The following is a 136,406-nucleotide window of genomic DNA, read 5'->3' as shown; positions in this document are numbered from 1 at the left end:
AATCTTGAATATAAGATATAATGAACTTCGAAGTTTGGTGTGAAAATAATTGAACTTGAATATGCAAATTTCAATAATAATTAAATTTAATCAACTGCCCATACCACAAAATGTTACAGAAATGAAGGGGATAAATTTAAATTAATGTCAATAATAGCAATGTAACTATCCCCATAGAATAGAATTATAAATTGAAAAGAAAATAGGAAAATAGAAAAAGTCCATGTTTGAATTATTGATACTAAATGATTTCATTTTAAATACAATTCAATTTGTTCGTGCTATATTGAACGAAAAATAATTCCTAAATTTTCTCTACAAATATAATAAATTTTATTTTGAAAATTAGTAAGCGATTGAGTAAATTTGTTTCTATTATAGTAATTGCATAAATTAACGATAATAATATCTTTTCTAAATATTTTTATAATTGTTCGTACTAAATGTAATTTCGATTATTTGCGTTAATGGTATAAGAAGTTTTATCGTATTTCTATTTTGAAACTTGAGTAAAGAAATATCACGTAACATTCGGTTTCAAATTTTAACGAGACGCGATGTAGTAACTTCATTTTATTCACTATTTATGCAGATTTTTTCAACAAGTTTTTTTTTATCGAGAGCAAGAAGAATTTGAATTTTATAGACACAGAATTTCATTTAGAAATCTGCGAAGTGTAAAAAAGAAAAAAAGGGTCATCTTCATCTAGCATTCATTCTTAGAACTTCGCGTATCATTTTATGTAAAAGTTAGTAACCTGACTTTCGAGCGGTCTAACGCCAAAACAGACGATATCGCAGTTCAGAATGATACTATTTTCAATTCAATTAATATTTATTCCCTGCAATCGCGAATCATTTTTTACGTTGATAAAGTTAGTAACCCGGCTTTCGAGCGGTCTAACGCCAACATCGTAGATATCGCAGTTCAGGATGGTGTAGTTTAAAATTTGGCTTTTGATGACTATTAAGGCTCAAAGGTAAAGTCTGTGCAGTAAATTGTAAAATTACCCTTCTAAATATAATAATCCCATTATTTTACTATTTTTTTTATTATTAACGGTATCTAAATCCTTGAGTAAATTCTAGTTAAATTTATATAATTGTACATGATTGTACATTCGATCAATTGGGTAACATATTGTAAAAAGATTCATCATATCATGTAACATGAACGATACAAATTTCAAAATATTAATTAACTTAATTTAATTATGATTATTTTTGCGAACTTTTGAATTTTTATGAATCTTGACGTTTATACAAAAACTTTGTTTCTGTAATTATCTGAAAATTTGAGTATATTTCTAACTTTCAGCATATTTATATCAATTATAATACCAATAATTTGAAATTTTACTTTTTGGTTTATTGAATTATTCTTCAAAAATTTTAATACACTCGTGATTATGCATTTAATTGATAATAAATAACTATGAATTTCGAGCGTTCAAATATAATAAGACCAACAACAAAAATAGAATTTCTATCACCTTTAATTATTTATTCACTTATAACAAAAGTAATTTTGATGATTAGTATCAATAATTCACATGGAAACAAAATATAGAAAAAATATATATAATAATATATTTGTATCAAATATTCAGAAATTGAAAGGCCACTCAATTTTTTATTAATACTGACATTCTAAATTTAATAATTTCCAATTAATATTTTTATATTGTATATTTTTATAGTAAAAATAGAATGTTCAGAATAGAATTTGAAAAATAAATGTTATAAAATTAAGAGGGCCCAGAAATGTATTAATGTAGAAGTATGTGACAAAACACAATTATTAGATTACAAGACGAATTATCACTATCTTCCATTTCAATCTAGATGTAATGCATCAGAATGGCAACAAGTGTGCAAGCTATTTTTTTTAAATTTTCGAAGATTGATGCAGGATTCTCATATAGTTAGAATTCAGTTAGAAATAATCGCGCGATTTTTAAACATCCTATTAAAAATATTGAACTGAATCTGACACAGAGTATTTTGATCATATTTTAAATTCGAATCAAATAAATAAATTATCATACAAAATTAAACAATTTATTATAATATTAAATTTGTGAAAAGAAAGAGAGATCTTGCACCTTGTTAATATTCTTATGCAAATAGACCAATTAATGATAGTGATAATGGATCAAATAATTAATTTCATCACAGAAATTTTTAGAAGTTTTATTGATGTATGTAAATCAAATAGGTCACAACTTCGCTTTTGTCTACTAATCATTTTAAAGCAGTCACACAAGTTATGCAACTATGCGAATTCATATGGTATTAGATTGCATACTGTATCCAATAAGAATATCCGGATAATGTAACTAATTATTGTTTATAATATTTTGCTGTATTATCAAAATCCTACTTTTGAAATTGAACAAGCTGTTGAAACTAAATCAAAATAATTTTAATGAACTATTAAAAATCACAATATGCAGCAAAGTATTACAACAATATTAGATTTTGTTTTATGTTAATTTTTTTACCAATATTATCATCAGAATTGTTAACTAATTATTATATTGCAGACATACTACAAAATTTTATACTTTTACTTTTTCATATTTTGCAAATTTTCAAATTTTTTTCTCTTTTGCTATAATCAATTGAACCATAGATTACTATTTTTCATTTATCGAGGACGATAAATTGTTTTAGAGGGGAGGAATCCCAAATAAATTGTAATTTCTTTGTTTTTTTTTTTCTTTTCAATTGTTAGAGGACTAACAATATTCTTTAGGGGTGGCGTGTTCTGTAATAACATGATCATACGTGCTTTTAATAAAAATATGAATTCATTATTCAATGTTGATCAAAGTCCAAGATCTTTACATGAACGCGGAAGACGCCATTCCTAGAATTGACACGTACAATGCATAATATATAGAGTCAGAATTATTTGTATTAACTAGTGATGTCTTAGTCGAGACTCTAGCTAGTGATGTTTTAGGAAAGATTAGAGAGTATGTCTTAGCACGAATCTATGCTAGTTTGTGATGTGAAGTTATTAAAGATTAAATAAAATTATAGTCAAAATTAGATTCAGTGTTTGTATTCTACTTTGCGTAAAGATATCTTTCAGCCTATACCAATATAAAGTGCTCACGGTTCTGAGGAGACTCATACCAGTGTTGTTATTTTCTACTATAACTATAAGCTCTGCCCACGACACCAAGAAAAGGTTGGAAGGATCTAGCACCCCATTGGAGAGTGAATCAGTCTACATTTGGAACCCAACCCAATCCAATCAACCCCACAACAACAACTCATATCATTTCAATATATACTTTTTATTAAATTTACTTTAATTCATCGAATGTAACTTGAAACTTTTCAAAAAGCAGGTCAAAGAAGAAATACTTAATTCATTTTTTATTGATCCTTGCAAAAATTTGAAATTTTTGTATAAGCTCAAAAGGAGAACCCGCGCATTGCTCGTCTCGGATTTTGATGAAATTTGGCACAATGGTAGATTTTATGCCCAAACTGACCCTGGTAAAATATTAGAGGCCTATGAAAAGCGGTTTAATTATAAAAATTAATTAAAGTTTGCATTTTAACAGCGCGCGCTATACATAGCTTGTAACGTGCATTCTTATCAGTACAGTTGTAGCCTAGTGGTAAAGTGACTGGATTCTCATTTTTGCGTATGCGTATTGTCGGAGGATCGAATCCCACTCATGATAATTTTTTTTTATTATTTTTAATTCATATTTATACTTGCATGAGTAAATAATATTAAAGTTTTCTCGAGTTTTTAATTAATTTTATATTTTTCGCTAAATATTCTATAGTAAAATACTCTGTAGCGTCTGTATAAAATTGATGTAATACCTGAAACATAATAATTTTATAAAAAAAACAGCAATAACAAGGAAGAAAAAATGTAATTTATTTGCATATATTAACTACTTTAAGGTTTACAATTAACAAGAGAAACAAGAGAAACAAGAGAAACATAAAAATAAATTGCAATGAGCACATTTCACAAATGCAGAAGTATTACATAAACATTTTTCATATTAACTACTTTAAGGTTTACAATTGGCGTGATAGTACTTATCATAAAAACAAGAGAAACATAAAAATAAATTGCAATGAGCACATTTCACAAGTTTACATAAACATTTTTCACTAGCGACGGTTGCCGGGAAACATACTTGATTCACATAAAAAAAATTCTTGTATTAGCCAGTAAAAAATATGCGCAGATTATGAATTAGAGAATGTATCTTCAAGGCATCTTCCGTTCTATTTAATTCTCTTTCTAATTGCCTAATTTGGTAACAATTTTGAATTTTCTTCATAAATAACTTTACTTGCCTGTAGAAGTAAACGTCACAAGGCTGGCAGTATGGTGTGCAATGGGGTGATATTATTTCTACTGTACTGGTTCGTTGCCCTACTTTGTTTGTAAAATTATTATTGAAAAGTGATGGATCAGTTTGACCACCCCAAGAATCTAATATTAATAAAAGTTTCTCCCTTTTAACATATGGCTTAAGAACATTATCAATAAAATATGAAAGACGTCCCTTCGTCATTTTACCTTTTTTTTAATCATTTTTACATTTTTGATTGTGAATCAAATATGTTTCCCGGCAACCGTCGCTAGTGAAAAATGTTTATGTAATACTACTGCATTTGTGAAATGTGCTCATTGCAATTTATTTTTATGTTTCTCCTGTTTCTCTTGTTAATTGTAAACCTTAAAGTAGTTAATATATGCAAATAAATTACATTTTTTTTTCCTTGTCTTTGCTGTTTTTTTATAAAGTTATTATGTTTCAGGTATTACATCAATTTTATACAGACGCTACAGAGTATTTTACTATAGAATATTTAGCGAAAAATATAAAATTAATTAAAAACTCGAGAAAACTTTAATATTATTTACTCATGCAAATATAAATTTGAATTAAAAATAATAAAAAAAAAATATCATGAGTGGGATTCGATCCTCCGACGATACGCATACGCATACGCAAAAATGAGAGTCCAGTCACTTTACCACTAGGCTACAACTGTACCGATAAGAACGCACGTTACAAGCTATGTATAGCGCGCGCTGTTAAAATGCAAACTTTAATTAATTTTTATAATTAAACCGCTTTTCATAGGCCTCTAATATTTTACCAGGGTCAGTTTGGGCATAAAATCTACCATTGTGCCAAATTTCATCAAAATCCGAGACGAGCAATGCGCGGGTTCTCCTTTTCAGTAGTATTATTTATAATTATTCACAAAATCCAGAATCCAAAAAGAATCTGAAAAACTTGAAACGTAATTAATAAGCCGAAAGACCAAAAAAGACTCGGATTGGATTATATGATGTTTTCTATAGAAAGTGTATAAAACTTGCAGTTTGATTGTATTGACAAAATATAGACAAACTAATGGGGTTTATTGTTTTTATAATACCTAATTGTATACAGCATTCAAACAACACATCCTTATGCACTTAAAGTATTAATATTTTTGATTCTCTAGAAATGGTTTAGAATATACCTTATTTAGCAAAACAACGTTTGCCGGGTCAGCTAGTCTTATATATAAAAATGGAGCTCTCTTTCAAATGTCCGAATAAAACTCGAAAACGGCTGAATCGATTTGGCCAGTCTTAGTCTTGAAAAATTCGTGCCAATCCAGAGAAAGTCCAAAAGGTGAGAAATTATTTCAAATTCGCGTAGAAACTTTACATTTTTAATTTGAAAATTTTTGTTGAAGCGTAATGTAAATAAAACAATCGACGCTGGCTAATACTTGAAATGTCAAACGTTTTTGACAGATGATGTTCGATTATGTTTAATAGGATGTTTTACTTGAATATTTTTTAATTATGACTAAATTGTAGTAAGTAGTTTTGTTTGTAGTTTTATTTATATACAAAAACGTTAGTAAATGGGCCGCAAGTGTTACTAGAAACTCAAAATATCAAATTTTTTGAAATGTTGATATGAAAATGCACTTTTTGGCATATTTTTCTCTAACACGATGCTCTGAAAGATCTCATTTGTATCATTATTTACTCATTGGTATTTATAAAACATTTTCTAAGTTATATTATTTTTTATTTATGTTATTTAAATTCAGAACCTAAATTTGGTATCGATCAAATAGACATTTTGTCGAATAACATTTTCCCAGTTATAATTTCCCAGAATTTATCGAAGAATGGATAGTAATATATGAAGGTCCGGGGTAAAAAGGTCCACCACCGATGTGTCAAAAATCAGTAAACTTAAGCATTGTTTAACAACAATATTTGAAAGTAGAGGAAAAAGGATGTATAGCCAGCTATAACCTTGATTTAAAAGCTTTGCTATCGGGAGATAAACGGTAATCTTTGAAAATCCATAAGAAAGTATTTTCTTCAGTTGGTAGTTTTTTAGCATTAGTTAAAAATGTAATTGTTTTGTAAAATACCTTTAAAATTAAAATAAGACATTAAACCTGTTTGCCACCTGGCCGTTACAAGTTACTCCGCCTATAGGGTAAAAAAGTCTAGATAACAAATTTTAAAATTGACAAATTTTAAACAGCAAAAAAGCACCTTTCTACAATAATGAAGTAGCTGACAGTTTTACTGAACGTAGTCAGATAACTGTTCGTTTGACATGTGTTATTTGTTGTGATATATTTGGTTTGATTTATATAATATTTTTAATATTTGCTCAAAGTCAAATTGGACCTTTGTGCATCGCCCTGCTCTACATATATAGTTTTTATTAAATTTACTTTAATTTATCGAATGTTACTTGAAACTTCTCAAAAGTAATCAATAAGTCGAAAGACCAAAAAAGACTTGGATTGGATTATACCATGTTTTCTATAGTAAGTGTATATAAAACTTCCAGTTTGATTGTATTACAAAATATAGACAAACTAATGGGGTTTATAATACCTCATTGTATATAGCAGTGATTCCCAAAGTGGTCCACATGGACACCCAGGGGTCCATGCAGTGGCGTACCTAGAACTTTTGCCGCCCGGGGCGGTCTCCAGATTGCCGCCCTTTCAATTATAAGTCAGTCAAATAGTAGTTTTCATAAATTAATACAAATAAACTAGTGGAGCATGGCATCGTGCCTTAAGGCAAATTGCTGGCACTTCCCGTATCAAAACATAACATTTTTAAAAAAGATTAAAATTTTTTTGAAATCTGAAAAAAATATATTTTTGAGAATTTCGAAAATTTTGAAAAAAATGGCTTTTTTGAATTTTTTTTTTATATTTTGAAATTTTTTGAAAATTTGTAACTTTTTTTCAAATCAATCGCGCTGCGCAGCTGTTTTGCAGACGAAATATCGAAGTGAAACGGCTAGACATTGATACGGAACCCATAGAAATGTAAATTTAATTTGTTCTTATTATTAAAATCTCTAGAAAATATCAGATAATTTGACGTGAATATGTCTAATGATCATTTTGGACCGCCAAATATGTCATTTTTTTACTTTTTCTGGAGAATCAATACTCCATAATCTCGCTAGACCTCTAGACCTGTCATCCCAAAAACAGTTCTTCGTTTAGTCAATACAAATAAAATATTTTTTGAATTACTTAAAACGGACGCTTCGTTCTCTCAAGAACTAAATTACAATTTTTGGCTTTTTTGCCCCGCATCTTTGAAACGGCAGGACCCGTTTTGCCAAAAACTAATTAGCACGTTTTATCAGTACGAATCGAATGTTTTGTTCAAATAGGTTGATGCGTGTTCCTATAATCATCGACGAAAGTTTGTATCTAAACACACACATCCATTTTTTCTAAGATATGCCAAAATTCAGAAACCTCTGACACGTAAAGATATATAAAAATTTTCACTTTTGACATTTTTGCGATTACTATATATAACTTACCCTACGGAAGTTAAAAAATTATTAAGTTATTTAATCAATATTAATTAATACACAGAGTAATTTGTTTCAGACATATTTATATGCACTCGTCAACATATTTATATAATGCCCTAAAGCTTTGCAGACCTAGCAGACCCCGCCTTCCGCCAGCCCTGATTTTCAAAAGAAAAATTGATGATTTAAAAAAATATTGATAAATCACTTCAAAGTAATCATATAAACTTTTCAAAAGAAATGACATTTATAAGCTGATATAAAAAAATAGGAAAAATACGAATTCAGCGAATTTTAATGAATACAATAAAATAAAATTATTAACCTGTTCTTAAATCAGAATTCAAAATTTACACTAATATACATTTATATACACCGAGGAATAAAATTCTAAATCATATGGTTAATTATAATTTATATAAATCAAATATTGACAGTAATAACAATCATAATGATCATTTATAATTCAAGAAGGAAAACTAGTTGGTACTGGTACTTTTGCCTTGAGGCAAGTTACATGAACTTCTCGAAATGTGTAAATAATCGACTTAATCAATAAAAAATAAATTAATTTATGAGTGATTAAAAGTATTCCAAGTGGATTTATTACACATCATTGCAAACGAACGAACGAACACGTTAACTCGGAGTATTTTCTAAAAGCAAATTTTCAAAAATCAATAATTTTAATTAATCAATAATTATAATTGAACCAGTTTAAGACCAAGAACACTATCGTTATTCCAACTAAATCATCTAATTTTATTTTTAACAAACGTCAAAAAAAACATTTTTTCTAACTTTGATAAATTTTCATAAAAATCGGCTTAAATTTTTTTCAACAGTTAATTGCAAGAAAACGGCTCGATAGATTTTCACCTAAAACTGATCAGTATCAATCCCAAATAATATCTTTCGAACAGTTTTTAATTTTTTAAAATCGGTTTGGTAGTATGAGCTTAAATGTGGACTTTAATTTTTGATTTAACACTTCTTTCCAATTTACAAAGAAACGGCCGATCGTCGCACAAAACTGAGAAACGATATGCATCATCGAGATACATCAAATGGCTTTTAAATTTCTGAAATCGATTCAGGCGTTTTTGAGAAAACGTCGATCAAAGGTCTAATTTTGACAAATGCCAAAAAGACCATACTAATTTTTGCAAACTTTGACGAATTTTTAAAGCTAAACCAGTTGTCGTAGGACCGTAATATTTTAGTATGATCTATAAGACTATGGTATCTACCGTCAAAAAACTAATCATAAAATTCGTCGAATTTTTTTTTTTTAACTTTATTAAAAAAACGGCCCGGCCGATCTCTACCAAAAACTAATCAGCTTGATTCCCAACTAAATCTTTCGAACGGTTTTTGAATTTTCAAAATCAATTCAGAATTGCAGGCTAAAACGTAGACGAAAAATTTTTCACTTTTCTGCGATTTATGAAGAAACAGCTAGGCCGATCGTCGCACAAAACTGACAAATAATAGAGATACATCGAGTGGCTTTTAAATTTTTGAAATCGGTCTAGCCGTTTTTGATAAAACGACGATTTACGACAAAAAATCTGTTCACATGCACACACATACTTTTTCCAAATTTGGGCTCATTTGATTCAGAATGGCTTAAAACGTCGAGAAAACATAAAATTAGCGATTCGGATTTTTTGATGAAAACATAAACTTCTCCTTGGGAAAGTTAACTAGTCGTGTATGGCATTGTAAGTTAAGGCAAATTGCCGGAACTTTCCGTACTGTAATAATATATTCGAGGAAAATTAAATGTTTTCAAATATATAATTATAAATACTGTAACTTATATATGTTTACAGAAAAGTAAATAAACAAAACTCAATCAACCAAATTTGAAATAAAGGGCATTGTCTAATATTTATAAGAAATATATAAACTGAATTACAAAGTTAAAATTATTTATTTCAAGTATATAAGTGAGCATTTGAATTTTATGTAGAATTCAAATTAAAATCCACGTTGAAAGTTTTTGGAATCATTCAAATCGGATGCTTAGTTCTCTCAAAAACAGATATTTTTTGCACATTTTGCTTGGTATCTCCAAAACAATTGGATCTGCCTTTGCCAAAAACTAATCACCACTTCTCCTCATCATTACAAATTGAAGTTTTTTGCATCAATCAAATCGGATGTTTCATTCTCTCAAAAACTCGATTTCTATTTTCTGTACCATCAAATCGGTTGATCGGGTCGCTCGAAAATGTGAACGAAAAAATGCGGACACACAAAACACACACACTTCCATCTTTTATGAGGTATGCCAAAATGTTCAGAAACCTTCAAAACGTGAAGAAATGTAAAAAATTTCATTTTCGATTTTCGGTCCATTACTATAACTTACCCTACGGAAGTTAATAAATATGAAATGAATAAGTTGCTTTTTACAACTATGTATAAATAAACTAAAAAATGCCGCCCCAAAATAAGTGCCGCCTGGGGCGGACCGCCCCCCCTAGGTACGCCACTGGGTCCATGGCAACTTTCAAGGGGTCCACGGCGGCAAAAACAAAATTTGGGGGTCCACGAAATAAAAATGGGGTCCACGGCAGCGGCTTACAATAGACCATGTTAAAATATATTTATAATATTTACGTTAAATGATAATATAATATATAGATTTACAATAAATATTTTAATATAGTTGACAATATTTAGAAATGATTCAAAAAGTGAAGAAAAACATTACATATTTATATAAAGAGTGTAAGTTGTAGCATTTCTAAATTTTGTAAGATCGTACATTGTGAAGGACGATAAAGCTTGGGATACATGGATAAATTACGCCGTTTGAGCTTGTATTTGGGCGTAAAGTTGATTTGCCTGCCTTTATAAATAGGAAACCTAAAATACAAAATACTTATGAAAATTTTAGCTTCGAATTCAAAACCAAATTACAGCAAATAAACGCAGTAGCTCGAGAAAACTTAATTCAATCTAAAATAAAATCCAAAGAAAAATACGATTCATACATTAAAGAGTCTGATTTTTGTGTTAGTGATTTGGTTTTGATGAAAGATAACACCCCATACAAGGGCAAATGCAAGAAATTGATGCCAATATACAAAGGCCCGTATGAGGTTTTGGAGCAAGAAGGTGTAAGCTCCAAGATAAATGTTAATGGCAAAATTATATGCATCCATAACAATGAATGAAGATTTTTGGCCTTTAGAATTTATAAATACCAAATATAGACTTTTTAAATGTTAATTTAACGAAGTTTGATTTAGATACCATTTATTTGGATTCGATAAACAAAATTTTCTTTGAATTTTAGTCCTCTCAGCAACGAATTTGGACTCAAGTGTTTTGAACTAAACTTTTAGACATTTAAATTACACAGGTAATTTTGTGCTTTGGTGGACAGTAAATTACAGATATAGTTTATTTCTGGGTTGGTTATTGAAGAAAGTTGCTTATATAAAATGTTTACTGGCAAATGTTATAGGTTTGGTAGTGCTTAATGATGTTTCTGAATATTATAGCAGTTCTACGGTCAGTTGTTCCACGTGGATTAATGTTGTGCCTAATAACTTCCCGTGCCGTGAATTAATTTTTTTAAAAAACCTTCAAATATTTTTGAAAACATTAAAAAAAAAGATTTTTGAGAATTTTAAAATTTCTGAAAAAATTTGACTTTTTGAAAAATTTGATTTATTTTATATTTCGAAATTTTTTCATATGTACTTTTAATTTTTCTGAAAATTTTTTTTTAAAGCAATCGTGCGTGGCTGTGTTAGAGAAAACAATATCAAAGCGCGTAAGCACCGCATTGCAGTCTAACGGATCAACATTGATACGGAACATATAGAAATGCCAACAAAATTCATACTTATTATTAAAATCTCTATAAAATATCTGATAATTTGATATGCTTTTATTTTACTTTTTTCACTCGATCTCTGAAACCGCTAGACCTGTCTTCGTAAAAATTATTATACTATATATAAAAATGTTCATTTTCGATTTTTTTGCGATTACTATAACTTACCCTACGGTGAGTTAAAAATCAAATTTGCTTAATTTAAAAAAGTCTAAGTTAGTAAAGCGTATTTTCGAAAATAACATATAATCAATTTAATAATATATTAAACATAATTATAAAGCCGCTATTAATTACTTATGTTTTGAAACTAAACTCATTAATATATTTATCTCAGCGAGGTTCATTTTAAATTCATTTTGTTGCTCGAAATATTAAGTTGAGCATAGAATGATCTGTTAATAGTATCACAGATAACAAATATACGTTACGCAGTAAAAAGATAATATTTAAAAATACAATAAAAAACAGTTTGTTCAAAAATACTTTTTTCAAATTACAATTGCGGACTTTTAGTAAGAAATTAATTACTCGATTACATGTTACTATCATCTTTTACTATGCTTTTATATTATATCGTATATTTTTTTATTCTATATGTTTTTTCGCATTCGATACTTCTATAAAACTTTGCTCAATTTTCTTCATAATTAACTTAAAAAAATACTATTGGCTTGTTTGTTTTCTTTTTTTTTAATTTTATGAAATTAAATTCGCTTTTGGAATTTTGTGTTCAGCAATTTTCTCATTCATAATGTTTTACAAGATATAACAAACACATTGATTCACATAATTAGTTTGATAAATAGTTGTAATTTAATTTAAATTAAGAAAAAAGAACTTTTAATTAAGAAAATTTTAATTAAGATTTAAACCTATACTTTTCAAAAATCCGGGACAAATATTGATTTTGAAAAAACCCGGATCAAAAGATGGAAACCCGGAACTGTCCCGGATAAACCATAATATAGGGGGTCCATGACAAAACGAAAAATATCGCAGGGGGTCTACGGCACAAACAAGTTTGGGAACCTGTGGTATATAGCATTCAAATAACACATTCTTATACACTTATTATTACTATTTTTGATTCTCTAGAAATTGTTTAGAATATACCTTGCTTAGCAAAACAACGTTTGCCGGGACAGCTAGTATATATATATATATATATATATATATATATATATATATTAATGTTTAATGAACCTTATTTTGTAAAAACATAACATGATTGTAAAGGTTTCATACCCCTGGCGCATTGCAGCAGGTTGGGTAACCCTGGCGGTTAAGTGCGTGTAAGTCAGGCATTCTTATAACCAGGATTCTTGGGACAGTCTCTGACTGGAATAATTGTAAATATTATTTAATAAAGAAAGTATTAAGTAAAAAATGTCTTTTCAATACGGAGGACAAGAAGCAATGGCATCCGAAGGTATAATAGTCGCCCGAACACCTACCAAAGACAATTCATGGTGGCAGCGGTGGGATACCTCCAGAGAAGTGTTAAGTAAGCGGTGGCTGTGATCACGAGAACCACGAGTTTTGGAAGCTCCGTGGGCTGCGGTCGAAGCAAAGACAATCGGCGGCTAATTCAACAACCGGCCATATTTCACGAGGAACTGAAGGACAATAGGTGGCGACAGACACTAAAACTTTATTACCCAAGTAAGTGAATCATTTTTTTTATTCTTTCTGCGGAGGAGTAACCACACTTCCACATTCCTACCAGAAGATGGCAACCAGTTCCCCCAGACGTACAGCATTTGAAGAAAGAATCAATAATTTTACTTTAACAGACACGGATATAAAAGTTAATTATGATGCATTAAGCTTAGCTATACAATTAATTCCAAAAATACTTTTAAAAAAATTTGGGGAGAGACTGTCCGTGGCTGAGTTGCAGTTAGAACTAACAAAAATAAAACAAAATACTGGGGAACATCTGGGGAAAGTGTGAGAAAATATGCACACAGAATAGAATTAATTCTAGAAAGGATGTATGATCTAGAACGTTTGAATGACGACAGTAATGCGGAGCTCACGGAGCCTGCTCATAAAGAACTAGCTTTAATAGTTTTTGTAGACGGCCTTAGGCCTGAATTGAAAACTTCAGTTAGGGCTGCTAGACATAGCGATTTACAGGAGGCGATACTAATGGCCATGCCAGAGAAACAAAATTTGATGAGGACTAAATTGGATCGCAAAGAATTTCAAGGCAACAAATTCAGAAAACAATACTCGACACCGTTTTGTAAAATCTGTCAAATAAAGGGTCATTCAATGTCGAACTGTCGGCGAAGAACCATGTTCAACGCAGATGACCAGGTTGAAGAACCCCAAACTGACAGACGAATGTTCGAGCAATCCAGCGCAACCCAGTCCGAGATCATCGTCGACAAATCGTGCGTCAACCGCTAATAATCCACAAAACAAATAGGCGCCATGTGCGTCAATGTCAATAATTAATTATAAAGTAAATACTGTGGCATTAAGAAAATTTATAAATAGAAACCTAGTCGGCTTAAAGTTTTTTTTTTTTTTAATTTCAATAATTATTACAACTGCTAATTTATTACCATCAAGTAATATTGATAAATAATAATATAAATTTAAATAAATAAAAGAGCAAAGGATAAAATTTACATGAAAATAATATCCGTAATATGATTTAATGTAAAATATAAGCAAATAATAATAAAAATAAGATTAATAAATAATATAAATAAAATTTCAGAAGAATAAAATAATACTAGAAAAATAATAAAATATAACAAAATAACAATAATAGAAATAGTAAGATAATAATAATAATAATAATAATAATATTAATAATAATAATAAAATAATAATAGTAATAATAATAATAATAATAACAATAATAATAACAATAATAAGAATAATAATAATAATAATAATTTACAAATTTATAAGATCGTTTGGAATTTTTCGTTTTAGTCTTGTTGGACGCGCTTCTGAGTATACTTTGTTGGCCAAGTAATTTGGGTGCTCGTCTATTCTTTTTTTTGTAGTTGTTTGTTTTTTGTTGAATTTCTTCATTTACTGTCATTATGTTGCTGTCCTGGTGAATCAGCCAGTTGGGAACGTACCTAGGTGCATTCAGTGCCTGCCTTATGATCTTGTTCTGCACTCGCTGAATAATCTGTAGATTGTTTTTTTTGGCGGTGCCCCATAGTTGAATCCCATAAGACCACACTGGTTTAAAAATACATTTATAAATAATTAACTTGTTATTCGTCGATAGTTCGGAACTTTTATTTAGTAGCCAGTAATGTTTTTTGAATAGTTCATCAATCTGCTGTTTTTTCTTGTTAATGTGAACTCTCCAGGTCAATTTTGTGTCTAGGTGTATTCCGAGATATTTTACGCTATCTTTTACTGGGATTTCCTGTCCATTTAACTTAATTGCAGGGCATATACCAGTACGCAGCGTGAAAGTGATATGCGTAGATTTTGAGCCGTTTGTCATAATTCTCCATAAAGAAAGCCATTTTGTAGCAATATCTAGATGTTCTTGTAATAGTTGCGAAGCTATTGCGGGATCTTTATTGGAGGCAATGATACATGTATCGTCAGCAAATGTCGACACGTTTGTTCCGGAGTATAAAGGAAAATCCGCTGTGTATATAAGAAATAGAGTTGGAGAAAGGACGCTTCCTTGGGGCACCCCAGAAAGGATCTTTCTTCTGGTCGACTCCTCGTTGTTAATGTTGACGAAAAATTCCCTATTTTCAAGGAACGATTTTATTATTGAAAATATCGGTTCTGATAAACAGAGTTTTAGTTTGTACAACAAACCAGTGTGCCATACTTTGTCAAATGCTTGCGCAACGTCTAAAAACACAGCCGAACAATATTTTTTTGCATGGAACGATTCGTTAATTATATTTACTAGGCGATGTACCTGTTCTATGGTTGAGTGTTGTTCTCTAAAGCCGAATTGGTGATTTGGAATTAGGTTTTGGTTCAACAATTCTGACTTAATGCGTTGGAGTAATAATTTTTCAAATATCTTCGAAACACAAGGAAGTAGGCTTATTGGTCTATAGGAAGACAGTAAATGAGGATCTTTCCCAGGTTTAGGTATAAGAATTATTTTAGCTATTTTCCAAGCTTGAGGAAACACTTTTAATCTAAGAATTGAATTGAATATTATTGTTAATAATCTAAATCCCTTTTCTGGCAATTCTTTTATCATTTTTATCGTAATTTTATCTGGTCCAGGAGATTTATTAGGATTTGCAGCCTTGACATAATTTTTCAATTCGGTCACCGTTATGCGTTTTACTATTTGGCCTGGTATAGATTCATTCTGTAAACAATTATGAATAAAATCTTCATCATTTACGTTGCAACTGCGGGGATGAGGCTGGAATGTATTTTTCAAGTGTTCTGAAAATTCTTCCGATTTTTCTTCTGAACTTCTTGCCCAGGAACCATCAAGTTTACGCACTGGAGGTATATGTACTATTGGCCTTTTTAATCTCTTCGTTGCCTTCCAAAGAGAATAATTTGTGTCTTTAGTGGATGGATCTTGTGGTTTGCCATATTTTTTGCAATTTGCGTTTTTGAGCTATAATTTTTTTAATGTTAATAGGATAATTAGGTTTGCTACTTGCATTTGAATGTATAGTCGATTTTTGAGCTGCTGCTGATAGTAGAATTGTGAAGTTTGTTATCGCCAAGTTTAAATCCTGTTCATTTTTAAGAGGTATGTTGCAAGAAATTTTTTCATCAATTATCTCTTGGAATAATGACCAATTAGTAAATCTATTTGTGAGAAAATATGAGTTTTTATTTACTTCTGTAGTTGTAGAATATTGCAGAATAATTGGCGAATGATCAGAATTTAAATCTAAATTTGATTTGATATCTAAACAATTATTGTTAACGCCTTTAGTTATGAAAAAATCTATTAGATCGGGGATTTTGTTAAGATCTGTTGGCCAATAAGTAGGCTCGCCGGTGGATATTGGCTTAAAATTGTTTTTTTCTATCGATTTATAAAGTTCTCGACCCCTAGGGGTGATCAGTCTAGAACCCCAGAATGTGTGCTTAGCATTATAATCTCCTCCCGCTATAAATGAACTGCCCAGCGTATTAAAAAAAATTATAAATTGATCTTCGGTAATCCTGTGTTTAGGCGGACAGTAAATGGCTGATAATACTAGCTGGTTATGCGATGGTATAGTAACTGAAATTGATGTTGCTTGAAGAAAGTCCTTCTGGAATGGTTCAGTCTCATGGTGATTTATGTTAGCTTTTATAATAACCGCAGTTCCTCCATGAGGTCTTCCACTTGGGTGCGGAGTGTTATAAACTATATAATTTGGTATACGTACGGAACTATTGTTAGTGAAATGTGATTACGATATAAGCATGATATCTATATCGTTGATTGTTAAAAAATATTTAAGGTCTTGAGTGTGGTTACACAAGCCATTCGCATTCCATAAACAGATTGTTAATTTGAAATACATGATTTATTTGCTAGAATGGTTGTGAGTAATTTAAGCATAGTGCTCATTTGTTCAGTAAGTGTTTTTATCATTTCTTTCAATTCTGACAGATCATTGATATTATTAATGTTTGTCGAACTCTGATTAGTAGTTGATGGAATGTACTGATATTCAGGCAGTACAGTATTTTTACGTGTTACATATGAGTATGAGGTACCTGGTTTAACACTTGAGGTTGATCCATGAATTGGTGATGTTCTCTGTCTTGGTGATGGATTTTTTTTTCAAATTGTTCCTTATAGATTTTGCATCCCTTGTAGTTGGCAGGATGGTTAAGACCACATAGAACACACTTCACTTGGTCATTGATCTTGTCTTCCCATGAACACTTCTCTGTCAGGTGATTTTGTGCGCACTTCACACACCTCGGGGTCATGTGACAATAGTTCCGCGTATGGCCGTGCCTTTGACAGCGTGTGCACTGGACGATTTCTTTAGTATATCGGTTAGCCTCGATCGCTACTTTGGTTTTGTACGAAAATTCGATTTTGTAAAAATCTTTATTATTTGGTTGTTGTTCCAGCTCAACAATGAACATATTTAATGGATGTTTTGTAACCTGTCCTTGAGGTTTGCGATGCGAACTACCTTGTGGCCTAGAGCATGAATTTCCTCTTGTAGAATATTGACATCGGTGCTGTGATGCAAATTTTTTACAACAATTTTAAAAGTCCGATTTCTTTTATCTTGAAAAGAATGCATTTGTGTGTCTCTTTCTTTCAATAATTTAATAATTTTATTATATAGTTGTGGGTTGTCAAGATTTATTCTCACTTTTGTATCATCAATAACTTTCAATTTATACAAATTTTTTGCTTCGCTTTCCAAAAGTACTGATAATGGTTTTATGTCTCGTACATCGTGTATAAATATAGACGGCGGTCTATTGTGCACAGCTTTCGTTTCGGTCACTTCCTCAGTATCAGGACTGGCTAACACTTCATAAAAGTTTCTTGTTGGTGTTGGGTTTAGCCAATAGTCTGAGGTTGTCGTTTTTATCGGCTGTGGATCATCGTTTTGGGTGCGTTTGAGTTTTTTATTTTTTATTTGAATCCAGTCTGAATCCTTACTGGTGTTTTCATTCAAATCAGATTGATTTTCTAAATTGATTACAGGTTCGGAAGAAGCTTGTGGAAGTGATTCGGTAATTGGTCTCTTATTTTTTGTTACCTTTCTTGACTTAATTTGGCGAATTTCTAAATCCATTTTTTCCCAGTCCATTATTGACGTTTTATCAGATTGATGGCTTTTGGTATTATTTTTCCCATTGGGAAACATTCGATAAATGTCCAATCACTTATGCAATAGCTTATGCACTATTTACAGATAAAATTAATGATATTTACTGTATTTATTTTTCAAAATTTATTTTTGCTTTTTCTATAATGACAAACTTTTTTTTTTTTTTTTTTTTTAAAGGTCGGCTTAAAGGTGAATGATAAAAAATGCATGTTTATTCTGGATTCAGCAAGTGATGTGTCAATTATTAAATATAACAAATGTATTCCTAGTAGTATTTATTTATTTATTTATTTATTTATTTAAATATATAGCCCACAGATTTCTCCAAGAGGACTCAAAAATACAATTATTTGACATAATGAATAACAATTAAAATATATACAAAATTACAATATATAGTTAGTAACATAAAATACTAAGATAAAATTGCATATAATGCAGAATGTAACAATAATATTTATAAACAGAATAAAATAAAATAATGAGATAGTTGAAAGAAAAAAAAAATAAAAGTATTGCCTCTAACGAAGTGTCGAGGTTGAAAGGTATTATTACTGGTGAACACGTGTATACCCAAGGCTCGGTATTGCTAAAATTTAAACTTGACGATGCTGAGCTCGAGCACAAGTTCACCGTAATATCTGACAGTATTGACAATGACGCAGACGGTATAATAGGATTGGACTTTCTTTTAAAACACAAAGCCCAAACTGATTTTGCACTAATACGTTCACGTTGACGAACAATAACAAACTAATTACAGTTTCACTGGGCGATATAATAAATATTAATACAACGCAACATTTTGACGACTCTACTGAAACCGCACCGACATCTCGTATGGATAAGCGCATTGTAAACAAGCAAAAATCTGAGCGCAAAAAGTTGAAAAAATGTAAATCGAAAAATTATTCGGAAAAATTAGTAAGAGAAGCAAATTATCAAAGACAGCTAGCATAGGGAGCACAGTTAGCAGTACTGAAATACTATAGTATATAGAGTATTCTAACGCTTCTGTGACTCATGCTTCTGTTAAAACTGTAAAGGACCAAAATAGGGTAGTAAAACCCAATAATAGTCATAGTAGGGCTAGTGAACCCACGATTGACAATTCAGCTGAAATTTCGAATATAAAATTGATAGATGACTTAACAAAGACTCATGTAATTCCTCCCAGGACAGAAACGACAGTTTACTTCACGACCGATAGAGTAGGTGAACTATTCTGCGAATCCGCTGAAATCCTAGAGGGAGTTTATGTTGCCAATTGTATTTTAAAACCTTCTAATAAAAGACTTTTTATTCAAACATTAAAGGCTAACGATAAGGAAGTAACAATTACTGATAAATTATTTTTACCGAATCTGTATCCGCTTAACGATTATCAAATATTAAAACTAAATAAAAGTAATGTGAATTGCGATTATGACCGAATAAAAAGGGTTAAAAATTGTATTAGAACCGATCACATGAATTATGAGAAAATTTGTGAAAACTTCTACGATTTATTTTATCTGGAGGGTGATAAACTAACTTCTACTAGTTCAATAAAGCATGCTATTACGACTAATGATACAAAACCTATTTATATAAAACAATATAGGTTTCTTCAGGCCCAACAGATTGAAATTAAAAGACAAGTGAATGATTGTTCTGGAACAATTGCGCAGCTATAATCTCAAACTCCAGCCAATAAAATGTGAGTTTCTGAGGCTGTCTAAAACTTTCTTGCTCATAGAAACCCCAGAGAAACAAAAATGTTTCTAGGTTTAGTCGGTTATTATAGGAAGTTCATAAAAGATTTTGCAAAAATTGCAAATCCATTGAATGTATTATTAAGGAAAAATGAAGCATGGAAATGGGGTCCTCATAAACAAATATCATTCAATACTTTCAAGAGTGCAATTTCTAGTGGAGATTTCGAAAAACCATTCATTTTGACAACCGATGCGTCTTTAGAAAAGTGTCATCACGTGTTTCTAAATTTTATAAGGTTGTACATTGTGAAGGACGATAAAGCTTGGGATACATGGATAAATTACGCCGTTTGAGCTTGTATTTGGGCGTAAAGTTGATTTGTCTGCCTTTATAAATAGGAAACCTGAAATACAAAATAAGGTAAACGTACCATATTACGGGATGTTAAGGAACGTTTGACTTTAAAGACGAATTTTAGAGAAAATAGGAAAGTGGACGAACTAAATCTGTTATATTTTATTAATTAGACCTTTAAGATTATTATAAATCAAGATTTTTTGTCGTAGAACGTCATTTATAGAAATAATCGGCATTTTGGTGAACTACGCGTTTGTCTCTAATTCGGTGATAAAATTCGGTTCGTGAATATAATGCCGGAAGTCGCCGTACACTATTCCGTGATAGCGCTCGAAGCATACATTTTTGATCGTATTGCCTTGATAAATATAGTTGAATAGGTTATAAAAAGTACGGTAAATTATAAAATAATACTTTGATATCATTTTAAACATCTATTTAGTAGTATAAAAATAAAAGAATAAATAAAAATATAAGAAGTTGAAAAACTTCTAAAATAAAAATAAAATAAAAGCTGGTATTATTATAGTAATAGCAGTATAATAATCATTATCAATACTGTTTCGGTAAATCAAATAAATGAAACAATAAAGGAATAATTTTTAACGGCAATTAAACAAAAATATAAACTTAAAATAAATATAAAATTTAAACTCAAAATAAAAAAATTAAACTTGAAATAAAAGTTACAATTCTACCAACAAACGTAAATCTTTAAAGACTTTAAATGTTTAAATGTTGTATAATGTTTAAAGTCTTTCAAGTTAACAATAACTACTAGGTTAAATCAGGTTCGATTGGGAATTTTGTATGTTTTAGAAGTTTTAGAATATAAGTATATTCCAAAAGCTTAATCGGATCTCAAGAATTATTTAAGGATTAATTTGACATTATTGAAATATACACGACATGAGTAATCCGCGAAAGTTGAACCAAAGTTATACTAGTATCGGAAAAGAAAGATTTGTACGCGACGGAGGGCCAACTTTAGAAGAAATGTTCAAAACTATGATGCTGGAAAATAGACGCCGCGATGATGTTATGATGAAGATGCTGGATACGATTGCGAGTGGTAACACATCAAAGGCTACAAGCGGGTTGGCGATTATGCCAGAATTACTAAAAAGGATAAAAGATTTCAGAGGAAATCCGGACGAAGCAGACGCATGGTTGAGTGAAATAGTAAGTATTCAACTATTGCATCAATTACCAGACGCTTATATTTTGAAAATAGCTCGAACACATCTCGTTGGTGGAGCGAAGCATTGGTACGACGCGAGGCGACATATATTGAGGACTTCAAGTGTGCTTTCGAAGACACGTTTGCGTCTAAAGAGACGACAACCGAGAAATGGGTTCGGATGGTTAATGGGGTGCAACAACGTAATGAATCACTTTATGATTACTTCCACGAAAAAGTTAGATTGTGTAGTGTTCTAGAGTTGGAACTAGCAGAAGTTAAAGAGCAGATTCTAATTGGATTAAAATCAAAGAATTTGTGTGACGTTATGATGGCGAAAACCCACTACAGTACCGACGACTTATTTAATGATATGAATGTCTACGAAAGGATCGAATTTAAAAGAAAAGAGAAGAACCCAATACACAAAGAAAATCAAGTAATGACAAGAGCATTATTACCTTCGGAGACAGTGACAACGAGAGGAATTAAGTCCGAATATGATCGAAAGGAATATTTGCCAGCTAGAGACAGCAGTGATAGACCACTATGTTTCAAATGCAAGGCATATGATCATATATCAAAATATTGCGATAGAATCAAATCAGAGAACAAACACACTGCAGAAAAGTCTACTGTACTGACAAATGCCGACATGAATAGAGAGCAGAAAGAAAACCTAAAATATTTTCATGATGCTTATATTTCAGGTAAACAGATAAGGAGTTATATTGATTTAGGCAGCCAGTGCACACTTTTGAGAAAAATTGATGCTGACGGATTAGGAATACAGTACGAAGAAATTCCAAGGAATATCACAATCAGAGGTTTTGGCAGCGGAGAAGTTCGACCGATAGGTAGTTGTACCATAGAAATTGAAGTAGATAAAGCTAAGGCAGTGACTCCTATATATGTTGTGAAAGATAAATGCCAATCAATACCATTATTAATAAGTCAACCGTTCACAGAACAAAAACATATTGTGATAGTTAGAAGAGGAGGTGTCTTACGAATCTTCGAAGACAAAGTTAGTGAAATGGATGATTGCCTGAAAGATTTGAAAGTACCGGACTTACCACCACCGAAAACTAACCTGTGGGCTAAAGAAACGTATGTTATACTGCCTAAGTATGTAGGGCTCATTAGTGTACATACTGATAGAGAAACAAATGCTGATATGTATATAGAGCCCAATGCAACAAGAGACAACAGATGTATTCCAAGATGTTTAGTGTCAATGAGAGGGGGTGAGACTATCATGCAGATACCGAATATATCAAATAATGAAACAACGGTTGAAAAGGATTATAAAGTCACAAAATGCGACGAGTGCCATGAATGTGAACAAACCCAGGAAAAATCAGATGTAAGAGAACTAACAATGGATACAATAAAATTACATGAAGACATGCCTGAAGAGAAGCCGAAGTGTCCACCGCCAAAACCAAAATGTGGGGAACCTAAACCAAAATGCCCACCACCAAAACCAAATTGTGAACCAAAGTGTAGAAGGAAACGCACCCAATCTGCCGACTGTCCCAAGAAACCTAAGGAGGATGACTGCAAACGATCCAAATCAGCGGGAGATAAACCATCAAAGGACGCTGGCTGCAAATCGGAGATGCATATTCCCAAGTGCAAGAGAGAAATCAAGTGCCGTAAGAAACCTGTCCCTAAATTTCCGCCCGGTAAAGGGGCGCCAAAATGCCCCAAAGACAACAAGCCGCCGTATCCCAAAAAGAAGCCTCAATCACCTTGCCGCAAGAGCAGATCCAAATCCAAGAAACGCTCCAAATCCGAATGCAGTGTGGAGAAAGCCAAGTGCCCATCCAGATGCAAGAAGACGACAGTTACTCAGACGACAGTGATGATGACAAATCTAATAACAGTGACGAGGAAGAGGAGACAGGAACGGACAGTCATGCGTCCCAAGAAATTCGAAAACTACATTCTCGAGGACGAGAATTGATCAGGATAGCCGAATATTAACTGTGATAATGACAGCGTGATGTAGTAGGCGTTGAGTAATATATAAAATAAATATAGATATAATGCATATAATATATATATATATATATATATATATATATATATATAATATATATATATATATATATATAGAAATGAGAGAAGAAAAAAAAATAAAATATGGAAGGTTAAAGTTCTCCTCTCACTTGAAAAAATATTATTGTTCTCAATAATTCGCTAAAAAGAAGAAGAAAAATTGGTTATAATATACAAACATTTCTTGTTTTACAATTTTAAAATTGACAGAGCTTAAACTTTTTGGCAACACTGTTATTTATATATAAATTTATAGGGCTTTCCATTCTGTATCAATATTTGGATGTGAATTTCTTTAGACTATTGTTATGGATGCATATAATTTTGCCATAAACATTTATCTTGGAGTTTGCACCCTCTTGCTCCAAAACCTAGGTTTATGAGCTCATACGGGCCTTTGTATATTGGCATCAATTTCTTGCATTTGTCCTTGTATCGGTTGTTATCTTTCATCAAAACCAAATCACTAACAGAAAAATAAGACTTTTTAATGTATAAATCGTATTTTTCTTTGGATTTTATTTTAGGTTGAATTAAGTTTTCTCGAGCTACTGCGTTTATTTGCTGTAATTTGGTTTTGAATTCACAGCTAAAATTTTCATAAGTATTTTGTATTTTAGGTTCCCTATTTATAAAGGCAGGCAAATCAACTTTACGCTCAAATACAAGCTCAAATGGCGTAATTTATCCATGTATCCCAAGCTTTATCGTCCTTCCCAATGTACGACCTTATAAAATTTAGAAACACGTGCTGACACTTTTCTAAAGACGCATCGGTTGTCTAAATGAATGGTTTTTCGAAATCTCCACTAGAAATTGCACTCTTGAGAGTATTGAATTATATTTGTTTTCGAGGACCCCATTTCCATGCTTCATTTTTCCTTAATAATACATTTAATGAATTTGCAATTTTTGCAAAATCTTTTATAAACTTCCTATAATAACAAACTAAACCTAGAAACATTTTTGTTTCTCTGGGGTTTCTAGGAGCAAGAAAATTTTGGGCAGCCTCAGAAACTCACATTTTATTGGCTGGAGTTTGAGATTATAGCTACGCAATTGTTCCAGAACATTACACAGCCGAGAATTATGTTCATGAAGAGTCTTACCATAAATAATAATATCATCCATGTACACTAATGCTTTGAATCCTTTAACACCGGCCAAAACCATGTTAGTCAACCTCTGTAAAATGCTAGGAGTGTTTTTAAGACCAAAGGGCATACGTTTGTATTGAAACTTTTTCTCTACAGCTGTATAGGCTGTCTTCGTCTGATCCTTCTCGTCTAATTCTACCTGATGGAATCCGCTAGCTAAATCTAGATTGGAAAAAAACTAGAATTTTCTAGTTGATCCAAGATTTCGGCTATATTTGGTATAGGATAAGTGTCGCTGACAGGTGATTTCATTTAGTATCCTAAAGTCGACACAGACGCGCCATCTCATGTTACCATCTATATCTTGTTTCTTGGGAACAACCAGAAGCGGAAAATTCCATGGGCTATGGCTATAGGATGCTTCAATTATAACGTTTTTTAGCAAATCATCCACTTGTCTTTTAATTTCAATCTGTTGGGCCTGAAGAAACCTATATTGTTTTATATAAATAGTTTTTACATCATTAGTCGTAATAGCATGCTTTATTGAACTGGTACAAGTTAGTTTATCGCCCTCCAGATTAAATAAATCGTAGAAGTTTTCACAAATTTTCTCATAATTCATGTGATCGGTTCTGATACAATTTTTAACCTTTTTTATCCGGTCAAAATCGCAATTCACATTACTTTTATTTAGTTTTACTATTTGATAATCGTTAAGCGGATACAGATTCGGTAAAGATAATTTATCAGTAATTGTTACTTCCTTATCGTTAGTGTTTAATATTTGAATAAAAAGTCTTTTATTTGAAGGTTTTAAAATACAATTGGCAACATAAACTCCCTCCAGAATTTCAGCGTTGTGAAGTAAACTGTCGTTTCTGTCCTGGAGGAATTACATGAGTCTTTTTTAAGTCATCTATCAATTTTATATTCGAAATTTCAGCTGAATTGTCAATCGTGGGTTCACTAGCCCTACTATGACTATTATTGGGTTTTACTATCCTATTTTGGTCCTTTACAGTTTTAACAGAAGCATGAGTCACAAAAGCGTTTAGATACTCTAGTATTTCAGTACTGCTAACTGCGCTCCCTATGCTAGCTGTCTTTGATAATTTGCTTTCCTTACTAATTTTGTTCGAATAATTTTCGGATTGCTGCGCCGAACGTCGAACATTCGTCTGTCAGTTTGGGGTTCTTCAACCTGGTCATCTGCGTTGAACACACGGTTCCTCATCCAGTCACTGGCGGCCATTTTTTGAAACGACAATATACTTCATGAAGAGGTGACAAACAAAGCAGGCGTACCAATATAAAAGTGTAAATAACCCTAGTACATAATGACAGTTCATAGATCTAGGGTTCATAGACGTCAATGTGACAGTTACAATTTAATTTCAGCTCTCATATATTAATGTATATCAATATATTATATATATTTAATTTTTCTCTACGATCATAATATTACGTAGAGGATTTAGTACTGTCATAGTACATAGTAATAATCATATTAAGTCTGAAAGTGGTAAAATGTAGTACTTGTATAAGAAGTTTTATTCAGTAAGTTAAATAAAAGTACAACTGTTTTCTCCGAAAAAGTTCTTGTCATATAAAAATGTGAATAATAATCTGTCGAAATAGTTGTGACGTGCATTTATATAGCTGAAATTTGTTAAATTCTCAATTAATTAGGTGGAGTTCTGTAAGGTGCCACAAAGTTTTGTTCAGGCCTTTGAAATTATTTCCAACCTTTTTATTAACAGTACGTATGGTATTGAAAAATTGAACCTAATTTTGGTCAACAAATAAAAGATTAATGCGTTAACATAAGCTTTAGCATTGTTTTTTTTATCAAAAATATACTGTTTTTTATAAAAGAAGAAAAACTATTCATTTATAACAATAAAAATTTATTGAAATTATAGAACATATTAATATACATATATTTACAATTTAAGACCTATTTCCATAATATTGTTAAAGCATGGTATAATAAATATATTTATGCAATTAAAACAAATACCAATCACATTTAATTAACATAATTAAATTATTTGTCGTTAGATACAAAAATGCACACATAAGCAGTGTGTTATGATACTGGCAAGGCTATATAATGTATAGATATTTACAATTTGAAACACATTTCCATAACTTGAGTGAATGGCATAACTTTAAATGAATTATGCAAATAAAGCAAACATCAATAATAGTTAATTATGAAGATAATTAAATTATTTCCAGCATTAAATGCAAAGAATGCAAAGAATCGGCTACACTTCTTGAATCATTTTTATTTATAAAGGTATCATTTGGTGGTAACAGCCGCCTTTTTATATTCCATAAATCTTTCTTCGTTATCATCGAAGCTCTCAGTGGTCTCAGTAATTTTTTGTTGTAACAATCTTCACGTATGTTTTTTATAATAAAGTCATCATCTACGCCTGCTTTAATTTGATCTGGAAAAAATATATTACAAATGACAAAGAACTAACAACAATGTGATTATTGCATTTATGAAAATAAATTATATACCCTTGATGTTTCTGATCAAATTTTGATCCAGTCGCACATATTTTATCAAATTTTCATGTGAGGGTAGAGCATAAGAATGCAGCGCAAGGGATGTTTCTGGATTAATTTGGAAATCATAAAAATACGTGCATTGGAGTTTGGAGTCTGTAGGACATGTATCAGGAACGGAGGAATAAAAAGTTTTGATGTGCCTTTGTAATGAGGAAGGAGCATGCAAATTTTTTTGGCAAAATATACATTCAAAATTTAGAAAGTACTCCTTAGGCTGTATGTGATGTACTAACCTGTTGTGACGGCAAAGAGAACTAGTGGAAGCAAAAGTTTTAAAGCAATGGATACATTGGTTTTGCTTTTTCATATTGAATATAAAAAAGAAAGGGGTTGAACTATAGTATAAACCTAAACTAACTTAAGCTATGATTAAAAGATAACTTATGTATAAAAAAGAAATATGAACTAAAATATTAAACCTATAATATGAGCTAAAAGTAACGTAGGAATCAACTAACGAGGTAAATATGAAATTCTTAAATGAAATGAAATCTAACCTAAATGTAACCTAGCTATGAATTGAAATGCAACCTAACCTAAGTGATTAAAACGTACCTTACATATTTGTCTAAAAATAAAATAATGCAGGAATACCTACTTCTAAAGCGATCTAAAAATTGTAAAATAGCTAGAACATAACTAGTAATATAATAACCCTAACCTATAAAACACGTAAAAACAAAGAAAAAGATTACCAAGCACCTTAACTATAAAAATATGAACAAAATAATAAACTTAGTAATTAAAAAAATAAATGTTAATATAATAATGACGAGCAACACACGATTCACAAGAAAATTATACTAAAACCGTATTAATAATGCACAAAATAATTAAAAAACGAGGTAGCAAAAAAACCGAAAAACCACACAAAATAAAACATTTTTTTTTTTTATTTTGGATATAATTTACATCTGTCCAATGGACATTAGGTAAATTTTATGGATAACAAAATAACACAGAAGCTGTCTGCAAAATAAACTATTGAATGCTTGAGAGAGTGCACAGTTGCAATCTCTCCTAATTTAAGAAAAGATTATAATCTAGATTGACTTGGGATGCCAGTTAGGTCCAAGGGCGTTTTCCTTTTTAGTCTTTTGGTGTAGTTTGCTGAGATGAGTGCTTTGGCGAGCCCGTTGGGATGGTTCTCCAGTCGGTGACTGTGTTTGATGGCGTATCTTGCAATTTCTTCTTCTACAGTATGCAAGCCCGTGTCCTGGTGGAGCAGCCATACCGGTACATATTTTGGGGCGTTCAGGATGATCCTTAGTATCTTGTTTTGAAACTTTTGAATAATTTTTGTATTGCTCTTAAATGCTGTCCCCCAAAGTGCAATTCCGTAAGTCCATATGGGTTTTAGGATAACTTTGTAAATCAATAGTTTGTTGTATGTCGATAATTGAGATTTTCTTCCTAGTAGCCAATAAAGGCTTTTGAATTTTTCTTCTAGTTGTTTTCTTTTCTTCTGGATGTGTATTTTCCAATTAAGTTTCCTATCCAGATGTATACCCAGGTATTTAACGGCAACTGCTTGTGGTATCTGTTCTCCATTAATAAATATCGGTGGGCAAGTATCTTTCCTCAGTGTGAAAGTGATGTGGACTGACTTTTGGTTGTTGATTCTTAATGTCCAGATATTGTGCCAAGTTTCAATCATTAGAATGTGACGCTGCAGCAGTTCGGATGCTATTTTAGGGTCTTCATGCTTGGATAGGATGCATATGTCATCTGCAAACGTAGCAATTTCAGTGTCTGGGGAAGTTGGCATGTCGTAGGTAAATATGAGGAATAAAACAGGGCCTAGCACGCTACCTTGGGGAACGCCAGAGTTAATGTTTCTGAGGGATGAGGTTTGATTTGCCAGACTAATGTAGAATTTCCTCTCAGTAAGATAGGATTTTAATATTGAGAATAGTTGTGCAGGTAGGATATTCTTTAATTTATGAAGTAGTCCGGCGTGCCAGACCTTGTCAAAGGCTTGGGATATATCAAGGAAGCAGGCTGAGCAGTACCTCTTTTCATGTATTGTAGCATTTATCTGTTCCACAATTCTGTGTGTTTGTTCTGTGGTGGAATGTAGCTTTCTAAAACCAAATTGATAGTCCGGAATTATAGATTTGTCATGGAGTATTGTTAGAACTTTTTTGAGTAAAAGTTTTTCAAATATTTTAGAGAGAGTTGAAAGTAAACTTATTGGTTGGTATGACTTGAGAAGACAAGGATCCTTGTCTGTTTTGGGAATTAGAATTACTTTGGCTATTTTCCATGCCTTAGGAAACACTTTTAGTCTTAGGAGAGAGTTGAACAGAATTGTTATGTACCTCAGGGTTTTTGGTGGGAGCTGTTTCAGGATTTGGATTGATATAAGATCATGGCCAGGAGATTTACCTGATCTTGAGACTGAAATTTCATGTTTGACTTCTGATACCAGGAAGCGAATTTGAGTACACTCTTGGTTGGAAAAGTTTTCAAACTGTATTTCTTCAGTGGTTTGCTCCTCTTGGAAGTAGTTTTGCGGAAATGGTTGAAATACGTTTTCGAAGAAATCTGCAAATAAATCGACCTTTTCTTGATGACTTTTTGCCCAGGAGTTATCATTTTTTCTAATAGGGATTACCGGGAGTATAGGTTGTTTGAAATGTTTAGTAGCTTTCCATAGGGAGTAATTCGTGTCCTTAGTAGCCGTCAGGTCTTTGATTCTTTTTTCAAGTACGTTGTTGTTGTATTCTTTCAGTAATCTTTTTACTTCTTTACAGGCGCTGTTCAATCTTTTTTTATCTTGAGGAGATCTTGATGTTTGCCATATTTTTCGGAGTCTTCTTTTAATCGTAATATGTTGTTTGATGTACAGAGGATAGTTGAGTTCATTACTGGTTGTAATTGAAGGAGTGCTATTTAGTGCCGATTGATGTAGTGTTTCGGTGAGATGATTTACCGCGTTATTTATGTCGTTTTCTGACTTTAATAACATATTACAATTTAAGTTGATATCAAGCAGTTCTCTAAATTTGTTCCAGTCCGTGAATTTGTTGGTCAGGTAAGGTTTTATGAAAATCGGTGGTTGTTTACAAAAAATGGTTAGTATAACAGGAGAGTGGTCAGAGCTCAAGTCTAAGCTATTTTGAGATTTCATATTACTGATTGTTATTCCTTTGGTTATGTAGAAGTCTAACAGATCCGGATTTCTTTTCGGGTCGCTCGGCCAATAAGTTGGTTCACCGGTTGAGATCGGGATTAGATTGTTAGTGAGTATGGAGCTGTAGAGTTCACGCCCTCTAGGATTGGTAAGTCTTGATCCCCAATATGGATGTTTCGCATTATAGTCACCTCCAACTATAAACTTATTTCCTAGAGCACTGAAAAAAATGTCGAAGTATTGTTTAAATATTTTATGTTTTGGGGGGCAGTAAATGGCAGAAATTGTGATTCTATTTTGAGGAAAATCAATAGAAATGTTCGTGGCTTGTAGAAAATCATTGCAGTGTGGATCTAACAGAGAATGTTTGATTTTAGACTTTATTATGATGGCTGTTCCACCATGTGGTTTGTCGTCCGGATGTCTAGTACTGTATGTTGTGTAATGTGGAATATTGAGGTAGCTTTTGCTAGTAAAATGTGTTTCACTAATTAGCATTATGTCAATATCGTTATGACAAAGAAATTGTTTTACTTCTTGGTGGTGCTGCGCAAGACCGTTGGCGTTCCATGTACATAGTTTGTAGTATAAGGCCATCATTTTCTCAAGGGTAGAAGGTTTGTCAAAATGTTCAGCATAGTGCTCATTTGGCTCATGAGTGTTTTCATCATATCTTTTAGTTCTTGCATGTCTGTTTGTTGGTTACTTGGAGTAATTATTTGCTGTTGATTGTCTGTCGACAGTCCTCCTTGGTTGTCCCTGTGGTTTCTGTTGCTGTTTATGCTTCTAGAAGTAGCATCTGAGAAGGAAACGTTTGGACGGACGAAAGGTTGAGAATTGTTACTAGGTTGGGCGGGTTGTCTTTGCCTCAGGGGAGGGAATCTGCGTCGTCTTTCTTCTTTATAAATGGTGCACCCTCTATAGCTGGCTGGGTGATTACCAGAACAAAGGGCACATTTAACGCCGGCGTTGACTGGGTCCTTCCAGGGGCAATCTTTTGTTAGATGCTCTTTGGCACATTTTACGCAGCGTGCGATGCGTGAACAATAATTTTTCGTGTGTCCAAGATTTTGGCATCTTGTACACTGCGGAACTTCTCTTCTATGGCGCATAGCTTCTATAGTAACTTTTGTTCTGTAGAGGTATTCGATGGAGTAAAAATCTTTATTATTATTGCTTTGCTCAAGTTCCACTACAAAAATGTTAAGTGGAGCTTTTGTAACTCTGTGTTTCATTGAGTAGATGCGTACGACCTTGTGACCGAGTGTAGTAATTTCTCCTGTAAGTGTTTCGATGTCAGTGCTATGGTGCAAATTTTTTACCACTACTTTAAAGGTTCGCTTACACTTCGCTTGATAGGAGTGTAATTGTGTGCCCTTTTCACGTAGCAACTTTAAAACTATATTGTAGACGTGAGCATCTTTGGTATTAATTTTGACTTGATCATTTCCTACTATTTTGTATGAGTACTGACCTTTTACGTGGGTCTCAAGTAAACCAAATAAAGGTTTAATGTCGTTTACGCCATGTACAAAAATAGGCGGTGTGTTTGTTGTTTGTTTGTCGGCATCTTTTTGAACTGATGTGCTTGCTAAGACATCAAAGTAGTTACTAGTGGGAGTTGGGTTCAGCCAGTATTCCTTTAAATTATGTTGTTCCATTGAGGTACTTGAATTTTCTGACTGTGAACGTTTTTAATTTTGAACGGTTGTCCAGCCCTGGTTAAGGTCACTAGTATCAATTGATGAATCACTGTCGACGTCGTTCATAGCGGCATCTTCCATAACATTGTGACTTGGTTCTAAATTGCTATGTTCCATTGTTATATTTTGGCTAATTTCACTAGGAATATTCAGTTTAAGTTGTTTATTTTCAAACACAAAATAAAACATAATAACGCTAAAATCCCATTCAACTCTGCAGTGGATGTGAAACACTTCTGACGTATAATACAGCAAACTTCACACCCCAAAAAGGAACATTGTAGTGACTGGATAAGGACACTCATGCGTTGAACATGGTTCTTAGCCGACAGTTTGACATTGAATGACTATATACAGTAGCGGCGCTTCAGGGAGCCTTGCAAAAGGCCCTAGAAAAATTTTAATTATTTAAAGTTTAGTTAATTTTTATACTAATGTGCGAGTAAAGAAGGTGATTAGTGGTTTATGGGCACTATCATATTACTGTCTTATCTCATAGACACTATCTAATATCGTCTGTCAACAGTTATTAAATCTAAACAACTTCGCCCGAGCTAATTCTATGGTTGTTTATATTTGTGTATTTCTTATGTGAGCACAATGTAAATCATTGTTCTTTTTGGGAATAAATACGAGTTGGAATCTGAACGTATCAAATAGTAATTAAATATTAGAGGAATAAAATTAATCTATAATCAATAAAAATTTATCAATGGGATAATACTAAAAACTCTTAATTTAAAACTAATCATGGTTTCACACCGTCAACACAAGCAAAATATTTTTTAAATCATTCTATTGGGATGATCAGTTTTTTTCAAAAACTGCATCATCAAATTGATAACCTTTTAAACTTTTTTTACCTCTCCGAAACCGCTGAGCCTGCCTTTGACAATTTACCAACACGAATCGAATGTTTTTTAAATCATTTAAATTGGTTGATCCGCTCCGATATCGTCGACAAAAAATTAAAGATTCTTAAAAAAACGACATTTAGACATTTCTGAACCAATTTTGAAAATTAAAAACGAAAAGTTTCGAAAGTTTTCAGTTGGCGATCGTGCTGAATAGTTTTTCGTAAAGATCGGCCGTACCGTTTCTTCGTAATGTGTTTTAAAAATCTTCATTCAAAAAAACTTCGTATAGAGATGAAAATTATAGTCTCATCTAACATACATTTTATGGAACTACGATTTATTTAACACATTTTCATTAAATTTTCATTTTTCCTTCAGAATTACTTGAATGATCAAAAAAACAAAATGTTTTCTAATCGAATAATTTGGGAAAAACAAACTTCTTTGGGATAATTATATAATTTCAGTGTTTTTCTAATAGCTGGAGAACAAACCATTTTTGCCGAAGAGTTTGTTTATTTTAACTTGTATAATTTTTTTCTATTTCAATTGGTGTATTTATCTGATTAAAAATCAATCTCATTTACAGTTATAGTATTCGCAAAAAAATCGAAGATGAAAAATTTTATATGTCTTTACATTTCAAAGATTTCTGAATATTTTGGCAAATTTTCGTGGACGATTTTGTGAATTTTAAAAATTCAGAAAATATTCGATTTGTATTGAAGGTAAGAAAACGTGCTGATTATTGGCAAAGGCAGGACAAGACGTTCCGAAGATATAGGGCAAAAAATGCCAAACTGATTACATTTTTAGGAAAGCAGGTCTAGCGGTTTTGGAGATCCAATGAAAATAGTAGAAAAAAGCCATTTGGCGAATAAAAATGATCATGAGACATATGCACATCAAATTATCAGATATTTTATAAAGATTTTAATAAGTACAAAGTTTGTTTACATTACTATGCTTTCCGTACCAATGTATAACCGTTAGACTGCAACGCGGCGTTTACGCGCTTCGATATTTCATCTCTAATTGCTAACGCAACGTGATTGCTTTGAAAAAAAGCAATTCGAAATTTTCAACAAAATATTTCAAAATGAAAAAAATCAATTTCACTCACTTTTCAATTTTTTTAAGCTTTTCAAAAATTTAAATCATGGCACGAAAACTTTCAGCAATTTGCCGTAAAGCAAGATGCCATGCACCCCTAGTCAGCTTGCAACTGGTAAAAAAGGGGGGCCTCGCAAACGAATTTCGCCGACGCCCACGCATGATCTAGCGCCGCCACTGACTATATATATATATAAATATATATATATATATATATATAGTAGAATCCGATTAGTATGACGCCGGATATATTGACAACCGCTTTATATGACGTAATCACACTAGGAATTTGGTTTCCATATAAAATTCCTTAAAAAAACAGCTGTCTAGTCGGATATATTGACCTCGCTTACATTGACATGTCGCTTATAATGACCCATTTTTGCAAAAAAATATGTCCAATTACAATGACCGACAAGATTTTACATGATGTGGCCAAGTCTACGAAAGCAATTGCTATGTCTTTTGTGCACAGTAGCACCAGGGACTGTTTTTACAATAAAATTATGCAAAGAAATCAATCAAAAATTACTGATTACTTACATTAAAAAAAACACATTTGTATGTTTATGGGTAGGGTAGACTAATTATTAATGGCCCACCACGGATATCTCATAAACAAATAAAATTAGATTTTTTTTAACAATTATATTTGATAGTAGAGGGCGAAAAATGTATAAATTCATAACCAGGCATCACCTTTATTCTTATGACTTTGTTGAAGATAAGCAGCACATGAGTGCGATAAAAAGGACCAGCTGAACCTTTACTTTAGCAAAGGTGTAAGCAATAAAATAGTAAAGTTTAAAAAATGCAATTTTACAAGAGATTAATTGATTAAATTGTTATTCCGGCTCTTCTGATGAATATTTTTGACCAATAGCAGATCAATGTAATATACTGTGTTGTCTTTGTAACAAATGTACTCATAGAATTAATATTTTGCATTGGTTCAATAATGTAGCGTAAAATCCCTTTAAAATTTAATAGAAGAAATTGCATCTGTTCGCCCCATGATTGTTCCACTTTACCCCGTATGTGAAGTAAAATGGGTCAGATACCAAATGTTTAAAAAATAGTAAAAAATATAATATTTATATAATTAGGAATTATGTACGTATGTATGTAAGTTTTTCTGAACATAGTTCGATAGATGCTTCTTTGATGTATGTTATGTGTTGTTCACTGGGTTTAGACAGTATAATTACCGTAAGTCAAATTGGACCGTTGTGCCCCCGCCCTACCCTATGTCAATTTTATTTTATATTAAATTTTAATGTGTCATTTTTATTTTTAATTAAAATGTTTGTATAGGCTTTTCTTTTGAATTACTGAAACATGTAACATATTTGCATATTAAAAAGTTTTTCTTCAGTACGCTTTTACTGAAGACCGGTTAGTATGACGAGATTTCGGCGTCCCTTCGATGTCATACTAAGCGGATTCTACTGTACATATATATATATACATATATATATATATATACATATATATATATATATATACACACATATATATATATATATATATATATACATATATATACACATATATATATATATATATATATATATATATATAATATAACTCGATTCAGGGAAGAATAGTGTGAGAGATTTCCCATTGCCATTTCACACACACCGCAGTGGCCGAGATGGGCTTATTTTCAATTGGAAACATATTTTGATCTATATTTTCAATTGAAAATTGACATCGCGCTGCCCGATGTCAGATTGCCAGAGCGGGGCCCTTTCCATACAAAGTCAACGCGTTAACGACCTTCACCACGACGAACCCATATATATATATATATATATATATATATATATATATATTTTGTATTTATTTTTCATAGCAAGCTATACAAAGTACATTCAGCTACATATGTTACAGTTATATATTAATTGTCTGCGTGAGAAGGATCGCTATCCTGCGATAGCGCCTTCATAGATATCATATTATATTTTGTAGTAGATCATTGCATATTCTTTTTTTAAGACGCTTTGGTGGTAAAGGCTTGAGCAGATCTGACGCTAATACGTTTGGATGACGACTCAGACGAGCTTTATATCTGGTGCAGTATAGATTAATTTCTTCATCTATAGTTCGGACTCTGAGATCTTGATGTATCAACCAGTTTGGAACATATTTTGGAGCGTTCACGATTTCTTTCAAAATTTTGTTTTGAAACCTTTGTAAAATAGTTATATTTGATTTACTGGCCGCACCCCATAGTTGTAGACCGTAGGACCATATTGGTTTAATTATTGTCTTGTAGATTAAGAGTTTATTTTCTATTGTGACTTGTGATTTCCAGCCCATTAACCAATTTAGTTGTCTACGTGTTAATTCAAGCTGCTAACGCTTCTTTAGAATATGTTCATTCCAGGTTAATCTTCTATCTAAATGTAATCCCAGATATTTAACAACATTGGATACAGGAACCAAATCACCGTTCAATCTAACAGGGGGGCATGAACCTTGTCTTAAGGTAAAAGTAACGTGAACTGATTTAGAGTTATTCACTTTTATTCTCCATAGTTTCATCCACTTTTCTACTTCATCTACATGTTTTTGTAGAATTTCCGAGGCAAGTAATTGGTTGTCATGTTGAGCTAGAATTCCCGTGTCATCTGCAAAGGTAGCAATCATGGTTTCTGCATTTGTAGGTATATCAGCAGTATATATAATGTAAAGCAGCGGACCAAGAACACTACCTTGGGGAACTCCGGAAGAAATATTTTTAACATTAGATGAAGCATCATTAAAACTGACAAAGAACCTTCTATCACACAGATATGATTTTAGGAGGAGATAATAGTTGTATGGTAAATTCTTCTTTAATTTGTATAATAATCCGTTATGCCAAACTTTATTAAACGCCTGACTGATGTCAAGAAAAAGGGCTGAACAATATTTTTTTAAGTGAAAGGCTTTATAAATGGAGTCCACAACTCTATGTATTTGTTCTACTGTTGAGTGTTGTCTAATGAACCCAAATTGATGTTTTGGCATAAAATTGTTATCTTCTAAAATATTTATGATTCTTTTGTGAATAACTTTTTCAAAAATTTTTGAAAGGCAAGACAGAAGACTAATGGGCCGGTAGGAAACTGCATCAGTAGGATTTTTCCAGGCTTGAGAATTAAGATTATTTTCGCCAATTTCCACGATGAAGGAAAATACTTCAGCCGTATTATGGCATTAAATAATATAGTTAAAAATCTCTTACCTTTATCAGGAAGGTGTTTTATAAGACCAAATGTAATCGCATCATTACCAGGAGTTTTTCCCAATTTGGTGTTACTAATCTCGTAGAGCACTTCAGAATACTTAATTTTTGGAATGGGTTTGTCTGTGAAATTACTGTCGTTCAAGTAATCTGTGATAAATTGATCGTTAGGTACATTACAAGGATGAGGAGTGAAGACCTTTTCAAGGTGATTTGCAAAGGTAATAACCTTGTCTTCTGCTGATCTAGACCAAGAACCATCATCATTTCTAATTGGAGATACCGTGGAGGTTGGTCTTCTCATATTTTTCGTGGCTTTCCAAATGGAATGGTCATGAACAGACAAATCACTTAAGTAGGACTCCATATGTTTATTTTTTAAATCAAACAAATATTGTTTAAGTTCCTTAATAGCTTTATTCAGTTTAGCTTTGTCATCCGAAAAATGAGTGTTTTGCCACCTTCTACGCAGTTTTCTTTTACAAGCTATGAGTCTTTTAGCTTCGAGTGGACAGAAAAATCGCTCAACAATATCATTTGTGGGTGTAGAATAGCGAGCCGCATCAGTGATATTTTTATTGAGAATACCTATTGCATTATCAATATCATCTGTACCTTTTAGAGGTACTTTGCAGCATAAATTGTCATCAATATAATTAGAAAATAATTCCCAATTAGTCGTTGGATTTTTTCAATATATTCTTTTCCGAACAGTAAATCCAATAATAAAAAACAATTTGTTTTTTTAAAGATGTTTAATAACGACGTTTCGGAACTAGATACGTTCCATCATCAGGTTTATTCTGACAAAAACTATTGACTAACATTAATTAATGATGGTTATCACAGATTATTTAGAAAAATTATAAAGGAATGGATTATGTACCAGTGTAAAGAGTAAAGAAAAGTATCTAAAAAAGATTTTATATAAAATTGAAGAGCAAAAATTATTTATCTCTATATTTATATATCCATATCGCTGATATTTTGTTAAAAATACTCGTTTTCTTGGGAATATTTGTAAATGTTTTTGCCTTCACGAGACTTAACAACATAACACACTGTAATGAAGTTCTGTCAGCCAGATGTAGGCAATATTTACGGACCTAGGCGAATATCATTTTTTATGGCTCTTGTATTGATAATTTACGAGAAATGGGAATGTATTGCCTTAGCAAATACTGAGAAATATTATTGTGTGTATATATATAAGTCTAGTAATCGGGCATAACATCAATAAAAAACATGAATTTCTCTCAAAAATGTATTTTAAATACATACGTTTCGGCTATAATCCTAGCCTTCATTCAGTGGAAACTAAAAATAAAATTAAAAACTGAAACAATTGAATTGGAGTGAAACGAAAAAATAAAATAGTAAATAGTACTTACAATTAGTTAATCTTAGTGTTAAATTGGAAAATTTAAATAATTCATGGTATCAGGATATGGTAATGCACTACACTTTGTATTATAAACATTACACTTGTAATTACACAATATTTTCACAAAATACTAATTTAAAAAATCACAATTGGATAGTGTGTTGTTCGTAAACTGGTTGAAGATATAATGGAGAAAGGACTTTTTAGAAAATATTTTTTTTACCAAGATTCTGCACATGTGTGGAACGAATTGCGAATCCGCAATTACCGGAATCGTAATAATGCCGTCGATGGTGGATCAAATGATTACCAAAACAAATTAATACTTTTTAATCATTTGATAGTTAAACCAACGAAAAGCATTACCCGGCGCCTCCATCATTTGTCATGGGAATCATCCCATCATGTCATCCCCTTTCTTATTTATTACTACTCTCCTTTATTAATGCTCTAATTTATTATTGTTATTAATTTATTACCGTTAATCTTACCGTAACGTCGCGCTCCTGTAAGAGACTGGTTACTCCAACTACTACTAATGAAAAGACGTTTGTTTGTTACTTAATTAACTAACCTATATTTACATATAATAATCACTTATTCTAAAACATTGCTTTTTCTAACATGCAACTTATATCTACACTTATCTGTAACCCACTGCGCAACCAGTGTCCAATACCTGTCCATACATCGGGCCCGATTCACGCTAATCACTTAACAATCACATTTATGAATTTACATTAATAATATTTTATAATTCTACATTCAGTTTGGGGACAGCTTTCGAAACGCTGTCTCCCAATTCTAGGCTCACATTAAATACATTTGATTAACACTTTCGTGCGGTGGACCGCACGTTTGCCGACTCTGAAGCCATGCAGGCAACTCACACCCCCGACAACGACTATTTCAAGACTGCATGGCCGGTAATCTCCGAACAAATGAAGATTACCGTGTTTTGAAATGGATTGGTATTTGAATAGATCGAAGGATGGCGCTACGATTTCCAATTTCATTGATCTAGCAGCTGGCTTGTTGATCTACATTGATTTGATCGGCCATCTTCTATAAGTTGTCAAATTGTCATCGCGTATTGTAGTTGAGATTTTCTGTGATTGTTTATATATAATTATGTTTTGGTGAATACTTTTTTCATTTATTATTAAGTTAAAATGATAAAGTGTTATGTGCCAAATTGTTATAACCCCAAATATAATAAAAAAATGCATGTCTTTCCGGCATCTAATTATCAGGTATGTATATAATGATGTATTATGCATATAATGAATATGTATCATCACAATACTATTAAAATGTTATATATATATATATATATATATATTTGTGTAAATATATATTATATATATTTGTGTGTAAAAATTTGTGTGTAAAAAGATGCTTTCAATTTGGATGCAGAGGGTGAATGATCTTTTAATGGATGACCTAACTCTTCGGTTTGTGGCACAAATCAACAATAATTTGAAATCGAAACCAAATAGAAGTGTCTCCTTTACGGCAATAACAAAATAGTTTTTAAGTCACTGGAGAATGCTCTGATACAGAACCAGAAGAAAAATCTGCAACTCCAAGGACAAAGCCAAGTAATTATAACTCTAAATACTTCAATAACATTTGCAAAAAAATATTAATAAATGAATTTTATGTTCTTAGGAGATCGAACCTAAACACCTTGAAAAAGATTTTTGCAGCACCTCTAAGATTGTGAAGTGCAGGTTAAAAGTCACCTATTCTGACACCAGTTTTCCGAAAAGGTATTTTTTCATACTAATTGCAGCAAAAATATTTAATATGATAATTACAATATCTTCAATTAATATGATATAACAATATATTCAATAGAAGTCCTTGATGGTAGCTGCAAATTGCCGCAGAATGCAATGACAAGGCGTAGGAGTGCCTTAACACCCAGAAGATGTATGATACATCAAATTTTGTTTTGGGATTAAAATGCAATGCAATAATTTAAAGGATAAATTCCAACAGAGTATACAATGTTCTGAGAAGTTTTCAAATTTTCCGGAAACTTAAAATGTAAGGGCAAGAATTTTGATAATGTCTCAATTAAGAGAGCATACTCAAAGACCAGACAGTTTATAAAGCGCAAGGGTTTAGTTATAGTTTTAACTAAACCTCCTTGCAATATAAACTGGATTAAAACGATAGATAGATTTGAGCTACAATTGGTATAAATTAAAAGTAGTTCAGTGTTTTGATTACTTACTTTTAAAAACACTTATACAGAAACTATTCAAAGATTTCGTCAAATATAACTTTATTAATGATTGATTAGATAGCATAATAACTATTAAATGGAGAGATAACAAACAAGAATATCTCGTAAATGAATTTTAATCCTAGGAATTTAGTTTTATCTCAATTTGTATTTCAATATATATATATTTTGTTTTTAGGATTATTTTGTTTGGAAAGTATTCATTCTTTTTTAAAAATGTGCTGTTCTTTTTATCCTTTTAAATTATTGCATTACTTGTCATTTCTTCTAAATTTGTCATTCCATCATCAATACTCCTGCGCTTTTTACTTCTTAGTTTTTAAGTTTTTAATATATTATTATTAATCATTAAGTAATTAAGATGAATAAGTTATTTCTAGAATATTAATAGAATAAGTACTTTAAAAATATGTCTGTAATATGCTTTAATTAATAGTAGTCAGTTATTTCTGTTTAGTTTATAATTCTCCAAAAATATGTCTGTGATATATTTGAAAATATATTTTGTATTTCGTATGTTTTGTTCTTATTTCAAATAAGCTGTATTGATTTTATGTACAAATGTAGAAGTAATACCAGGGGTTAATTTACATACTGTATGTACATGTGCTACCATGTAGTGATCTATTCGTAAATTAAAATGAGTGTAACGTCAAATGGCCCGAGATAGCGATCTATTTATGCTTATTTATCTATGGTTCTCACCATCAGTGCTCAGCCCGGGCTCCAGTTATTTTACTAATCATTTTGCATATTACGTCATTTTCTGCAGGAAATACATCATTTTCGCATATTTGTTGGTGTTTCGCATTATTGTACATCGCACTTTGACATGATATTTGTTATAAACTTTTAACAAACATTTGACACTTTGACACTATATTATTATTCCGCCATATTAGATTCTCGAATATTTTCTTTAGCCCGTTTTGTAGCGCTACCAGCGCTCCAAACGAGGGAGAGGGAACGAAAAACAAGATTACAGATGGTTGTTCCGAGATTACCGGCCATGATAAGGTCTATGGTTTTATTATAATTTTGCGAATATGTGCGAAGACATGGAAGGGAAAGTCAAATCGATCGAAGCGTTCGTAGTGGCTAACTTGGAGCACTAATTGGGGCTGTTATAACCAAAATTTATTTATTTCAAATTTAAGTAAAATTTAAGTAAAAATGAGCCACCATAGCTGTTGTGTAGTGGGTTGTAGAAATACCAACAGAAAAAGTGACTGCAAATTTTATACATTTTCTACAGCTAAGTGGAAAGAAAATCAACGGAATCATCAAATCAAATTCTTGCCCTTACATTTTAAGTGTCCGGAATATTTGAAAACTTCTCAGAACATTGTATACTCTGTTGGAATTTATCCTTTAAATTATTGCATTGCATTTTAATCCCGAAACAAAATTTGATGTATCATACTTCTTCTGGGTGTTAAGGCACTCCTACGCCTTATCATTGCATTCTGCGGCAATTTGCAGCTACCATCAAGGACTTCTATTGAATATATTGTTATATCATATTAATTGAAGATATTGTAATTATCATATTAAATATTTTTGCTGCAATTAGTATGAAAAAATACCTTTTCGGAAAACTGGTGTCAGAATAGGTGACTTTTAACCTGCACTTCAGAATCTTAGAGGTGCTGCAAAAATCTTTTTCAAGGTGTTTAGGCTTCCATCTCCTAAGAACATAAGATTCATTTATTAATATTTTTTTGCAAATGTTATTGAAGTATTTAGAGTTATATTACTTGGCTTTGTCCTTGGAGTTGCAGATTTTTCTTCTGGTTCTGTATCAGAGCATTCTCCAGTGACTTGAAAACTATTTTGTTATTGCCGTAAAGGAGACACTTCTATTTGGTTTCGATTTCAAATTATCGTTGATTTGTGCCACAAACCGAAGAGTTAGGTCATCCATTAAAAGATTATTCGCCCTCTGCATCCAAATTGAAAGCATCTTTTTACACATAAATTTTTACACACAAATATATATATATATAATATATATTTACACAAATATATATATATATATATATATATAACATTTTAATAGTATTGTAATGATACATATTCATTATATGCATAATACATCATTATATATGTACATACCTGATAATTAGATGCTGGAAAGACATGCATTTTTTTATTATATTTGGGGTTATAACAATTTGGCACATAACACTTCATCAATTTAACTTAATAATAAATGAAAAAAGTATTCACCAAAACATAATTATATATAAACAATCTAGAGTTTCTAAACACCGGATTAATAAAGTGCTGAGAAAGCTGAAGTTAGCTGTAACACATTACAGATTTGTCAAATCTTTTGCACTGTGCTTTCAACTTTTTTATGTTGGATTCGCTGTAATGTAGATTATGTAAACATAATTGAACCTTAAAATAGTGAATAAGCAAAGCTATATACCCTAAACAATGAATGAAATTAAAAGAATAACCTAACCTAAGTGCAAATCAGTAAAAAGTGAATAAAACAAAGCTTATAGCTAAAGTGATATACCCTAAAATGAGAAAGTTAAGTGATACCCTAAGATGCGAAAACACGTAATGAAATAAAACACGAATAAAGAATAAAAATACGAGATGAACGAGCGATATTGTCTAGGACGAGCACACAATAAGCACAATCGTAACAGCGAATCCAACATAAAAAAGTTGAAAGCACAGTGCAAAAGATTTGACAAATCTGTAATGTGTTACAGCTAACTTCAGCTTTCTCAGCACTTTATTAATCCGGTGTTTAGAAACTCTACAATTGTGGTAGAAGAATTGCACTAAATATTCCCCTAAATGATTTGCAGAAAGCAACACTGCTGAAATTTTGACAGGTTATGGTCAACACCGGAGCCAACTTCAGTGTGTATGGGTGTTCTGGCAAATGTATTTTTTTGTTATTTAATGACTCCTGTCAAATTCCTAGACAATATAATAAAAAGAGTTGCTTTCACCCTAGACAATATAATACAATATAAACGGCTTTCACAGTGAAATGTTCCAAATGTTCTTAGCGAATATTATTACAAAGAACGAAAAGTTATGGTTGATTAGGACACCGTCAGGACATTAAAGAGTGTTGAGATAGCATGCATTTTGATAAACATAAGAGTATGTCAAACGTATGATGTGTATTAAATTTTGATATTTTCAGTAATATTCTTTAGATTGTGTAAATATACAAAATTAACGAAAATTGTGTAATAATAATAATCAACGAAGGACTATTACAGTTATCAGTAATGGACTATAATAAACATCATTTAGTTTCATGTTATTGTGTTTATCCCTCTATAAATGGCTTTTGGCTCTTTGTCATGCTATTACCTGAGGTGTTGATACAAAGAGCTACGAGGTGTGAATGTAATTTTTCATTCGCTACAGTACAAGTTGAAATAAAGCGACTGTCTAAGTTAGACGAATTATAAATAAAATAGAAATCGGGAATAAAATATAAAGTGACTAAATAAATTGTGTAAATGCTAAACTAAATATGAACTAAAAGCTAGGCCTATATGTAGAAAGTACCTAAATATTATATATTGAAGAGACGTTAGTAATGAATTTACTAATTAATGATTAAATCTAACCAATTTTTAATAACTTCTTGAGTAGATTAGAGTTTTATTTGGAATACTTAACGACGAGAATTGGAACATTTGTAGCTCTTCTGGAAGTGTGTGAAATCAAAGAATTTATTTAGATACAAAAATTTATTTAGCGCTTTATTATAATATTTTAGTTGTTACTTCTTCAACAGTTCAGGACTAACTAACTTTATATTCTTACATTTTTAAAATATTTCCAATATTTCTAGTTTTATGATAGCTTGCTGAGGGTACTTGAGCTATCATAAACTTTTATTAAGGGTTGTCTGGCAGATGTACAATATAATCGCAACATTTACTGTTACTTGGGATTATACATTGTTTAAATGAATTTACTTATGACTATTATTTATAATTATAAAGAACACAATTGTCAACACCTCCATTGTGAAAATTAAGCCGTCCTCAGCTTATTACATAACATTAGCGAATTTCAGGTTGTAATTAACTGGTACATTAATAACTAAAATCTTTATCTTAATAACTATAGAGTTGATGCATAATGAATATAACAACTAAAGACATCAAGTTTTATTTATATTTTAGTAAATCAAAACACTTAGCTAAACCTTAACATTATTATTGTAAATTGGACTTTTTCTTTAAATTCTAGATTTACATTTACATTACATATTTTATGTTTAGTTTATTTGTGAAAAGAAATATTATTTTTATTATTATTATTTAATCAATAAAATTTAATTGATAATTTGATTTATGTGATAAGTAATATTATTCTATTAGATTTAGCAAATTAATTAAATGCAATTCAATAATAAGATTTTTTTTAGAAAATTTGATAAAGATTATGTTACTTCAATTTGTTGTTGTGCACTTGTACATGTTTATTATGGATGGTAAAATGGTACTATTTATACTATCGGTTTTTAATATTTTAAAGGGACCTTTCCATAAGGGCAAAAGTTTTTTGCATCGCCGCGGATACGGAGTTTCATCTCTCAAAAGGACATACTCATCGATCTCAAAGGTTTCAGGATTGTGACGAAATAGAAGTTAGCCGTCAAGTTGAAATGTATTGCATTCATAACTTTGACAGCTAAAACCCTAGACAATATAATAATATGGCTAAAACCTGTCATTATTATCACAGCCAAACAAGTATTATTATTATTATGATTATTATATTGTCTCATACCAAGATGATAGCCTTTACCTTAGACAATATATTACGTTAAAATACAATATATCTTGTTCCCTCATAGCAAATATTGCAGAAAAAACGAAATATATATGTCAATTCCAAGACATGAAGTATTTCGATTTAGTATTATTACATCAAAAGTGTTTCAATTTTATTTCATTTACTGAACCTTCTATTTGTTTTTGTTGAGTTTCAGTTAGCTTCCACTGAATTAAGGTTAAGATCGTAACCAAACCCTATAAATATGTAACTGTATGATAAAAGGTAACCCTATGCGTAAAACGTAAGCCTAAATAATTTTTTAAAACACAATTATAACTAAAACATTGTATAAAATCTAAGCTAGACTAAAATGATCTTTGAATGAAAAGAATCCTAAAACATAACCCTAAAATTAAAATAAGAACTAAATAGGCGCGTAATCAAGAAGCCAAAGCGAATAAACTTGAACGGACATTAAAAAAATAAACACAAAAGAAATGAATCATAACGAAACGCTAAAAAATATTAATATTGAATATGAAACAAGCGTACTTGATAAAAAAAAACAATACTCCGACGCAACGCTGTTATAAAAATGAACAAAATGGTCGACGCGCTCTTGACATCTGAAATGCTTGACAGCTTGATATCTGTCTTCGCCGGCAACTTCATGCTGGCTGAATTGTGCGCAAGTGTCAAAGTCTTGATTTAATGCCTCCTATGCTCATAGATAATTAAGCTTGTTCGGAGATAACTCCACATGATGATGCTTATTATTGCTTATTTATCTATGACTTCTCATTCCATTGTCAATACTCATGCGCCTAGACAATATAATAATGCTCCTGCGCTTTAGGTGTTTAGTTAAGTTCAAGTTTATTCATTAATATTAAGTTATTTTTATTTAATTTGTAGCACTTTAAAATTTATCTGCAATATGTTTTAGTTAATATTAGTCAGTTATTTTTGTTTACTTTATATTTCTTCAAAAATTTGTCTGTGATATATTTGAAAATGTATTTTGTATTTCGTATGTTTTGTTATTATTTCCAATATTAAAATTGATTCAGATTTTTTGACTGTATTGATTATATGAACAAATGTAGAAGCAAATTATATGACACTCTGTCAGTGCATCGTGGACGCAGAATTGAACGTTTTATCATAAATTTTTGAAATGCAAGATATTTCATTTATTGAAGTGTTATTTATTAATTGTTTTTATATCTAGTGTATAATCAGTTGTAGAAATTAGTTAAACAGTCAGCAGCAAAAGAATTTAATAAGAAGGTGAATATAATTGTACTGAAATATATTTTAATTAGGAGGCATTAAATCAAGCTAAGACTTTGCATAATTCAGCCAGCATGAAGTTGCCGGCGAAGACTGATATCAAGCTGTCAAGCATTTCAGATGTCAAGAGCGCGTCGGCCATTTTGTTCATTTTTATATCAGCGTTGTGTCGGCGTATTGTTTTTTATTAAGTAGGCTTGTTTCATATTTAATATTTTTTAGCTTTTCGTTATGATTCATTCTTTTTGTGTTTATTTTTTTATGTGCGTTCAAGTTTATTCGCTATGGCTTTTTGATTACGCGCCTATTTAGTTCTTATTTTACTTTTTACAATTTAGGGTTATGTTTTAGGATTCTTTTCATTAAAGATCATTTTAGTCTAGCTTAGATTTTATACAATGTTTTAGTTATAATTTTGTTTTAAAAAATAATTTAGGCTTACGTTTTACGCATAGGGTTACACCAAAATGTTGATGTTGGGGGGTTTCTCAACCCCTTTCGAAGTATTTTATACTTCGAGGAAAAATAAAAAAATTAAATGTATTCAGAAAACAAAAACCAATGGTAAACAAATATAAATTAAAAATAAAATTCTTCTTACTCCGTAATCAATAATAAACTAAAATATATTCTATATAAATTTTATATAAATGAAAAAACAAAAATGAACACTAATTAATATTGTATGAAAATGTTATCTGTTTTGGAAGTCCAAGCCGCGGCAGCTATTTGGTTGGATCTGGAAACATCAGCGTAGTCGGTTGGATAGGTTGAAAAGAAATTCGAATACACTGACAAATAAAAATAACTGTTGACTTGACACACAATAGAAATTTAATCCACTGATAATATTGAACTGATAACAAACACTGAAAGGAACTGAATGTATTGATTGCAAGTAACTGAATGAATGAATTAAACCAAAATGAATGAAAACCACGGAATAAATCAACTCGAACACTGTAAGGAACTGAAAGTAACTGAACGAATGAAATTCATTATTTTTGTTAGGGTTACGTTGTATACATTATTAGGTTTGGTTTCGATCTTAACCTTAATTCAGTGGAAGCTAACTAAAACTCAACAAACAACAAATAGAAGGTTCAGTAAATGAAATAAAATTGAAACACTTCTGATGTTATAATACTAAACCAAAATACTTCATACTGTCTTGGAATTGACAGATATATTTCGTTTTTTCTGCAACATTTGCTATGAGGGAACAAGATATATTGTATTTTAACGTAATATATTGTCTAAGATAAAGGCTATCATCTTGGTATTAGACAATATAATAATAATAATACTTGTTTGGCTGTGATAATAATGATCTTGACAGGTTTTAGCTGTCAAAGTTATGAATCCAATACATTTCAACTTGACGTCTAACTTCTATTTCGTCGCCAACTTCATGCTGGCTGAAATATGCAAATGTCAAAATTCTTAGCCTGATTTAAGGTGGTGTATTTTAATTTATAAATTATTATAATAATGATTAGTCATTTTCAGTATATAGGTCGTTTTCAATGCAAATTTTGTTCATGTATTGTGATAATTGATTTATCATATAATAATTGAAATTTCTAACGTCAAAAACATAACCTCAATCTATTGATATATGAATATTAACATAGATAAGAGCAGTAAGATATATGGTATTATTCATATTTATTCTTTATAGTTCCATTAGTATCAGAACTATTGAGCTAAGCACAAATTGATATAAGTTGGTTTTCAATTGTAGAAAGAATGATGGAGTACTGATAACCCCTATGAAAATGGATTTCAAACTAGGGAAATTTGCTCCAATCAAGAAGGTAAATACAAAGTTAGATAAAATACTGGAAAATGTTATTGTCGCCAAAGAGACAAGCAAGACTTGGAAACATGCAAGAGGAAAATAGAAAGAAAAAAGAAGTTGAAGAGAAAATGATCTATTGAGTATTTCTTAAATGATCTTATGTTACAGAATTGGTATATAATATTCTATATAAAGAAAATTTTAACTAATATGATTTAGTACTAATTTATAATGTCTTACTTTTAGGAAATTTACATCTTGAAAATTAAGAGGATTAATTAAGAAATCAATGCAACAAACTTATCGAGTGTTTGTTCATAATTAGCTGGCATATGTTCTTGATATGATCGTAAGGATTACATAGCTGTCATTATAACTTCAAAATAATGAGTATGTTCAGAGGTATTTTTTATAAATGTTCACAATATTTTCTATTCAAAATTTGTTGACAATGTTTTTCACATGTTTGGTTCTATTTTAGATACATTAACAGATGCAAGTAGTGGTTTCAGATTGTCAAAAATACATTGCCAAGAGTTAAACAATAAAACATAATACATATTATGAATAAATAATTATTTTTATAGGTTAAAATTTTATGGGTTATCAAATTTTATTTTTTTAATGCTGTAAAATAAATTGATGATTTAGGCAAAAGCATGTCCAGCCTTTAGGGAACAAAAAGTGCAAAAATTGCAATTCAGTTTTAGAAAGGATGCGGAGACCGATTTCTGAATAATTCAAAAAACATTTTACCTGTATGAACGGTATGAAGAATTAACAAAATTTTTAGAAAGGCAGGTCCAGCAAACTGCGGAGAAAAAAAAACTTAACTAGCGTGTGTATAGTAAGGTGCCTGGAGGCAAGTAACTTACCAAAGGAGGAGTTTATGTTTCTGCCCAAAAATCCGATTCGCTAATTTTTTGTTTTCTTGACGTTTCTAGTGATTCTGAATCGAATGAAACCAAATTTGGAAAAAGTATTTGCGTGAGATGTGTGAGCCTAAATTCAAAAACCGTTCAAAATTTATTGGTTGGGAATCTTTCTCATTAGTTTTTGGTAAATCATTTCTAATTTATTTTTAGATAAAATTCGCTAAGGCCGTAGCCGCTATTAGATTTGCGAGACCATCAACTAAGACAAAAAATTTTGTTTACGTTTCCGCAACAAAGCCTAAACCGATTTTAAAAATTAAAAAACCGTTTGAATTATATCATTTGGAAGTAGTGGTGATTAGTTTCTGGTAGAGATCGGCCATTTCTTTGTAATTAGATATTGAAAAAAAATGACAAAAATTTTATAGTCCTACGACAAGTGGTTTATTTTAAAAATTTATCAAAGTTTGAAAAAATATGATTTGTATGAAAATTTGTATCAAAAGTCGCTTTATTGATGTAATAAGTAAAAATTCGAGTTTCGCCAATGCTTTTTTCAAAAACACACGTAATGATTTCACAAATTTAAAAGCTATTGGAATAAACTCGATAAGGAAAGCCGTGATTTTCAAATATGTCGATGTTTTTTCAAGTTTTTAAAATAATTCGATTATTCAAAAATCTAAGTTATTTTAATTTTTTCAAAATTTTGAAACCCTTGCCTTTCCGAAAAACTAATCATTCATCATTACAGACTAGATATTTTTAATATCGGATGATCTGTAGATACTGCGTAACTCTTTTTGCAACCTTTGCGCTCTGTACCCCAAAAAATGCTAAGCCTACCCTTGACATAACACTTTCTCGCAGTCAGGGCGAAGAAAATATTTTTTGAATCACCCTTAAATCAAAATTCAAAAAGATTTATTTTAACCCTTGCAACGGAAACTTTCAAATCAGACGCTCCGTTCTCTGAAATATTTTTAGATGTTTTAGTTTAGGTTTCAGCTTTATTCTATAGTATTTATATATACAAACGTATACGAACAAAGAAATTAATTTTAAATGATTACTGGCAAGTAATATATTATATTAGTTCAGCATGGTTTAATTTAATACCGAAAATGAAATATAAAAAGCATTTTATATGTAGGATTCAACTTAAAGTTAAAAAAATGAACAGAGCCCCAATCATAGATAAAAGAAGAGTATTAAACCCCAATTTTACTCCAAAAAAGCTTATCAATTTAATAACTTTGGTATTAAACATGATACATCAATAAAAATGTCAATACCACGAATAATAAGTTTGATTAGAAAACGAATTATATTCTATTTCATAGAAAATGATCTATAAATTTATAAAAACAGTTTAGGATCCTTAGAATAAATTGTCGTGACATTTATCAAGTTTTAACATATTGAAAAATTTGCTGCCCCTCAAATCAAATTGTGCCGCTCTAGGCTCGGGCCTATGGGGTAATCCAGCACTGCCACTAGTTTTTAATCATGATGGGGTCGTATCGCGCGCGTTTATGACGTCTATGTAATGCCCGGGGACGTAATCATCATTGCATATGTATATGTGTGAGGTAATGGCGGGATTCGCGGTCGTATCGTCTACGATGACGCGGCTGAGAGTCATGTTTCCCGCCTGTTTCGTTTAAACATAAAATCAGCTGTGATACAGCTGTACACTTGTTGTGCCGATCACGACCAATAAGCTCAGCGTTCATACTTTGCGTGTGGAGAACAAAGATCGATTAGTCGAAAATAATTTTAAATATAAGTTGGGTGATGAGCTGTAGAGAAGGTGATATAGAAATGATTTTCATTTCTACTTAATGTTTGAAATTGTATCGTTTTTGGGGAGATCAAAATATAATACAAATGCTTTTTTATTTTTTTTAAATCTTTATCTAAATGTCAGATCATTCGCATAAGGCTTGCCACGAATTAGGAATAATAGTCTGTAATAATGCAATGATAATAGCAATGATATAATTATTAAACAAATATTTTCAAAACGGCATAGAGGGCGGAAGATCATGAGCATTAAATATTATACGATGATGCAGTATCACATTTTGAAGAAATGCTCCTTGCATCATTAACCACACCCAAACAAGATATTAAAACACTTTGATTATTCAAGAGAAACAGACACTTTTTTTAAAAAAAAATTATTTCTTACTACTTAATGCACGTGCCATTCAGTAAGAAGAAGAAGTTGGAAGAGCTAACACATAGTGCTATTTTAGATTTTCATATTTTAATTTTAAGTTATAATACACCGATGATGAAACAAACCTAGTCTCGAAACGTTTGTAAAATTAATATTATTGAATAAATTAGTACAAAAAGAGTGTTGTTTGTTCATATTTCTAAATTAATATCTAACCACTCAGAATACATATGATATATATATATATATATATATATATATATATATATATATATATGTCACTCTTGCATCGGAATACAGTATAGCGGGATGTATTTTACAAATTCATAAAATAACTCATTCAAAAAATTTATTATTGTTACATTTAAAGTGACAAGAATTGGTTTCATTGTGCATTGTGAACAATTATAATTAGGAAATAATTAGGATTATTACAATTACATAGTCCACTGAAGATGACACAAAACTATGTGTCGAAACGTATGGAAAAAATAAATAAAAACGTTTTAAAGTCATACAAATTTTTTAATTGATGTATTGCCCTGAAAACGGAATATCATATATATATATATATATATATATATATATATATATATATATATATATATATATGTATGATTCCGAATTTGATGTTGACATATGTATTAACAAAGTCTAATAATCGGGCATAACATCAATAAAAAACATGAATTTCTTTCAAAAATTTATTTTAAATTCATACGTTTCGGCTATAATCCTAGCCTTCATTCAGTGGAAAAATTAGTTGATCTTAGTGTTTACATCTTCAACCAGTCTACAAATAACACACTATCCATTTGTGATTTTTTAAAATTAGTATTTTGTGAAAATATTGTGTAATTTCAAGTTAATGTTTATAATACATAGTGTAGTGCATTACCATATCCTGATACCATGGATTATTAAAATTTTCCAATTTAACACTAAGATCAACTAATTTTTCCACTTAATGAAGGCTAGGATTATAGCCAAAACGTATGGATTTAAAATAAATTTTTGAAAGAAATTCATGTTTTTTATTGATGTTATGCCCGATTATTAGACTTTGTTAATATATATATATATATATATATATATATATATATATATATATATATATATGAAAAAAATGTTTCTTGGGCATCCATCCAATAATTAAAAAACAGTTTTATTGAAAAATGTTTTTATTAAGGGAACATACGTTTCGGGTCCTGATTTGACCCATCTTCAGTGCATACAAATAAATTTTGAAAAACAACACAGAAACACAAAATTGCACGAAAAAATAAATGAATGTGAAATAAAAAATTGATGAAACGTCTAGTTATGAAAAATTTAAAAAAATGTAAAATTAATATAAATGATATATTTTATTATAAAAAAGCTTATTCCAAACGATCATGTTGTTAGTTTGGGAATTGTATTACGAGTGTGTCCAATTTCCAAACTAACAACATGATCGTTTGGAATAAGCTTTTTTATAATGAAATATATCATTTATATTAATTTTACATTTTTTAAAATTTTTCATAACTAGACGTTTCATCATTTTTTTATTTCACATTCATTTATTTTTTCGTGCAATTTTGTGTTTCTGTGTTGTTTTTCAAAATTTATTTGTATGCACTGAAGATGGGTCAAATCAGGACCCGAAACGTATGTTCCCTTAATAAAAACATTTTTCAATAAAACTGTTTTTTAATTATTGGATGGATGCCCAAGAAACAATTTTTTCATATTATTTCACCATCTGAAGAAAAACCTTTCGCTTTATATATATATATATATATATATATATATATATATATATATATATATATATGTTGAAAATGTTTAAATTTGATGTTGAAATGTATGATAGATTTCTTGGAGGGCATAACATCAAGTAAAAAAAAAGTAAAGTAAAGATTTTTTTCAAAACATCTTTATTTATCCATACGTTTCGACGTAAAATTCTATATATATATATATATATATATATATATATATTTCTATATATATATATTATATAATATAATATAGAATTTTGTGATATGAGTGGAACGAATATTAAATGTTAAATAAGCAACACTCAGATTTTTTAACAACTTTATTTTATAATTACAAACGTTTCGAGACCATGGTGTGCCTCATCTTCAGTGTAATTTCAATAAACAGTTACTTATTACTATACATTATTTAAAATTTTATTTAAACTATATTTAACTTTTGAATATAAAAACGCCAACTACTCCTTGCATTGACAAGTCACTTGTCACTTGTTTTGTTTTTCATATATACTTTTCATATCTACTTTCACAATATTTTTTTTTTTTTTTTTTTATTTCTGTTAATTTTAACAATCAGATTACAATACAATCTATAAGTTAAAAGTTATGGCATTGAAAATCAAAATCAAAAAGAAAAAAAAATAGAATAAAGGAAATTAAAGAAAAGAAATAGAATAAATGAATGAATAAATAATAATTAAAATAATAGTATTAATAATAAAAACGATAATCAATAATAAATAATAATTAAAAATAACTTGTTTGAAAATTTTCCTGTGCGAAACAGGGAAATTATGTTGTTGACGGTAGATCACTGGGCCATTTTCTTTTCAGGCGTTTTAATTTTTCGGCTGTTTGTACTATTTGCATTTCCGGATTGACGTGTGCATCCAATTTGTTTTGAAAGATAAAACTTCTGTTCTTAATAACTTCCGCCACTGTTGGAATTTTTAGGTCTTTATGGATCATGTGGTTACTTTCACAATATATATTTGTTTTAAAACAAATTTATTAAATTGGTTAGATTTATGTTTTTTTACATGTTTTTATTTATTTTTGTCTGTAATTATGTATTTTTTATATTGTTTCAAATTGTAACCCTGAAATATTTAATTGTGGCACTGAAGATGGGTCAAATCAAGACCCGAAACGTATGTTCTCTGAATAAAAACATTTTCTTTCAATAAAACTGTTTTTAATTACTGGATGGATGCCCAAGAACAATTTTATCATATATATATATATATATATATATATATATATATGATATTTATATATAGATTTTTTTGTTCGACGTTCTGACATACTCGACGCATATATCGTCGAAATCGAAATTTTCGAAAGAAAACAAATAAATAAAAATATGTCTCAAAGTCGAACAAAAAAATTTAATTTATATATATATATATATATATATATATATATTTCAAAGTAACTAGCAGCCGATTTGTCGAAATAAAAAGGGTATAAAGTATTAAAAACTTTCATTTATACGTTTCGACACAAGTTGCGTGTCATCATTCAGCAACTACAACAATTTGAAAATTTTATTAACTAATATAAACACCAATATAGATTAATTATAACATAGAGAAACATTATACACACCACAGGACAAAAACACTCAAAAAAATTTTATTTTAAAAAAAATTAAACTTATAACATATTAGAAAAATTTTTGTGAATTTTGTGTCGAAACGTATAAATAAAAGTTTTTAATACTTTATACCCTTTTTATTTTGACGAATCGGCTGCTAGTTACTTTGAAATATGTTTCAACGTCGAAAAAACTATCAAGATATATATATATATATATATATATATATATATACAATGTATATATGTGTGCGTGTATAAAATACGTATATATATATATATATACATTATATATAATGATATATATATATATATATATATATATATACCTATACCTTGAATAATGATTTTCAGCCAGTCGTCAAAATAAATACAAATAAATACAAATATTTATTTATAATATACGTTTTGACACGGATTGTGTGTCATCATTCAGCAATTCTTTGTTAACAGTATCTAAAAAATATTTACAAGGTTTTAAAAGAATAAATTTAATTTTATATTTAAAATAATCAAAAGATATACATACCACACCGGGAAAAACCATTTTATAAATAAATACATATAGAAAAACCAATCATACATTACATATAAAATAAATATAGAAAATGAACAATTTTAACTGAACATGTTTTGTTTTTAATTTTAACTAACAGATTTATAAGTCATATAAAACTTCTACATGTACAATCGATGTTCGATTCCTGTGGTAACAGCACTATGATGGCCGCATGATTTGCTAAGCGCTTTACCCGTAGCCGCGCGCATTCGGTCAGTCATACCGGGATTCCGTGTTGTCATGAGTTTTCCAACACTAATCGCGCCATAATGCCAATACCGTATATCGTATAAGTAAGACAGTTTACTATTGCATTTTTATTATGCTTTTTTTTATAGAATCGTGTGCAAAAACCTGTGAATTATCTTAGAAGTTAGTGTTTTTAAATTTACCATTTGATCTTAAAATTAGCTATTGAGAGTAGATGTGATTTGATTTTAGTGGCTTCTAAAGTATTTTTGTGGTTTCGTTCAGATTTATTATTGTTTGGATGTGTTTTGGATAATTACTTCATTATTTGGGCATGTTAAGATAAAAGCGTAGTGGTGGGATATTGAATTTCACTAATGATTTTGTAAGAGGGTTATGAAGAAATGTTTTGATTTTAAAATTTTTAATGTTAATTCGAAAATTTGCAGTGTGCTCAATTTGTTGAAAATTGGCGCAATATATTCCTGATCTAGAATTTAATTCAAGCAGTTCTGTAATTGTTTTAAAATTTGGCAATTCTCAAGTAAATTCTATAGTTCTTTATATATATATATATATATATATATATATAATTTATTTTATTTTCTTTATTTTAGCAATCTCCTTTGCTTAAATTCTCGCGCGTTACATGTTACTGGCGGCGGCATGTCTTGCCACATAGACGCCTCAATTTCCCGCTTTTCCATATTTGAGAGTATTAGGTTCTCTGCATATCGTTTATGTTTATTGCTTTTCCAATATATAATTATTATATTTTACTTTCATCTATTTTGTCATAAAATTAATGTTTCTCATTTTGCAGGTCGAATGTTTTGATGAGTAGACTGGAAAGAAACATGCCTTATGAAAAGTAAATATATTAGATTTAGTTAATTTAGAAATGATTTATTAATTTGTTTTTTATAATTCCAGAACTAAGCTACTTTCCACTAGAGAATTGGGGTGTTTGAAAAGAACACATGTTGAGGCTTTTGATGATGAGGTATGAATATGTATATATTTATTAATTTTATATTTATATTCATATACTTATTTTTACGTTTTTTTTTGCCAATCAATGCATCGAATAAAAATATTAATACTGTGAAAATACTTATATCTTAAATATTATTGTAGTTAAATTCTGGAAATAATTAAAAATGATTTTTTTAAAGAAAAAATGATATAAAATTATTTCAGAAAGATAAAATTATAAGTATTTTAAAAACTTTTTATTTTGTTTCGTTTATATGCACTGAAGATGAGTCAATCCAAGTCTAGAAACAATTGCTATTTTAACACTTTTGTGACCATCGATATTACTGAAAATTTATCTCATGTCACCAGCTATTATTTATTTATAGGATTTTGAAGTAAAACAGTAAAAATAAACTTTAATAAATTTGACCTTTTATTCAACTTTTAATATTTTTTTTTCATATGATAAGTAGTATAACAATCATCTACTTGTAATGGTACACAACAGCTTTCACAAATACATCTTTGGTCACCAACCATTGGCCTACAAGCACAAGTTAACTTGTGACTGGACAGCAAAGTTTGGTCATAAAAAAAAGTTAACTTGTGACTGGTAATCAAAGTATTAATGCAGACATTCTTCTTCATTAAATTCTTTCCATTATTGGATGGATGTCAAAAAAAACATTCAATACACATATATATGTATATATATATGTATATATATGTGTATATATACATACATACATAAAAATCAGTAAAGTTAAGCATTGTTTAACAACAATATTTGAAAGTAGAGGAAAAAAGATGTATAGCCAGCTACAAACTTGATTTGAAAACGATAATTTTTGAAATGGGGGAGATAAACGGTAATCTTTGAAAATCCATAATAAAAGTATTTTCTTCCGTTGGTAGTTTTAGCATTAGTTAAAAATGTAATTATTTTGTAAAATACCTTTAAAATTATAATAAGGCTTTAAACCTTTTGCCACCTGCCCGTTACAAGTTACCCCGCATATAGGATAAAAAGGTCTAGATAACAAATTTTTGGAAGACATCAAAGAAGCGCATTTCTACAATGATGAAGTAGAAGTCAATTTACTGAACGTAGTCAGGTAATTGTTTGTTTGATATGTCTTATTTGTTGTGATATAATTGTTATGGTTTTCACAATATAGTTTATATTTGCTCAAAGTCAAATTGGACCTTTGTGTCTCGCCCTGCTCTACATATGTACTTTTTTATTAAATTTACTTTAATTCATCGAATGTAACTTGAAACTTTTCAAAAAGCAGGTCAAAGAAGAAATACTCATTTTTTATCTCTCCTCGCAAAAATTTGAAAATTTTGTATAAGCTCAGTAGTATTATTTACAATTATACACAAAATCCAGAATCCAAAAAGAATCTGAAAAACTTGAAATGTAATTAATAAGCCGAAAGACCAAAAAGACTCGGTTTGGCTTATACGATGTTTTCTATAGAAAGTGTATAAAACTTGCAGTTTGATTGTATTGACAAAATATAGACAAACTAATGGGGTTTATTGTTTTTATAATACCTCATTGTATATAGCATTCAAACAGCACATCCTTATGCACTTAAAGTATTAATGTTTTTGATTCTCTAGAAATGGTTTAGAATATACCTTATTTAGCAAAACAACATTTGCCGGGTCAGCTAGTAAGATATATATATATATATATATATATATATATATATATATATATATAATATATATAAGAAATATTTCAATATTTCATCATTCAATACATTCACTGTTTTATTCATTTCAATATGGATCAACGTCGAACCAAAAATCCTTATATATATACAGTAGAATCCGCTGAGTATGACATCGAAGGGACGCCGAAATCTCGTCATACTAACCGGTCGTCATACAAAGCATACTGAAGAAAAACTTTTTAATATGTATATATGTTACATGTTTCAGTAATTTAAAAAAAAGCCTATACATACATTTTAATTAAAAATAAAAATGACACATATTAAAATTTAATATAAAGCAAAATTGACATAAGGTAGGGCGGGGCACAAAGGTTGAATTTGACTTTCAGTAATTATACTCTCTAAACCCAATGATCAACCTTGCAACACATAACACACATCAAACAAGCATCTATCGTACTATGTACAGAAAAAATTTCACATAATTCTTAATTATATAAATATTATTTTTTTTACTATTTTGTTAAAAGGGTTTTTACGCTACATTATTGAATCAATGCAAAATATTAATTCTGTGGGTACATTTGTTACAAAGATAACACAGTATATTACATTGATCTGCTATTGGTCAGAAATATTCATCAGACGAGCTGGAATAACAATTTATTTAATTAATCTCTTGTAAAATTGCTTTTTTTTAAAAACTTTACTATTTACTTTGCCAAAGTAAAGGTTCAGCTGGTCCTTTTTATCCCACTCATGTGCTGCTTATCTTCTGATAGCAAAGTCATAAGAATAAAGCTAGGTGATGGCTGTTTATGAATTTATACATTTTTTGCCCTCTACTATCAAATATTTTTGTTAAAAAAATCTAATTTTATTTGTTTACGAGATATCCGTGGTGGACCATTAATATTTAGTCCACCCTACCCATAAACATACAAGTATGATTTTCTAATGTAAGTAATCAGTAATTTTTAATTGATTTCTTTACATAATTTTATTGTAAAAACAGTCCCTAGTGCTATTGTGCATAAAAGACATAGCAATTGCTTTCGTAGACTTGGCCACATCATGTAAAATCATGTCGGTCATTATAATTGGACATAATTTTTTGCAAAAATGGGTCATTATAAGCGACATGTCAATGTAAGCAATGTCAATATATCCGACTAGACAGCTGTTTTTTTAAGGAATTTTATATGGAAACCAAATTCCTAGTGCGATTACGTCATTATAAGCGGTTGTCAATATATCCGGCGTCATACTAATCGGATTCTACTGTATATATATATATATATATACAGTTAAATGAGATGTTATATATATATATATATATATATATATATATATATATAACATCTCATTTGTCAAAATAAAAAAAAGTTAAGAGAAAATATTCTTTATTGCTATTCGTTTCGACACATGATGTGTGTCAATTCAGTAATCTACAATACAGACATATATGCCAGTTATTTTTTTTTTTAAATTAAATTCTTATAGACATATATGTCGGTATTGTAGATTATTGAATCTTGACACATATCAAGTGTAGAAACGAATAGATATTATGGTCTTCTAGATCATACTAAAATATTACTGCCCTGCAAGTCGTTTAATTTTAAAAATTCGTCAAAGTTTGCAGAAAGGGTCTGATCATGTTTCCATACAGAATTGGCCCCATTCTGGTATTTAAACAATTTTGATGTCAGCTTTTTTCGAAAAAATCCGATATACGAATTTTCAACTCCCTAGCTCATCATTTGGTCGAGATATCATTGGAAATATGTGAAAGTGACCCTTTTTTTTAGAGTTACTTTTTGTCATAGCTGTAAAAGATATCGACAAACAAATAACACTATTCTATTCACATCGGTGTGGACTATATTATTAACTAGCTGTAAGTGGAATTCTGTCTTAAGGCAATTAAGGCATCGTGCCTTAAGGCAAATTGCTGGAACTTCCCGTACCAAAAATTATTTTTTTTTTAAAAACGACTAACATTTTTGAAGAAAATTTACTTAAAAAAAATAAGATTTTTGACAAACAATTAAACAAAAAATTACTTTTTTTTGAAAAAAAAATTTTTTTTTAATTTTTTTTTTTATTTTTTTTTTGAAAAAAAAATGTTTTCTTTATTTTGACATATTTTGAAAGATCTAAACTTTTTTTTCAAAGCAATCGTACTGCTTTAACTGCATAAAGACGAAATATCAAACCGCGTAAGCGCCGCGTCGACGTCTAACGCGTAAACATTGGTACGGAACCCATAGGAATGTAAACCAAAATTATACTTATTTTTAAAATCTCTATAAAATATCTATTTGATGTGCATATGTCTAATGATCATTTTTGACCGCCAAATGGCATTTTTTTTTACTTTTTTCATTAGATCTCCGAAACCGCTAGACCTGCCTTTACGAAAATTTGATCGGTTCTTCACCTTGTCAATACAAGTAAAATGTTTTTTGAATTATTAAAATCGGACGCTCCGTTCTCTTAAAAACTGATTTACCGTTTTCGCCACTTTTTGCACCGTATCTTCGGAACGGCTAGACCTGACTTCGCCAAAAACTAATCAGCACGTCTCCTTATCAATACGAATCGAATGTTTTTTGAATTATTCAAATCGGTTGATCGGTGTTCCCGAAATCGTCGACGAAAATTTGTATCCGCACATACATACACACACGCACACACACACAGACACACACATACATCCATTTTTTCTAAGGTATGCCAAAATATTCAGAAACCTTTGAAACGTCGAGAAATGCAAAAAATTTCATTTTCGATTTTTTTGCGATTACTATAACTTGCTCTACGGGAAGTTAAAAATATTGTTAAATAATCATTTGTTCACTTATGAAAAAGTAAAAACAATTTTTTGTTCCAAATTTTTGGATAGTGCGGTTGTTTGCACTAATTTTTAAGTAGCATCGTTAGAATGGCTATTTCTTTTTCTTGTGCTATGCAAAAATTAGTTTTTTGTCCATGTGGTAGAACACATTCAAAAGCTGAAATATGAAATAACCTGAAGTGGTCTCTTAATTGCAAGACTGCTAGAGTGTTCGCAGCGCGCGTCTTATAACAATTTCTGTATATTCGGCATTTGATTTTTAACTTCCCGTAGGGTAAGTTATAGTAATAGCAAAAAAAATCGAAAATGAAAATTTGTATATATCTTTACGTTTCAGAAGTTTCTGAATATTTTGGCATACCTTAGAAAAAATTGATGTATGTGTGTGTGTGTGTGCGGATACAAATTTTCGTCGACGATTTCGGGAACACGGTTCAACCGATTTCGATTATTCAAAAAACATTCGATTGCTGTTGATAAGGAGACGTGCCGATTAGTTTTTGGCATATGCAGGTCTAGCCGTTTCGTAGATACGGGGCAAAAAGTGCTAAAAACGGTAACTCCGTTTTTAAGAAAACGGAGCGTCCGATTTTAATAATTAAAAAAACATTTTACTTGTATGGACAAGGTGAAGAACTGATCAAATTTTTATGAAGGCAGGTCTAACTGTTACGGAGATGTAGTGAAAAAAGTAAAAAAAATGCCATTTGGCGGTCAAACATGGTCATTAGACATATGCACATCAAATTATCAGATATTTTATAAAAAATGTAACAATAAGTATAAGTTTTGTTTACAATCCTATCGGTTTCGTATCAATGTTTATCCGTTAGACGGCGATGCGGCGCTTACGCGCTTCGATATTTCGTCTCTATGCAGTTAAAGCAGTACGATTGCTTTGAAAAAAGTTTATAACTTCCAAAATGTTTCAAAATAAAGCAAATATTTTTTTTTCAAAAAGCCTTTTTTCCAAAAAAATATTTTTTTTCAAAAATGTTAATCTTTTTAAAAAAAATTATTTTTGGTACGGGAAGTTCCAGCAATTTGCCTTAAGGCACGATGCTATGCGCCCCACTAGTTATTTATGCCACAGCAATAAAAATAATAAATATTATATAACAATCATAAATAAATAAATAAGCCTTTTATTTCTTGCCTTTTTACAAATTTTTTACATAGATTTACTAATTAACATAAACGTGTATATACAGAACATGTTGAATTATATAATATAATCACAGTACACGATGTCGTGGGCAAGAACCCCAGATTGGGTATAGGCCTCCTCCAAGGATTCGTCATTTTTTTTTATTTATTTTTTTTAGTTTGTCTATCTATATGAAGTCTTCCTTATTGTTATAATATGATGTTGAAATAGTGTTAGTATTGTCACTGTTCAGATTAGTATAAAACTCTGTAGCCCATAGTTACTATATCTTTTCGTTTGTGTATAGATTTGTCCAGGTTTTTTAATTCTTTTATACAGCTATTATTTGTACGAAGTACTTTAAATGGTTTATTCATGCTACCAGAAAGCTGCAGTTGGCTTATTATAGTGCCTTGGATATATTTTGAGTAGACATTTTTTTAATATTTATTATTTTGTACAAAGCTGAGAGTTCGTTTTCCATAGCACGCGGTTTGTTCTTGGTTGATTGTAGTATTTTTCTTCTTTGTAGCAGTTTTACTGTTCCTCTTGTAATATTTTGTGTTTTTGCTTACTTCTCTTCGTATGTGCAAGTTGTTGGCTTTCTAAAATAGCGTTACTAATAATATCGTTATAGTTTTGTATCATATCCATCCTTGTTGATTTTCCAGCACAGGTAATGTAGATTTAAAATGGTTCTTATAAATTTCTGTTTCCTTTGCACTTCTGATTTGGCAAACTGGTTTATTAGTAAATCTCGCTCTGTTGGTTTATGTTTAGAGATTTTTACTGTACCTCTGATTGCGCGATGGTCAGATGGTAGTTCAGATTCAAGACTTCGAAATTTGTAAGCGATCGTATTTGGTTTGTGAGAATGTAATCAATCTCGTTTTTATGTCCATTCGGCGACTTCCAGGTCTATTTCCGGTTTGGCTTTTCTTGAAACAGGTAATTACTATTGTTAGTTTGTGTACGAGCGCAATGTAAACAATGAACCTTTTATGTCTATATTGAGTATGGCTAAACGCTCTGATATACCAATATTCTACGTTGTTTTGATCGCCTTGTTTATTATGAAATCTACTCCGTATTGACCTGCTGTCTGTCCTATATAGCAAAGAATAAAGTTATCATATTCCTTAATTTCACAACCTTGACGTCTTACTTCTGAAATTCCCATTATATCATAGAGTATAGTGCTTAAACAATTTTTTAATTCTAATAGGCGTTCGTATATTGATTGTCTTGACATAGTATGTAAGTATTTTAAATAGGCAATTTTTATCGTTGTTCTGTTGCTCGGTGTTATAGTTTTCTTTAGAGGGCTGTGGTCATAATCCTCCATGGTGACCAACCGGGTTGGAGGATTTGTTTTTTTAGGTATGAGTAGTTTGTCATATTTTAGGAAAGCCATGTTACCATTCTCTCTCTCTATTTTCAGCTGTTCTTGTAATTGTCTTCTTTTTTCTATGATCTGTTCAGGGTAATCTTCCATATAGTAGCACGTGTCGCCAGTGCTTTCTTCTTTTTGAAATTTTTTATCCTAGTGCTAAGATTTGAGAAGGATACCAGAGTTGGTTGTGGTTTATCGCCTTTTTTCCTAGCCTTCTAACTACTTGCGATCGTCATCTGTTAATTTGATTGTAAAGTGTAGATCTAACCAATTGAGCATATGTTTTTCTGAAGTGTCGTACGAAGATTCCAGTTCTTCGATTCCGAAAAAAACTGTTTCTTTGTTTCGCTTCGTTTCTTTTCTTGGTTGTCTACTATTTCCTTGAGTTTTACATGTTTCTCTTCCAAAGCAAGAAACTTTCCCTCTAATATCTCGTTGATATTTTGTGTGACCTGTTCTGTAACCTTTAATACACTGTTACGAATCTTTTTTTTCTGGTCAAGTTCTAGCTGATTTTTTTAAGAGCTTTCATAATTTTATCCATGATTATTTTGGAATCAATGTTATATTGTTATAGTTTGTTTTTTGTAAGTTACACCCTATAGTGACGGCGATGCTCTGTTACCGATACCATGCACGCTTCCTGTCAGAATCGGTAGTGTTATAGCTTATTTCTAAAAGATGGAGTTATTTATGTAAAAGTACTGCAAGATGGCTTGACCGGTTATGAAGGTGTTGGTACTTGGGTTGCTCGCTCGCTACTGACAGGTTATTGTCTAAGAAGGCCGCACACACGCCTGCTTTGACTCACACGATGGTGTTGGTACTTGGTTTGCCCCGCTCACTACTGACAGGTTATTGTCTAAGAAGGCCGCACACACTCCGTGTTTACACAAACAGCAGCAATTTCGCTTTGACTCACTAGGGTAGTTCGCACTTGAGCCGCTCCTTCGCTACTGACTCGCTCTCTACTGACAGGTTATTGTCAAAGAAGGTCGCACATACGCCCTGTTTAAGCAGCAATTCCGCTTTGACTCACACGATGGTGTTGGTACTTGGATTGCCCGCTCACTACTGACAGGTTATTGTCTATTGTCAGACAGTGTCTTGTCTGGCCGCAAACACTCACATATATAACAATCATCAAACATAAATTATTAGACTTAAAAATCATTAAACATAAATAAATTTCAAATGCCGATGAACTATTATTATTTGTGTTTATTTTTCATCTTTTATTTAGGAATAATATACAGAATTTGTCATAAGACGCGCGCTGCGATTACTCGAGCAGTCTCTGCTCGCCTTTGCAATTGAGAGACGACTAACGCGGGTGTTCTATGACCGCGAGCGTGTACTTGCTCAAGTTTTTTCAACTTTTGAATGTGTTCTACCACGTGGACCAAAACTAATTTTTGCATAGCATGAGAAAAACGAATAGCCATTCTAACGATGCTACTTAAAAATTAGTCCAAATTGTTTTCACTTTTTTATAAGTTAACGAATGATTATTTAACAATATTTGTTATTGATAATATAGTCCACACCGATGTGAATAGAATGGCGTTATTTGTTTGTCGGTATGTTTTACAGTTATGATAAAAAGTGACTCCGAAAAAAGCGGCCACTTTCGCATGTTTTCAATGATATCTCGGCCAAATGATGAGCTGGGGAGTTGAAAATTGGTATATCGCATTTCTTCGAAAAAAGCTATATGATGACATCAAAATCATTTAAATACCAGGGTGGGGCCCATTCTGTAGGGAAACACGATCAGACCCTCAGTGACGTTTTTTGCGTTTGTCAAAATTATACCTATCATAAACGTTTTCTCAAAAACGCCTGAACCGATTTTAAATATTTAAAAGCCAATCGTTCTATCTCGATGAGCACTATCGTTTCTCAGTTTTGTGCGACGAGGCCGGGCGGTTTCTTAGTAGTTAAGAGAAAAGTGTAAAATGTTCGTCTATGTTTTAGCCAAAAATTGTGAATCGATTTTAAAAATTCAAAAACTATTCGAAAGATATTATTTGTGAATCATGCTGATTAGTTTTGGGCAAAAATCGGCCGAGCCGTTTTTTGTAACTAACCGTTGAAAATGTTTTTTTTTTCGATGAAACTTTTGATGTTGATGGAACATACTAAAATATTACGGTTGTACGACAAAAATGATTTTGATTCGCAAGTTTTTTTGTCAGTTTGAGATTTGTATGCATATTAAAATGCATAAAATAGTAAGTATTATAATAAAATGAACAAAAATGTTTGAACTATTTGTATACGATTTCCAAAGTCTCAATAAATCCTTAGATATGTTAACAACACACTATAGAACACATTTAGGTCAAGTATTATGTTTCAAAGTTGTCAGAGTTGTGGAGTTGTTAAGTGGATATAACTCCTCTCTGAAGCGAAGTCAAATCCTAACCGAACCGGCTTCGGATATGATAAGCCCATCTCTATTATATACGTAGAAAGTCCTAAAACTGGCTGTGAGGCGAGAAAAAGAGCACTTTTTTTGACCAAAATCTTTGTAATAGTAAAAATATCAAGCAAATATCTGCACATTTTAACAGATTTAGTACCAGTTAAGGGAAGGATATGACAAATCCTGTGAGAGAACTGCACTCGGATTCACTCCGAGGGAGGAATTGTACCGGAGTGATAACTCCCATATTAGTTACTAATATATATATATATATATATATATATATATATATATATATATATATATATATATTATTAGGGTGGTCCTTAACAAGAACATTTTCGAATTTCTTTGCTCCCAGGGACGCACAAGCTTCCAAGTCAATAAAAAATGATTCTCTAATTGTATTAGCTCTTTATATAAACATTTAGATAGAGCGCACAATAATTTTTATATATAGTAAGTTTCATACATTTATTTCTAAAATGTGACATTAAATAAATTTGTGCGCCATCTGTCGCGTCACTCAAATATTATGATAGATAAGAATATTTATAAACCCGTAAATCCATGTGGGCTGTTCTCTAATATCTATTCATCATGGAATAAAGATAATATTTTGAGTCTTAACATCACCAATTAAATATTTTGCTGCAAAATTAATCTTGAATCCATGATATAGATATTTATTGTTTTAGGTTTATAAATATTCTTATGTATCATAATATTTGAGTGGCGCGACAGATGGCGCACAAATTTGTCACATTTTAGAAATAAATATATGAAACTTACTATATATAAAAACTAGCTGTAAGTGGAATTCTGTCTTAAGGCAATTCAGGCATCGTGCCTTAAGGCAAATTGCTGGAACTTCCCGTATCAAAAATTATTATTTTTTTAAAAACGATTAACATTTTTGAAAAAAATTTACTTTGAAAAAATAAGATTTTTGAGAAACTATAAATTGGACAAAAAATTACTTTTTTTGAAAAAAAAATTTTCAATTTTTTTTTTTTTGAAAAAATTTTTTTTTCTTTATTTTGACATATTGTGGAAGATCTGAACTTTCTTTTCAAAGCAATCGTACTGCTTTAACTGCATAGGGACAAAATATAAAGCGCGTAAGCGCCGCGTCGCTGTCTAACGCATAAGCATTGGTACGGAACCCATAGGAATGTTAACAAAATGTATACTTATTGTTAAAATCTCTATAAAATTTCTGATAATTTGATGTGCATATGTTTAATGATCATTTTTGACCGCCAAATGGCTCATTTTTTTACTTTTTCCTCCATATCTCCGAAACCGCTAGACCTACCTTCATGAAAATTTTATCGATTCTTCATCTTGTCAATAAAAGTGAAATGTTTTTTGAATTATTCAAATCGGACGCTCCGTTCTCTTAAAAACTGAGTTACCGTTTTCGGCACTTTTTGCCCCGTATCTTCGGAACGGCTACACCTGCCTTCGCCAAAAACTAATCAGCACGTCTCCTTATCAATACGAATCGAATGTTTTTTGAATTATTCAAATCGGTTGATCCGTGTTCCCAAAATCGTCGACGAAAATTACATACACACACATACATACATACACACACACAGACACATACATCCATTTTTTCTAAGGTATGCCAAAATGTTCAGAAACCTCTGAAACGTAAAGATATATAAAAATTTTCATTTTTGATTTTTTTGCGATTACTATAACTTGCCCTACGGGAAGTTAATTATTGTGCGCTCTATCTAAATGTTTATATAAACGTTTCCAAATGTTTCCAAACGTTTCGACATTCAATTTAATGTCATCCTCAGTGGATATTAACGTTGGTACGTTACATCTAAAGATGTGTACACAGCACTAGAAATTAGCACTAACATTTATACATCTATAACTTGTCAACACCATGAATTTTTTATCATTTCTTGTATGATGTAAAAAGAAAAATATAGGAAAAATAAAGATAGTTTTATTTGACAAAAATGTGAGTAAAGTAAAGTAATTTCTGCCACGACTTGTGTACTTTGCACCCCCTTGTTTTGAGACTAGGTTTGTCTCATCATCAGTGTGGTATAATTTAAAATATAAAATATGGAAACCTAAATTAGCATTATGTGTTATCCGTTACAAGTCGTTCACTGCACTGTGCAGTTTATTAAATTTAAAATTACCTAAATTGCTATTTTAATTTTAATGTAGTTACTTTTAAACCAGTTTGCCACTTGTAATGACTTTCAAAAAACCCCAAAGCAAACCCATGTTTTTCACACGATTGTTTTGGCACCTCAGAAAAAATGGATGTGTGTGTATGTATGGATACAATTTTTCGTCCACGTTTTTGGGCGCACGGATCAACCGATTTGAATGATTCAAAAAGCATTCGATTCCCATTGATATGGAGGTGTGCTGATCAGTTTTTGGCAAAAGCAGGTCCATCTGTTACGGAGATGTAACGCAAAGAGTGCAGAAAATAGAAATCGAGTTTTTGAGAGAACGGAGCATTCGATTTGAATGATCTGAAAAACCTTCAATTCGTAGTGATGGGGAGAAGTGTTGATTAGATTTTGGCAAAGGCAGGTCCAACCGTTTCGAAGATACCGAGCTAAATGTGCAAAAAATGGTAATTTTTGAGAGAACTAAGCATCCGATTTGAATGATTCGAAAAACTTTCTGCTTGTTTTGACAAAATAATTGCTTTTGGGAAAAAATATCTTTTTTTTTGTATATCGAAAATAATTCTTATTTTAATTTTAATTCTTTAAATAAATAATTTTTATTATATTATTTTGTTCAATTATGCATTATAACAAAATATGGTAATTGGTCCAAAAAATTAAGGGTGGCCTACTGATTGTTATTCCTACCTATTAATATCCCCCCCTATTAATTTCAACGGTTTCAACAGTTTTTCATAAAAATTATATAAATATTTACATATTTTTATAAATTTAAATTTTAATTATTCTGGATTTAGTACACAAAAAATTAGATATAATCTAAAAGCTTGTAAAATACATTGATTTTAAATTTATTTAGAAAATCGAGACGATTCGCGGGTTGATTATTATCAAATATTTTCAAAATTTCAATTATTTTTAACGTATGTGCAATATTAATATTTGGGTTTTGAAACATTTTACTTATTTATTGTTATATATTTATTCTATCATATCAAGAGAGCTAAGAAAAAGTAGCTTTTCATTTTCAATCATAACACTCGTATTTCATGTTGGATTTTTCAAATTTTAATTTATTTTATATTTTCATTATTTAGAATATCCAAAATTGCGTCGTAAACTTCTCCTCATTGATATCGTAAAACCCGAATTTAATCATCCTTGCTTTCCCGTCATATTCAGAGTATCAGATTGTTGCTTTAAAATTACATTTTTAACGTATTTTAGAAGTATTGTCGAAAAATCAGTAAAAAATGAAATTACACATTTCTTGAACTATTGAAAACTAGTGGTGTGTATAGAATCGTGCCTTAAGTCATGTTGCTGGAACTTCGCGTACCGTAACGAAATGTTCGAGGAATATTAAATGTTTTCAAATAGATTATTATAAATAAATACTGTAACATTGTCTAAAGATTATAAGAATTATATAAACTGAATTGCAAAGTTGAAAATATATGTTTAAAGTATATTAGAAATTTAGTCAGAATTAAGAAAAATCTAAATTATTTTCGATATACAAACAAAAAAAAATGGAAAAAACAATTATTTTGTTAAAACAAGCAAAAAGTTCTTTCAATCATTTAAATCGGACGCTTAGTTCTCTCAAAAACTACCATCTTTTGCACATTTAGCTCTGTATCTTCGAAATGGCTGGACCTGCATTTGCCAAAAACTAATAACCACTTCTCCCAATCATTACTGATTGAATGTTTTTTAGATCATTCAAATCGGATGCTCCGTTTTCTCAAAAACTCGATTTCTATTTTCTGAACTCATTGCTCTTTATCTCCGTAATTGCTGGACCTGCCTTTGTCAAAAACTAATCACATCTCCCTATCAATAGGAATCGAATGCTTTTTAAACCATCCAGATCGGTTGATCCGTGCGCCCGAAAACGAGAACGAAAATATGCGGACACACAAAACACACACACACATCCATTTTTTTGAGGTATGCCTAAATGTTCACAAACCATCAAAACGTCGAAAAATGCAAAAACTTTCAATTTCGATTTTTGGACGATTACAATAACTTACCCCACGGGAATTTGAAAAAAAAAACTAATTAAGTATATTTGATACTTATTATTTCTGCATAGTTAATAATTACTAGATTCAGAGTATGGATACCACAAGGTGGGACATTTCCCATAAATGTAAATTTGGGTTTATATTGAAACACACTTTGTAATTCAATAATTTATTTCACTTATTAGTAAGATTTCATAATATTATTTTTGTTTAATTTTGACTGGTTTCGCGAGTCGGGCGGTTAATTATAATAACAAACTTAAAAGAATTGTGACTGCTTTCGCTCGTCAAGCGGGTACTTTTTATGTGCTTTCTTCTTGACGCTTAAAGTTGTCTACTTAAAATTATACCTAATATTTGGGTAAATATTTTTATTGCCGTGTATGAAGCGAACAGCTTTCTGCTTTTGCGTTGTTGCAGTTTGAACATTGGAGCAGCAATTCGCTCCATACTGGGGCCCCAACCGCCAACAACCATGGCTTATGTCAGGCCTTAAGATATTTGATCAAAATTAAAATTTAAACTAAAACGTATTAAATATATAAAACCTATTAATTATATAATGATCAAACTTAAAAATGTTTTCTAAAACTTTAATTTAATATACTATCATTTATTATTATTTACTCTAATCCTTAATGCTATGATCAAATGAAATAAAACTTATCAACTAATTGTTTATTAATTAAAATTGAATAATTATGTTATATCTAAATAATTTGAAATTTGAAATTGAAATAATCTTATTACGTTAATTATTAATTTTGTGTATTAAAAGGCAGTCGACATAATTTAGTTATAGGTCTGGTATACAAACCTTTCGCAGTTTTAACAATTGCAACTCGTATTCTATCGTTTGGTCCTTTTTTTGTCTCAATTATCTTCGCGATGTTCCATTGGAGAGGTGGAGTATTATCCTCTTTAATTAAAACAATTGTCCCATTTTTGAGATTGGGGTTGGTTTTGTACCATTTTTTTCGACCTTGTAGTTGTGACAAATATTCGGTGGACCAGCGATTCCAAAATATATGTTTTAAGTTATTGACATCTTGCCAACATTTCAATATATCATTATTATATTTTGATTGGGGCTCAGGAAATGAGGCTATCACATCATTAATTAAAAAGTGTCCCGGGCTTAAGTATCCGCAATCCGTAACGTCATCGGAAACAGCTATCAATGGACGCGAATTTACTATGGCTTCAACTTGGGTTAGAAATGTGTAATACTCTTCAAATGTTAATATTGTGTTGCCTATTACTCTGCGTATGTGCAATTTAACTAATTTTATAGCCCCTTCCCAAAGACCGCCAAAGTGTGGAGCATGAGCTGGAATGAATTTCCATTCGATGCCCTCCACTGATACGGCTTCAATTAATTTGTTTCTTTCTTGTTCATTCTTAAAATATTTAAAAAGTTCGTGTAAATGGTGCTTTGCTCCTACAAAATTTGTACCATTATCACTATGAATCGTGGCGCAGCGACCGCGTTACGATATGAAACGTCTTAAAGCAGCTATGAAAGCGTCTGTGGATAAGCTTGTTACTAACTCTAAATGTATCGCCTTGGTAACAAAACACATAAAAAGCGCAATGTACGATTTGATTAAGGGAGCCTTGCGCAATCTGCTTGACTTTAACATAATAGGACCGGCATAGTCGGTTCCTACGTTTAAAAAAGGTCTTGCTGGATTAATTCTGCTTGGTGGTAGATCGGACATCAATTGTGTTTGTGTTGTTACTCTGAATTTATAACAAGTGACGCGACTATGAATAACCTTTTTAACCTCTCTTCTACCATTTATCGGCCAGTATCTAAGTCTTATATTAGCGAGAGTAGTTTGGGTTCCTGCATGTAGTAAACGCAAATGTTCTTGTCTAATAATCATTGTTGTTATTGGATGCTTTGCTGGTAAAATTATCAGGTGCATTTGATCGTATGGAATATTTGCACGCCGTAGTCTCCCGTCCACTCGCAATAAATCGTTCGCACCTACAAACGGATTCAGTTTTAGCAATGATTTTTCAAAAGCGTTGGACGAGTCTTGATTAATATTTAACTTAGTTAATTCCTTATTATAAACTTCTTTTTGTAATTGCCGTATAATCGTATATTTTGATTCATTTAATTCATAAATTTCGAGCGGACCTAATTTTTTGTTATTTATATTTATTTTTCTTATATTAAAAATAAATCTAGAACAATATGCTACAACTCTAATCATTTTTGTAAAATTTGAGAATTTATTATAAATTAAATGAAAAGAGCTTTTTGTGTTGCAACCAGTGTCACAACTGATTTTCTTTTATTTGGCAATTCTATATTATCGGAAATTGTAAACTTTTTTGGCCAATTATTCGAATTTGCGAGCCAATCCGGACCGTTCCACCATAAAGCTGAATTTTGTAAATCTAACGGTGTAATTCCGCGACTTATTAAATCCGCTGGATTCTCTTTGGAAAGAACATGTTTCCAAGTGGCGTGTGATGTAAGTTTTTGAATTTCCGATACTCTGTTTGCAACAAAGATTTGCCACGTACAAGGCTCGGAATTTAGCCATGATAACGTTATACTGGAATCGCTCCACAGTACGTTTTCTTTTATTGCGTATTCTAAACTATGGCTTACCTTATTAAATAAGCGAGCTAACAATAGCGCGGCACATAACTCTAGACGCGGTAAGGTAATTTGTTTCAGCGGTGCTACACGCGATTTTGAACATATTAATTTTGAAGAGCATGTCCCATCCTGATAGGTTACGCACAAATATAAACATGCACCATATGCTTTCATTGAAGCATCCGCGAAACCGTGAATTGAGCGTTTTTCTATTGTTTTAAAAAGATTCAATTGCCGAGGTATTGTTAGCTGCTTTAAAATCTCTAATTCTTTCGAAAATAATTGCCAGTTTTTTAATAAATTTTCCGTAACCGATTCGTCCCAATCTTTATTTTCTCTCCATAATTGCTGCATAATAAGTTTGGAAGTTATGACTACCGGAGTAATGAATCCCAACGGGTCAAATATACTAGCTATAGATGCTAAAATTTTTCGTTTGGTTTGTATATTGTCTATAGCTAAAACGTTGTTATAAATTTTAAAATTATCAGATGTAGGTTGCCATATAACCTAAAGTTTTAATTATCTTTTCTTTGTCAAACCCTACATTTATACTTTCACCTATATTCTTATCATTAATTAATTCTATATTATTGCTTGACCACTTATGTAGTTCAAACCCCCTTCGGCTAGGAGATTGTTAATTTCGGTTATTAATAATTTTGCTTCTTGTAAAGTGTCTGCACCGGAGATTATATCGTCCACGTAACAATCTGACTGTAGAATTTTGGACGCTTTTGGATGTATTTCATTATAATCTATAGCTAACTTTTCAAGGCATTTCATTGCTAAATATGGCGCGCAATTAGTGCCATAAGTTACGGTATTTAGCTTATAGCATCCTACAGGCATTCCGGGCGCCTCACGCCATAAAATTCTCTGGTAGTCCTGATGTTCGGATTTAATTTTTATTTGACGGAACATCTTGACTATGTCCGCCGTAAATACAAATCTATGTGTCCTAAATCTAATTAATATTGTAAACAAATCTTTTTGTAAACGCGGTCCCGGTAGCAGTATGTCATTCAAAGATAGACCGTTTGAAGATTTTGCCGAAGCGTCAAAAACTACTCTTAATTTTGTTGTTAAACTAGCTTCACGAACTATCGCGTGGTGTGGCAAATAATAATTATGTTTGTCTAAATTACGATTTTCAATTTCGATTTGAATTTTGTCAATCTTTGTTGCATGGCCTAATCTTATGTATTCTCTTATAAAATTGTCGTAATCTGCCGCAAGTTTTTTATTATTTGTTAATCTTTTTTCCAAATTCATGAATCTTTTGTACGCTTGTGAATAAGTGGACCCAAGAGAAATACGCGGATCGCTTCTAAATGGTAACGCAACTTCAAATCTATCATTTGAATCCCTACTGACGTTTTGTTCAAATATGTCTTCTGCCCGTAATTCCTCTTGCGATAAGATACACCCTTCATTTAATTCCTCTATTTCCCAAAACTGTTTTAACTGGTCAGTTATATTTTCCTCGATTGTTAACCCTACGTGCGCGAAAAAAGTCTTATATTCTACCGGACCGCAAAATGACCAACCAAAACTAGTGTTAAATAATGTTATTTTGTTTTTCAATTTAATTTGCTCATTTTTTAAACTTTCAAAAAATATTTCTGCACCTAATATTAAATCTATTTGTCCCGGCGAGTTGAAATTAGGATCGGCTAGAGTGCAATTTTTCGGTATATCCCAATTTGTTATGTCAACGCGTACTCCCGGTAAATTATTCGCAATGTTTTGCATAACATACAATCTAATGTTTTAGTATAATTGCAAATCCTGGATGCGACTTGTAGGGAACCTAAAACATTGGCATTTATACCGCCTATCCCGCCAACCGTTATATTTTCTTTTTTATAGGTTAATTTTAAATTTTCTGCTAGAGACTTTGAAATAACGTTTATCTGTGAACCAGAGTCTAGAAGAGCGCGCGCTGTGGATGTAGTTCTACCGTTTGATACAAGCACTAGTACTGTAGGCAAAAGGGTTTGTTTTTGTTTCGCGTCTGCTATCATAGTCATAGTGCTTGTACTGGGTTTTGCTATATTTAACGAATCTTCAGATTTATGTAAGACAGAATTATGACGCCTTTTGCAAAACGAACATTTGCGTTTGCTATGACATTGTGATATTACATGCGAGGATTTAAGGCAGTTAAAACACAATTGCGTCTTTTGTACAAATTCAGCACGATCATTTATTTGTAAATTTAAAAATTCCTCGCATTGATTGAGGTAATGCTTTTTATTACAAAAGGGGCATTTCTGTTTGATAGGGGCAGCGAAATGAATTCTCTGAACCGGAATATTTATATTTGATCGTTGCTCGCGGTTCATATCGTAAGTTGCACAACGCTTTTCTAGAAAGGTAAAAAATTCGTCTAATGACGGTAGATTATTTTTTGAAATGGATGCACCCCACGCCATTTGGGTATCCATGTCTAACTTTGCCTTTAATATAAATATAAATATGAGATCGGAGAGCTCTATTGAGAGTCTCTCGTTTTTAATAGAGGATATGTGCTGTCGCGATTTGCATAAAAAATTTCTTAGTGACTTATGATCTCTATTTTGCGGTTGATTTACAATTTCTTTTAGTTGCGCGTTAATTAAAATCAATTTATTATCGTAGGTACCCACTAACGTATCCCATGCTATTTGAAAATTCGCGTCTGTGATTGATAAATTTTTTATTAAATTGGCGGCTTCTCTTTGTAGTGAGTTTTTTAAATAGTGCAACTTTTGAGAATTCGTTAATAATTTATTTTCTTTTCTCTAAATTCCGGCCATTTAGAAAACTCTCCATCAAAATTCGGCAAATGAATTTTTGGGAGCTGAACTTTAGCTGAAGCTGACTCAGACACATTCTGCGCGCATGCATTACTTTGTCTACAACCGGCCAATAAATTATCTATTGTGGACAAAATCTTGCAATATTGCGTTTCTATCTCGTCGCGATCGCCCTCGAATTCATCTAAATTAATCATTTCTAACTCATCTTGCGCTTCATTATATTTATTAAATGCGTCATTGAGAAGCTGCTTACGCGCGTTTAGTTCCGAAATACTCATTTCGGAATCAAATTTTGAAATATAATTTTGTGTTTGCGTTATTTTGGATTTTGCTGATCTGCGCTTTTCAATTAAAATATTTTGATTTTCCATTTTGATGTGATAGCCTTTACAATTCAAATACGAAAAAAATGATTGATGAAATATAAAAGATATATGAAATATAAATGATAAACAAAATGTGAAAGAAAAATGTTTGTGAAAAAACTATAAGCGAATAACTATAAAATTCAAAAGTCAAGCCTAAACTAATTGGTGAACTTGAACTCTCTATCCCCTTGGAAGATGGCGCCTCTAATGTAAGTAATAGTTTGGAAGCGTACCTCAATGTCTGGGTTGTAACTTCAATCCTCGGGTATACCTGAATTCTGCATGCGCCCTTTCGTACGCGACGTCCTTGCTCAGGGATGCTCGGTGCTGGGTTGCGAAATCTCGTGTCTGCAAACGCGCGGTTGCACACTGTAGCGTTCGGGGGCGACTCGGTTGCGTTCGCTGTCGCTTCGGTTCTTAAGGGTGCTTCTTACGCTCACGAGAATGATGACTATGGCTAATGGCCGCCGACTGATTTTCTTTCAACACTTATAGTTTTTTACTTTTGTTTGGATTTATATTCAACTGCACTGCTTAATTTCAAATGTTTATATGTTTATCAATTATATTTTAATTACTTTGTTGTATTTTGGTTTAAGCAGATCACTTTAATGCTTTGTGCTGCTAATCACACGTGTTTTTAATTTTGCTTTTTATTATTTATTTATTAACGCACACTGTTTTATAATTTATTTTTAAATTTTCAATAATGGACTGTATTTTGATTTAACTTTGTGGTCCTATTCACTTATTTTCATACTTATTCGACTCGAATGGACCATTTTATGGGACATTTCCCATAAATGTAATTTTGGGTTTACATTGAAACACACTTTGTAATTCAATAATTTATTTCACTTATTAGTAAGATTTCATAATATTATTTTTGTTTAATTTTGACTGGTTTTGCGAGTCGGGCGGTTAATTATAATAACAAACTTAAAAGAATTGTGACTGCTTTCGCTCGTCAAGCGGGTACTTTTTATGTGCTTTCTTCTTGACGCTTAAAGTTGTCTACTTAAAATTATACCTTATATTTGGGTAAATATTTTTATTGTCCTGTATGAAGCGAACAGCTTTCTGCTTTTGCGTTGTTGCAGTTTGAACATTGGAGCAGCAATTCGCTCCACAAGGTATAAAAAATGCCTTGAGATTTTCGTTCCAAAGTAAATTTTGCTTCCTATATTTGTTCCATTTCCATAACCCAAACCATGCAAATCTTCAACATTCATAGTTCATCAGATGCGAAACATTTGCAACAAAAACAAAAGTTACAATGCAATTTTTCGGAATAAACATGCCATTTTCTAAGCTCTCTCTAAGCAATAAAGAGTTGTTATTTACTAATTTGCAGCTGTTATTATTAATTGGTTAATTGTTTCTACTGATATCACATTGCAAAATAAATATGCTTTTAGTGTCTTCGTGCCCAGATTTAAGTTAGATTTTTCATTATAATTTATTAAGTATTCAAGATTTTATATAAATAATAAAAAATATGACTAATATATTATAAATTTAATTTTCGAAACTCGTTTTGGCGCCTCCTAAGGCGTGCGCCCGCATTTTTTGCATGCATCGCATGCAAGGCAGGATCGGCTCTGTATATTATTTATATATATATATATATATATATATATATATATATATATATACAATGTAATGTATTATACATATGCATATTATATATACATACACACGTATATATATATATATATATATATATGAGTGAGTTCTTGAGGGCGATACATCAAACAAAGAAAAGCCAAAGATTTATAAAATAATCTTTATTTCCAAACGTTTCGACATTCAATTTAATGTCATCATCAGTGGATCTAAAAACAGTATGAAAATTAGCATATCTAGGTAATTATAATATATGTGGATTGGTAAAGTAACTATACAATAAGAGAAAAATTAACAAATAGCAACACTTAACAACAAATCAAATATAAAAGATAGGAAAGGTAGTAGAGACTAGAATTAAATAAATAATTAAAAAGTATAGGCAAAAATATTTAAGTACACTCATATAAACTTACGCATATATACATATATGTACGTACACATATACACACATATACATATATATATACATATATATATATACATGCATATATCCATATACACACACACATACAAACATATAATACACATATACATATACAGATACAACAATATATACCTATATATGTACACATATACATGTAAGACTATACACATATAAATATACGTATATACATATATGCAACGTGCATGCATATTCACAACGACGTACATGTACATGTATGAACCATACATATACTCATACCTATCTATGTAACTATAGCTATACACGTATACACATACATATACGCATAAACATGTATATACACATATATACACACATATATATATACATATATATACATACATATATATATATATATACACACGATACATATATATATACATATGTACATAAATGCTCACAAATATATATATATATATATATATACATATATATATATACATATATATACATATACACATACATATATATATACATATATATATATATACACATACATACATGCATATATACGTATATATAATTACATGTATACACATATAAATATGCACATACATACAAACATACATGTAAATAAGCAATATACATATATATACATACATACATACAAATACATATATATATATATATATATATACGTTTAATAGAAAAAATAACGGTATTTTGGGGTTGTTCTTAATACGGGTACGATAATTTATTTTTATTTAGTTTTTATTCAGAATACATTTGATATAATTTTTATTAATAAATTTTTATAAACATATGTGTAAAAACGATTTTTTAAACAATAACATGGTTTGTATCATATTTCTAATTTTTTCTTCAAATTTTCTGTTTTTTTTATTATCATACTAACGATATTTAAAAGCAATATTACCACATTCTTAAAAAAATCCGATAAAAAAAAAATCCGAGTTTAGAGATATGTATAGCACTATAATATACCGAGCGCAGCGTACCGTCGAGCAGTCAGGCTCCCGAGTGGAAAGTGTTAATTAATTAACGTACGTGTCGTAGTTATATTGAAATATAGGTTTTGCTATAGACAGTGGTAATTCTATTTTCCTACCAAAAACTAACTCGAAAGGTGTGTAATTTGTCGCGTTATGTATAGTTGTATTATGGATAAAAACTGTGTATTTTATGCATTTGTCCCAATCTGTTTGGGTTTTGTTAATATAAGATCTCAAGTTTTGAACATAATCCCTATGGATCCTTTCACATGAGCCATTTGACTCAGGTCTGTACGGCGAAGTTGTTATCATTTTAATTTTCAGTAATTTGCAAACGTCCTTGAATAAATTGCTAGTAAACGTGGTGCCTTGATCAGATAAAATTTCCTTAGGAAAGCCGAATTTTAAAATAATTGTCTGAGACTGTCGAACTTTCTTGGTTACAAATGGGGATAACGCCTGCATATTTCGTTAAGTCGCATATAAATGTCAACAAATATTTATTTTCGGAGTCAGAAACGGGGTAAGGGCCGCAAATATCAATACAGATTTTTTCGAAAGGCTCGCGGGCTGTTGTTGTTATAACTAAAGGTTGCCTTGTTTTCTTACATACTTTATTTTTTTGACAATCAGGACATTTACTTACATATGATTTAATTTGTTTTCGCATTTTTTGCCATTTGTATATGCTACGTATTCTGTTGAACGTTTTTTTATGGCCCAGATGACCTCCCGTATATTGTGATCTATGAAATTAGTTTAAAATCTTACTTATCCCATCCGGTGTTAGGCTTTCAATAACTTTGTCATAATAAATTTTTAATTTCATGTCGGTGTCTCTGAAAATGTATCGTAATAAAATTCTAAAATTTTTTATTGGTATGTGGCAAAAACTTTGAAATTGTCCGGGAGCTGGAATAGCAATGGATTTAATATTTTCTTAAATTAGATGAGCTTTTAGATTATAGAGACAATGGAAGAATTCTTCAAGTGTTGGCTGGGAATTCATGTTATTTACAATTGAGTAAAAAATTTGTTTTTGAGAGAGTAGTTTAAGTTGAAAAAATCGTGTATTCCGTAATTAGCCGAATTGTTATTAATGTTACTATGTTGGAAAAAATCGAAATATTTAGTTAATTTATCATCGGGAGTTTTTATCACGAATATCAATGAGAAAAACTTCATTCGATTCCTCGATATTGTTATTAATTATAACCGAGGTTTTAAAGTATTTAAAAAATTTTCAAAATTAATTTCGGAATTAAAATTGCATTTGCATAAAAGAGATAATTTTGGTTTAGAATCGATAGGAATAAATGAAATATTTTCATTAGATGCTAATTCTTGAATATCAAAAAATCAGCGAGATAAACTATCGGCATTCGTATTGGACGATCCAGATTTATAAATTATATCGAATTCATATTTTTCTAAAGAAAGCCTCCAGCGCATTTGCCGTGAATTTGGATCTTTACATTACCATAAAGGTAAGGTCGGAAATGTTTTATGCTCCAGACGATTGCTAAAAGTTCTTTGTCTATAGTAGAATATTTTTTTCTCCGGAGTGCAAGGTTTGCGTTGCATATGCAATTGGTAAATCTTTTCCTTCTACATTTTGAGATAGAACCGCGCCTAATGCAAAACCGCTTGCGTCCGTGGTTAATGAAAATTCTCGATCGAAGTCGGGATATTGGAGTAAAGGTGGATTTATTAGTTTTTGTTTAAGTTCGTTAAGTGCAAGTTCACACTCTTGGGTCCAATTAAATTTTGCGTTCTTTTTTAATAATTCGATTAGAGGTAATGCAATTCGGGAGTAATTTTGTATAAATTTGCGGTAGTAACCGGACAAACCTAAAAATATTTTTATTTCTTTTTGATTGGAAGGAGTGGGAAAGTTTTTTACTGAAGAAATTTTCAGGATCTCAGGAGACACACCGTGTGCACCGATAATACGGCCTAAATACGTAATTTCGTGTTTCAAAAAATGACACTTATCGGGTTGCAATTTTAGATTGCAATGTCGTAATTTTTCTAGCACTTCTATTAATTTGGTATTATGTTCTTCAAGTGTTTTCCCGTAAACTATTATTTCGTCCATTTAAGGGGGTTGTTCTTTTTTTGTTACAAAAAATGCAAGATATTTGTTTTTGTTTTTCTCGAAATGTATTTATCATAGAGACATGCGGTTTTTTTTAAACAAAAATTACAAAGTCGTCGAATATTACGTGGTTTTCTTCTTTTTTTGCGCCGTCATTTTTTAATCAGGGGGCGCCAAAGTTGGTCTTGCAAAATCGATCTCTTTTGCGGTGCCACAGATAAATCTGTTGCGCATGGCCCGAAACAAAAAAAAAAGAAACTACGTTGAAGAAGAAGTTTGAATCCAGTCCCTCTACCAAAATGAAAGAAAAAAAGTAAGAAGGAAAAAAATGGCAGCTATTTTAAAAAAAAGCGTCAAAAAAGGCCTTTTTTTGGGGCGAGAAGCTTCGCAAATTTTTTTTTGTGTAATGTTATCAAGTTGTTTGAGGTAGGGGGACTAGGTATTGCAGTGGTGAACAAATTAAAAAAAAATGCAAGTCAATCCGACTTGTAGTTTTTTTTAATTTGTGGCACCGCATTGAAAAAAGTCAATTTGAGAAAAACATATTTAAAGTTTTTAATATAATATACTAAATACACCATGGTGTTCAAAGATGCTGATACATTAAAAAGGTCATGTGCATGAGGTATTATAATGAAAAAGAAGCAGCTGGCATACAATAGCTCGCGGAGCGATAAAAAACGCTTTCAGAGGATCATACATATAGAGATAAATATATCTATAACTTCGTCAAAAAAATAGATATTGAGATGATTTTTTTTAAAATAATTCTAAGGTTTTTAGCTTTCATGATATCAAAAAATCTCAAAACCGAAACAAAGAAAAATTAAAAAAAAAGAACAACCCCCTTAAACTATAGTTCTAATTCCTTGTATTCCCGACAAAAACTGTATTGGTCAGTCTCTGTAAAGTCGCCGGTCCGCCCTTAAGTCCAAACGGTAACCGTTTATACTCAAAATGTCCAAAGTCAGTAGAAAATGCAGTTTTTTCTCGGTCAGTTTTATTTAGTAAAATTTGATGAAAGCCTTGAGCTAAATCTAGAGTCGTGAAAAATCGTGAGTTACCTAGTTGGTCAATAATGTCAGCGATGTTTGGTAATGGAAAAGCGTCCGATTTTGTAATTGCGTTTAATTTTCTGAAATCGACGCAAATCCTCCATTTTTTATTTCCGTCAGTATCAGGTTTTTTAGGGACAATAATTAAGGGGTTACATGGGTTTCCTCGGGCAAAAAACGGCATTTTTTCAATAATGTTTTTACATATAAAAAATGAAATATTTCAATGAATTTTTTTTTAATTTAAAAGATACATATTTATTAAATATTCTGTAAAATTTTCAAAAAAAAAATCAAAATGGCGTTCATTACGACGCCATTTCCGGCAGTCCCTCGGAAAAAAGGGACATCCGCGTTGTCAATAGAACTTCTTTCAGGATCATCTGAAATAAAAATAAAAAGTACGTGTTTTAGTAAAGACAATAAACTAGGTATTGGACGAAGGAAAAAAATAAATATTTTTGCAGACGTTTTTATAAAAAAATGCAAATTTCGATATAAATTTCTCGCCATTTTTCTTTTTAAAATAGTTGTAGTTAAAAAAGAAGAAAATCCTTCGTTCAATACCTTGTGAATGATATTTCGAAGACCTGTGTAAAATTTGATCAAGATCGGTTGAGTAATTCGTGAGAAATCTAGACAACCGACATTGAAAACATAGTTTTGAGAAAAACGCGTTTAAAAATTTAAGAGACAATAAAAGTGAGAATTTTTTTTTTAACTTACATTGAATCGTCTATTCCTGGGCCATAAAGTAAAGAACCTGCTGCAGCTGCAATGTCCAGAGCATCCGTGAGTGATTCGTCTATGACGAATCCTGGCTTCACGAGTCTCGCTGGTAGATCTCTTTTCGGCTGCGGTCACCTGATTTTTATCCATGTTTCAGGCATATTCATGGAAATTTGGACCAAGTTTTAGATCCATACCGTGCATAATTAATAATAATGCTGATATCCTATCATTGAAAATACAAGCAGCGATCGGATCATCACCGGAGACAGTCACATCTATCGTATCTTCCATGTTGTTTGCTAAACTTGTCAATTGCTTTTCCTCTGAAGCAGCAGAGGAAAACAGTTTGTCAGTAACTATGGTAATACATTCATATATTTTATTAATATATAAGTCGTATGTTGATTGATTCAAAAAGGAGCTGCTTAGATCCATCAAACCGCAAAACTTCTTGCATCCGGCAAGACCCAAACCCAATATTCGCATAACAAAAATGAACCGCCGATTTAGTTCATACATTCTGGCAATTTGTTGACATGATAAAATATATTTGGGCATACATCGTTCACATTCTACCACAAGTTTAAATCCCAGGCCGAATTTGGAGCATTGTTTAAAATTTACTTTTTCATTACAAAATTTTTCTTCACCTCCACTTTCAATAATGTTTGAACACCGTACAAAACACGAAAGTGTAGAAAAAACCAGAGCAAAGTCAATGATCGAATATTGTAGCGTGGCTTCCTCTGGCACGTGCTGTTTGTTATCGCCTTTTAATTTTTTTGCCGACGTACTCGTGAAAGAATTGTCATCTACCTCGGGTTTTTTTTGGATTAAACGATTGTTTCCTCTTCTTAGGTCTATCTTTTCTACGAACACCTTCCTTCATCTGGGTTCTAGACACTTTAAACGGCATATTTTATCGAATAAAATTCACAACAAATACTTATAACTGCAAAATAAACTTCGTACCTCAAGGAAAATTCACCAAATAAAATATTTTGTAGTATTTTACCTTATATAAAGAAAAATGGGACAAGAATTACGGCTAACAATAGATCAGCTCCAGCTGCGTTTTACTTACTGAGCTCTCAGCCAATACCTGACCTCGAGCGTCCACATTTTTAATGCTGTATCTCTAAAACTATTAGTCGGATCAACTTGAAAATTTAGGACAATATTCTAGAGATGTTATAGAATTTAATAAGACAAAAAATATTTTTTCGATTTTTTGAAACCGTGAAACCCATGTAACCCCTTAAAGAAAAATTCCAGGGACTTTGCGAGCTTTGAATAATATCGTCTGCTAACATCTGTGAAACTTGTCGGTGAATTTCTGTTTTATGAGCGTGCGGTAATCTGTAGGGTTTTATGCATATGGGTTTTTCGTCATTTTCGACGGGGATACTATGAGTAATCGTATTTCTATATGTCAGCTTGGCGTTTTTTAAGGAGGTCTTCCTATGTGACGGCCTGTTTTTTAGGGATATTTTAGGATTTTTTTTTCTACGACCAGTAAATATTTAGAGCTTCAAGTTTTTTATCATTTATTAACACATATTTGGACAGTATAAATATAAAATTTCAGCTAAAAATATTCAGTCAAACTACAGTTACAGCGCTCTGAACACCCCAGCCTCGAAAAAAAAGAGCTCCCACTTCCTCCACGATTCTGGCTGATCGGCGTATCTGAAAAAAAAAAATAAATAAACGGCGTTTTAATTTGTAGGCTTAAAAGCACGGAATGACCTATAATCAAATGAATATAAAAAAAATTGGATTTTTGATAGACATTTGAAATAAAAGTTGCAAATTAGGCTTTTTTTTTTTGTTTTTTGCTATAAAAAAATCGAAGTGCTTGAGAAAAACGCGTTTAAAGTTTCAAGTCCGTTAAAAACTATTAAAATATCAACTTACTTTCAATCGGCGATGCCTGGTCCATAGAGTATTCCTTCCTCTTCCTCGTGAAACTCTTTTGAAGCAGATTGTTCAGCTCTTAAGTCAATCCTGGCTTGTTTAACGACATCACTTACGCGCCGCTCAGAACGTAAGATTCTCATTTCATCCCGTTTCTCAACATACGCTTGGGCTTCACGACCAACAGGGCATCTCATAATCGACATAACTTTTAAAATACCTTGAAAGCCTTCATTAAAGATAATAACTGCTAAGTAGCTAGCAATTTCAACAATTTTGGGACCAGAATGAAGATGTTTAGGAGCGAAAGTCCAAATCAAAGAATTCAAAGATTCGTTATTGTTTTGTGTCTCTGCTCCTAAACAAACTTTGTATAAACGGATATATGAATAAAAGGGAGGGCGGGTATAAAGCCGACGGTACACAATAGGCTCGGGCTCTAACTGCCAACTCAGCGCTCCGAACCGCTCTTTCTTTTACCTGCTGTATCTTTAAAACGACTTCGAATTTTCTAAAATCGCTTTACTACCGTATTCTAGACATGTTAAGGGAGCAATTTATGAAAAAAAATCGATTTTTTCTACCCATCACATAGGAAGACCCCCTTAAATAAAAAAGATCATGAAATTTTGTACAAATATTTAAAATTGAATCTTTTTCGAGATTTGTCATGTGATTAGTTTTTATGCATTGTAAAACTTGTTTCTTGTCATTGTCATCAATTGTTTCGTTGTAATTTACGTTATTGAACAAACATTGAAAATCGATTGATTCTTGGTTAGATTTGATAGATTTATTTTTATTAATATTTATAGAGTCGATTATATCAAAGTTGCTTAATAACTCGAATTTTACGTCCTTTGAATTAATTAATTGACGATCTGACGTAAGATTGATAACATTTATAAAAAAAAACAATTTTCAATAGGTTTTATAATACAGTTAGCTAATATCAATCCGTTTTCATATGGTTTTGAAAAACATACTGCTTCGTCGTTTGATGCAGTTTCAACTTTTAATGTTGTTTCGGATCGAGTAGTGATTAAATGTTTTTCGAAATTAACTGAAGGGGTTGTAAATTCTTGGTTATTGATTTCTAGTGAAAATAATTTAGAATGATAATTAATTTTTGCTTTAAATTTTAATAAAAAATCTTTACCGATGATTCCTGAAGATTTAATTCGGAGATTTGATACAAATTGAAACGGAAATTCTGTATTTTGTTCGGAAAATTTGAAGTTAATATAAGAAACGCCATAGGTTGTTAATGAACTTGATGTTATTCCAATTAGTTCAACTTTTTTATCTGTGTATACGAGATTTTTTTATCAATGTTATGAACTTTAATTAATGATATGTCACTACCGCTGTCTATTAAAAAATTATGAAAAGTATTTGCTAGCTATGTACTTTCTAAAATTATTGGTTCATAACTGTTCGGAAAATTTAAATTTATATTGTTACAATTGCTATTTACATGAATGCCCGTCATGGAACGGGCTCTGGCGAGTTTTTTGAACTTGAAGAAGGTGTATTCGATTGGAATTCATTATTTTCAGCTAACGGATTAGAATTATTAATAGATAAACAACTTTCCTGTTTTATTTGCGGAACCGTAGGGATTTGAGTTTGTTGGAAAAAGTTTTTACGATTGGGATGTCTACATTGATCAATCGTATGACCGAATTTTTTACAATAATTGCAAATTATCTGTGAATTTTTATGTTCGGCTTTGAAAAAACAATTACCACTGCTATGCCCCACTGCTAATTGCAAAAATCGCATATTACAATTGAGGATGAATCGGTATCTTCGGCAAGGGAAAATCTATAGCGTCATTTAAATTATCAAACCTGCAACATTTTACTAAATTTTTCAATGGCATTTTCAGTCCATTAAGAAAAGTTCTGAGAGCCGTTTCATTATAAACATTTTGCAAATTATCCGCGAGTGTCTGTTTATGTGTATCACAATCTTTATCATAATTTCTGTACAATAGTTTATTAATTCTTTCACTAAAAGATTTTACCAATTCATTAGGTTTTTTTTATAATTTAGCAACTCTGCAAGAAGGATCGATACAGGAGTTTTTTTTCTTATATTCTTTATACAAAAATGATTTTAATGAGTCCCAGCAATAAATGTTGTTACGTATTATTTTTATTAGTACATGAGGTGGAAATTTACTTTTTATGGTTAAAAATGATTTTTGTGATTCATTGGCCTTGAAGTTTTTATTCAATGAATCACATACATCAATAAAAATACGTACATCAGTTTCGTTTTCTATAAAATTGGGTAATATAGCTAAGGCTAAATTTAAATCTAATAAGTTTTCATTCAAAATTGTAGATTGGTTCTCCATCTTGAATTTGTAATAATATATGAATTTTCTTACTTGAATTTCCTTTTGATTATGATAGAGAGTTTTGTTCACCTTGACCGTCGCTCCAGGGTTGTAGATTTAAGTCCTGATTTGGTTCCATTTTCTGAACTTCAAAATCTTCCACTTGTTATTATTTTTTAAATCTTCCAGTTATTATTTTTTATTAGAATTATTTTGATGATTTTTATATAGATGTTGATCGATTTATTTGATGAGCACTTTATTTTTGTATCACTTGATCATTTTAAGAGTTTGCTTATTTTTCACACACTTTTTGTTTTAATGTTTTTTAATTTATTTTATTAATTTGTACTCTTATCGCGGAGTTGGATTCGATTAAGCTGCAACCAAATGAAGAGACGTTAGTAATGAATTTACTAATTAATGATTAAATGTAACCAATTTTTAATATCTTCTTGAGTAGATTAAAGTTTTATTTGGAATACTTAACGACGAGAATTGGAACATTTGTAGCTCTTCCGGAAGTGTCTGAAATCAAAGAATTTATTTAGATACAAAAATTTATTTAGCGCTTTATTATAATATTTTAGTTGTTACTTCTTCAACAGTTCAGGACTAACTGACTTTATATTTTTACATTTTTCCAATATTACCAATATTTCTAGTTTTATGATAGCTCGCCGAGGGTGCATGAGCTATATAAACTTTTATTAAGGGTTGTCTTGCAGATGTACAAGATATTCGCAACATTTCCCATTACTTGGGATTATACATCGTTCACATGAATTTACTTATGACTATTATTTATAATTATAAACAACACAATTCTCAACAATATATATATATATATATATATATATATATATATATATATATATTCAATAGATAAGTCCTGGATTTTTTCAATATATTGATTGTTTCTTTTTCGAACAGTAAATCCAATAATAAAAAACAATTTGTTTTTTGAAGATGTTTAATACGACGTTTCGGAACTAGGTACGTTCCATCATCAGGTTTATTCTGTCAAATACAATGTTTTTTTAAAAATGTATATATATACATGTATATATGTTATAATATATGTACATCCATATATGTGCTTATATGTATGTTTTTGTGTGTACACTATACACATACACTTGCATATATGTTCATGTATATAATTGTGGACACATTAATATATAGATATGTACATATGTATGTATGAGTATGTGGGTGTGCATATACATGTGCATGTATATATATGTATATATATACATAATATTTCTCAACATTTACTAAAGCAATATTTCCTCTTTTTTCGTAAATTACCAAACAAGAGCCATAAAAAATCATTTTTGCCAAGAATTCCGTGCATTGTCCTTTACATCTGGCAGACAGAAATCCATATCAGTGTGTTTAAGTCTTGTGTAGTCGTAACATCTACAAATATCTTCCAAAAAAATCGAGTGTTTTTAACAAAAAAATATTAGTGATATGGATATATAAATTATTACAGGTAAATAATTTTTGCTTCTCAATTTTATATAAAACCTTTTTTTTTTAGTTAAGTCTTATTACTCTTTACCCCGGTACATAATCCATTCCTTTATAAAATTTTTTTTTCTAATTAATCTGTATTGACCATCGTTAATTAATGTTAATCAATATTTTAAAAAAACATTGTATTTGACAGAATAAACCTGATGATGGAACGTACCTAGTTCCGAAACGTCGTATTAAACATCTTCAAAAAACAAATTGTTTTTCATTATTGGATTTACTGTTCGAAAAAGAAACAATCAATATATATATACGAGGTGTGTTCAAAAAGTACCCGGAATTACTAATAATAAAATTTCGCGGGTCTGGAGTGTCTGATTGTCAAAATTTTTTTTTGTGTTGGTATACATGCCCCTAAAGTATGATGAAATTTTCAGCTATATTCACTGTTTACTTTGTCTGTGGTAGTCGCTAAGGTTCGACGTGTTTTTCTGAGCTCGGCGATTTTTACAATGGAAGAATTGAAAAAGTCAAAGAATTTGTATTAAATTTTGCGTAAAAAATGAAATAAAGTGTTGCAAAGTGCAAAAATTCACCAGATATGGCTCCGTGTGACTTTTTCCTATTCCCAAAGTTGAAGAGACCCATGAAAGGACGGCGGTTTTCCTCGATTGAAGAAAATCGCCGAGAGTGCTCAAGGACATATCAAAAAGTGAATATCAAGGGTGCTTCGAAAATTGGAAAAAACGCTGGCATAAGTGTATTATATCTGGGGGGGACTACTTTGAAGGGGACCACATTAATGTAGACGAATAAATAAATATTTTTTTGAAAAAACGAAAATTACGAAAACTTTTTGAACAGACCTCGTATATATACATATATATATATATATATATATATATATATATATATCCAATAATTAAAATGATTTTATTGTAGAAAAATGTTTTTATTGTAATATCATACGTTTCGGGTCCTGATTTTGACTCATTTTCAGTGCTACATTTAAAATAGATATAAAAAATATAAAATGATGACAAAAATATAAAATAAACATGTAAAATTGCAAAAATCAATTCAATAAAGTTATTATATAACAAAAACTGACGTTAACAATATATTTTTGTTCTAAAATAAATTTATTAAATTGTTTAGATTTTTGCTATTTTATATCTTTATTTTATATAATTTTGTAATTTTTTTAATATTTATTTTAAATTCTAACCCTGAAATTTTTTAATGTATCACAGAAGATGGGTCAAATCAGGCCTCGAAATGTATGTTAAATTTAAGGTAGATATTTCTGTCCAAAAGTTTTTACGTAATTTTTAATTAGTTTTAATTTTAAAAATTTCTTTTAGAAGTTGCGATTGATACTGGAAGCCTAATGCATCCATCACATTTCTTAGATTTTTGAATTCTAATATATTTCTAGAGCCATCAATTGGTCATAATCTTATGAGATATTTATAGTATTTCTTTACAGTAATTCAGTCGACAGATTTCCGGAAACGTTTATTAATTCTCCATTTCAAAAAGATAAATGTTACTATTTACGTCACTAAGTTTTTGAAATCTTTGTTTGGTTTATGAAATTAGATATCCAAACAGAAATAGTATACATTAAAATAAGGTTTCGGGTCCAAAATTTTCTCATCTTGTGATAATTCTTCTTAACTTGTGATAACTCATCATAATAACGCTTCATTATCTTTTGTCTTTTGTTCTTTGAAATAGTTATTGCAATCCATCTTTTTTGCAAAATATTTCGTTTTCCTTAGCAAACTAATTCACTAAATTTTCATGTTTTAATTTGCACAATCTATTCAAAAGATTACCTAATAAAATGCTAGTTTTTTATAAGTCATTACTGTCATATTGTGAAATTTTAGAAATGAAACTAATAATTTGAAACACTGAAGAAAGAAGTATGACAATGAATTAGTTGATCATATTTATCAAAATCTAACTATACGCGTCATGCAGACAATTTAAGTAGTAACAAAAACAAATTTAAAAATGTTATAAATATAATTATAAAAATTCCAAATTCCAATTGTTAACGCCTTATTCCCAACCATGGTCTAATTACTATATTTTATTACCTTCATACAGGATAGCGATAATAAACCCTCATCCCTTTCATTGTCACGCATCCTGTCCCAAAATCTGTCATCATATCAGTAATCCATTTTTCTAAGAATTTTAATCACCTGTTCCTAAATATATCATCCTGAAATTAATCTATATTTCTAAGGAACTCGCATTCCCTGTACCCAGTTTTAATTCCACGTATCAAGGAATCACCGGCTAGTACCTGATTGGTCAAAAATGTAATGGGATGTTCTTGAACCCACAAAAACGAGCCAATCAGAAAAATCATATAAAATTGTAAAATCTTTATAATTTAGTATCAACTCAAATATCATCTAGTTAACATCAGTCTTAAATGAACATTCAAATAAATAACATCTAACATCTATAAGTTTTAATATTTAAAATACACAAGAATTAAACATTTATTCATCATCTTTTATTGTTTATTATCTTTATTCGATCTGATATAGCCACTATCTAAGTATATCTGGTCCTTCGACAAAGTGCAAGTGGTTTAATAGAGTTCGGCAGCATCTCGGTAGATCACGAACTTCTATACACTTTTGATCTATCTTAACAACATACTTTTTAATCCATTCGAACCGAATGGTCAATTTAGTAAACACCAATTTTCGATGAAGAATGTATAAACTGGATTAGTTTTATAGATTTGTTGACAAAAATATTAATTTATCGGATGTGCAAATGTGCACTAATTGAATTGATAGCTAGAGCTTGCAGAAATATTGCAGCAGAAATAAATTCTCTCAAAGCGTTAGCTTACATGTTGAAGTTCAATACCTCTCGATAACAAAAGAAAATGCAAACTACGTTAAAATTATTCAATTTTTTAAAAAATTGTTGTTTTGCTTTCTGATTGCGCTCGTTGGGGTATTTTTGATACGGCTCACACGGCCCTGCGTGTAACCATTGAATGATTCATATTAAACAACGTAAACATGAAACAAAGTATCCTTTGACTATTCAGAAAAGTGTTCTTCACGTGTTACTTTATAATCTCAAAAAGACTTAAATATTATATTATATATGTTTAGTTTACATAAGGGGGCGTCCATTAATCACGTGAGGTTTTTAGGGGGAGGGGGGGGGGTTTGACAAAAAATCACAAAATATCACGTGGGGGAGGGAGGGGTATGGTAAGATATCACGTATTTTTTTAACTAATTTTTTTAAACGAGTTCAAACATTTTAAAAATAAATTCAAAAATTTTACAGTTTTTTCACGTACTTGAAAATAATATGAAAATATAATATGAAGAAATGATTTTGCTATTGTATATATAATATATAGAATATATATATATATATATATATATATATATATATATATATATATATATATATGAAGAAATGATTTTGCTATTGTATATATAATATATACAATAGCAAAATCATTTCTTCAAATTATATTAGGGGCGTCAATTAATCACGTGAGCGAGTTTTTAAGGATTTTTGGACTCCCCCCTCCCCCACCAAACATCACGTGTATTTTCAAGCACGTGAAAAAACTGTAAAATTTTTGAATTTATTTTTAAAATGTTTGATTTCGTTTAAAAAAATTAGTTAAAAAAATACACGTGATATCTTACCATACCCTTCCCTCCCCCATGTGATATTTTGTGATTTTTTGTCAAACCCCCCCTCTCCCTAAAAACTTCACGTGATTAATGGACGCCCCCTTATGTAAACTAAACACTTCCAAATACAGATCCAACGCGAGCTGTTTATCGCAAAAAAGATATAACAACAACAATGCTGTTGCTGAACGGCGGCGGCGCCTTTGATTTTAACTATTTGGTATTCGGTCGAATATTAAAAAATGTGCCGAATATGCCCAATACCGAATAGTAACCGAATTCGGTGCAAGCCTATTCTTAACCCATTCGAGACCGACTGCACACCTTGTGTGCAATGGCTTTCCGAGCCTATAAGACCGGTTGCACACTGTGTGTGCAATAATAATGAGCAATGATCGGTTATTCTGAGTAAAATAGTCGTCGAGATATTTTTTTTTGGATTAATAGTATCTGTGAAAATTTGGCATTGGTTTTATTGCGTACCAAAACAAAACAAAACATCATGTTTGGAATTTATAAATCTACATTTTTAGAAAATATCGCGACTATTATCGAAAATGCCACAGATAAATCCGTTGCGCATCGCCTGAAACAAAAAAAAAACGAAACTACGTTGAAGAAGAAGTTTGAATCCGGTCCCCCTACCAAAATGAAAGAAAAAAAGCAAGAAGGAAAAAAATGGCAGCTATTTTTTAAAAAAAGTGTTAAAAAGGGCCATTTTTTGGGACGAGAAGCTTCGCAAAATTTTTTTGCGTAATGTTATCAAGTCGTTTGAGGTAGGGGGACCAGGTATTGCAGTGGTAAACAAATTAAAAAAAAATGCAAGTCGATCCGACTTGTAGTTATTTTTTAATTTGTGGCACCGCATTGAAAAAAGTCAATTTGAGAAAAACGTATTCAAAGTTTTCAATATAATGTACTAAATACACCATTTAATTTAATGTACGAAATACACCATCGTGTTAAAAGATGCTGACACATTAAAAAGGTCATGTGCATGAGGTATTATAATGAAAAAGAGGCAGCTGGCATACAATAGCTCGCGGAACGATAAAAAAACGCTTTCAGAGGATCATACGTATAGATATATATATATATATATATATATATATATATATATATATATATATATATATCTATAACTTCGTCAAAAAATAGGTATTGAGATGATTTTTTTTTTAAATAATTATAAGGTTTTTAGCTTTTATAATATCAAAAAATCTCAAAACCGAAACAAAGAAAAATAAAAAAAGAACAACCCCCTTAAAAATTAATTTTTTTTTTCATTGCTGAGTTAAATTACTTTATTTTCTTTAGACATTTTTCTAAAAAAATTTTCTGTTTATATTATTTTTTGTCATTATTCAACTTACTTATTTGACTTGTTGCTATTTCTTAAAAATTTTCTTTGCATTATATTCTGTTCTTCATTATTGAAAGCAACATAGTGATTTTATATTATCCAATTATTTTTAAAATAAATGTTTATCAATTTTAATTGTGTCTTTTTAATTTACCTTACATTGCACACATGCTTTTCAATCCGCTCCTCGCAATAAAAACTTTCTGAGGAGCGAGTTGAGCACACGGTGTGCAATCATCTTATTTATGCAAAATTGCTTATGAATTGGGTGATTTCCGTAGTAATTCCGTAAATGAACAATATAAACAAAAAAAAAAAAAATTGCTGGGGACCGCGTTCGAAAAAAAAAATCGCCGTCTCGAATGGGTTAACATTGTTCCTAGAACACAAAAACATCGATTTATTAAAATTTTAATAGATATAATTTTATTCATTACATGATTTTCATTAAAATGTATATTTTTGGAGATATTTGCAAAAAACAAAGAAAAACGCCAAGAAGAAACGATTTTTCAGTAGCCAGTAACTCAAAACGTATTTGCTTTTTTGAAAAACATTATGAAAATTTTTTCTCTTATAGTTAGTTCTTTTATCGATATCCGACGTTGTTTTGATAAAAAAATAAAATTATACCATTGAAAGGAATGTCATCTCCCGGGAAGTGGCAAAGGAGTCTAAATTTTTCACTTTTGAACTTGAGAGTAAGATGAACCCAAAATATCATACGAATTGGAGCACAGTAAAAAAACGCTTCATTGACTTGAGTAAATATTCCGTATCCACTGCCAAACATATAAATTTTTGACGCAATGAAACTTCTATATAATTTTTTGAATAAGTAATTTTTTTTGTATTGTGATTTAGTAAAGTAAGGCAAAACACGGCAGCAATAGTTAAAAAAATAAAAAATTAATAATCTGTCAAATTGAATTATAGGCTAGTTTGATGTGCAATCACTGACAATCACTGCATCACCTGTCAAACGCATGCTGACAATATCTTATATTGTTTTAATTTCTGGCACATCTCTGCTGCATTTTTCTTATTCATCATCATGAAGATATTATATTTTATTATTGTCATTGCATATAAGTGAATAGAAATTTTTTGCAAATGACAGTCTTCATTTGTTTTTAATGTCAAACAATGCCTCAAATATTTTCAATGTCAATCAATGATAACCGTTTTTTTTGCAATTTATTCCATTTATTTCTACAATCTAACTATATTTCTATAAATCATACAATCCTAAAAAATTTCCTTAACAAACTTCAGACGGATTTATCAAAATCCGAATAATCGTTTAGGAGGATTATCTTTTTATACACTATTACAGAAGAATTAGATATATGTTATATATATATATATATATATATATATATATATATATATATATATATATATGTATGATTCTGAATTTGATGTTGACATATGTATTAACAAAGTCTAATAATCGGGCATAACATCAATAAAAAACATGAATTTCTTTCAAAAATTTATTTTAAATCCATACGTAATACCATAGATTACTAAAGTTTTCCAAATTAACACTAAGATCAACTAATTGTAAGTACTAATTACTATTTTATTTTTTCTTTTCACTCCAATTCAATTGTTTTAGTTTTTAATTTTATTTTTAGTTTCCACTGAATGAAGGCTAGGATTATAGCCGAAACGTATGGATTTAAAATAAATTTTTGAAAGAAATTCATGTTTTTTATTGATGTTATGCCCGATTATTAGACTTTGTTAATATATATATATATATATATATATATATATATATATATATATGAAGATTTAGATTTTTTTGTTCGACGTTGAGTCATATCTTGAATGTTGATTTTCAGCCAATCGTCGAAATAAAAGAAAAATAAATAATAAAATATTTATTTATACGTTTCGACACGGATTGTGTGTAATCAATCATTCAGCAACCCTTTTTGAATTTTTTTTAAACAGTATCTAAAGAATTTTTACAAAGTTATAAAAAAATAAATTTAAAATATATTATGGATTAAAAGATAAAATGACAAGAAAAAAATTGATGCACACCACATCAGGAAAAACATTTGAAAATTTCTTTTTCTTTTTTTTCTTCGTGTTTTTTCATCGAGTGCATTCGGTTCTTGCTCAAAACTTACATTACACAAATCTTTAGTTTAAAGGGTATGGGCATGTTTCCATACAGAATTGGCCCCACCCTGGTATTTAAATAATTTTGATGCCATTTTATAGGTATTTTTGAGAAAATCCGATATACCAAATTTCAAATCCGTAGCTCATCATTTGGCCGAGATATCATTGAAAATGTGTGAAAGTGGCCCCTTTTTTCAAAGTCGTTTTTTGTCGCAACGGTGAAAGATATCAAAAAACAAATAACGGGATTATATTCATATCGATGTCTACTATATTTTTAATAACAAATATTGTTTAGTAATTATTTTTTAGTGCAGGAAAAAGTGAAAATAATTTTTCGTTTTGAATTTTCAGGTAGTGCGGTTGTTTGGACAAATTTTTAATTAGCATCATTAGAACGGCTATTCAATTTTCTTTTAGTGTGCAAAATTTTGTTTTATTTCACGTGGTAGAACACATTCAAAATTAGAAAAAACCTGAGCAAGTACACGCTCGCGCTCATATACTCGTATGTAGCACCCGCGTAAGTCGTCTCTCATTCGCAACGACAAGCAACAGCATTGCTCGCCGCGCGTCTTGATAAATTAAAACATTTTTAATAAAACACAATATATATACATTTATATTTTGAATAATTATATATTTATATGTATATGTATAATAATAACTATATTTTTATATAATTAAATATATATTATTTATATATTGCACAAGTATATTATATGATTTAATCATCATTAATAATTTATCAATTAATTATTACTTATTAATTAATTATTAATTATTATTTATTGATATTAATTATTAATACCACTAAATAAATAAAAAATAGATTAATAAAAAATATACATAATAATAGTATATCGGTATATGAGAACTATTCATGCTACAGCGCAATGTATACAAATGCAAGTAGACTAAGTTAGTCATAAATATATTAAATAATATCTTGAAGTTTTTTTTTTAAATTAGATAATATATAAGAATATATTGAATAGAATATCTCAATCTATAAATACTCATAATAATTATTGAACTACTGCACTATTGTGTATCATCCTTAATTAAAATATTTGAACATCAACATTCAAGATATATATATATATATATATATATATATATATATATATATATATATATATATATATATATTGAAAAGGGTTTCTTTTTCGAATTAATCCAATATATAAAAAATAAGTTTTTTTGTAGATGTTTAATTACAACGTTTCGGAACTAGATACGTTAATCATCAGGTTTTTCTATCAAGAACAATATTTACATGTAGAATAACAATATTAATGATGATGATTACAGAATAATAAACATTTTTATAATATAAAAGAATGGATTATGCACATTTTTTTTTAAAAATGTGTAACGATAATATATGGATATATAAATCAATATTGCAGGCAAAATAATTTTTGCTTCTGAATTTATTTGTTGTTCTTTTATTGTTACACGTTTTTTTATGCTTCCTTTTTTAAGAAAAAGTGCATAATCCATTTATATATATATATATATATATATATATATATATATATATAATATAGTCTTTTATTATTTTCTTTAGTCTTTAGTCTTATTTTCTTTATATATATATATATATATATATATATATATATATATATAAGCGAGAGGTTTTTCTTCAGATGGTGAAATAATATGATAAAAATTGTTTCTTGGGCATCCATCCAATAATTAAAAAAACAGTTTTAATGCAAAATGTTTTAATTAAGAGAACATACGTTTCGGGTCCAGATTTGACCCATCTTCAGTGCATACAAAGAAATTTTTTAAAAAAATATAACACAAAGAACAACACAAAAATGTAAACGAAAAAATAAGTATGAAATAAAAAATTGAAAAAACATCAAGTTATGAAAATTGTAAAAATTAAAATAAATAATGTTTTATTGTAAAAAAGGTTATTTCAAAAACACATCTTGTTAGTTTGGAGACAGAATTACGTATTGATAGTTTTAATGCAAAATGTTTTAATTAAGAGAACATACGTTTCGGGTCCAGATTTGACCCATCTTCAGTGCATACAAAGAAATTTTTTAAAAAAATATAACACAAAGAACAACACAAAAATGTAAACGAAAAAATAAGTATGAAATAAAAAATTGAAAAAACATCAAGTTATGAAAATTGTAAAAATTAAAATAAATAATATGTTTTATTGTAAAAGAGGTTATTTCAAAAACACATCTTGTTAGTTTGGAGACAGAATTACGTATTGATACTTCGAAACTTCGCAAACGTTGAAATACGATTATCAAACTATATGACAATTCTTAGAATATACCAACGGTATTTTCTTCACTGTTTGATTTTAGTTCTTTTTTCTATTAATTTAATTTAATAATTTGATCAGTGGAAAATAATGCAATTTGGGGAGTTGTTTCTATCGAAATGTAGGTGCAATTTATACAAAACATACCAAATGAATCAGACAAATTTAGAATAAAGTTCTGATTGGTGTATGAAGTCAATAGTAAATATATAATAAATGGATTTCCCTATTTGGGAAATGATAAGAGGAGAGATTGTTCAATTCTTCAATTGCATAGTTCTTTGTTTTGATAAATTCTTTCACAAATTTTGCAAAAAGTGTATAAATCAAATTTCATAACTCCCACAGTGTATAAAAATAAACGAAAATGCTTGTCCCAATAGAAATAGGAGAAAGCAGCAAAAGTGTACCGAAAACTATTAGATTTTGTATTAGTACATAGTTCGGTGAAAATATGGCAGACCAAGAACTGTAACATGGAGTCAAAAATTTGTAGGCGACGACTATAGAAATATTTCAACATTTTGATCCTAGCTGGATGAATGCTTTAAAGGTTTATAGAGAGGCGACGAATGAAACCATTTTTAGGCACGAATTTGTGTTTTATTTGATTTTTTAATTTGACGATGCATATTCAAAATCTCAAGAAAATCAAGTTGTTTTTTTTGTTTTTTTATTTTTTTTTAGAAATTATATAAAAATAAATTTAGATGAAACTTCATGATTTTTTTTTAAATGTTATAAACATTAAACAATCAATCAATCACTATCTGATTTAAATATTAAAGTTGATAACTTTTTAATTGCAGGTCATTTTGACCGCGCGCAGGGTAATGGGTATACACGAATTGTCGGTTGGTTTAGTGTTAATATTGTTATTCTTCATGTAAATAGTGTTATTGACAGAAGAACCTGACGATGGAACGTACCTAGTTCCGAAACGTCGTAATTAAACATGTACAAAAAAACTTATTGTTTTTTATTTATTGGATTAATTGTTCGGAAAAGAAACGCTTATCAATTTATTAAAAAAAAATCCAGAAAATATCAATTAAACGTATATATATATATATATAATTGATACTGAAATTTGTTTTTACTGCGTTTAAAATGTTTGCTTTTTATAGGATACTGAAAATGTTCAGCCCTTCAAACAAATTCATATATATGCTGATGATTCGCTTGAAACATCATCTTCAGAACATTCTCGAAGTCCTCTATCAATATATGAGATTTCCTCTCTTGAAAGTCCACCAAATGTCTTTTCCTTGTTTGCCAGAAATACTAAAGGAAATGTGATGCTAAACGACCATAAACGAAATGTTTTATGGGAAAAGTAAGTATTGCATAATTGTTTGAGTAACAATTCTCGTAAGAGTTTATATTTTATTTTGAAATATGCCTATAAAATAATTTGCACAATTACTAGATTTCTTCCGATTCCATGCGGTAACGAACGATGCACGGTTGAAACACCACTACCTGTTTTTACCTGGGCAGAGTCGGAGGAAGTTTGGCAAGCAATGTGCATGAAAGACCAACAAAGCAAAAATGAAAGAAATCCTGATATGTTTGACTCCCATCCAGGGATTCAACCAAGAATGAGGGCCATTCTCTTTGATTGGCTTATTGAAGTTTGTGATGTTTATAAACTTCATAGGGAAACTTACTATTTAGCTGTAGATTATATTGACAGATATTTATCTGGACCTAGAAAAGTATTAAAAAGTCAATTGCAATTAATAGGAATTACTTGTTTGTTTATTGCTGCCAAAATTGAAGAGATTTATCCTCCAAAGATATCTGAGTTTGCCTATGTTACAGACACTGCATGTACTGATGAGGAAATTTTGGGACAAGAAATAATAATTTTAAAGGTTTGCACTTCTTAGTCTTGGGTTTTGATAATCTAGCTCTTTTTATATGTATGGTGTATATATATATATATATATATATATATATATATATATATATATTTGAATAGTCTTGAATTTGATATTGATGTATATGTTTAATTTAAGTTTAAAATTTGGGCGTTACATCAATAAAAATAGTATGAAAGTTTTATTAAAAGTTTATTTAAAATCCATACGTTTCGGCTAGCATCTTAGCCATCATTCAGTGGTAATCAAGTTAACTATAAAAATTAAAACTAAATAAATATGTAAGAAATTTCATAGAAAAACAATAATAATAATAATAAAACACATACAATTTTGTATCCTAATACAGCATATGAAACCATTATTAATCCATGGTATGAGTATGTGCACATTGATAAAATATATATTTTTTAACATCACAAATGGTAAAACACACTAATAACCATGATAACTTAACAAGTTGTCAAAACTTTGTATTTACTTTTCGGAGTTTAAGATAGAAATGTCACATTTTTTCTTAAAGCAGTTTTTAGCATGTGTTCAAATTTTACGGGAAATTTAAAAAGCGATGAGATCTTGTCATTTTTTATGAAATTTTTTATGAAAGATTTAGAAGTTAATCTTTAATTTTTTCCAAACATTTCGACATAGGATTTTATGTCATCATCAATGGATATAAATATGGTCTTACATCAGTAACTAGCGCAAGGCACATAATTTCGCACTATCATATATACACTAACTTGTTTTTTTTTTTAGTTGAAATAGCATACCAACGTATTTGTGAAATATAATATATTTTGCACGGAAAAAGTAGTTACGCGTATATCTCCGAGGCGAGAATCTAGAGAATATTCTCGCCTCGGAGATTAACTTCTAATCCTTTGCCTTTATTTCATGTATTGCCCTTGAAGAACTTACTCATATTTCTCAACATCAAAACTAACTTCTTTAACATATATATATATATATATACATATATATAAGGTTGTCAAATATCTCCCTTCCGCTTTTTTGCTCTTTATTCAATGCTTTATAAAAAGTGTTACAGTGATCGGATTTAGTTCAAATATGCGCCGTTTTGTTCGATAATCTGTTTCCATCTAGACGGCAACTTCATAATACCTCCCTCGTAGAAGCCCCCCTCCTTATTTGCGAAGAACTCGGACAGCCACTTTTGACAAGCCTCTTTTGAGTTCAACTTTACGCCACCAAGGGCATTCGCCATGGACAGGAACAGGTGGTAATCACTTGGCGCTATGTCCGGGCTATATGGTGGATGCGATAAAACCTCCCATCCGAGCTCCCGTAGCTTCTGACGAGCCATCAACGAAGTGTGTGGTCTGGCGTTGTCCTGGTGGAACACTACACCCTTCCTGTTGGCCAATTCTGGACGCTTCTGGTCGATCGCCTGCTTCAAGCGGTCCAGTTGTTCGCAGTAGATGGTAGAATTAAGCGTCTGGCCATATGGGAGCAGCTCATAGTGGATGATTCCCTTCCAATCCCACCAAACACACAGCAAAACCTTCCTGGCCGTCAATCCCGGCTTGGCCACTGTTTGGGACGATTCACCGACCTTCGACCACGACCGTTTTCGCTTGATATTGTCGTATGTGATCCATTTTTCGTCGTCAGTCACCATCCGCTTCAAGAATGGGTCGAGTTCGTTCCGTTTCATGAGCATATCGCAGGCGTTGATTCGATCCAGGAGGTTTTTTTGCGTCAAATCATGCGGCACCCAAACATCAAGCTTTTTTTTGTATCCAGTCTTCTGCAGATGGTTTAAAATGGATTGGTGACTAACTCCCATCTCCTGGGCGATGTCACGAGATGCCACATGCCGGTCTAACTCGATGTTTTCCATGATTTGATCGGTATTTGTCGTCACAGGTCTTCCGCCGGCTGGCTTATCTATGGTGTCGTTTTCACCGGCTCTGAATCGTCGAAACCATTCCTCCGCGGTTCGAAGTTATAGAGTACCATCCCCCAAAACACCATTAATCTCACGGAACGTTTCTCTAGCGGATTTGCCTTTAACGAAGGAAAACTTTAAAATAGCGCGAATTTCGGCGTTAGTGAACTCCATGTTTACACGTCTATAACTGTTGAACGCTAATCATGCATAGCGTCGTTTTGTAGGTTATGTCAAGACCTTTCAAATTATGTATAGTATTGCCAGATACGAGCTCTGTAGCGCTTTGTACATAGCCGCGAAATTCAAAAGACAAAAAGGCGGAAGGGAGATATTTGACAACCTTATATATATATATATATATATATATATATATATATATATATATATATATATATATATATATATATATATTAGGGCGGTCCATTTGTATGGGTAAAAGAAGTCACTAGGCACATATGATTTTTGCATGCTAGGGATCGAAAGATACTTTGCCGAAGAAACCATATTTATAAAATGAATTCTGATGTTTCGTGCATTGGCCCAAAGATTGGGTCAAATTTTGAAAAATCCTGTGCTCCAATAGTATTCAAATGTATGACCGACTCCCACTACTTTGGAAGGCCGATCACCAATGCCCATGGTACACCCCCTGGGACCTTTCCTTAAACTATACAAAACTTGCATTATTTTTGGTACTTTACATGATAAAAATCAGCGATTTGTTTTTATTATAATTTTTATTTAATCATAACATATCTAAGTAAAACTTTGTTAAACTTATACATTATTGCTTGAAGTCTTTTTTTGTTTCAAGTCTAGAAAATTTCGCACGGCTCTCTGTCGGCGCCATAACTGCCTCTAGCTAGCATAGAAACGCAGAGAAAAATGCATTGGAAAAATTTAAACAAAAAAAAATTAATAATTTTTTTTGTGAAAAAGTTTATTGTGTGTGTATGAATTAATATCTGAAAAAAATTGGTTTAAATAAAAAGATTTTTTTGCTGAGTAAATACCAAAAATGATTGATTGATGATGATTTTTTGCAACTTTTGTATGGCAGACCTCTATGGGGAGGTCCCAAGGGGATGATGGGCACGGATGGATTGGGTCGATCATACATTTGGACGCGATTGAGGCACTATAAATGGGCCAAAACGGAATTTTTCAAAATTCAATTTTTTATCTTTGGGTTAATGCATGAGACATCAGAATTCATTTTAGAGATATGGTTTCTTTGGCAAAGTATCTTATTTTGATCCCTATTACCTAAAAATCAGATGAGCCTATGCGTCTTTTAAATTGACCACCCCTAATATATATATATATATATATATATATATATATATATATACACATACATGTACAAACACATATACAGTAGAATCCGATTAGTATGACGCCGGATATATTGACAACCGCTTAATATGACGTAATCGCACTGGGAATTTGGTTTCCATATAAAATTCCTTAAAAAAACAGCTGTCTAGTCGGATATATTGACCTCGCTTACATTGACATGTCGCTTATAATGTCTCATTTTTGCAAAAAAATATGTCCAATTATAATGACCGACAAGATTTTACATGATGCGGCCAAGTCTACGAAAGCAATTGCTATGTCTTTTGTGCACAATAGCACCAGGAACTGTTTTTACAATAAAATTATGTAAAGAAATCAATCAAAAATTACTGATTACTTACATTAAAAAATCACATTTGTATGTTTATGGGTAGGGTAGACCAATTATTAATGGTCCACCACGGATATCTCAAAAACAAATAAAATTAGATTTTTTTTTAACAATTATATTTGATAGTAGAGGGCGAAAAATGTATAAATTCATAACCAGCCATCACCTTTATTCTTATGACTTTGCTATCAGAAGATAAGCAGCACATGACTACGATAAAAAGGACCAGCTGAACCTTTACTTTGGCAAAGGTGTAAGCGTGTAAGCAATAAAATAGTAAAGTTTAAAAAAAAAGCAATTTTACAAGAGATTAATTGAATAAATTGTTATTCCGGCTCTTCTGATAAATATTTCTGTCTAATAGCAGATCAATGTAATGTACTGTGTTGTCCTTTTAACAAATGTACAGCGTAAAATGCCTTTAAAATTTAATGAAAGAAATTGCATCTGTTCGCCCCCTGGTTGTTCTACTTTACCCCCTATGTGAGGTAAATGGGTCAGATATCAAATGTTTAAAAAATAATAAAAAATATAATATCTATATAATTAGGAATTATGTACGTATGTATGTAAGTTTTTCTGAACATAGTTCGATAGATGCTACTTTTATGTATGTTATGTGTTGTTCATTGGGTTTAGACAGTAAAATTACCGTAAGTCAAATTGGACCGTTGTGCCCCGCCCTACCCTATGTCAATTTTATTTTATATTAAATTTTAATTAAAACGTTTGTATAGGCTTTTCTTTTAAATTACTGAAACATGTAACATATTTGCATATTAAAAAGTTTTTCTTCAGTACGCTTTTAATGACGATCGGTTAGTATGACGAGATTTCGGCGTCCCTTCGATGTCATACTAAGCGGATTCTACTGTGTATATATATATATATATATATATATATATATATATATATATATATTAATTTGGAAATATGAACAAACAACACTCTTCTTGCACTAATTTATTAAATAATAATTTTCACAAACGTTTCGAGACTAGGTTTGTCTCATCATCAGTGTGTTGATGTGTGAACACACTGATGATGAGACAAACCTAGTCTCGAAACGTTTGTGAAAATTATTATTTAATAAATTAGTGCAAGAAGAGTGTTGTTTGTTCATATTTCCAAATTAATATCTATTATCCACTCAGAATACATTTGATATATATATATATATATATATATATATATATATATATATATATATATATATATATATATATATATATATGAGTGAGTTCTTGAGGGCGATACATCAAACAAAGAAAAGCCAAAGATTTATAAAATAATCTTTATTTCCAAACGTTTCGACATTCAATTTAATGTCATCATCAGTGGATCTAAAAACAGTATGAAAATTAGTATATCTAGGTAATTATAATATATGTGGATTGGTAAAGGAACTATACAATAAGAGAAAAATTAACAAACAGCAACACTTAACGACAAACCAAATATAAAAGATAGGAAAGGTAGTAGAGATTAGAATTAAATAAATAATTAAAAAATATAGGCAAATATATATATATATATATATATATATATATATATATAAACATACAATATATGTAAACTCGTGTATATGTAAAGCAAACAAAATATTTATGAAGATGGATAATACATATAAAATACAAGTGGACTTACATTATGTTGGTTGGTTACATATAGAGAGGTGTACACAGCACTAGAGATTGGCACTAACATTTATACAACTAACTTGTCAACACTATGCATTTTTTATAATTTTTTGTATGATGTAAACAGAAAAATGATAGTTTTATTGAACAAAAATGTACATAGAAATTATGTAATTTCTGCCACGACTTCTGTACTTTGCAAGTACCGAGGCATGTATAAAAGCCAACACATGTTTTGAGAGATTTTTAAGGGTCATTCCATGATTGTTATGGGCGGGTAGGTAGAAAATGGTCGGAGTTGAAACTAGTAATGTTAGGCTAGGTTTGTATGGTTAGAAATAGGAGAAAAAAATTGGAAATGTTATTTAGTATTACTAGGTAGTTATACTAATAACTCAAATAACTAAAATAAAAAATTTTTAGGGTTTATTCAAAATTTGCTATGCATGGGTAGGTAAAGCTCGGGTATCAAGGCTGAAGTTAAACTAGGAGGTGTTGGCAAGGTTAGTAAGGTCAGAATTAGTTTTGTTCAGAGGAGATAAATTTGGAAACATTATTTAGTATTACTTGGTAGTTATCGCAGAGTAAGGAGGAATCCGATCTTTTGTTCACCGCGTGGTCACAAATTGATATGAAACAAGATTCTGCAAAACGTCTCTGAATGGTGTTCCGTTCATGGTAGAGAATACTGGCATTATAAAAGTTAAAGGAGTGTTTGAAATTTTTTATGTGTTCTGTTATCATAGTTTGGTTTTGGTTGGGGTTTTTCGAATTATTGTCGTGTTGTTTGAGTCTTTTTATTAAATTTTGTCCGGTTTCACCTATGTAAGTAGAAGGGCAATCATTAACTTCCCGTAGGGCAAGTTATAGTAATCGCAAAAAAATCGAAAATGAAAATTTTTGCATTTCTCGACGTTTCAAAGGTTTCTGAATATTTTGGCATACCTTAGAAAAAATGGATGTATGTGTGTGTGTGTGTGTGTGTGTGTGTATGTATGTATGTATGTATGTATGTATGTATGTATGTATGTATGTATGTGTGTGTATGTATGTGCGGATACAAATTTTCGTCGACGATTTCGGGAACACGGATCAACCGATTTGAATAATTCAAAAAACATTCGATTCGTATTGATAAGGAGACGTGCTGATTAGTTTTTGGCGAAGGCAGGTCTAGCCGTTCCAAAGATACGGGGCAAAAAGTGCCGAAAACGGTAACTCAGTTTTTAAGAGAACGGAGCGTCCGATTTGAATAATTCAAAAAACATTTCACTTGTATTGACAAGATTAAGAATCGATAACATTTTCATGAAGGTAGGTCTAGCGGTTTCGGAGATATGGAGGAAGAAGTAAAAAAATGAGCCATTTGGCGGTCAAAAATGATCATTAGACATATGCACATCAAATTATCAGATATTTTATAGAGATTTTATCAATAAGTACACATTTTGTTAACATTCCTATGGGTTCCGTACCAATGCTTATGCGTTAGACGGCGACGCGGGGCTTACGCGCTTTATATTTTGTCCCTATGCAGTTAAAGCAGTACGATTGCTTTGAAAAGAAAGTTCAGATCTTCCACAATATGTCAAAATAAAGAAAAAAAAAATTTTTTTCAAAAAAAAAAAAAATTAAATTTTTTTTTTTTAAAAAAAATTTTTTTTCAAAAAAAATTAATTTTTTGTCCAATCTATAGTTTCTCAAAAATCTTATTTTTTCAAAGTAATTTTTTTTCAAAAATAATCATTTTTAAAAAAATAATAATTTTTGGTACGGGAAGTTCCAGCAATTTGCCTTAAGGCACGATGCCTTAATTGCCTTAAGACAGAATTCCACTTACAGCTAGTTGCAATTTATTTTGTAGACAATGTTGGAAGTACGTTCTATACTAGTGGGAGATTTCAGGTTTGTGTAGAGGGATTTAAGAGTTAGATCTATGTTGCAGGTTAGTCTGATGTCTACCTTATGAAAAAGTTTTTTCCACACTGGAAAAAGTTCTTTTACGTAAGGTAAACAAACGTTGCCTATATAGTTGTTGTCTTTAGAATTTTTTTCTGGGGAAAAAGAAGAATGCATACTGTTGAGGATTTTAAGTCTGTTGGATGTAACGGAGTTGATGAGGTGCGGTGGATATGAGTTGTTAATTAAAGTTGTGCGGATGAAGGATAAGTTAGAGGGCCAAAATTGTTTGTCTGAGAGTAGGATGGCATGGTCGACTAAATTAATAATAGTGCCTATCTTCATGCTAGAAGGGTGGTAAGAGTGATAATTTAAATACCTACCCGACCAAGTAGGTTTTTTTTTTTTATTTTAGTTATTTGAGTTATTAGTATAACTACCTAGTAATACTAAATAACATTTCCAATTTTTTTCTCCTATTTCTAACCATACAAACCTAGCCTAACATTACTAGTTTCAACTCCGACCATTTTCTACCTACCCGTCCATAACAATCCTGGAATGACCCTTAAAAATCTCTCAAAACATGTGTTGGCTTTTATACATGCCTCGGTACTTGCAAAGTACAGAAGTCGTGGCAGAAATTACATAATTTCTACTTACATTTTTGTTCAATAAAACTATCATTTTTCTGTTTACATCATACAAAAAATTATAAAAAATGCATAGTGTTGACAAGTTAGTTGTATAAATGTTAGTGCCAATCTCTAGTACTGTGTACACCTCTCTATATGTAACCAACCAACATAATGTAAGTCCACTTGTATTTTATATGTATTATCCATCTTCATAAATATTTTGTTTGCTTTACATATATACGAGTTTACATATATTGTATGTTTATATATATATATATATATATATATATATATATATTGTTGCCTATATTTTTTAATTATTTATTTAATTCTAATCTCTACTACCTTTCCTATCTTTTATATTTGGTTTGTCGTTAAGTGTTGCTGTTTGTTAATTTTTCTCTTATTGTATAGTTCCTTTACCAATCCACATATATTATAATTACCTAGATATACTAATTTTCATACTGTTTTTAGATCCACTGATGATGACATTAAATTGAATGTCGAAACGTTTGGAAATAAAGATTATTTTATAAATCTTTGGCTTTTCTTTGTTTGATGTATCGCCCTCAAGAACTCACTCACATATTTCAACATCAAAATTAACTACTAAATCATATATATATATATATATATATATATATTAACAAAGTCTAATAATCGGGCATAACATCAATAAAAAACATGAATTTCTTTCAAAAATTTATTTTAAATCCATACGTTTCGGCTATAATCCTAGCCTTCATTCAGTGGAAACTAAAAATAAAATTAAAAACTAAAACAATTGAATTGGAGTGAAAAGAAAAAATTAAATAGTAATTAGTACTTACAATTAGTAGATCTTAGTGTTAAATTGGAAAATTTTAATAATCCATGGTATTAGGATATGGTAATGCACTACACTATGTATTATAAACATTAACTTGAAATTACACAATATTTTCACAAAATACTGATTTGAAAAAATCACAAATGGATAGTGTGTTATTCGTAGACTGGTTGAAGATGTAATGGAGAAAGACATTTTTTAAAAAATATTTTTACCAAGATTCTAACATGTGTGGAACGAATTGCGAATCCTTTGCACGAACGCTTTTATTGTTTTGTAAGAAATTTGGAAATGTTATCTAAATAGAAGAGATTTGTGTCGCACAGCGTGTTGAGTTCATTCCGTTTATTTATTGTCTTATTGTTATAAATAGTTAAAAAAGATCCCTCTATAATTCTTCGTTTAAATAAATTTTGTTCGAATTGTAGTATAGTCGGATTAGAAAAGTCCATATTGTGTTTTAAAGTGTATATATGGTCTGCAAGTACAGTTTTGAATTGTTTGGGGTTTTTTGAATTGTTTTTATGTTGTTGTAACCGTTTATTGAGATATATATATATATATATATATATATATATATATATATATATATATATATATATATATATATATATATATATATATATATGATGATAGTTTTGTCGACGCTGATACAAATATTTTTGCAGCCCAACCGTCGAATTAAAAAAAAAAAAAATTAAATAATAAAATTATTTATTCCATTAAACGTTTTGACTCTTGATGTGTGTCATCATTCAGTAATCTAAAAAAAACATATAACATAAATACACAGTTGATGATAAATATAATATATAAAAGGAGGAAATTATACATACCAAATCAGGAAAAACAACAGAAAAAATTAATTAAAATGTAAAAATTGATTGAACACTAAATTTGTGTAAAATAATAAGATACTATTCTATGAACTAACGAGAAATAGAAGGAGCACATATTGCCCTCCTATATTTGATGTTATTGATAGCATGACATTGTGGTCACTGATCAAGGTTACAACGTAGTGTAGTACCCGCACATGTAATGAAGGAGTGGGAGAGAGATGTGAGAAACGAAAGGGGAAAAGAAAACAGGGAAATATAACGAACGAAAAATTCTAAAACTGTATTGAATTACTTTTCATGAAATTAATGATGACTTTGTAACTGTCATGTAAGAGATGAGTGGAATTACGTTTGTTTACACAAGAAGTATTAAGGGATATAAGTAAAGACTCAACTATCTGTCTAAGGTCACAATTTTTTTTCAATATAAAGGATGGAAGGATTTGACATGTTAAAAGAGCGGTTCAAGTTTATCATATGTTCAGAAAGCATCGTTTTGAATTGATTTGGGTTTCTAGAATTATAAATATGTTGATTAACCCTTTTGTATATATATTGGGAGCTTTCACCAATGTAACAACTATTGCAATCATTGCAGTTCAACCTGTAAACAGAATCAGTAACCCTATCAGAGGGAGTTTTTGATTTAAGAGAAGAAAAAAGGCAACTGAAAGTGTTGTCAAAACTGAAAACCAAAAGAAAATCTTCAGCCGCAAATAACTTTCTTAAAAAATAAGAAAAATTGCTTAAAAAGGATAAACAAATAACACCTTTATATTTATCTAAAGAGGAAGAATTAAATTTTGAAAAAGAATTGTTAAGATAGGAAGAACGAGAAGAAGTTATTCAAAACAGAACGAACTAAAGATAGGATTTTTCCCAAAAAATCTGATCACTTAACAAAATGGCCCTATCTATTAAGGAAATGACAACTGAAATTTTTATAGAACGAGAGTGATAGGAAATATAATTTAAATATCGACCAGACCAAGTTGGTTTGTGGAACCAGTCAGTGGTTTCTAAAACTTTCTACTTTTTCTTCTTTGAATTTAAAATTAATTTAAGCTATTAACAAACAAAATTTTCTTTTGCGTTGTCGTAAATTTAAATTGTTACACAAGTTTTTTGATACAAAATCTATGTTCTGTAAATTCAATCATTTATCTTCCCCTCCCTTGACCAAAAAGTTTTGTAGTATTAGTTTTGAGGCCATGACACTTGAAATAAAAAATAGCTTTTTTTATATTTCATCTCTCAAAAATAAAATTGATTCCATAAAACAAGTTTTAACTTCTATTTTAGAACCTTTTATATTAAACAACTTTCTTGAATGTGAAAATCTAAAATATGATAAAATTTTCTCAAAAATCAAACAGTCACACATCAATAAATTCAATAAACTTTTAGAGAATCACAATAAATTTTTTGTTCCATTAATTAAAGCAGATTCAGTTGATAAATGGCTCAAAAACTTTTCTAATACTCCTATTCCATCTAATAGTACATTTTTGCTCTTGGTCCGAAATTTTCCCTTCCTCCTTCAAAATCTAAATTCAATTTTTCAAAAGTCCTTAGTAATTTGGAGATTGGCATTAGTAAATTAAAAGACTTTGAAAAAGAAACAAATTTTAGGTCTATCGCATGTAATAATCTTTTATCTTTTTTTTAAAAAAATAATTCTAACGTTTGTTCTTTCCTTTTATATTTGGAAGTTGTAAGAGATCTCAAATTATGTAAAAAGTTTTTGAATGATAATCCTGATATTTTAGTTACTAAAGCTGATAAGGGAAATCTTACAGTTGTTGTTGACAGGTCTGATTATTTTTCAAAAACTTATGATTTATTAGATGACGGTAATTTGTATAAATCTCTTGTTAATGATCCCACTGACCACTTGAATAGAAAAATACACAAACTTATTAGTACTTTAATTTCTAAAAAACAAATCTCTAAATCTTTAGGCTTTTCTCTGAAAGTTTTTCATCCTAGTCTTCCATCCTAGAAGACTTACTGTCTTCCTAAGGTTCACAAACCAAATTTACCATTCAGACCTATCGTTTCTGACATAAACTCTCCTTTAAGCAAACTCTCAAAATTTATTACTTCTATCCTTTCAAAAGTTACCATTTCTTCCAAATTTAACGTTTCCAATTCTTTCAATTTAGCTAAAATTTTAAACAATTCCGAAATTCCTTCCAACTTTTCTTTAGCCAGTTTTGACGTCATTTCCTTGTTTACCAATATTCCTTGGGATCTTGCTTTACAGGCAGTCAATGACTGTTGGAACGACATCCAACCTCACACATCTATTGACTTGATTTGGTTTAAAACTATTGTAAATTTCATTTTTGAAAATACTTACTTTTGTTTTGACAATAAATTTTTTTCACAAATTCTGGGTTTGCCCATGGGGTCTAGTATTAGTCTTCCTGTGGCTGATTTAACATTACAAATTTTAGAAAATTTTATTCTGACAAATCTTCCCATTCAACCCTATTTTTATTATAGATATGTTGATGACATCCTCTTGTGCTTAGATAATGATTATGTATCCCACTCTTTAAATTCTTTTAATTCTTTTAATAAGCATTTGCAGTTCACCTGTGAACTTGAAGTTAGTAATTCTATTAGTTTCTTAGACTTAAAACTTACAAGAAACAATAATGTCATCCTCACTGACTGGTTCCAAAAACCAACTTGGTCTGGTCGATATTTAAATTATTTTTCCTATCACTCTCGTTCTATAAAAATTTCACTTGTCATTTACTTAATATATAGGGCCATTTTGTTAAGTGATAAGATTTTTTGGGAAAAAAACCTATCTTTAGTTCGTTCTGTTTTGAATAATAATCCTTATCCTTCATATTTAGTTAATAACGTCATTAAAAATAGATTAGAATTTTTACAAAACAATTTAAACAGTTCTTCCTATCTTAACAATCCTTTTTCAAAATTTAATTCTTCCTTTTTAGATAAATATAAAGGTGTTATTTGTTTAGCCTTTTTAAGCAATTTTTCTTATTTTTTAAAAAAGTTATTTGCCGCTGAAGATTTTCTTTTGGTTTTCAGTTTTGACAACACTTTCAGTTGCCTTTTTTCTTCTCTTCAATCAAAAACTCCCGCTGATAGGGTTACTGATTCTGTTTACAATAGTTGTTTCTAAAAATAAGTCCACTTCTGCCTCGGGTTGTGTAGAGATAATATAGCCTCTGGTCTGTGCAATAATACTTAAAAAAAAAAATTGTTTTTTCTACAGTTTTGCAAAACAAAACTCGCATTTTTCTTATGAAAAAAATCATGATTATCGACTGGTTGGTTGTATCAATGTTAGTGCAAAATTCTGTGATGTGTACACATTTTTAGATATAAAATGCTATGTTCAGTATCCACTGATGATGATATTAAATTGAATGTCGAAACGTTTGGAATTAAAGATTATTTTATAAATCTTTGCCTTTTCTTTGTTTGATGTATTGCCCTCACTCATATATATATATATATATATATATATATATATATATATATATATATACAACAAACGTAACTTACATAAGTATGGTCTTACATCAGTAACTAGCGCATGGTACATAATTTTGCACTATCATATATACACTAACTTGTTTTTTGTTTTTGTTGAACAATAGCATGTTGAGCATAGCAAAATATTTGTGAAATATAATATATTTGCACGGTGAAAGTAGTTTATGCGTACGTTTCCGAGGCAATAATGCCACATGTGTTTAAAAATTATTCGAAGAGACCGTTTGAAGGATAGTTGGCGAGTTTTTTTACAATCAGCGTTTCGAAGTGTGGGTGAAGAGGCTAAGGTTCAAAGTTCGGGATCGTACCGCGTAAGGGTAGGTTTACAGGTTCGAAATTAAGCTAGTTAAGAGGAAACAAATTTGGAAATATTATTGAGTATCACCTGATAATTTTCAAAGAGTAAGGAGGCATCACACCTTTTATTAAGATTTATTAATGCTGATTAAACAAGATTCAGCAAACCTTCTCTGAATAATGTTCCGTTTGTGATAAAGTATACTAGCGTTGTGAAAGTTAAAAGAATGTTTTTATATGTTCTGTTATCATGGCTTGATTTTGTCGCGGATTTTTTGAGTTATTATCATGTTGTTTTAGTCGTTTTATTAAATTCTGTCTAGTTTCACATATGTAAATGGAATCACAATCATTTCATTTTAATTTATATTCAATATTTGATGTGCGTTCTAAACTAGTGGGTGATTTGAGGTTGGAAAAAAGAGAGCTAAGGGTTAAGTCTATGTTACAAATTAATCTTAAGTCGACCTTGTGAAACAGTTTTTTCCAAATGGGAAAGAGTTCTTTAATAAACAGGAGACAAACATTGCCAATAATTGTCTTATGTCTTGTTATTGTCTTTGGAGATTTAGGTTGATGAAGAAGAGGTATTAATGTTATTATTGAGAAATTTGAGTTTATTGTTCGTGACAGAGTTTATGAGATTAGAAGGATAAGAGTTATTGATAAGTGTTGTGTGGATTAACAATAAATTAGCAGACCAAAATTGTTTGTCAGAGAGAAGTATGGCGTGGTCAACTAAATTAATTATAGTTCCTACTTTCATGCTAGAGGGGTGATAAGAATGAAAGTTTAAATACCTACCCGACCAAGTAGGTTTTTGGTACCATTTGTAATGATACGGTTATCTAAGGATTTTATAATTTTGACGTCAAGAAAGCTGATAGAATTATTCTGTTCTTTTTTGAAAGTGAGGGAGAGATTCTTGAGTCAATAAAATTTATAATTTCTAACACCTATTTTGAATTCAACGACCATTTCTATTTCCAAATTTTTGGAACACCTATGGGTTCTTCTATATCTCCAGCACCCGCTGAATTATCTTTACAATATTTAGAGACCAGAGTGTTTAATTCTTGCAAATTAATCTTCAAATTTATTACAGATACGTGGATGACATTTATACTTGTGTGCCGGTTAAAAACTTTGAACTTTTATTCCACTATTTCAACTCTTTCAATGAACATTTCTCCTTCACTTTCGAAAAAGAACAGAACAATTCTAACAACTTTCTTGACATCAAAATTATAAAATCCTTAGATAACCGTATCATCACAAATTGGTACCAAAAACCTACTTGGTTGGGCAGGTAAATTAAACAAATTAAAATGCAATGATTGTGATTCCATTTACATAGGTGAAACTGGACAGAATTTAATAAAACGACTAAAACAACATGATAATAACTCAAAAAATCCGCGACAAAATCAAACCATGATAACAGAACTTATACAAAATTTAGTATACTTTATCACGAACGGAACATTTTTTAGAGAAGGTTTGCTGAATCTTGTTTAATCAGCATTAATAAAAGGTGTGATGCCTCCTTACTCTGTGAAAATTATCAAACGATACTCAATAATGTTTCCAAATTTATTTCCTCTTAACTAGCTTAATTCCGAACCTGTAAACCTACCCTTACGCGGTGCGGTCCCGAACTTTGAATCTTAGCCTCTTCACCCACACTTCGAAACGCTGATTGTAAAATAAACTCGCCAACTATCCTTCAAACGGTCATATTCAAACGGTAAATAATTTTTAAACACATGTGGCATTATTGCCTCGGAAACGTACGCATAAATTACTTTCTCCGTGCAAAATATATTAGATTTCACAAATATTTTGCTTTGCTCTGTTCAACAAAAACAAAAAACAAGCTAGTGTATATATGATAGTGCAAAATTATGTGCCATGCGCTAGTTACTGATGTAAGACCATATTTATGTAAGTTACCTTTGTTGTTCATATATGTGTATAGTATAGAATAGAATAGAATAGAATAGAACTTTATTAAAATTCAATAGTTACAATTTAAGTCATTTACAATACATAATTATTCTAAAAATTCATTTATAAAATAATAGGGATTATTTAGTAAATAATTTTTAACAATATTTTTAAAGGTGAATCTTGTTTTGCATCTCCATCCATCAGGTAGCTTATTATAGATCTGGGCACCCAATGTAGTTCTTAGCGATGATTTGAGTTTGATTTTTGGACATATCACTGCATTTTTATTCCGCGTATTGTGGTCGTGGACATCACTTCTCAATAAATGATTAGTTTTATCCGCATGCACCGCAATAGCTTGTTGCCAAATATAAATGTTTGTGACAGTCAAAATTTTGTGTTTTATGAATAGCGGCCTGCAAGACTCCCGAGGTGAGACTCCTTCTATTGCTCTAACCGCCTTCTTTTGTAGATCCATAACTTTAGAAGTGTGTGCACTATGTCCCCAAGCTAATATTCCGTATGAAAGTACAGAATGGAACATAGCAAAGTAGGTTTCCCTGGCACATTCCTGGTTTATTATGGATCTAATTCTTCTAATGGCATAAACGGCTTTCGAGAGCCTTGCGCATAGCAACTCTATATGTTTGGCCCAGGTCAGCAAACTATCCATTGTTAGTCCCAAGTATTTGACTTCACCGCCTTGGAGTTCAACATGTCTTCTACTAGCTGTAAAATTAATAGAAACAGTTTTATTTTTATTCAGAACAATTTTATTGGCGAGGAACCACTCTTCAGCTTGTTTATAAGCATTTTGCCTCTTTTCATTCATAACTTTTATGTCTTTGCTTGCAACTGCCAGTGCCGTATCGTCTGCAAACTGAGTCGAATGGCAATTCAAGTTGGAGGGCAGGTCATTCACAAATATTAAGAATAGTAGCGGACCTAAAATACTGCCTTGGACAATTCCAATATCTGGTACTACTTCTGCATTACTGAGCTTATATTGCCAGTCGACGAATTGTTGACGATTCGTGAAGTAGGATTGCATCAGCGTTAACGGAACACCTCTCAGTCCATAATATTCAAGTTTTTTCAGAAGTATTTTGTGTGGTACGCAATCGAATGCCTTACTAAGGTCACAGAACAGCGCACCGCAATGTTCATGATTCTCTAAAGAATCTTGTATGAAATTTAGAAAATTTACTATGGCGTCGATCGTATTCAACCCCTTTCTAAACCCAAATTGACTGTTGTTTGAATAGTTATTGGCTTCAAAGAAATTTAGTATTCTTGAGGCCAACAACATTTCAATCAGTTTAGAAAATACAGGCAGTATGGCGATTGGCCGATAATTGGATGCATCTTGGCGGTCTCCGGATTTATACATTGGATTGATTCTCGCCAGTTTCATTTTGTCTGGAAACTGTCCTGTAGCGAATACACTGTTCACGATTGCACAGAGCGGTGAAGCTATATACTCGGCTACTGGTTTGATCATTTTAGCGTTTAGTCCAAAAGCGTCAAGTGATGTCTTGTTTTTTTAAGTATTCCATGTTTTTTTCATTTATTTTTCTTATTATGCGAAAGTTCGCGTTGGTAGAAGAAGTTTTGAGATTCATAATCAGTGCTTCATGGTCGGAGATCGAACATGATAAAGTATCAATTATGAATTGGTCCGATTGTAAGTTTGTGAATGCATTATCGATGCAAGTTTTAGAGTTCACGTTGATGTGTGTTGGTTTCATTAACCTATGTTCCAGCCCAAAAGTGGAAGCAGAGTTAATTAGCGCATTTTTATCATTCGAATCTACTAAGAAATCCACATTAAAGTCACCGCATATGATGACTTTGGTTTTTGATTCGAATGTGTTAAATATGTGCGTTAGTATTTCTTCAAGTTTTAATAAAAACATATTTAAAGTCGAATTTGGCGACCTGTAAATAAAAATAATAATTGTTTTTATTTGTATTAAATAACACGCCGCTACTTCGCATGCAAGCTCAGCAGATTGCACTGCAATGTCATTTAATTCGACGCAGTCAAGGTGATTTCGGCAAAATATTGCAACTCCGCCATGTATGTGTTCACTACGGCAAAAACTGCTGATCAGCCGAAAGTCACGAATATTAAATAAATTGATTTGTTTGTCATTTAACCAGTGTTCTGTCAGACAAAGTAGGTCAATATTATTTACGTTGACTACATTTGACAAAGCAGCTGATTTATTTGATAAGCATTGAATGTTCAGACAGAGTATATTTAATATATTTACTTGTCGTTGCTTGGTTGCTTTTGGAGCCTGAATAAAAAACGATCCACGAATACTCCTTGAGGCCATATTTCCGGCGATTTAATTTTTTCTAATTCTGATTCCAAAACTGATACCTTGAATGATGAATATACGTTTGGATGTTTGGATGTAATTTTTTTGCACGTCACGTTTTCGAAATTTTTGTCCCGCAGGTAATTTTCCAGTTGCTCTTCTGTTGTTTCTGGCGCCAGTCGAAACACATGTAGATGCGCTTGCTTCACCACACCTTTTATCACGGCATTTGCATTTGTGCCTTCGATAGATGTGGCCTTTCGCCTTGGCGCTTTTTTTCTTTGGACCAAAGTCCAATTTTGTTCTTCTGTTACGCTCTTATTGTTAGTAACAGCGTTGGAAGGCAAAGCGGTAGACGCCACGGCATCACGGAACGTTTCAATTTTCCGCTCTTCCAGTTTCTTCAGCGCCGTTGCTACTGCAGCACTAACTTGTTCACTTGAGATTTTGCTGGGATCTTTTTCCTTGTTAACATTCGATTTCTTTCCATTCTTTTTTTTTGATTTCTTATTGACTGCTTTCTCAGTATCGATATCAATACTGGGTGCAGCTGAAGAAACCTGCTCCTTCTTTTGATTCGGATTTACCCATTGCAGCAGCTTGATTTTATCCTCAAGCTGCTGAATTATGTATTCCTTATCCTTTATTATGGTAATTTTGTCTTCTATTATGGTGTTTTTGTCGGCAATTGTTTTTTCAAGCCTAGAAATTGTTTCCATATGGTCACTGTACACTTCACTGTTAACACAACACTGTATCAGATTGCGATATAGAAATTTGAAATTTTTCTATTAGCACAACAAATATGGTACATTTTTCCGCAGTTTTTACAAATGCCTACATTTGGGGCCTTTGTTTCACAGCAATTATAGGAGCTTTTCACTTCCGATTCTGGCACTAATGGTGTCGATTGCGACGTCATTGCGGCAAGTTAAAATGGCACGTCTGTACGTTACGGCGGTCAACGAAAGACTCATATATAGATTAATATATATATATATATATATATATATATATATATATATATAAATAGTAGTCTTGAATTTGTGTATATTTTGTAGAGTTTCGAACAAGAATCCAAAAGTAATAAAAAACAAGAAAAGTTTTTTAATAAACAATTTCTTTATTTATTTATTTACTGTCGACGTTTCGGAACTAGGTACGTACTTCAGGACATCTGTCAAGAAACATGATCTTGATGAGATTTAAGCAAACAATATGTTTAAGAAAAGAAAATGGATTTTTCTTAAATAATAAATCAATTGAAAAAATAATAATGTACAGAAATATGATAATATGATCAAAATGAAAATGATAAAAATAAATGAGTGGATTATCTAACAGGATATTAAAAGCAACGTATACGTTTGATAACGTATATTCAAACATACAGGTAATTAATTCAATTTAGTCATTAACTTTTTCTTAAAAAATTTTCCATAACTTTCAAAAAAAATTTTATCGCTTTTAATATCCTGTTAGATAATCCACTCATTTATTTTTATCATTTTCATTTTCGAAATTGAAATATTTATTTTTATTTTGAAATTTTGAACTTTTTTCAAAGCAATCACGCTTCGTTACCTCCTTGAGACGAAATATCGAAACGCGTAAGCGCCGCGTTGCGGTCTAACGGTTATACATTGGTACGGAACGCATAAACAAGTAAACAAAATTTGTAATTATTACTTAAATCTTTATAAAATATCTGATAATTTGATGCGCGTATGTCTAATGATCATTTTTGTCCGCCAAATGGCCTTTCTTTTCCTTTTCTTAATGGATCTCCAAAACCGCTTGACCTGCCTTTCTAAAAATTTAATCAGTTTTTCATTTTGTTTATACAAATAAAATGTTTTTTGAATCATTCGAATCAGACGCTTTGTTTTCTCAAAGACTGAATTACCATTTTGCCACTTTTTACCCCGTATCTTAGAAACGATTTGTTCTGCCTTTACCAAAAACGTTAAAAAGTTAAAAAATAATTATTGTTAAACGAAAGTATGAGATATATTTTAATCAAATAATTACACTAATTGAAATAGACAAAATTGCACAAGTTAAAACAAACGGCAAAAAGAGTTCGTTCTTCAGATATTAGTAAAACACATATTAGTAGATTCTTTTTTGCCAAATTATTCGATTAGCTAATTTTATAATTTTTCGACTGTTTAAGTCTTTCTGAATGAAAATGATTAGAAACCACCAACTTAATCAATAACTAATTAGACAAAATTTTGCAATCTACACTTGATTAATTTGATTAAAAAATCTATAATCATCATAACTTGAGTGCACAAATCCGCACATAGAACGTACACATGGCATAACCTAAAAGATCGGACCATTATTCCAAAATTTAATAAATTTTTATAATTGATCACTTATTGTAGTTCCATAAAATTTATGTTAGTTTAGATTATTAGATTAGATACTATAATTTTTATCTCTATACAAGTTTTTTTTTTTTAATTCTACAATTAATTACGAAGAGAATATTCGATTTCTGTTGATAAATTGGCAAAGGCAGGTTCAGCGGTTTCGGAGATGCAAAAACAGTTAAAAGGTTATCAATCAATTTGGTGATTTTGGAAGAAGTCATCATCCGATTAGAATGTTTAAAAAAATATATCCCTTGTGTTGACGGTGTGAAACAATGATTAGTTTCAAATTAACAGTATTTATAATATTTATTTAAAAAAATTTTAAACCATTGTTATTTCTCATTGATCAATTTTGATGGAGCATTGATTAATTTTATTCCTCGAATATCTATTTACTGTTAAGATAACTACTCGTTTGTATTCCCAAATGGAATAATGATTTACATTATGCTCACATAAGAAACACACAAATATAAACAACCAGAGAATTGGCAGTCTTGCGCGAAGTTATTTAGATTTAATAATCTATAGTGATGACAGACTATATTAGTTGATCGTGTCCATAAGAGAGAGGAGAGTAAAATGAGAGTGCGCGTAAACCACCAATCACCTTCTTTACTCGCAGATCAGCATAAAAAACTAAATCAAAATTAAAAACTAAACTTTAAATAATAAAAAAAAATTCGGGGCTTCTTGCGAGGCCGTCGGCGATCGCCGACGCCTAGCGCCGCTACTGTGTATATATATATATATATATATATATATATATATATATATATAATATGCATATGTGTTTGTACATGTATATTGTATATATATGTACTGTTTATATGCATATTTATGTATATGTATTATGCTTTTGTATGTTTATATATATATTTCTTTTTACTTTTCATTTCTTATGTTTGTCTATCTGTTTAGTTATAATTGTTATTGTTGTTATAATTATAATACTTGTATCTATAGTTATTTTTCCAATTTCTGCATTTTTTCCTAGTTTATATTAATTTCTCAATGTTCATTCTGTAGATCCACTGATGATGACATAAAATCTTATGTCGAAACGTTTGGAACAAATTAAAGATTAACTTCTAAATCTTTCCTTTTATTTGATGTATTGCCCTTGAAGAACTTACTCATATTTCTCAACATCAAAACTAACTTCTTTAACATATATAAATATATATGTATATATATATATATATATATATATATATATATATTATTTATTTATTTATTTATTTATTCATTTAATAAACAAGCCCTTAATTTCTATTTAGGCAAATTTAAGACTTTGTTTTTAAAGACAAATTTGGTTTTTTGTTTTTAATTTTATATTTTATTCACTTCAGTTTAAATTTCTCTACATATTATTAAATATTAATTTTTATTTTAGGCCTTAAAATGGAATATAACACCAATAACAATTGTCGGATGGCTTAGTGTTTATATGCAATTGTCAACTTCTTTGAGGAACACTGTTTCCAAGGAAGATAAGGAACAAAAGTTGTCAAATGTTCAAGATTCTTTCATTTTGCCACAATTTTCTGGCATAGAATTTTCCCAGATTTGCAAATTATTAGATCTCTGTTCAATGGATATTGTTATGGCATCATTTTCCTACAGTGTTATTGCAGCATCTGCCATGGCCCTTACGTTCAACAAAACACATGCAATGAATATTTCAGGTAATAATATTAGGTCTACCGGAATGTTCTGTCCATTTGTGGAATAAACCAAGTTACATTTTTTTTTGTTTTTGTCAATTAACTTTATTGAATAATTTAATTTTTGAAAAATGTTTCATCTTTAGATGCAAAAAATTGAACCAGTCCTTGTTTGACATATTCGTTTTTAAATTTTTGGCCTGACTAAGAGTGCATTCGCGTTGGACGCTTACGCGCTGTGAGTGCTCACACTTATAAGCACAAATTTTTAGTGTTCGAGATGGCCGATAAGCGTTTAGAATCAATAACTAAATTTCGTTCGTTTTGGATACTGTGAGCGTCAATAATCATCAACGGTCCGTAACAGTAATTGTGTAAATTTTATTACTTTCTGGATCAATTAGCTCAACAAAAAATAATTGTGATCTACAGCTTGCCATTTTTGTGGGATTATAATTAATTTAACAATTAATAAATCTTGAATATTTTCAAACTAATCTTATCTTTCTAATATGATCAGAAATGGTTTGTTGAGCTGAATTAAACTTTCCTGCAATCTCCAATGTTATCAGAAAACAAACTTGCTCTGACATTACCTTTACAACATCGTTGTCAATCAAAGGTGCTCGCCCAGAACAGGAAGGTTGAAATCGCCTGTTTTAAAATTTTTGTACCATCTTTTGCATATGCTATCAAAAACTGTATCTGCACCAAACACTTTCAATAAACTTCTACATGCTTCTGTAACATTTTTTCCTTACAAGGGAAACCTCAGGTTCACTCTTCTGAGATTTTGATGAAATTTCGCATAGTGATGGAGTTGATAGTCAAACTGAACTCCAAAATATATTATAGGCCTGTGAGAAGTGGTTTAAATATAAAAATTAATTCAAGTTGCGAAAAATGTTTTTGTTCGACGTTGAAACATATTGAAATGAATAAAACAGCCAATGTGTCGAATGTAGAAAGTTTATTTTAATTTTTTATACGTTTCGAGACTAGATGTGTCTCATAATTCAGCTAAAAGACCTTTTACGGCAGTGGTTACGAACAACACATTATCCAATTGTGATTTTTTAAATTAGTATTTTGTGAAAATATTGTGTAAATACAAGTTTAATGTTTATAATACATAGTGTAGTGTATTACCATATCCTGATACCATGGATTATTAAAATTTTCCAATTTAATACTAAGATTATTGATTGTAAGTACTATTTTCTATTTTATTTTTCTTTTCACTCCAATTCAATTGTTTTTAGTTTGTAATTTTATTTTTAGTTTCCACTGAATGAAGGCTAGGATTATACCCGAAACGTATGGATTTAAAATAAATTTTTGAAAGAAATTCATGTTTTATTGTTGTTATACCCGATTACTAGACTTTGTTAATACATATGTCAACATCAAATTCAGAATCATATAATATATATATATATATATATATATATATATATATATATATATCATAGCTGGGCACCGTTAATCAAATAGTTAACTTCGTTAATCGTTAATCCGCTACAAAAAAAGTTAGCTTCGTTAAACGTTAAATCGTTACATTTCGGAAGAATTAACGCAAGTTAACGTTAATCGTTAATCCGTTAATATGTGTAAAATTACATTTTTATATCATTGTGTTAGTAAACTTAAAAAACTTATTGGTTTAGGTTCTGGAAAAAACAAAATACTTGTATAATTCAAATGTGTAATTTAACCCCGTGTGTATAAGGAAAATAGCGCGACGCGCTTTATGCACACACCGTGATAATGACGCTATTGGTCAACTTTCCGTTTTTATGATTGCATATTGTTTTTACAAGAATTTTTAACTTCCCGAAGGAGAAATTTATGTTTTCATCAAAAAATCCGATTTGCTAATTTTATGTTTTCTCGACGTTTCAAGCCATTCTGAATCGAATAAGACCAAATTTGGAAAAAGTATGTGTGTGTGCGTGTGAACAGATTTTTTGCCGTAAATCGACGTTCTCTCAAAAACGGTTCGACCGATTTCAAAAATTTAAAAGCCAATCGATGTATCTCGATGAGGATTATCGTTTGTCGGATTCGTGCGACGATCTGTCGAGCCGTTTCCTTGTAAATAGCAGAAAAGTGACAAAATTTTCGTCCACGTTTTAGCCCGCAATTCTGAATCGATTCTGAAAATTCAATAACCGTTCGAAAGATATTGGTTCGGAATCGTGCTGATTAGTTTTTCGTAACGATCGGCCGAGCCGTTTTCTTGTAATAAAGTTAAAAAAAAATCCGACAATTTTTATGATTTTTTTTTTGACGGTAGATATCATAGTCTTCTAGATCATACTAAAATATTACCGCCCTACGACAACTTGTTTAGCTTTAAATATTTGTCAAAGTTTGCAAACTTGCAAAAATTTGTTTTGCAAGTTTGCAAAAGTTTGTCAAAATTAGACCTTTCATCGACGTTTGCTCAAAAATGCCTGAACTGTTTTCAGAAATTTAAAAGCCATTCGATGTATCTCAATGAGCACTATAGTTTATCAGTTTTGTGAGACGATCTGCCGAGCCGTTTCTTTGTAATTTAAAAAAGAGTGTTAACTTTTTGTCCACATTTAAACTCATTCTACAGACTCGATTTTAAAAAATAAAAAACTGTTCGAAAGATATTAGTTGGGAATAATACTGATTGGTTTTAGGTGAAAATGTACCGAGCCGTTTCCTTGTAATTAACTGTTGAAAACAAAATTTAAGCCGATTGTTATCAAACTTTCTTTGGCGATGTATATCATGGTCTTATAGAACTTACTCAAATATTACGGCCTTACGACAAGTAGTTTAATTTTAAAAAATCATCAAAGTTTGAGAAAATGAGTAGTTTTGTTGACGTTTGTTAAAATTAAAATTAGATGATTTACTTTGTATAACGATAGATTACTTGGTCTTAATGAACATACTAAACCATTAACGTCCTAAGAAAACTGGTTTAATTATAAAAATTATTGATTAGTGAAAATTTGCTTTTAGAAAATACTCCGAGTTAACGTGTTCGTTCGTTTTCAATTATGCGTAATAAAAGCTCTCGGAATACTTCTAATCAATCATAAATTAATTTGTTTATTAAGTCGATTATTTACACATATCGGGAAGTTCATGTAACTTGCCTCAAGGCTAAATACCAACTAATTTTCTAAATAAAGGGAAAGAGTTTTTTTTGCGAAAAATAGGAAACGCGCGACGGGTTAAGCGTCGGGCATAAGGTGCATATTCCCCTTCATGAACATTAACATGTTCGAGTTCTCGTCTGAAAGCGAGGCTTGTTTTGGTGTCAAAATGTCTTTACCCGTGGAAAATAAACGTTCAACTGCAGCGTTTGAGGGTATAGCAGTATTGTATTTAATAAATAGATTTGTGAATATCTGTTCCCCGAGGATTGCAGCAGACTTTGCGCTTTATTCTTTAAAGAGAAGACAGAATTAAAAACGTCTTTCTCCTCGTCATCATCGTTGTTATTGGCATTGCTCCCTCCGCCACTTAAACTGTCCTTCGAATTTTTCGCTGCTTCTTGTCGTAAGGCATCTTCTACCTTTTTTTCCATGCATTTTCTTACTGCATCCACCCTACTGCTGTCATACGTTTCCAGCCATATCAACCGGGAACTTTGGGTGAAATGCCGCGGCAAGTTGGCACTGTTTATCATTCAGGAGTGGTCCAAATCTTGCGGTGCCGTGCGGTAAATAGTAGGCATTGGATTAACGATTAACGGACTTCTGGTATTTTAACGGAAGTTAACGTGTCCGTTAACATTTTTAAAAGTTAACTTAAAAGTTAATCCGTTAATCAAAATGTTAACTTCGTTAATTAACGATTAACGGATTAACGAGTTAATGCCCAGCTATGTATATATATATATATATATATATATATATATATATATATACGCCCGAATATTAAACTCAAATTAAACATATATATATATATATATATATATATATATATATATATATATATATATATTGAATGGTAGAGTCTTGGATTTGTGTATATTTTGTAGAGTTTCGAACAAGAATCCAAAAATAATACAAAATAAAAAACAAGAAAAGTTTTTAATAAACAATTTCTTTATTTAATTATTTGTTTTACTGTCGACGTTTCGGAACTAGGTACGTTCCATCTTCAGGACATCTGTCAAGAAACATGATCTTGATGAGATTTTAGCAAACAATATGTTTAGGAAAAGAAAATAGATTTTTCTTAAATAATAAATTAATTGCAAAAAAATATAATAATGTACAGAAATATGTTAATATGATCAAAATGAAAATGATAAAAATAAATGAGTGGATTATCAGAACAGGATATTAAACATAATAGAAAATTTTTTTGAAAGTTATGGAAATTTTTTAAGAAAAGGTTAATGACAAAGTTGAATTAATTACCTGTATGTTTGAATATATGTTAGCACTTTTTCACTAAACAAGCTTTTTAACAAAAATGAATTTGTGAGTTAATTTTCCGCCGAATAATTAGATTTTGTAAATCAAAATTACTAAAAGAATTGTCTTTTTTTTTAAATTATTATTTGAAACACAAATAATATTGTTTTTTAGATGTTGTGCGATTGGTTTTTGAAAATTAACTAAATTGAAACTGATGTGTCCTTTGTAACACGTGTAAACACTTGAACGAGAGCTGTGAGATTGTATGTGTGTGTTTTTATATGTTAGGGTGTGAATACTTAAATTGTTGATCTTAAAAGAAAGTCGATATTAATTGTTTGTCAAAAAGTGTAAAAAATTTAAATATGAGTCATGTAATAGGTTGTGATCTGATCTAATGTTGACACTGTTAGAAACATTTATGAGAATGAGACAACTCTCCGCGTATAACCTTCTAAAGATGCAACTTTCATGATATAAAATCTTTGGAGTGAAATTAAATGAATGGGCGTTTTCTATAGAGTGTTGTACTAGGGTACTTTTGAAATTTTTTTGTTTATGGTGGACCACACTTAGTTCATGTTGTCTCATTCTCTTGTGTACATATTGGGAGGTTTGTCCAATATATTGAAAAGCACAGTCATTACAAGAAACAGAGTATACTACATTAGTATTGAGATTGGATGGGGTAGGGGATTTAATGTTCGTAAAGAATTGGTTGAAGGAGTGTAAGGATGAGCCTGATACTAAAATGTTTTCTTCTAACAAAATTTTTGCAAAATAATAATATAAATCTTCAACGTATGGTATGCTGCAGTAAATAAGATTGGTGTTTTTGATGTTGGTACTGGTATTGGGAGAATTAATTTGTGTTTTTAAAAAAGTTCGTCTTTTTTGAATAACTGAATGAATGAGATTTTTAGGGTAACCATTTTCAATTAGAGTTATTTTTACTAGGGATAAATTTTGTGGATGGAAAGTTTGGTGAGACAACAAAATAGCATGGTCTGTAAGGGAAATAATAGTGTTTATCTTATAGTTTCTGGGACAGTATGAGGAATAGTGTAAGTATCTACCCGACCATGTAGTTTTTCTATACCAATTTGTTCGAATAAAGTTATTAGTGTTGTAAACGGATACATCCAAGAAATTAAGCCTGTTGTTCATTGCATATTTCTGTACATTATTATATTTTTTTGCAATTAATTTATTATTTAAGAAAAATCTATTTTCTTTTCCTAAACATATTGTTTGCTAAAATCTCATCAAGATCATGTTTCTTGACAGATGTCCTGAAGATGGAACGTACCTAGTTCCGAAACGTCGACAGTAAAACAAATAATTAAATAAAGAAATTGTTTATTAAAAACTTTTCTTGTTTTTTATTTTGTATTATTTTTGGATTCTTGTTCGAAACTCTACAAAATATATATATATATGTTAAAAAACCGCGAGTGAAGCCGTCCCATCCTCCTACATCTGAAATGGTAAACAACGCTATTAAAAGTCTGAAAGAACGCGGCGGATCAAACAAAAAAACAAATCTCCAAATCATTAGGTTTTTCTTTAAAAGTTTTTCATCCCAGTTTTCCCAAGTTGTATTGTCTTCCTAAAATTCACAAACCTAATTTACCTCTCAGACCTATAGTTTCCGATTTGAATTCTCCCTTAAGTAAACTCTCCAAACATATCAGCTCCATTCTCTCTAAGGTTACTGTTTTATCTAAATTTAATGTTTCCAATTCTTTTGATTTAGCAAAAAATTTAAAGAATTTTACAATTCCTTCCAATTCTTCCTTTGTTAGTTTTGATGTCATCTCCCTTTTTACGAACATTCCTTGGGATTTGGCTTTAGAAGCTGTTTCTGCCCGCTGGAATGATATCCAACCACACACTTCGATTGACTTGGTTTGGTTTAAGACGATTTTAAATTTCATTTTTGTTAACACCTACTTTTGTTTTAATGATCAATTTTATTCGCAGATTTTTGGTTTACCCATGGGGTCTAGTATTAGCCCCCCTGTGGCTGATTTAACACTACAAATTTTAGAAAATTTTGTTTTATCTAATCTTTCGGTTCCACCTCACCTTTATTATAGATATGTTGATGACGTTCTGTTGTGCCTTGACGATTCTCAGATTGTAGACACATTAGACTCTTTTAATTCCTTTAACAAACATTTGCAGTTCACCTGTGAGTATGAGTCGGATGACTCTATTAGTTTTTTAGACTTAAGAATCACTAAAAATAAAGTAAACAATTCTGTCCTGACTGATTGGTATCAGAAACCAACGTGGTCAGGAAGATATTTAAATTATTTGTCCTTTCATTCGCGTTCCATTAAAATTTCTGTCATTATCTCTCTTATAGACAGGGCTATTTTACTAAGTAACAGTATGTTTTGGGAAAAAAATTTGACTCTTATTCGTTCCGTTCTCAAAGACAATAGTTACCCTTCGCACTTGGTCAACAACATCATTAATAATAGATTAATTTATTTGCAAACTAATTCTAATAATTCATTTTCACCTTCTTGTTCAAATTCAATAGCTTCCTCTTCCGCCCAATACAAAGGAACTATCTGTTTACCTTTTTTAAGCAATTTTTCGTATTTTTTAAAAAAGTTATTTTCTTCAGAAGGATTCCGATTAGTTTTTAGTTTTGATAATACGTTTAATTGCCTTTTTTCGGTTCTTAAGTCTAGAACCCCGTCTGATAGGGTCACCGATTCTGTTTACAGGTTGGATTGCAATGATTGCAACTTGTGTTATATTGGAGAAAGTTCCCAGTATATTTATAAGAGAGTTAATCAACATATTTATAATTCAAAAAATCCAAACCAATTCAAAACGATGTTTTCAGATCATATGCTCAATTTCAATCACACTTTTAACACTTCCCATCCGGTTATCCTTTATATCGAAAAAAATAGTGACCTTACAAAATTTGCTGAATCCTTTTTTATTTCATTAAATTCCTCCTCTTGTGTTAATAAACGCAATTCATCCCACCTTTTACATGATAGTTATCAGATTGTTATTGATTTTTTTAAAAAAACATAAAATTAATTTGCTTATCTCTTTTTATTATTTTTTACAATATTGTTTTTTCTTGTTCTAACGTTTACATGGTTTTCTTTTTCCTTTTGATCAATTCCAGTTCAAGCACTGTTTGTTCGAGGCGTTTTTCGTGCTTCGAGAATTTTGTCCTTGATGCGTCCCCTCCCATTCCTATCAATACGCCTCAGTCGAGTCTGGATGCTCGGTATGGGCGTGTTTCTCGTCTCACAATTATGTATTTTATAACTTTTAGTCAAATTAGTTTCAAATCTTTTAGTTATTCATAATTTTTTCTAAAAAAATGTTTTTCTCTAATATGTTATTAAGTTTAATTTTTTAAAATAAATTTTTGTTGAGTGTTTTTGTCCTGTGGTGTGTATAATGTTTCTCTATGCTACAATTAATCTATATTGTTGTTTATATTAGTAATAAAATTTTCAAATTGTTGTAGTTGCTGAATGATGACACGCATCTTGTGTCGAAACGTATAAATAAAAGTATTTACACTTTATACCTTTTTTATTTCGACGAATGGGCTGCTAGTTACTTTGAAATATGTTTCAACGTCGAAAAAACTATCAAGATATATATATATATATATATATATATATATATATATATATATATATGATACAGTTTTGCAGCCACAAGTCAAAAATTAAACCAGAACGTAAATATAAATCTTTTTAATACGTTTCGAGCTATTCTGCTAGCTCATCATTCAGCTAAAAAACAAACAGAGTAATAAAACAAAGTAACAAAATAAAATAAAACAGAATTAAAATTATACATACCAAACCAGTTTTGCAAGTTATTAAACATTCAAAAAATTATTTTATGTAAAATTTGACAAACATGAATATTTTGTTCTAAAAACAAAAAAATATGTATATATATATAAAATTTTGAAAAATGAAATCAAGTAATCGAAATATATCAAATTCTGAAAGATAAAAGAAAATAAAAGAAAATATCAAGTGGTAAAAAATTGTTCAAATATTAAAATAAATCAGATTTACATATATTAATTAAATTTTGATAGCTGTCAAAAAGTAAGGAAGAAGAAGTTCTCTTATTAACACATTCAGAATTTAAAAAAATGAAAACAGATTCAGCAAACCTTCTCAGGTCAACATTTTGTTCAATATATAAAATAACTGGATTGTTTAGGTCAAATGTGTGTTTAAAATTTTGCATATGGTCTGAAAGCATTGTTTTATATTGATTTTTATTGTTTGAATTATATTTATGTTGAAGCATTCTTTTGTATATATACTGTGAACTCTCCCCAATATAGAATTTTTCACAATCATTACAATTCACCTTGTAAACGGAGTCAACAATTCTATTTTGTGGTGTTTTTGATTTTAAAGGAGTATACAAAGAATTTAGAGTATTTTCAAATTTGGAAACTAAAAGAAAACCTTCTTCAGAAAATATCTTTTTTAAAAAATAAGTAAAATTGCCTAAAAATGGTAAGGAAATAATACCTTTATAACGATTTAGAAAAGATGAAGAATTTATTAAACTAGTATCAATAGGTAACGAAAGGTTATTATTATTAATGTTAATTTTATTATTATTTAAATACTGCATACGGTTTTTTATAATATTATTAACTAATTTTTGAAGGACAATCCTGATATTATTGTTACGAGAGCAGACAAGGGTAATCTCACTGTTGTTCTCAATAAGGAAGATTATTTTTCAAAAACATATAACTTGTTGAAGGATGAAGTTTTTTATAGCGAATTGGCCAACGATCCCACAGATCACTTAAATAGACAGACACAAAAACTTATTAATAATTTAATTGACAAAAAACAAATTACTAATTCATTAGGATATTCGCTTAAAGTTTTTCATCCTAATTTTCCTAAATTATACTGTCTTCCTAAAGTTCATAAACCAGATTTACCTATAAGACCTATTGTTTCTGATATTAACACTCCTTTAAGTAAACTTACGAAGCACATCAGCACTATTCTTTCTAAGGTTACCATTTTGTCGGAATTTAATGTTTCCAATTCTTTCAATTTAGTTAAACGTCTAAATAATTTGCAAATTCCTCCTGATTTTTCTTTTGTCAGTTTTGATGTCATATCGCTTTTTACTAATGTTCCTTGGGACTTAGCGTTAGATGCTATCTCAGATCGTTGGAATGATATCCAACCCCACACTTCTATAAACTTATTTTGGTTCAAATACATTTTAAAATTCATTTTTAGTAATACTTATTTCTGTTTTGAGAATAAATTTTATTCACAGATTTTTGGTTTGCCAATGGGCTCTAGTGTTAGTCCCCCTCTTGCTGATTTGACTTTACAACTTCTAGAAAATTCTGTTTTGCCTAAACTTCCTGTTCAACCCTTCATATATTTTAGATATGTTGATGACATTCTTTTATGTTTAGATAATAACTATATGAACCATACCTTGAATTGTTTTAACTCTTTCAGTAAACATTTGCAGTTCACTTGTGAACAAGAGGTTGACAATTCTATTAGCTTTTTAGATATTAAAATTATTAGATTTAATAATAACAAAATTTATACAAATTGGTATCAAAAGCCAACTTGGTTCGGTCGTTACATTAACTATTTTTCCTTTCATTCCCGTTCGATCAAAATTTCTATTATTATTTCATTAATTGATAGAGCTATTCTTTTAAGTGATTACATCTTTTGGAACAAAAATTTAGATTTAATCCGCGAAATTCTTGTAGACAATTCATATCCGTTAAAATTAGTTAATAATATTATAAAAAACCGTATGCAGTATTTAAATAATAATAAAATTAACATTAATAATAATAACCTTTCGTTACCTATTGATACTAGTTTAATAAATTCTTCATCTTTTCTAAATCGTTATAAAGGTATTATTTCCTTACCATTTTTAGGCAATTTTACTTATTTTTTAAAAAAGATATTTTCTGAAGAAGGTTTTCTTTTAGTTTCCAAATTTGAAAATACTCTAAATTCTTTGTATACTCCTTTAAAATCAAAAACACCACAAAATAGAATTGTTGACTCCGTTTACAAGGTGAATTGTAATGATTGTGAAAAATTCTATATTGGGGAGAGTTCACAGTATATATACAAAAGAATGCTTCAACATAAATATAATTCAAACAATAAAAATCAATATAAAACAATGCTTTCAGACCATATGCAAAATTTTAAACACACATTTGACCTAAACAATCCAGTTATTTTATATATTGAACAAAATGTTGACCTGAGAAGGTTTGCTGAATCTGTTTTCATTTTTTTAAATTCTGAATGTGTTAATAAGAGAACTTCTTCTTCCTTACTTTTTGACAGCTATCAAAATTTGATTAATATATGTAAATCTGATATATTTTAATATTTGAACAATTTTTTACCACTTAATATTTTCTTTTATTTTCTTTTATCTTTCAGAATTTGATATATTTCGATTACTTGATTTCATTTTTCAAAATTTTATATATATATATATATATATATATATATATACATATTTTTTTGTTTTTAAAACAAAATATTCATGTTTGTCAAATTTTACATAAAATAATTTTTTGAATGTTTAATAACTTGCAAAACTGGTTTGGTATGTATAATTTTAATTGTTTTATTTTATTTTGTTACTTTGTTTTATTACTCTGTTTGTTTTTTAGCTGAATGATGAGCTAGCAGAATAGCTCGAAACGTATTAAAAAGATTTATATTTACGTTCTGGTTTTATTTTTCGACTTGTGGCTGCAAAACTGTATCATATAATGTTTCAAAGTCGAAACAAACAATATCAAGATATATATATATATATATATATATATATATATATAAATATAAATATTATATATTTATGTAGTATATGTAACAAATTAATAATTATTATTATTTATTATAATAATTTACCAGATATATATAAAAATAAAATAAAAAAAATATTTAACTCTACCAGTTCGAACTAGCGCATATCAGCCTTTGACTTCCACAAAAAGCACACGATCGGCAACGATAGCCGCTCAGCCATCTCGACATAATATTAACAGGGAAAGCTATGTGCGGAGATAGCGCATAGCTCATTTTTTGCAACTTAAATTAATTTTTATAATTAAACCACATCTCATAGGCCTATAATATTTTTTGGAGTTCAGTTTGACTATCAACACTATCACCATGCCAAATTTCATCAAAATCCCAGAAGCATAAACCTGAGGGTTTCTCCTTGTTAGTGAAATTTGTTTAAAATACAGTAGCATAAAAGAACTTTGTTAGTCGCCACGGTTATCGTTACATACTTAGGGCTAATATGAATCAACTTGATTAGAGTTATGTTCTATGTCAATATGTATACATTAAGCAATAAAAATATAAAGTGAAACATGCAATAAATGTGGCGTAATGTCAATTTTGGACAGAACTTTCAAGTAAATTTAATATATTGTATTTTGATATTTATTTTAGTAGGTAATTTACTTCACTTCACTAAGGCCCTCATGTTGGTACAAAGTTTTACATTTTATTAAATGCAATATACACCAACATATTTGGTAACCCACCATGTTGTTATTACATTGTCACTTCTTTGTTTGCGTTTCTGTAAATATAAAATCCAAAATTTTTAATCTTTGTGATCAAGTTTAATCTTTGATAAAACTGATAACATCTTTTAGTATTTGAATGTACTAGCTACTTCGGTTTTTGTAAATATTAAATCCAAAATCTTTGATTCAACTGATCACATCATTTAGTATTCGGATGTACTAGCTGCTTTTCTTACATTATTATATTTTTTTAGGTTTCTCATGGAGCAATTTAGAACCTTGTGTAATATGGATGTCCCCATACTTTGAAATAATAGCAGAAGAAACAACAATGCCATCAGTTAGAATACTGACTGACGCTATTCAAAAGAGTTCAGGATTGAAGCACATATGTCCAAATTTAGTTGTAGATGAATCACATACTCTACAAACACATGTCACATCTATTGATATGTTTGTGAGTATAATAAAAACATTATTTTAATTCTTAAGGGTAAATTAATGAAAAATATTATTTTAGGAAAACTTTTGCTTTAACTATGCTATATGATACTTACTAACTAAAAATTTTCTGACTGAAACTAACTAAAATATCTTGCATGTAGTTTAATTATTTTTATACAATTAATAGGCATATATTAAAATTGTGGGATTGTAGTTTTGATCTAGTTTTGATTTTCTGAATATTTGACAAACTTTCAGGACACAGTGCAGCTCAGATTACAAGAACCAACAACATTTCTAATAGAAAGGTCGCCTGCACCTATGCAGTCATCAAAGGGTGCTTCAGGATTGTTAACACCTCCAGCTTCTAGTAGAAAGTTAATAGAGAGTGCAACTTCATTATAAATTTGTGTACTTTAGTGTTTAGTGCATATGAATAGACTATGATAGATAATAGTTGAATATTGACAATAAACTTATAACCATTAGTGCCTCAGTATACATATATCATACAAATGAACAAAATTCCAAGTTGATCTGTTTTTATGTTTATTTAATTTTAGTGATAATTTATTATGTAATTAATTGAAAAAGACTGTGCTTTATAATACACAGATGTGAATTGCATGTGCTGTATATATTTATATATATTGTGTGCATATATATGTATACATATTAGGGCGGGTTGATTAAAAATGCGCTTAGGCACATGCGATTTTCAGTTTCTTGGGATCCAAATAAGAAACTTTGCTCAAGAAACCATGCTTCTAAAATGAATTCTGATGTCTCGTGAATTGACCTTGAACTAAAGGTAAAGGTTAAATTTAGACCTATTAGGAGTGCACTGGTCGCATCCAAATGTAAATGTATGATTGACATTCAATTAAATGTATTGATAGAAAATGTGGGAGCCGTGCGAAATTTTACAGGCTTGAAACCACAAGACTTCAAGCAATAATACTATATAAATTTCTTTTGTATTACTTAGTTCAATTGAGTTTTTCATTTTCCTATGTAATCATTAAATAAATTTTGTAATAAAAATTATTTGCTGAATTTTGTCATCTCAAGTGCCAAATATGATTTTTTTTGTAATTTTTTGTATGATGGACCTCTCAGGGGTCCCATTGGGTAAAACACAGGCATTGGTGGATTGGCCTTTCAAAGTTAGTGGGTATACATTATATAAACATTTGGACGCGATTGGGGCACACCAAATGGTCAAAATGATATTTTTCATAATTTAACTTTCACCTTTGGGTCAATGCACAGGACATCAGAATTCATTTTATCGGTATGATTTCTTAAGCAAAGTTTCTCATTTTGATCTTTAGAATCCATAAATCATAAGTGCCAAAGCGATATTTTTTGTCCAATACAAATCGATCCGCAGATATATATATATGTATATATATATATATATATATATATATATATATGTATATATGTATATATATGCATATATATATTAGGGTGGTCCTTAAAATGGTCATTTTCGAATTTCCTTGCTCCAAGGGGCTCAAATGGTTCCAAATAGATAAAAAACAATTCTCTGAAAGTTTTAGCTCTTAATATTAACGTTTAGATAGAGCGCA

At 30.4% G+C, this 136,406-nt stretch overlaps 1 protein-coding gene and 1 long non-coding RNA gene across 3 annotated transcripts; both read left to right on the top strand.

The window, feature by feature from the left end:
- Positions 1 to 48,751: 48,751 nt before the first annotated feature.
- On the top strand, positions 48,752 to 49,398 carry LOC113378498. The gene is made up of 3 exons (XR_003367193.1): positions 48,752 to 48,891; positions 48,981 to 49,210; positions 49,284 to 49,398. It is a non-coding gene; the product is annotated as an uncharacterized LOC113378498 (long non-coding RNA).
- Positions 49,399 to 56,239: 6,841 nt separating this feature from the next.
- On the top strand, positions 56,240 to 136,198 carry LOC113377101 (G1/S-specific cyclin-E). Of its 2 annotated transcripts, none has more exons than XM_026617296.1 (8): positions 56,240 to 56,311; positions 57,031 to 57,078; positions 57,141 to 57,210; positions 99,985 to 100,193; positions 100,287 to 100,734; positions 122,091 to 122,382; positions 134,622 to 134,824; positions 135,070 to 136,198. In XM_026617296.1, exons 2-8 carry the CDS (start codon positions 57,044 to 57,046, stop codon positions 135,214 to 135,216), a joined length of 1,404 nt encoding a protein of 467 aa, XP_026473081.1. In that variant the 5' UTR covers positions 56,240 to 56,311; positions 57,031 to 57,043; the 3' UTR covers positions 135,217 to 136,198. The 2 variants fall into 2 exon arrangements, with proteins under 2 accessions (XP_026473081.1, XP_026473082.1); XM_026617297.1 differs by having other exon boundaries at positions 56,259 to 56,390.
- Positions 136,199 to 136,406: the final 208 nt, after the last annotated feature.

Source organism: Ctenocephalides felis, unplaced genomic scaffold, assembly GCF_003426905.1.
Source record: "Ctenocephalides felis isolate EL2017-DRISC unplaced genomic scaffold, ASM342690v1 CF-g0.4_SCAFFOLD_01886, whole genome shotgun sequence".
Lineage (NCBI taxonomy): Eukaryota > Metazoa > Arthropoda > Insecta > Siphonaptera > Pulicidae > Ctenocephalides > Ctenocephalides felis.
Note: the sequence above shows the minus strand (reverse complement) of the source record. Positions and strands in the feature narration are given on the sequence as shown.

Coding starts and splice junctions, on each gene's coding strand:
- LOC113377101 (XM_026617296.1), top strand. CDS start 57,044: ATGAGTAGACTGGAAAGAAACATGCCTTATGAAAA. Junction 122,383..134,621: donor ACATGCAATGAATATTTCAG/GTAATAATATTA, acceptor ATATTTTTTTAG/GTTTCTCATGGAGCAATTTA. Junction 134,825..135,069: donor TCACATCTATTGATATGTTT/GTGAGTATAATA, acceptor ACAAACTTTCAG/GACACAGTGCAGCTCAGATT.